The 144,179-nt window shown below is 44.7% G+C and overlaps 1 protein-coding gene across 1 annotated transcript; it reads left to right on the top strand.

Moving 5' to 3' along the window:
• Nucleotides 1-91,243: 91,243 nt before the first annotated feature.
• LOC144892191 (SCAN domain-containing protein 3-like) lies at nucleotides 91,244-141,167 on the top strand. The gene is made up of 4 exons (XM_078777483.1): nucleotides 91,244-91,320; nucleotides 92,877-93,006; nucleotides 139,640-140,344; nucleotides 140,601-141,167. Exons 1-4 carry the CDS (start codon nucleotides 91,244-91,246, stop codon nucleotides 141,165-141,167), a joined length of 1,479 nt encoding a protein of 492 aa, XP_078633609.1.
• The last annotated feature ends 3,012 nt before the right edge of the window (nucleotides 141,168-144,179 follow it).

Raw genomic sequence — 144,179 nt, 5'->3', positions numbered from 1 at the left:
CTGGAAGGAGGTGGGTGGCTGGAGGGGGAGGAAGGCACGGAGCTGGCTGGAGCTTGATCCCGCACGGGACGTCGGGCTGGACCTCGACGGCCGCCGATTCCACCGATCCTGTCGTGTGCACGGGGTAACGGGTCGGAGCTGCTTGGTGGAGCCAACGCCGCTGGTGGCGGGTCTGGCGTGATGGGTTCTCCCTCCCTTTCTCACAAACTCCAGGACTCTCTCTCTCTTTGCTTCGCTTCGCCCCTTCTCTCCTCTCTCTTTCTTAGTCCAACCCAGTCCAACAACTTCCTCTCTTACTTAGTCCAACAACAACTTCCCTTGCTTGGTCCAACTCTTAGTCCAACAACAACTTCTCTCTTGCTTTCGCGCGCGCTCTATATAGCGCCTCAGGCGATCAAGCCGCTGGTGTCCAGGACATGCCCATCGGTCAGCTCGCCTCGGCCCTGATTGGTCGGCACGGCCCTCTGGCTCCGCCCTTGATGAGGATGGGCGGGCACGCCCAGGAGTCGGCAGCTCCTCCCCCTTCTTCTCCAAGCCGACCTCATGGCGAATGGAGTCATGGAGGGAACAGTTGGCAATTGTTGGAAGGGGAATGTGAAGGGAAAGGGGATCTACTCTTATTTCACTTGGTGCAATGGAGTATTTCAATTGATGGAAGACACAGCCTTACACTAAAACACATAATAAGGATATAACTACTGAACAGGGATATATGGTGTCCTTCGTGTATGCTTTATGGAATTAACTACGGGAACGCCCTTTGATCTTTATACAACAACAATTGTTGTATAAAGGACAGGGCCAGTGTTCTAGGCCCTGTCCTTTTTCTGGTCTTCATCAATGATCTCTCTGACTCTCTTGAAAATCCTCTGTATCTCTTTGCTGATGACTCTACTCTCTGTCGCTCCATTCTTCATCCCTCAGATCGGCAGTCTGCTGCCTCCTCACTCTCTGCAGACCTGGACAAAATCACAGACTGGGCAAAAAGTGGAACATGTCTTTCAATCCTGACAAATCTCACACTCTTACGATGTCTCTCCGAAAAGACCGACTGGACAACCCTCCCATCCACTTTCTGAATAATCCTCTCCAAGAAGTTCTGTCACTCAAGCTTTTGGGTCTCACTATCTGCCATGATCTTTCCTGGGAAAACCACATTTCAAATCTGGCCTCCAAAGCCAGTCGCCGACTGGGCATCCTCCGTCGTGCGAAGTCCTTCCTTGGCACACCTGAGCTCCTCACCACATACAAGGCTTTCATCCGCAGCTCAATGGAATACTGCTCTCCCCTCTGGGCTGGTGCTCCTGCTTCACACCTAGCTCGTCTTCACGCTGTTGAAACCAAAGCATTCAGAATCATTGGAATCTCCCGCGATGAAGCTAACTCCAAGGGCCTCTCACTCACTCACCGCAGGCAGGTTGGTGGTCTTTCCATCTTCTACCGACTCCTCTCTGGCCTTGCCCCCCCAGCTCTCTCTGGGCTCTGTCCCGCAAATATTCCTACAGGTCGCACAAGATCTGCCTGCAACCCTCTTATGGTCAAACTGCCAAAATCAAGACTCTCTGCTCACCTTCACTCCTTCATTCCTCTTTTCTCCCGCCTCTGGAACAAACTCCCTCACTCTCTTCAATCCCACTCCACCCTCCAGGTCTTTAAAACAGCTGTTCACCACCATCTCTTATCTTCCCCCATCCAAAACCTTGATCTTTTCTACCCCCGCTAATTTCACCCCAATTCCACTTTTTTGAAATACCAACTTCTGTCCTGGAAGTCATTGGTGTCCTTGTGTTTTATACTTCTCCCTCCACCCCCCCCCCCTCCCTTCCCATGCCTCCTCCCCCCAAGCCCTCTCCCTTCCACACATCTCCCTGCTCTCAAATGTTGTGTTTGTGTGCTTCACCTTCTCTCCCCATCTTGTTTTCCGCTCCCTCTTTTTATATATTTTGTTTGTCTGGTTGATTTGTTTGTGAAGTAAATGTTAGCTCTTTCACGAGCCTCGATTCAGTATACAAAAAAAAAAATAAAAAATAAAAAAAAAAATTGCAGGAAGGAGGGTGACATTTTACAACTATTCCCTACACAACAATAAATAAATAAAAACATTCTCATATCCACAACACTGCACCCTCCTCCCCTTAGGCATGTCCCGGGCCTATGAACTTTTACCTTAGTGTGGCACGTAGGTGTAGTTCCCTCTACATTTAACCTGACCCTGAGTGCGACAGTTTTAAAACATAAATAAATATGTCCCGCTGCTCTATTGCACCCTGCCTAACAGATGCACGCCCACAGCTAACCGAATAGCGGAATGGTCTTCAAACTATACATTTACGGTGGGTGCGCATTATTTACAACGACTCTACTTTATTTACAATACGCAACCCAGGACCTGTGATCGTTCTTTTGGGGGGGGGGGGGAGACAGTCTGCCCTGCATCGATGCACCATGAAAGCACCCAAAAATGCACCAATACACCATCAAGCACCAATCGGTGCACAGTCATCACTGTTCAATGAATAAAAATAAAAACAACAAACCCTGGTGCTGGTCTTCCTCTTCGGCTCCCTCTGCTGGCTATTGTTATTTTCCTGATGTTGTCATCTTCTTTGCTGGCGGCCTATTTGCATTAAAATAAAATGCACCCAACGTGTCCATTGTTATTTATTTAGGGCCCACAGGGCCGACTAGTGTGGTTCACCTGTGGGGCATCGGTGCCCTGTGGCCAAGGTCCGCCAGCAAGATCTCGGGCCTTCATGGCCGGTTCCAGCAGAGGGGCCATGCCCCAACCCATGGGGTCCATAAGTGGTGCTCAGCCACAGACATGTGGTCCATAATGTGGTGCATCTATGCAGACAGCTGGTTCTGGGAGTTCCGGGCGCACAATGGCGGACTCCCGCATGCTCCCCTCGACGCCCAGTAGCGTGGTGTCCTCGTGTGGGAGACAAGGGCAGGGAAAAGACAGGTGAGCGAGGGGTAAGGTCACAAGGGTACACATCAAACAAGGCAATGCAAGGCGAAGTGCGTACGGAGAGCGAAGTGAGAAAAGCTCGTCCCTACCGTACGTCACTCCCCCTGTCACCTACTCTACCCTTGCCCATACCCCATATTTACAACAATCTACACATTTACAAATTTGTCACTACTGTCACGTCTTCCCCATATTTCCCCTATACCAAATTCGTCTTCACAATCCCACTAACCAAAATTTGCCATCACCCAATTCATCATCAATCCTCATAAGGAGGAAGAGATGGAACATCAGCACAATGTCACACCCACGTCATGATGCGTCTCACAATCCAAAACAGTTGCATCATAAAAATAACAAAACAACCTGGCATAGTGTGGAGGTACGTCATCCCAGGTGAGTGGATGCAGATGGTGCAAGGAGATTTCAAACCTAACTATCTTCTAAATGACATTAACACACTTTACACTACCCGGGGTCTTTCCCTGCCAATCCATTGGACAACTTACACTATGGGTTCTAAAAACGCATTCCCATTGACCAAACTGTGGTGCTTCTCAATTTGGGGTCTCACTCCCCCGATTCATCTCCCGGTGCCCTTGCACAATTTCAGGGCTGAGTCGTGTAGCTCTCCCGGCAGGTCTACCCACCTGCACACCTCCACCACTGTAGTTGCCTCCGAGCTTACCTAGCTCCTCACCCTAACCTATCTAACTGGGGAAGGCCCCTCCTGGCTCTGTCACCCCTCGGTGCCCTCTGGCACTGGGCTACCCGGGTCCGTCCTCCGGATCCTCGGGCCCCATCCACAACAACTACCGGCTCCCAGAGCCCACCTGCGGCCTCACCTGGCCGACATCCTCACAGTGGTGGAGTGCCCAACCAACTACACACACTAACAGGCTACACGCCCAGCCATTTCCACAACACTACTGCACCCATCACTGCACTCCTGTGCAACTACCCGCACCACAGATGCCAATATCCAACCACAATTTACCTGTACCCTCTACCTAACTCTTACACTACCCTCCCTGGGTATTCGTGATGGGGTCCATCCTTCCCCCATTCACACCTTCGCACCATCCACTCCACTCCACAGTTTCCACCATACTCACTCCACGACCATCCATTCCAATACTCCATATACTCCAGACCATTTATTCCATACACCTGTTCTCCATTCACCTGTTGTTGCACACCTGTGCAATCACACCTGGTGCCACCTGCACCCTCCTTCCTTCCTGGACCATTTGGTCAACACAACACACATCACCATCACTCCCTCATACACTGCTCCATACACCTGTTCAGTTGCACACCTGTGCAATCACACCTTTTAACCACACACACGGCATCATCTGAACTACCTGTTGCCCTGCTAACTTAGTGCTCCCCATCTTCCCTTTAAACTAAGCACATACCATGTCATTATCATCCACACTAATCTACCTGCGTCCCCACTACAGGTATCATTGTCACTACCTAACCTTAACGTTACCTAAGGTCATCTTCTCTAGATCCCTATCATTATATCCTAACCCTCCCGGGCTAGTTTTCACTGCCATAAACCCCATAACTAGTGCTCCTTTGCCCCCGCTGTGAGAGATGGCAGGTTTGCCATCCCATCACATCGGGTATCTCTCACTATAAATTTTGTTCACCTAATTTCAGCCAATTAAAAATTTGCCAATCACTACTAATCATCTGCCAATCATCACTCTGCCAATCCTTTGCCAATCATCAAATTTTGTTTTTCTAATTTCGGGTCCAAAACACTATCAGTATCACCATCATCACATTCCGCTATATCCTAGCCTCTGTGCGTCATGACTTCATTAAACTCGGCTTTGCAAAGCCGAGCAATGAACGTGGGTGGTTTGGTCGCCTGCAGGTTGAATCCGTCCGGCTTTTGGTTTAAGGGAGGTGGTTTGGTCGGGCCGAGATTCCACGCACCATCTCGGCGCGGTACCTTGCGGTCCCGGGCCCGATGACCGAGGCTCGCCCGGTCGGAACCCCACCCCCGCGAGGGGCACCGTTCCGCTTCCTCCCACTCGCCCTTGAACCGGATCAGTCGCCTCACCCGACAAGGCCCGGACTCGACCGTGCAGGGTGGGGCCAAGCCCGAATCGGCAACGACGCTTCGAAGAGAAGCGACGCAGCATCGATCCGCGCCGGGCCTGGCATCCAACAAAGCGCACCGCGCCCCGAGTGCTCGCATCGGCTATCCGTCACCCTAAACGCTGCCCCGTTCAACGTCGATGCTTTACTCGCATGCCCACACGCACACGCGACCCTTTTGACACTCACAAAACCCGGCGTTCCAACGCCGTCCGTACATTCCACACACTCCGTCCAATTCCACCAACGCACTCCCTGTTACACACCACACCTCTCCCGCACACTCGCCGTTCGCACACTCCCTTAACACACCTTGCACACCGTCTTGCGCACTATCCCCCCTCGGTACGTACCCCGTACCACTCACCATGGACGTGCACTCTTGAATCCACCCACTAACGCGCTCAGATGGGCTCTCCCACACCCGCGCCACAACCAACTCAGGTGTGCTTCCTCGCACACGTTCCACCACCGCCTTACTCTCCGTGTCACACTCCGTACACCCCGACGTGCATTCTCGCTCGCACTCGGTTTCACACTCGCGCTCCGATGTGCCCTCTCGCACCTGCGCCATCACCAACTCACTCTCTGTGTCACACTCTGTACACCCCGACGTGCATTCTCGCTTGCACTCGGTTTCACACTCGCGCTCCGATGTGCCCTCTCGCACCTGCGCCATCACCAACTCACTCTCCGTGTCACACTCCATACACCCCGACGTGCATTCTCGCTCGCACTCAGTTTCACACTCGCGCTCCGATGTGCCCTCTCGCACCTGCGCCATCACCAACTCACTCTCCGTGTCACACTCCGTACACCCCGACGTGCATTCTCGCTCGCACTCGGTTTCAGACTCGCACTCCGATGTGCCCTCTCGCACCTGCGCCATCACCAACTCACTCTCCGTGTCACACTCCGTACACCCCGACGTGCATTATTGCTCGCACTCGGTTTCACACTCACGCTCTGATGTGCCCTCTCGCACCTGCGCCATCACCAACTCACTCTCCGTGTCACACTCCGTACACCCCGACGTGCATTCTCGCTCGCACTCGGTTTCACACTCGCGCTTCGTAACACGCTCATCCCTTGACGCACACTGTTTTTTCCACACGCGCGCCATTTCCACTCACACGGGACCCTTCACCAACGCCCGGATGCTTCCTAGATCCCAAGCGCGCGAAAATTCTTTTGTCGCCAAACATCCTCTTACAAAATCTCCCTGCACAATACACAGCATGACTCACCTGGGGGATTCCCTTCTCCACGCGCACCTGCAAATCTTTATAAGGATTAGCAAGTACGGCATCAGGATGTGCATTCAGACTTTGAGCAATTTCCATTTCTCCCTGCAATTCCCGGGCTACCTCCGTCATCTCTTCAATTTTAATTCCCAGCACTTTTGCTTTCTCTTTATTCACCAAGACGACCGCTGGCTTTAATAAAATTCCCTCTTCTACCTCAACGGTCGCCGGCTGACCTTTACCCCAGGTCGCGATTTCTACCCCGGTCCAGTTACCTGTGCTTTCCTCCGCCTCGCTCAACCAGCGCTTCTCGACCCGCTTTACCTCATCGTGCACCCCTGGGACCTGCTCGCCCAATCTGCGGTCAATGTTCTCCCCCGCCTTTTTCCAGCTGGCCATTCGATCCATCTCTTCGTTCAGTTCCTGTCTTGACACTCCCATCTTCGCTAATAATCGCGTCATAAAGGCGTCCATTTGCGCAGCCATTTGCTGCGACATTTGCACATCTATCACAGCCATTTGCGCAGCGGGCGCGGCCCTCACTGCCATGTGCGAGGCGCCATTTTGTGTGTCCGAACCCTCCGCAACCCAATGCGTATTGCGCTCCTCCATTACTCCCAAATCCTCCCCGGGGTCCTGGGTCGATTGTACCTCCCCTAACTCTACCCCCACCAGCATCCGATCGCCTTGACTATCCATGGCACGACTCAATTTGGGATGTTATAACAAAATTTCGGCCGCTCCAAATTTTGACCAAATTTTTTTTTTATTATCTTATAAAAAATTTGGTTCGGGACCCGAATCTCACTCCCAGACACACTTGTTACGGCCAATTGTACAATTGTGTCCAAAATTTGGGCTAAATAAATTTAGTCCCAGGTTCGAATCCCAACTCCTGACTACCAATTGTTACGGACCGCGGATAAGATGTTAATTTGCCGAGCGGATGGCGCCGCGGCCCTAACAGTTACCCTGACTAACCCGATTCCTGAACGTTGGCCAAAATCGCGCCACAGATATTCAATGGGGAAAAGACTAAAGCGAAGGATGTGAAGAAGAAGAAGACAGAAGTAGGGAATACGGATATAATTTATTTGCTATTTACAACCAAAAGAAACCAAGGAAGAAGGAAGGATAATAAAATAATTTACAGAAGAAATCAGAGACACAGTGAAAATACTAGCTTATCTAAACAGGCTTAACTTATTCCCTGGACAGAACAAACAAAGACGGACTCACACGGGGAATTGCAGAGTGGATTGGCTGGAAGGAGGTGGGTGGCTGGAGGGGGAGGAAGGCACGGAGCTGGCTGGAGCTTGATCCCGCACGGGACATCGGGCTGGACCTCGACGGCCGCCGATGCCACCGATCCTGTCGTGTGCGCGGGGTAATGGGTCGGAGCTGCTTGGTGGAGCCAATGCCGCTGGTGGGGGGTCTGGCGTGACGGGTTCTCTCTCCCTTTCTCACAAACTCCAGGACTCTCTCTCTCTTTGCTTCACTTCGCCCCTTCTCTCCTCTCAATTTCTTAGTCCAACCCAGTCCAACAACTTCCTCTCTTGCTTAGTCCAACAACAACTTCCCTTGCTTGGTCCAACTCTTAGTCCAACAACAACTTCTCTCTCGCTTTCGTGCGCGCTCTATATAGCGCCTCAGGCGATCAAGCCGATGGTGTCCAGGACACGCCCATCGGTCAGCTCGCCTTGGCCCTGATTGGTCGGCACGGCCCTCTGGCTCCGCCCTTGATGACGATGGGCGGGCACGCCCAGGTGTAGGCAGCTCCTCCCCCTTCTTCTCCAAGCCGACCTCGTGGCGAATGGAGTCGCGGAGGGAACAGTTGGCAATTGTTGGAAGGGGAATGTGAAGGGAAAGGGGATCTACTCTTATTTCACTTGGTGCAATGGAGTATTTCAATTAATGGAAGACACAGCCTTACACTAATACACATAATAAGGATATAACTACTGAACAGGGATATATGGTGTCCTTCGTGTATGCTTTATGGAATTAACTACGGGAACGCCCTTTGATCTTTATACAACAACAATTGCAGGAAGGAGGGTGACATTTTACATCTATTCACTACACAACAATAAAAAAAAAAACATTCTCATATCCACAACAATATTTTATTAGATATTAAATAAGATGATAAGCACAATTCTTCGTTTTAATTTCACAACGAGTGATTACACAGCTTCATTCCCTTACCCACTACAACTTAACCCCACAAAAGAATATGAGGCTTCTTTGTTGTCAATGGAGACTTACAATACCCTTTTTAATATCACAGAGAAAAACTACAAGTTTAGTTATAATCCAGGAAGTGGATATAAAACTATAACCGTTTCACCTGGAGCTTACGAGATTTCTCAAATATCTTCTGAAGTCTCTCGCCTTATGAAAGAACAAGGTGATGAACCAAAAAATATTGTCATAGATATTCAAAAACACACTTCAAAATCAACTATTAAACTTAAAAATAATTATAAAGTGGATTTCACAATTGATAAATCATCTAGAGAGTTGTTGGGGTTCTCCTCAAAAAAGATTGAAACGAACGGGACGTTTTACAGTGATAATGTCATTCAAATATCCTCCGGTATAAATTCGGTGTTAATTCATTGTGATTTGATTGATGGTGCTTATAACGATGGAATAAAAACAAATACAATACTTTCATTCAGCGCATACTCAACACCAATTGGTTATAAATTTAATATGGAACCCAAAAATCTTGTATATTTACCTGTGTCAGGAAAAACCATATACAGAGTAAATTTTAGGATAACCGACCAAGATAATCGTTTGATATGCTTTAATGAAGAAATTATATCCATCAGAAATCACCTTCGTGAAGTTTTTTTTGATAAATAAATAATGGTTATTGTGAGAAAACACGAGTTGGGAAAATATAAAATAATTACAGGGTAGGGCATGTACCTTTCACCATACTATAATGGTGAAGGTATGTTTCTTGGGAGAGGATACTATAAACCTAAGAGACAATGAGGTGTAGGTCATCAATTTAGAAATAAAGGAGATGGGATAATTGATACTCTTATGGGTATTGGTTCAACCATTCTTAAACATAAAGACCTAAATGGTTCAACTGCTTCTGCCATGGGCTCAGTTGCGGGTGCTATAAAGAGTATAAAAGATGCTCAAAAGGAGTCTCATAAATTGCAAGCAATCAAAGAAATAAAAAAAGGCAAAACTCAACTGTCTTCACAAGAACGACAAAAAATCATGAAAATACTTGGGTCAGGGTTTCAACGATTTTAATGCTATATAAATACAAGTATGGAAGCGATTGATAGTATCTATGATTTGGATGATACAATTATCATTTCAATCTCCACGAAAAAGGAAGACTATTTTAAGGTAAATGCTATAACAGGAACAGACTGGAATTCAAATGGAACAAAAAGTTTTGAAAAAATAATCAACAAACTTACTTGAATCTCGCTGATAGTTTCTTGCTGTGTAAATTTCAATTCACTAAGGCTGCAAATAACACTATATAATGCTACACTCGTAAATGATTTCTTCTGGAAAATGTTTGATAGTGTTCGCCTGTATATTGGAACACAAGAGGTTGAAGCGGTTGATTATGTCTCTGCTACATCTGAAAGGATGAAATTTACACTATATTCGTTTAGTGATAGAATGGGTAAGGGAGCTGTTGAAGGTTTTATTCCTGATATGTCAACGGGAACAAATGCTGACCCTGGTTATAGTCAAAGGAAGGCAATGTATAATGATGATGCAAAAGCAAAGAATAGTTTTACCGTAGCAGTACCTCTTAAAGGTATATTTTGATTTTGTGATTATGATAAAGTTTTGTATGGGCTTGAAATTAGATTTCAACTACAAAGGAATGATAATGTAAATAGATTGCTTTTTGGGGCTCAAAATGCTTTTGGTGATAATAATAAATTTGTTATTAATGATTTGTGTTGGTATATCAGCGAATATACTCCTAATCTTAAAACGGAAGAGATGTTAAACAGAAGACTTAACTCAAAGAAACCGCTAAATGTATCATACCTTAAAAGAAGATGTCAACACGTTAAACTGGAACACACTACCTACACTTGGAATTTGGGGGTTCTTCAAGGAAAGCCACGATACCTATGGCTCATTTTTTAAAAACCAGATGGAGAGGAGGGTACTGATAAGAATAATGCGCTGAGTGATAATGCTAAGGTGAAACAACTTCGGGTTTCTCTTGATGGCACATTTTATCCGCGAGATAGATTGGAAATTGATTGGGAAAAAAATGATTATGCGGAAGCCTACAAGTCCTACCAAAAGGTATGTGAAAGCAACGGTAATAATTACCCTATTTTGGATATGGTTGCGTTTCAAAAACTTTATACGATCTACGCAATTGACCTGAGTTCTCAAAAAGAAACTATAAAGTCTAATAGAGTGGATACTTCTCAATACATTGAAAGAGGGGAGAGTGAAGAGGTTAATGCATATTGTTTGCTTTTGGAATAAACAGAATTACAGATTAATACAGATAATGGTGTTATGATTAATATCACATAGATTTTTTCTCATAAATAAATGAGTAGGAAAGAACCAGTATATGTTAATCAAATCAATCTTAATAAATTAACATCTTGTATTCAAAATCAAAAGCCTTGTATTATTAATGTTAATACAATTCAAAGAAAAGGAGCAGTAAGAATTGTTGTTTTACTCACAAGAGAGCAGGTAAAAACACTAAATGATGCTGGATCACTTAAAATTAAAATGACAAAACTTATGTTAAAGAAATATTCAATACAAGAGGGAGGATTTCTCCCGTTTCTAATTCCTTTATTTGCTGGTTTAAGTGTGGCGGGAGCATTGACTGGTGGTATTTCAGCAACGGTAAAAACTGCTAACGAAAGGAAGGCACAACTAAAAGCTCAAAAAGAATTGGAAAGACATAACAAGGAGTTGGAGAAACAAATTAGTGGAAGTGGTGTAATTGTAGATTTTGCTCAAAAACTTGAAAATCTACCTGATAAAGCTAGATTGTTGGTTGGAGATATGCTTGCCTCTATCGCTCAAGCGGGTGTTAAACTAACTAAACGGGGTAATGGATTGTATCTTTCTCATAAATAAATGGATAAATGGTTTAAACAATTTGGAAAGAATACAACGTCAAATATAGAACTAGCTAAGTATTGTAAAAAACTAAAAATTGATAACGTGGTAATCTGTATGAGAGATGAATTCACAAAGTTGTCCAAGAATACAAAAAATATTATTTTGAATTTAGACACACAGAATGGTTCTCATTGGGTTTGTATTCATAATAGTCAGGATAAATATTATTTTGATAGTTATGGTATGCCACCGCCTGTTGAAGTAATACAATTCTTACAGAATGGTGTTTATCAAACATTTCAAGTTCAAGAAATTAATTCTAAATGTTGTGGCCAATTATGTTTATATGTATTATTTCAACTCAACAATAATGAAAATTTTTATGATGTCATTTTTAATCTAATATAAATGACTTATTTTGGAAAAGATGATTCTATCTTTGGAGAATCCTCTCAGGATATTGATTTATCAAATTATTATACAAAGGCACAGGCTGAACGACAAAAATATAGGATAAGTAAAAATATTAATATGAAGAATACTTATAAATTAATCAATTATCCAAACCCTACAGATGTGAATGACTTGATTAGATTCAGTGATTTATCACAATATATATCTTTAAATAAAACAGCACGTTTTGTTAAACAAGTAAAATTTACAACCACAACACCTGGTTATACTGACCATACACCTTTCCTCATTAAATTTAACTATCTGCTTACAATTGAATTTTATAAAGAAGGACATATAGTTAATATGCGAAGTAATAAATGGGGGTATGATATGCCTGATTTAGGGTATAATTGTTCCTTTTCAATAAACTTAGAAGACCTACATGATTTTAATCAGTCTCGTAAAGAAGAATATTATCCGCTTGGTGAGGATAAGGATTTATGTGGAAGTACAATTAGGAAACAACAAATACATGATTTTAAGAAAAGAAATATATATGATAGTATAGCGATGGTTAGCATGACAAAGAAGGAAGGTAATGAGATAAGGATAGAAAGCTGAGGAATACAAACCGATTTGGTAGTGGGAAGATGGGGTGGTATTACCTGTCATAATATTAATCTCACATATATTTCTGATACATAAATGGCAGGAAAAAGACTACAAGAGAATTATAATTTTTGTATTCAGGGATACCTACAAGAAAAGGGTGCTCGGTATTACATACCTTATGATGTGGAGCATATACATGGAAATTTTGTCATTAAAAACTGGCCTTATACTGATATTGTTAAACCCACAAATAGAGACTTGTTTAAAATATTAAATAAAAATGAACTTCTCAAAGTTATGAAATATAAAACTCTTTTAGAAATCGTCAACAAATCTTATTGGTATCCTATTATGAGAAAAATAATTATAGATACAAGAATATCTCAAAATCCAGATGAGTATATGTATAATATTATTTGGGGCTCAAACTCAAGGGTAGCAAGGGATGAGGAAGGAGTTGAAGAAGAGAAGGAGGAAAGAGAGAAGGAGGAGAAGGAGGAAAGGGAGAAAAAGGAGTGGGAGGAGAGGGAGAAAAAGGAGAAGGAGGAGAGGGAGGAAAGGGACAAAAAGGAGACGGAGGAGAGGGAGAAAAAGGAGAAGGAGGAAAGAGAGAAAAAGGAGAGGGAGGAAAGGGAGAAAAGAGAGAAGGAAGAGAGGGAGGAAAGGGAGAAAAGAGAGAAGGAGGAGAGGGAGCAAAGAGAGAGGGAGGAAAAATATAAAAAGATGGAAATCAGTGAGATTCGTAAAAGATTGAGTGTATTACAGCAAATAAATCAATCTCAACGCACCGAAGAGGAAAATAAAGAATTAACGACTCTTACTAAGATAATGATTTAAAAAATGGTTGAGATGAGTTCAGTGAGGAGATTTACATGATGAAGACAAAGATTATGTGGTTGATGATGTTGGTGTTGTTGACTTTAGTTAGTTTTATTTGTAAATAAATGGAGGAGAGAGTGAAGGCATTCCTTAGGATTTTTTATGTTTTAAAAATAAAGATTGAAATGTATATGTTAAAAACCAAAAAGGTTTTTGATACTCTGTCGGAATTTTTCTGATAAATAAATATGAGTTATTGTCTCAACTGTAAAAAGAAAACGAAATCTAAAAATATCTCATGTTAAAGCTAAAAATAATAGAGTTTAGAAAAAAGGAATATGTCAAGTGTGTGGCTCTAAAAAGTGCCAATTCATCTCTCCTAAAAGTGGAGGAGACATTCAAAAGTTTCTGTCAGGAAGTAAATTTACAACAACTGGAATTCCAGGGGAATTATACCTTCCAGGGTATTCTTTCTGTGGTCCAGGAACAAACTTGGATAAAAGATTAGATGAGGCTGACAATCCTAAACCTTGGTCTAAACCTATAAATAGGGTTGATGAAGTGTGTATGAAGCATGATATTGCTTATGGGAATACCACTATATTGGATGAAAAACATGAAGCAGACAGAGAAATGTTGTTTCATTTGTCTTTGATACGAAATCCTACGTTGAGAGAGAAAGTTGATCGGTTTATTGTGAAAAAAATGATAAGTGCTAAATTGAAACTTGGTCTTGGTTATTCCCCAAAAAACTATTGAAATCCAATGATGTCATCAAGACTGAGGAGCTTTTGGCTAATGAATTACATCAACCTATAATCACAAAGTTTAAAAGAAGGAAAGTTTATTCTAAATACACCGACCACATATGGTCCGCTGATTTAATCGAACTAAATAATGATAAGGGATACAGGTATGCTTTAACCGTTATTGATTTGAGGAGTAGATTTGCCTGGGTTGTTCCTTTGAAAAACAAAAGGGGTAATACTCTTATGTTAGCTTTCAGTGGAATATTTAGTAAAAGTAAAAGAAAACCAAAGACGTTATGGACTGATGAGGGAACAGAGTTCTATAACAAAATATTTATGAAATTTCTTAATGGGGAGGATATTAAATTATACAGCACCTTTAATGAAGGAAAGGCAGTTGTTTTTGAGCGTTTTAATCGCACTTTGAAAGAGAAACTATATTAAAAAATTCACACAACTCGGTTCTCAACAATGGGTATATTTAATCCAGAATATTGTAGATAATTACAATAATACAGTTCATTCATCAACAAAATCAAAACCATCAGAAACATTTACAAAATTAGAATATGAAAAGGAGATTAATTTGAGAAAGCACAAGTTCAAAGTTGGTGATATTGTAAGAACTAGGGCATGCCCGTACGTGGGTGCAATGCCCGTACGTGGGTACGTGGGTACGTGGGTGCGAGTACGGTGACAATCCCCCCCCCCCCCTCTATTTACATGAAATGGTTTGGTCCATGAAATGTTTTGGTCCATTCGCAACGCCAAAGCGAACGGCGAACGGCTTGCGAGTACGGTGACAATCCCCCCCCCTCTATTTACATGAAATGGTTTGGTCCATTCGCAACGACCACAGAACCCCCCCCCCCCCCTCTATTTACATGGAATGGTTTGGTCCATTCGCAACGCCAAAGCGAACGGCGAACGGCTAAATCGCCATAGCTCGGTAACTACTTGTCCGATTAATTTCAAACCTTGAAAAGGCACATCCTCGGGTCCCCAGCAATATACCTGGCAAGTTTAAAGTATATCGGACCCGTGGTTGTCGAGAAACAGCGGTCACAAACAAACATACAAACATACAAACACACACACAGAGATTAGTGGAATTATAGATAGATATACAGATGGAAAAGCCATTTTGAGAAAGGTTATACAAAGAGATGGACTAATTAATTATTTAAAATTGTTGATGTAATGGATACAGTCCCTTGGACTTACAAATTATATGATATGAATGGGGAAGAAATCTTGGGTTCATTTTACTCACAAGAATTACAAAAAACACAAGTAAGCAGATGATACCCTTGAAAATAATAAATAAATAAATAAAATGTAATGGGGATACGTTCTTGAGATCTGTGAACCCCAAACACAGAATCCCTCAACTTTTCAGTTGGGGCTTAACTTTTGTTTGTGTGTACAATGGGGATACGTTCTTGAGATCTGTGAACCCCAAACACAGAATCCCTCAACTTTTCAGTTGGGGCTTAACTTTTGTGTGTGTGTGTGTGTGTGAGTGAGTCATAATAACATACAAACCCTAACGCAACCCCATCCCTAACCCAACCCCATCCCTAACCCAACCCCATCCCTAACCCAACCCCATCCCTAACCCAACCCCATCCCTAACCCAACCCCATCCCTAACCCAAACCCATCCCTAACCCAACCCCATCCCTAACCCAACCCCATCCCTAACCCAACCCCATCGCTAACCCAACCCCATCCCTAACCCAACCCCATCCCTAACCCAACCCCATCCCTAACCCAATCCCATCCCTAACCCAACCCCATCCCTAACCCAACCCTAACCCAACCCCATCCCTAACCCAACCCATTCCTAACCCTCACATTCAAAATCCCAACCCTAACCCAACCCCATCCCTAACCCAACCCCAACCCTAAACCTCACATTCAAAATCCCAACCCTAACCCAACCCCATCCCTAACCCAACCCCATCCCTAACCCTCACATTCAAAATCCCACCCTAACCCTAACATAATCTTTTTTTTCTTCTTTTGTTTGAATACGTATTTCATTTTTATTTTTTTCCTCTTCTGCCAATTCTGACTTTCAAGGCTTTCAAGTTTGAAGAAGTAGAAATGGGAAGAAAGAATTTTCCAGCATTTTCTTCCTCGAACTTTCTTGATATTGCTTAAATCAAGCGTCATTAAACAAAGAACATTGTTCATTGCTTTAGAATCCAAAGAGTCTCCAATATGAACCCCACAGGTAGAGTCTCCAAAATAAAACCAACTTTCCAAGTTCCCAAGGTATAACCACATTCCTGTTGAGCCTCCAAGATAGGTATCACATTCCGAGTCATCAAAACACAACCCCCATTCCGAGTCTCCAAAAATATAACCATCTTTCCAAGTCTCCAAGGTAGAACCACCATTTTCAGAAATATTGGGGGTTTCCGTATTAGTCTCACATAGTATAACTGCGGACCATCAGGGAAAACTTCCCTTTCCCAATTTTTTAGGGTTTCTATGATGTGTCTCACATAGTATAACTGCGGACCATCAGGGAGAATTCCCGTTTCCAAATTTTTTAGGGTTTCTATGATGTGTCTCACATAGTATAACTGCGGACCATCAGGGAGAATTCCCGTTTCCCAATTTTTTAGGGTTTCTATGATGTGTCTCACATAGTATAACTGCGGACCATCAGGTAGAACTCTCCTTGCCCAATTTTTTTAGGGTTTCTGTGATGTGTCTCACATAGTATAACTGCGGACCATCAGGGAGAATTCCCGTTTCCCAATTTTTTAGGGTTTCTATGATGTGTCTCACATAGTATAACTGCGGACCATCAGGGAGAACTCCCCTTTCCCAATTTTCAGAAATTTGTGGGTCTCCAATGTATGACTTGTATTCTTGTTCAGTGGGTTTTGTTTTGATAACTCACAATAAGTATCATCATGGTAGAACTCTTTTTCAGGATTTTGTGGATCTCCAAGGTATAACTCTTTGGCTGGGTCATCAAGGTGGAACTCGTTCTGTGGGTCTTGGTTGTTCAAAATGTCTTCAAACAAAAAAATAATTTTATCCCAAGTTGTGTTAAAAGCAGAATTTTCATTTCGTATCTCAGATACAATTTCCTGTGGGAGAAAATAACAATGTATTAATTTAACACAATATTTTTATTTGTATAAATCAAGCTCTATGAATATTAAAATTAACTTTGTTAACCCTTACACGAGTCTCATCTAAAAAAAAAAAATTAAAATTAAATAAATAATTAAATAAATAATTAAATAAATAAATAAATAAACAAACAAACTTACCTCCATTGATAAGAGGTTCGAGTCCAGTTCATCAATCAGAAGGTTGAGTTCTACACAGGTAGTAGGACTCCAAGGAATAGCAAAGTTATCCCATCCATTTCGGCATAGTATTCCATTCTCAAGTGAAGTAGAAAGCGTGTTTGAAAAAGCCTGTGTGGTCGGTGCCTTTTATAAGGACTGGGTGTGTCATTTCCTGTGGAAATTCCCTGGGCAAACCTGTGCGTGTCTTAACTGAAAATGATGTGATGGAAATTCCCTGAAAATGATACAATGGCAGAGTTTATAAAGTGGGTGGGGCTTAGCAAAAAGTGGGCGGGGCTGAACAAAACTGGGTGGGGCTTAGTACAAAGTGGGCGTGGCCTAACAAAAGTGGGCGGGGCTTACCAAAAAGTGAGCGGAGCATAACAAAAAGTGGGCAGAGCCTACCAAAAAGTGTGTGGCACTGGAGGTGCTCAAACAAGAACATTGAAGGAGGTTTATCATTTTATCTTTGCTCAGTTAAAATATCTTGATAAAGAACCAAACTCAAACATCTTTTTGTTAATGTATTAGATGGTGATGGAAGTGGTAAGAGAATTAAATTATTTCCTTCGCATAAACAAATATTTGTAGGGTCATTGTTTGAGTGGTCTACTAAACAACAATGATCATTGATATTAAGAGTAAAAGGTTGAAAAGTCCACAAGGCCAAGGGGGTGTTAAGGGGAAATGAAGAAAATTGATGGTGAGAGGGAGCAAATATTCGTAGGATCATTGTTTGAGTGGTCTAATGAACAACATTAAGGATAAGAGTTGGTTATCCTTTGATATAGCTATTATGTCAAAAGGCCAAAAGGTTCGTAAAGATCAGGGTGGCAGAAATAGAGGTGTTTAGGGAAATGAGGGTGAGAGGAAAATTAACATGTAAGTGAATGGAGATTTGGGGTGTCCCAGGAACAACATTATTACACTACTTGCCTCACACCTAGCTCGGCTTCACGCTGTTGGAACCAAAGCTTTCAGAATCATTGGAATCTCCCGCGATGAAGCTAACTCTGAGGGCCTTTCACTTACTCACCGCAGGCAGGTTGGTTGGCTTTCTGTCTTCTACCAACTCCTCTCCGGCCTTGCTCCCCCAGCTCTCTCTGGGCTCTGTCCCCCAAATATTCCTGCAGGTCGTACAAGATCTGCCTGCAACCCTCTTATGGTTAAACTGCCAAAATCAAGACTCTCTGCTCACCTTCATTCCTCTTTTCTCCTGCCTCTGGAACAAACTCCCTCACTCTGTTCAATCCCACTCCTCCCTCCAGGTCTTTAAAACAGCTATTCACCACCATCTCCTATCTTCCCCCATCCAAAACCTTGATCTTTTCTACCCTCGCTAATTTCACCCCAAATTCACTTTTTTGAAATACCAACTTCCTTCCTGGAAGTCCTTGCAGTGTTCTCGTGTTTTATACTTCTCCCATTCCTCCCCCTCTTCCCACACCTCCTCCCCCCAAGCCCTCCCACAGAACTCCCGACGTCCCTGCTCTCAAATGTTGTGTTTCTGTGCTTCCCCTTCTCTCCTCATCTTGTCTACTGCTACCCTTATTATATGTTTTGTGTGTCTGTTTGATTTTTTGTGTGATAAATGTTAGCTCTTTCACGAGCCTCGATCCTGTATACAAAACAAAAAAAAAAAAAAAAACCTTTTAATTTGATTAGCAAGTATTTCATCACTCTATGAGCACCACACTTGCATACATTCCATCAATTCTTCCCGCATTTCATCCCCAGTTTCCCGTGTTCTCTTCTTAATATCACCCATTTCATTCTCCACTTCCTCTATTGTTTCCTTAACTTTCATCATATCCCGATGGCTCCCGAGATTTCCCCCTCTAATGTTACTTTAGTCGTCTCCATTTGCATTTTAATTTCTCATTTCTTTGAACCCAACATCTCTATTACGTCATCTACCCTCTTCGTCAGCTCTTCATGTACTGTTTTGCATTCGTATTTTGTTGCCACAACTTCCCGTTTTAATTCCTTCTGAGCCGCTTTTAGCTCGCCTATGACATCGGTATTCCTACTTACTTGTTCCCTTAATTCCTGTTGTCCCATCATCAGTTTCCACACCTCTCGCGTCAGTCCTTCTATCCACTCCCCCCCCCCCCCCCTACTCTGGCCGCGCTCTCCTTCAACTCTCGCTGGACACGTATCTCACACTGTTTCACCTCGTCACGCACCACCGTGACTTCCTCGCTCATCTTACACCAGATCTCCTCTCCCATCCTTTTAAAGTCACAGCTTGATTTCTCTCTCATTTTTTCATTTCACAGCTCGATTCCTCTCTCATTTTTTTTCATTTCACAGCTTGATTCTTTCCTAATTTTATCCATCCAATCACCCATTTTTTTCATTTCAATGCTTGATTCTTCCCTCATATTTTTTCATTTCACCTTGATTTTTCGCTCATTTTATTTATATGCACATAGTCCATGGGCTGAGTAGGGTTTACATGTACCCCTCCTCCCCCACAACTTCACTTCCCGGGTATGTCCATGTACCCCCCACCCTAGGGGTTAGGAAAAACCATGTTAACAGAAAAAAACTAATTCCCTCATAGTTTGACCTCTGGTGACCTCATTAGTGACCTCATTTGCATATAACACATATCGTTGTAAAGAGTGTCCCAGGACAAACATTTTGAGGGGTCATATGCAACCATAGGATGACGAGGTAAAAAGTTATGGCCATTTGAATTTCGCCTACCCCTAATTTTCGGAAATCACTGACACAGGGGGGGGTAACATCAAAATATGCGTGGGAGGTACCTTGGGAATGAGTTTTTTTTTCTGTTAACATGGTTTTTCCTAACCCCTAGGGTGGGGGGTACATGGACATACCCGGGAAGTTAGGTTGTGGGGGGGGGGGGTGCATGTAAACCCTACTCAGCCCACGGACTAACATCTATGTATGCGCTGAATTGCCTCATAAATAAATCCATATCGAACCGAGCCTGTACAGCGGGTTCAACAACTGCCACCGGCCCCGAGTGGGGAGTGACGCCATTATACCCACCCCCTTCGGCACCCTCATTAGCTCCATGGCCCATCTGCATGTTTAGGTCCTGGGCCATTAATTCATTCTCGTGCTCATAGTTCACACTTTCTACACCCACCGGAACATGCTCGTCTTGGCCCGCCATCGTCCGAATTTTAAAAAACAAAACATTTATTCATATAAAATTTTTTAGCACGCTCGTAATTTTGAGGTACGTGGAACGTATTTCAAGGTACGTGGAATTTTGAGGTACGTGGAATCACAATAGGTCCGAATATCCCACTCCTGACACCAATTTTGTTGCGGATCCCGGGTCTGTCGACATACTAAGGGTGGGGTTAAGACCCTGTTTCCCCACAGACACCGGTTCCAAGGGCCGTCGACCGCTACAAAACCTGCGGTCGGCGGGTTGCATAGCAACTCCAATCACCAATCCACCAATCATGGGTCGAAGGGTAATCGATCGTGACCCGGATACCTTGCGAGACCACGTGGCCGGGAAGACCGGGAATTGAACCCCTCCCGTTCCCACACCTTATTCCAATCAAGTGCGCTAAGTGGATCGCACGGTGTGGATTGCGGCTTTACCCTGCATGTTCTACGGGCCTAAATTATCAACCGTATTTGGTTTCGGACGATGCTGGGTCAATGGGGAAAAGGACGCACATGAGCAGGTCGAAAGGAAACAAAATGTACACGTCTTTTATTTACAATGGCACAGAAAAAAGGATGAGAAGCAGACTTAACAATTCTTACCTATCTTAATCCCAACATAGGCACCTGACACATTCGCACACACACAGGGAATGAATCACACACCGGTTATACTCATACTGGTGGATGGGCCGACGATAACTTGGGTCCGGCAGTTCCTGCGCGTGGCGCACAGATTGATCCGGCAGACAGCACGAAGGAGGATCGCACGGAGGATGACCCAGCACAGCGGACGACCCAGCATGGGTGAAGAACCAGCTTGGAGGAAGAATGAGGAGGGCAGCACAGACAAGTCAGCTCGTAGTACAGCCAGCTTGAAAGACGGACAAGGAGAGAGAGCCTGAAGAATAATCGGCACGGGCCTTTATCGGGTGGAATGTCCTTCTAGAAGGTATCATGGCCTCCCATTGGCCGAGGTTGGGCACGTGCGGTCAATCCCCCCCACCGCCTTCTGGAAGGTTCCACAACCTGCCATTGGCCAGTGATGGTCACGTGCGGTCATTCTCCCCACCTCTTTCTGGAATGTTTCATTCCCCTGCCTCTTTCTGGAAGGTTTCATTCCCCGCCTCCTTTTGGAAGTTTTCATTCCCCGCCTACCACTGTCGCGGTTGGTCACGTGGATTGTTTCTCCCAAACTATGAACCAACGTCTTCGTTCAACCATACGAGGGGTTGGAATCCTGCCTAACTCAACGTATATCTGCTTTAATTACTACACAATGGGAAGGGAGATAATCTTTACATTTAATGAGAAATAACTGACCACTGCAGGCTACATGTTGTCATGTAATTAACTAGAGGGGGTGTCCTTTTATAGCAAAACCGTAACAATATATATATATATATATATATATATATATATTGTTGCGGTTTTGAGTCTGTCAAGTGAGTTTAATAAAGGTTAAAGTCTGTCCCCCATAGTTAGTCACACAAGCAACATGTAGCCTCGCAATAGTATAGTTATGTCTTAGTATTTGTGAGCTTAGTTCCTTTCCAGTGTTAATTCTGCGTTGAGTAGGAGCCAGGAAAATAGGCCCCACTGCCACCGATCATCCTACGTCCGTAACCTCAATCCCTTTTGCATTAACGTTGGTTCATATTGGGCGAGTTAACACGAGGCAGGCAGAGGAGGATCGGGGCAGAGTCAAGGCGGAGCGGCAGAAGCAATGACGGTAAGCACGAGCTGCCAATCAGAGCTCAGAGGTGGTGGCGGTGGCGTGGCGTCAGAGGGGGTGGTGAGAAGAGTCGGGTGAGTTCCAGAAGGTTTGGGGGGCGTAGCTATAAGAACCGCTGCGCAAAAGCCCCCCGGAGGACTCGCCGAGGAGAGAGAGAGATAAAAGGACTTGCTGCGGGAGAGAAAGAAAACAGGACTTTGCTGCAAGAGAGAGAGAGAGAGATAAAGGACTCGCGTTGTGATGAACTTGACGAACTTGCACGAGAACGTGCGCGCTAACCAGCTCAGAGTGTATTGAAGAAGAGGAGTTGGCCGCTACATATACGTGGGTGCAGCCAGACGCGCTTAGAACGAATATAGCGCATTTGAGACGCGCGAGTGAACAAGGCTGAGTAACCGCCAGCCGCGCTAAAGTCAGCCATTAACCGTTCCGCAAAAATCATCTGCTTGTTCGAGAGATGCGCTACGAGTCCCTGCCTTCGCCTTCCACCATCTTCGCGGGACGTGCCGGGGACCGTGGAGAGCCAGACGGGAACCATCTCTGGACGCGTTGGGGGTCACCTGCCCATCTGCAATACCCTGTGTGAGTGTGAGACGGGCCCGTTGTCCCAAAGATAAGTTAAGACTGCTTAAGGATTGCTCTGTGTCTCTACGTCCTTGAACTGTATATACGTGTGAGAATAATTAAACCCATTTGTTCTTCCTTTCTTCTTGATTCAATCGTTCCTGTGGTTTCCTCATTTGACTAAGCGTGGCACGAATAAGATCGCTCCAATCGGGTTCCACGAAGTAAGACTGCGCGGACCACGTGTACGCAATCCGCTCGGCATACTCAAACCACACGTGGTTCGTGCGAGGCTTGTTTCCTCGCTCCCAGGGCAGCGCGGGGACTTAGGTAAGAGCGAAAAGTAGTCCCGAAACCCTACGCCGAGTGTGTCCGGGAGGGACGTAATAAGTCTCGGTTCCGCCAGGCCCAGTAAAGACAAGGGAATTAATCCCCCCTTGGTAAGGGTAAGAAGGCTGGCGTAGAGAACCATAACAATATATATATATATATATATATATATATATATATATATATATATATATATATATATATATATATATATATATATACATATATATATATATATATATATATATATATATATATATATACTCACACTAATGGAGCCTACCTGTCGCTTTGCTGAAAGACCAATATTGTTTGGGAGGGGATGAAAATTAGTTCACTGCAAACCAAGTTTTTATTTATTTATTATTTTTGCAAGTTTCAAAAGGACATTCAACTTTACTCTTGTTTATGAGTGCTTATTTTTTTGGAAATCACTGAATGTTATTTCCTGAACTCACTAAATGTTATTTCCTGAACTCACTAAATGTTATTTCCTGAACTTATTAAACGTTATTGTAAGAGTTTTAACATCATAAAATATTTTCTTGACTTGTCGTATTAACGCTTGATAATTTCCTTCCGCATCACGACTTGAACATTTTGAGATGAATAGGAAGGAACTCTAGTTTCATTGTGTTTTAATCTTAGTTTTTGAAAAACGATAAGCAACGTCAAACGAACCTCCTGGATCCTGAAACCAAATATTAACGGATTGATAAAGGCCGGTGTTGTGACTCCTATGAGGTCCATAATGAAACCAACTCTTGGGTTTCTTACAAATCTTTTGAACACAGTCATGACAACAACAGATGAAAACTGTACCAAACACACAAACAGCTGTGTAAAACACGTGTGTAAAGCTTTGATATTGGCCTCTTCAGTTGATTTACGACATTTTCGGACGATACACCAAGTTGAGTATATTGCACTAAATCCCGTTATACCGTACACAAAGTACAAGGTACAAACGGTATACATGCTGGGAAAATCAGAATTTCGACAGGATGACTTTGCCATGGGAGAAAATGCACAAACAGCGTCAGGAATCACCACGGTTGTGTTACAAAACACTAACTGTGTTGCAACCACAACAAAACTGATGCTTAACAACAACACAATTGTCTAAATTAGTGTTGCGAGTTTAAAAGCACCACCTTTGTTCGCTATCAAAGCCACATAACTGTATGGGTAGAAAATCGCCCAATGTCGGTCAACGTACATCAACCACATAGTAATAAACTGTTGAAAGTTTGATATGTGGAAACAAAACAACTGAAGCAAACACTCACTGAATGTTATTTCTTGCCGGGATAGAATTATACGACTTACGAGACTCGATATCCCCACGATTCCCCAAGAAGTATCAGCGATTGAAGCTAAAGTAATGTACAACAGCATTGGGGAATTAAATCTTCGGTAGAAACAAGCTGATATCACCGTGAAATTTGATAACACAGAAATGAACATAATGGCTGTAAAAATAATCAATAATAATCTTCCATTGTGCGGATTCATGCCTGAGATGTCCAGCTTCACCTTGAGTGGAAAAGAGCCAACAACATCCGTTGTATTCATACTTTCTGCAAACACAATACATTTTCATTTTTAAAGTTTCAAAGTCTACATAATCACCAGAATATGTATTTTTTATTAAGTTGCAACATTAATATTCTACTAATTAATTAATTTTCACTTCCTACCAAAACCTTTTCCCGTTCACATCCAAGTACATCCTTAGTGTTTAAATCATTCTGTCCGGTCCTCATGTGTGCATATATATATGTGTATCATACAAACACACAAGCAGACACTTCTAAAATTACATTATGATATAATGAAGAACAGCTGAACACAAAAAGGAGTTTTAATCTCATTTGGCTTTCTTACTTGTTTGAAAATGCCATGAAATGAGAATTATTTAAAGTATAAATTTCGACTTTCTTTCCTTCAAATGACAAAGCTTGAAGCAAAATATTCATCATGTACCTCGGCAAATGGTCATGCACAAGAACACAAATTTATTTTTATTTTTGAATGCATACTGAAATTAGATTCATTTATAAAGTTGGTCCGCTCGTTGCTTCAACACTGAAATGCTGCTGTCGTGTCAAGTATGAGGGCAGTAAATGGCCAAGGTACTCATGAAAATGTCAAATACTTGTCACAAAAGACAGTGGTGATCTTGAACATCCTCAGCAATCATTCCTGGCAAAAGGGGTCGACAAATTCAACACAGTCTATCTGAAAGGTGTTGTACCCATTGTCGAAGATTTTTAAATCAACGTGTACATGCAGACACACATAAACACTCACTGACATTGATTAACTGGGTATGAGGGTGTTTCAGTGTAAAATGTGGTTAATGAGAAAAACCACTGAGTGTTTCAGTGTTGAGCAGCCGTGTCACAGTCGTGCTGCTGTCAAGGCCAAGGGGGAGCCTCAAGGTCAACTCTGTCCCTGTCTGAACACGTGAAGTTCACCCAAGGTCCCAATAGCTTTTGTCCTCGACTGACAAATGCAAACATCTCACTGACAACACTTGCCCTATTATGATATGAATGTTACATCTTCAATGCTAAACGAAATAGTATAACATTTTAATATGGTCGTGAATTTGAATTAAAATGTTGGCAAATTAGTTACATGTATTTTGGTTAATAAAATGGTCTTAAACTGAATATAATTATGAATCCTCATGGAAAGGTAAATATGCCCTGGGCTCCAAGATGTCTGCAATTCCTCTCACTTGTACATGGCAACCTCCGATTTACTGCAGCATAATTCAAAACATTGCATCTGCTGTGGCCTCGACTGATGAGATAACCGAGTTGTGTGTTGAAGTATAAAAGTGAGACTCATTGTAAAAGCCAGGGAGAGAGAGATCCTGGCCTAAATGATGTTACTGTTCTGTACTTGATGTTCCTTTGATGTATTATTTGATGGTACTCTGAGTACCTTTGTATTTTTGGTATGTTCTTTCTTTGTAAAAGCCAGACTCCCTCTCCCGAGCATTAAAATATTCTTCAATGTAATCTCACGTAGAGGACAATCGATTTCACTACAATTGTGTTGACCGAATAATTATCTAAAATTAAATCCTCGACATGATGAATGGGAACACTGTTGAAGCATCAGGGTGATAGATTATAGATGGTTTGAGAATCAGGTGCAAGTAAGGAGACTCACAGGTGATTTGATGACCTCTAAATTATCCTATCTTGCTCCACCTGGAGATTTGTTGTTTGTTTGTTAAATTTGTTTGTTTGTTTGTTAAATACTAAAGCATTTACTGTCCGTCTTTCATCCTCTTCTTTAACAGCTACATTTATTCCCACATTATTGTAGGGTTGGCCAGCTGAAGCTTGGACCAAGTCTTTCATGAACCCGCTTGCCAGGCCTGACGTTCAGCTTTGGTTAGGGTAGGAATTTGGAAAATTGGCGAGGGTGCCGGTTCGCACAACTTGAACTGTTGATTTGTAGATATATCTGACATGAACCTTATAAATATCCAGGTCACTAACTTTAAGCTCCCCTACTCTTCACGAAGGACACCGTGGGATCTAATGTTCACCAACAATCGCCAGTAGACAAAAAACCCGCTTAACGTCCATTCGAGCGACGATGAATTCGATCGATGAATAACCCCTGCCTGTGAAACACCGAGATAACAGTTTATAGCTGGGCCAGGATTCAAATTCAGGATAGACGTCAGTGGTGAGTGGTCGTGCATACCTCTCGGCCATCCTGTCAGCCTGTTTTTGTCCTCTGAATAAGAAAATTAAGTCTTTTAGCCACAAATATAAAAAACGAGTATGATTGGGCAGGTAAAGTGCTTAAACTGTTGTGAATTTTTTTTAAATGCTAAAATAGATGTAAATGCACAAAAAAAGTATCTGTTACATCAATTTTCACTCTGACTCTATGTGGGTTGGTGTTTCCATCTTAACACTTTGTTTTGAATGTGGAAAACCAAGTTCAAATGCAACGTGCTGTATTAATTTGTCGGTTACTCTGTTTTAAACATAATATTTGTAAGGTACACTCTACATTGTCTAAAAAAGGTTCTTGCCTTTCCTGTGGAAGTTCACTGGCATCTCCTAATGGCATGGTCCTGCATGTAAGAAATGTACACGTTAACAAACTCATCCACGTGTATGAGATTACTTTTTAAAATCAAGTAACCGATTGTTATTTATTCTTCCCAATTAACTGTCATGACATGAATTTTTACATTTGCCATGGTGCAGGCAAGGTTCATCCTCTATTCATCAAGGACACATTGTGATCTTTAAATTACACCAAGTAATGCTGGCAGTCAAGCCACCCAGTTTAGTATCCATGTTGGAACCCATCTGTGGATCGGTCCCATCGGCCGATGGGTCTGCGCCATCTGCGGATGTGTTGTTCACCTTGAAGGAATGTGTTGACAGAATGGTGCTCTTCAATCAGGTACACAGTCTTTGGAATTACATGTGGTAGGAATTTAACAGAGATGATTTTTAAATGTTTTATTATCTATTTCTACCCATCTATTTATACATTTTGTCAATACATTTTGTAATTAACAGATACATGGCAGTTTTAGTAAAGCTTTACATAACATACTCAACATTCATACAAAACATTAGGTGTTCTTCTGATAATGGCGGAGGGGAATGGTGGCAGGGTAGAGAGTGGCAGGTGCTGATGATTAGGGTTAGGGTTAGGGTTAGGGTTGTTAGGGTTAGGGTTAGGGTTAGGGTTGTTAGGGTTAGGGTTGTTAGGGTTAGGGTTGTTAGGGTTAGGGTTAGGGTTAGTTGTTAGGGTTAGGGTTAGGGTTAGGGTTAGGTTAACTCATCCACCATTGATGCATACACATTCCTTCAAGGTGAACAACACATCCGCAGATGGCGCAGACCCATCGGCCGATGGGTCTGCATTGTCATTTCTCGTGCATCCACAGATGGGTCGCCAAACGGGTCAGACCCATCGGCCGATGGGACCGATCCACAGATGGGTTCCAACATCCAAACCAGCGGCACGCATTGATTGCTCACTGTGCCTATGAACACAAGGATGACAGTATATAGCTGGGTCGAGATTCTAACCTTTGCAAGACAGCTCCGAGGCGAGTTTGCATAAATCTGTCCACACCTTTGTGCCATATTTTATTCACAGACAAGCAAACAAACAGACCTCCATCCACCTTCGGTGGCAAAGGTAGTCGCAAGTACCCTGGTGGATAAAAGACAAATACATACTGAATACTTCGTGGAATTTAAATCTGGGTTTCTACAAACATCAGCCATCACTTCAGATGGGAACACGAAGCAAGACAATATGGTTTCATTTTCACTTACCTTAGTCCTTTCTTGTTCACATGTTTTCTTGATATATTTCATTCCCTTATATAAATGAGAACATGAATCAGAAGGGAATTGTGTTGTGTTATTTTCTGAAAAATGATGAAATCGCACTAATGTTGGTCAAAGGAGCCCAATCAAGCATGTGGACTCTCGAGTTTGAGTTGGCCTCTCAGGCATAATTAATGCAAAGTTAATTTTAATATATTTTATAACCTGCTATTCAAATTACCCATTACTCGAGATATTTGTAAACAGAAAAAAGAAAGCCCAAGTAATAACATCTCCATGTATTGGTCACAAAATATGAAATATTCCTCATACAAGTACAGGAAAACCACATGATGTGTAAACATTTTGAGGAGACCACCACCAAAACAATGACGAGGATTCAAACTTGTATTCACCAAATCACTGTTCAGAAGCACAACCAAGTGAGCTGAACGAGAGAACCTTGAATCATCTTTAGTATCACCAGATTCTCAAATAATAATTGAGATTATACAGAAAATCCTAAATAATCAAATTGATTTTCACCTCCTGCAGTTATTGCCTTGTAATGTTACTTATTAAATGGTCAAAGTCCTTCTGACAAATATTGCTGCCCGAGATCCTTCAAATTAATGTACTTGAAAGAGAATTTGTGGGTTTTTTTCGATAAAAGATTCTCTTGTGGAGGAGAAAATGTAGATATGTTCAAACTGGAATTATTTAGCTACCTTGAAGCATTTGGTAAAACGCATTGGTTTATAGTGTAAAACCGACTCCAACAACTTCAGGTAAGTGAGCTCAAAAGGATGTTTATTTTTTGGCTTGCATATGCTTGTCCAACAAGGCGTCTCTCTTACAAGTATCAATCAATCACCCACACCCACTCACGGAAATGCAAACTATCCACACAAACACATCATCAATTCAAATAAAAGCACGTAACAACCAAACATAATATTTTCCCCCCTTTCCAGCACAGATTTCAGGTGTGGAAGGAGGTTGCAAAGTCCCGCAGGTAGTCAGGATGCTGTCAAAACCGTGCTGGCCTGCACGCTGTGGAATCCATGTGGGTTCTGCTTCAGACACAACATGATCAGCTCCCACATCCTCCCTCCCCCACCCTCATAGGTCACAGCATCTATACCTGGGGGCCAGAACACAGTTCCTAATGGCCAAAGGATACTGGCTGAGGATCCAGAGGCGGCAATTTGCACAGATGGCTTGCATGCCCCCACTATACGTTCTGGAGCTGAAATGTGGCTGGACCCAGCCGGTGATTGAATATCAGCATGGAAGACCAGAAGGGATGAAGCTTGTTGATAGAATGGGCCGCTTATCCCTGACCAAATCTGAGAAGTACATGCCAGGTGGCTTCACGCTGCGAGCTCCGTCAAACTGCTGCTCCATGCGATGTTGGTGCTGGTGTGAACCGAATCATGGTGCGAACCACTTGTGTGGGAGGGTGAGTGTTTGGTGCACATGGTCTATCCAGTGTATAGTTCTATCCAGGCAGTTGCAGCTCTCACCCCAAAATAAGTAGCACTGGTGAACCCCTTGTGGTGGTGTGCTCGGATGTCATTGATAAATGTTTGATCAACCCGCTCAACCCACTGCCTCCTGGATCTCCCCCACTGGCTTGTGGGTGGGAAACGGCCGTGCATATGTGCTTGATCCCCCATCACTGAAGAAAGTGGAGAATTCAGCAGAGATTATCTGTGGCCCATTATCTGTTGTAATGACCTGAGTTAACCCTCAATGGGAGATGATAGTGCGCAGGATGTTGATTATGAACTGGGAGGTCATTAATTTCACCAAAAAGACTTCTGGCCATTTGGAATGAAGATCACGGATGACCACAAGGTAGGGCAGGTGTGCTCAGGGTTTAGATGGCCACGATACGCGGTTGTAGGGGTGACTGGCCGGTTTTCCTGCTGAGCAGGTGGGCTGCACAGTCCATGACCATTACCTCAACATCGTGGTCGATACCACACCAGCACACAAGCACCCGGAACTGCTGCTTCAATCTGATGATACCCATGAGTCCCTTGTGTGCCATATCCAGCACTTGTGCACGCAGAACCCACAGTGCGACTGTGCAAGGACTTTTGTATGCATAATTGAGGCTCGGGTAAGAGTTAGCACATTAAACATGGAAACATGCACGGTCACATAAAACATGCAATAAAAAGAGCGGGAGGCAAGAGGGGAGAGAGAGGAAAGCATACAAGCAAAACAACAGTAGAGAACAGGGACATCGGTAGATCTCTAGAAGGGAGAGGGCTGAGGGGAGGCGGGGAGAGGTACATGGTATAAAGCAAATGAACACCACCAGGAATTTCAGGAATAAAGTCAGAGATTGAAAGAGGTGGATTTGGCGTGTTTTAACAGGGGAAGAAAAGATCAAAGTTTTGGATGGTCACGAGATATGTGGATGAAAGCTTTGTACGTGGTGAGGAGCTGTGAAGTGATCAGAAAGAACTTCGCACGACAGAGGGGGTCCAGTCGGCAATTGGATTTGGAGGCCAGCTTGGAAATGTGGTTTTCCTGGGAAAGATCATGGCAGATAGTGAGACCCAAAAGCTTGAGTGACAGAACTTCTTCAAGAAGATTGTTGAGAAAGTAGATGGGAGGGTTTTCCAGACGGTATTTTCGGAGAGACAAAGTGAGAGTGTGAGATTTGTCAAGATCGAAAGACATGTTCCACGTGTTTGACCAGTTTGTGATTATGACATCATAGGTTTGTTGGCCAAAGTGTGCATTTCAAGGGTTGACAAGTTCGAGTACAAATATGTCAAATTATGACATCATAATTACTACACTCATCGTTAACAACACTTATTCCCCATGTGGAGTTCTTAACAATGAGTCATACTTCAATTTTTTCCATGGAGCGGTTTTGGAGATATAGAGGCGTAACTGTTTTCAGTATTTCCAAGATGGCGCCTGTACCACATGACCTATTACATCATAATTATCATTGCAATATTCTACAGAAGGAGGTGATCCTATGGTGAAAATTTAGTGTCCATCGGACCGACAGTTGCAGAGAAAATGGATTTTAAAAATGCAGACATGTACGCCAAACATACACACTTTCGCAACCGAAAACCTAACCATGCTTTTCGCTTTGCGAGCGCAGGGTAATAATGACCTCGGACAAAGACCTTTTATAAAGCCATGGGTTGAAGCCCTGTTTGAGAATGCCAATCCCCTCCCCGTTTCAAGCCTTCAAACCCCCTTCCCCTGTCCAAATGTCACAGTCGCCTGTCCAACTCAAAATCCCACGAGATATGCGGAAAAGACGTGTCCATGTGCAGCTCATGGCCCATCAACGTCACCTGTCCAACTCACAGACACAATCCCACGAGATATGGCGAAAATATATCTACCATATAAAGCACAATGTGTGTGTGTGTTTTTGTGTGTGTTTGTGTGTCTGTCCCCCTTCATAAGGATAGGTCTTAAAGGCTTTGAGTCGTGCTTTCGGAGGGATTTGAGTGGGGGGTTTTAAGGGGAAATCTTTGAACATGACTGTGTCAACCGGTTAAAAGACCTAAAAGACTCTGAGGACCCAAAAGACCCCAAGGACCCAGAAGACCCCGAAGACCCAATGGACTCCAAACACCCAAAATACCCTGTAGACTGTTAAAGACACAAAATATAATGATGACCCAGAAGACCACAAGGACCCAAAATACCCCAAGGATCCAGAAGACCCCAAAGATCCAATAGACTCCAAACACCCAAAATACCTTGTAGACTGTTTAAGACACAAAAGACCATGACGACCCAGAAGACCCCAAGGACCCAGAAGACCCCAAGGACTCTGAAGACCCAAAATACCCCAAAGGCCCAAAATACCCCAAATACCCAAAATACTGAAAAGACCCTGAAGACCCAATGGACCCCCAACGACCCAAAAGACCCCGAATAACCAAAACACCCTGAAGACTGTTCAAGAACCAAAGGACATCAAAGATCCAAAATACTGAAAAGACCCTGAAGACCCAATGGACTCCAAAGACCCAAAATATCCAAAAGACCCTGAAGACCCAATGTACCACAAACACCCAAAATATCCGGAAGACACAAAAGACCCCAATGATCCAAAATAATCAAACAACCCCAAGGACCCAAATGACAGAGGACCCAAAAGACCCTAAGGACTGAGAAGACCACCAAGGACTCTGAAGATCCAAAATACCCCAAAGACCCAAAAAACAAAAAGACCCTGAAGACCCAATGGACCCCAAACACCCAAAATACCCCAAAGACCCAAAAGACCCTGAAGACCCAATGGAACACAAACACCCAAAATACCCCGAGGATTCAAAAGACCCAAACAATTGTTACGTGGTCCTCCCGGTGACTACCTGGTCTCAGTGACCCCCGGACCGTGAGAGGAACTCCGCCAGAAAGATCTATTATTTATGCTCTTTCATAACGCATAAATCTGAATTCCATCCAATAAGAAACCCCACACCAAGGATCCGGAATAATCAATGATATATTCCCTGAGCAATCAACAACCATCCACAATCAGCAATCAATAGTACAAAGATGTAAACTCATCTATAATAACTCTAAGATGGCCATCTTATACATTCCTCACGTGAGCCCCACTCCCGACTCCTTCCATGGTCAATGTCTCTCTCAATGTCTCCGTACTCCGGTAGTTCGATCTCTGCACGTGGGCGGTTGAACGGACCCTTCCTGACGTTCTTTCACCGGGCACGTCCCGTACCGGGAACAACGGCTGCAGCGCGCACCTCCTGGCCAAGCAAAGCGGGTACAGCAAAGCAGGTAAAGCAACACGCGGCTTGCCCAGCGCGCGCGGCCCAAGGTGCGACCTGTACGCGGCCTTGTAGACGGTGAGGCAAACTGTGCCAGCTGCTTGGTTCCGTGCACGAACCCACGGCGACTTGACGTGTCAAAGGGTAGTTACACGTCCCGGTAACTCCTCTCGCCAGATGGGCTTTTAAACGCCGATTCTGTTACGTTGCTCAATCGATACCGCTCGCGTCCGAGCTCGGCGAGGAAGAAGAAGAATCGTCGCTTCTCCAGGACCTCGTGTCTTTTCTTCTTCCGTTTCCGGTCTCCTTTTTCCCAGAAGGGCTCCTGACCCTTTAATCACAACAACCTTTAATCGAGTCCACATTGATAAGCAAAGACCTGAATAGTAATTCACATACATTCACATAAATATGTAACACAATCCAGAGGACCAAAATGATCTAGAGGATCCAAAATACACCAAGGACCCAGAAGACACCAAGGACCCAGAAGACCCCAAGGACACAAAATACCATGAAGACTCAATGGGCCCCAAACACCCAAAATACCATGAAGACCCCGAAGACACTGAAGACTGTCAAAGACTGGAAATACTCCAAAGACTCAAAAAAAAACAAGATCCTTAAAGACCCAATGACCCCGAAGACCCTTAATGACCCAGAAAACACAATAAACATCCTGAATGCCCAAAAGACACAAAAGACACAAAATACCCCAAACACCCAAAATACCCCAAACACCCTTAAATACCCCAAATACCCTTAAATAACCTGAAGACCCAAATTACCCCAAAGACCCTTAAAGATCCTGAAGACCCCAAGGATCCAAATGACCCAGAGGACTTAAAAGGCCGACAAGACCTTGAAAACCCAAAATACCCCGAAGACACCAAGACCTTCAAGATCCAAAAGACCACAAAAACCCAAAAGAACCCGAAGACCTAAAGTTTTTTTTTTTTTTTTTTTTTTTTTTTTTGTATACAAGATCGAGGCTCGTGAAAGAGCGAACATTAATCACACAGAAAGACAAACAAGATGGGGAGAGAGGGGGAAGGACACAAACGCAACATTTGAGAGCAGGGACCGAGAGACATGGAGACATCGAGAGATCTGTGGGAGGGAGAGGGCTTTGGGGGGGAGGCATGTGAAGGGGGGGAGGCATGTGAAGGGGGGGAGGCATGTGAAGGGGGGGGGGGTGGGAGAGGTATAAACATATGGACACTGCCAGGATTTCCAGGAAATAAGTTGGAATTTCAAACAAGGTGGATCTGGGGTGAATTAGTGGGGGTAGAAAAGATCAAGGTTATGGATGGGGGAAGATAAGAGATGGTGGTGAACAGCTGTTTTAAAGACCTGGAGGGAGGAGAGGGATTGAAGGGAGTGTGGGAGTTTGTTCCACAGGCGGGAGAAAAGAGGAATGAAAGAGTGAAGGTGAGCAGAGAGCCGAGATTTCGGCAGTTTAACCAACAGAGGGTTGCTGGCAGATCTTGTGCGACCTGTAGGAATATTTGGGGGACAGAGCACAGAGAGAGCTGGGGGAGCAAGGCCGGAGAGGAGTCGGTAGAAGACAGAAAGACCACCTACCTGCCTGCGGTGAGTGAGTGAAAGGCCCTCAGAGATAGCTTCATCGCGGGAGATTCCAATGATTTTGAAAGCTTTGGATTCAACAGCGTGAAGCCGAGCCAGGTGTGAGGCAGGTGCACCAGCCCATAGGGGAGAACAGTATTCCATTGAGCTGCGGATGAAAGCCTTGTAAGTGGTGAGGAGCTCAGGTGTGCCGAGGAAGGACTTCGCACGACGGAGGATGCCCAGTCGGCGACTGGCTTTGGAGGCCAGCTTGGAAATGTGGTTTTCCCAAGAAAGATCATGGCAGATAGTGAGACCCAAAAGCTTGAGTGACAGAACTTCTTGGAGAGGATTGTTGAGAAAGTAGATGGGAGGGTTGTCCAGTCGATCTTTTCGGAGAGACATAGTAAGAGAGTGAGATTTGGCAGGATTGAAAGACATGTTCCACTTGTTTGACCAGTCTGTGATTTTGTCCAGGTCTTCAGAGAGTGAGGAGGCTGCAGACTGCCGATCTGAGGGAAGAGGAATGGAGCGGCAGAGAGTGGAGTCATCAGCAAAGAGATAGAGAGGATTTTCCAGAGAGTCAGAGAGATCATTGATGAAGACCAGAAAAAGCACAGGGCCCAGCACACTTCCTTGGGGAACTCCAGCCTGAACAGGAAGGGGAGATGAGAGAAATCCATTACCCAAAGTTACCCAAAGGCACATGAAGACCCCAGATACCCAAAAGACCCCAAGACCACAAAGACCCTGCAGACCCAAAACACTCTGAAGACTGTTAAAGACCCAAATGACCACAAAGACACAAAATACTCCAAAGACCCAAAATACCCCCAAAGACCTTTAAATACCCTGAAGACTGAAAAGATCGAAAAAAAAACCTAAAAGACCGAAAATATCAAAAAGACCCAGAAGACCGAAAAGACCCCGAATACCCAAAATACCCCATAGACCCAAAATATCCCGTATACCCTTAAAGACCTGAAAGACCCCAAAGACCCAAACAATCCAAAAGACCCCGAGGACCCAGTGGACCCCAAATTAGCCCTAAGACACAAAATACCATGAAGATCCTTAAATACCCCAAAAATCCAGATCGAGGACCCAAAATACTCGAATGACTCAAAACACCTAGAGGACCCAAAAGACTCAAATGACCCAAAAGACACCGAAGACCCAGAAGACCCAAAAGCCACAAAAGACCCTGAAGACACTGAAAACCCCAAGGACCCAAATGACCCAGAGGACACAAAAGACACCAATGACACAAAAGACCCCAAGGACTCCGGAGACCCAAATGAAGAGTAATTATGCCTCTTACATTGGAATTGTAGATGGTGGCTTGCAAATTGAGCCTCAAGGTCAGTGTACAGAAGTGGTATTTTTTAAATCACAATAAATACAAGGCACAGGGAGGTGAAATTTGCTGCACATGCTGTACAATGTGCGCAGGGTAAAACGAGTGTTCATTTACGTCTGTAGGATGTCTAACAAATAAAAATGATATCGGCACACCTGACACTAGGCCCAGACTTCAGCCTTTAGCATGCTCACGTTGCTGTACCGTAAAAAACTGTTCCAACCCGTCATTTTTGACGGGCTTTATACTACTGTGACAACAAACGACACGAAACCAATTATCTTCTTCCTAATTCGTATATGCACATCGTTAAAAGTAAATAATTACTTCAGACAAATTTCAAACGTTATGTACCGGTATTTGATCTCTGCTTGAGAGAATGCTACATAGATATTTGGGTGTTGTATAAGTTAACAGATTGCTGTCTTGATCGGCACAAAATCCTTTTAATTGTCACTTTGGTAGTTTTACAATGAAGGAAACACGTAACGGTAGTGCATAGCAATTGTGAATAAGACAGCTCCGTGGTGTCTTTGGCTTCGCATAGCACGAGCAGTGAACAATAACATGTTTGAGTCTGTCTTCAAACCTCCTCACCACCCGCAGTCGTCAACCAGACATAACACCCTCATCCCCCTTTATTCCCGTTCTTCAAAGCAAAAGGGTAAATTGTTATATCGCCATTACATATGTATTAATTAATGTAACAACAACTCAGGCCATTGGTGACGTCACGGAAAGCGCGATCAAAACAGGAAGTTGATGTCCGACAGGCCATGGTTTTTTATGGTCGGTCGTTTATTTTTCGGTGTAATATTTTCATATGTGATTATGAGTAGCCTTGAGGTTAATTAATAAATCATCTAATATTACTTAATCTAATAATATTAGTTAATATTAGTTAATATTAGTTACTCTAACTAATAGTGTTAATAAATGATCGTAAATTAATTATAATCTTCATGAAGCATCTTAAATACAAGTATAATTGTGGATGGAGTCAGTGCAACTGCCCAACCAATCGGTGGGAAGGATTGTCACACACACACACACACACACACACACACACACACACACACACACACACACACACTCACACACACACACACACACACACACACACACACACACACACACACACACACACTATTATAAAGATTAATATTGTAAAGCACTGTAAAGATGTCTCTTTTCAAGGGTTGACAAGCTCAAGTACAAGACCAGGTTTCCTCAGGTCTACCCTCAGGAGAGCCAGGAAACAATATCTCTCCACTCTCAAGAATGAACTCTCAAACCTGTCTCCTTCCTCCGAATCCTGGTGGCGTCTGGTCAAATCTGTTTCTGGTGTTTGTTCCCCCTCCATCTCCTCCATCCCCTCAAATGGCTACACAGTTGACACCGCACGTGACAAAGCCGAATGCCTCAACTCTGTGTTTGCCTCAAAATCTTGTGTCCTAAACACATCTCTCTCTGTACCCACCTTACCCAGTCGAACCCAGCTGCTCCTGGACTCTGTGTCCTTCTCTCCTGACAAGGTGGAGAGGTTTCTGTCAATCCTCGACTATGATTCTGCAACTGGACCAGACGGCATCAGCCCACTGGTCATAAAATCCTGCTCTTCTGCTCTTTCACGCCCTCTCTCTATTCTCTTCACCCTCTCTTTTCCGCAAGGTCATCTGCCATCAGCTTGGAAATCAAACCAATATTACCGCTTTACACAATAAAGGTGCAAAAAACAGATCATTGCAACTACAGACCAATCAGCCTGCTTCAAATTATCAGCAAAGTCATGAAATCCATCATTGCTTCGGATATCAAATCCTTCCTCTTCTCCAATGACTTGATCTCTGAGCAGCATTTGGTTTCATACCAGGTCATTCTACTCTGGACATGCTGCTTCTGCTGTCTCAACAATAGATGGAGGTCCTCAATGCCAAACAGGAAATCAGAGCTGTCTCCCTTGACATATCACGTGCCTTCGATTCGGTCTGCACCCCACACTGCTCACCAAACTCTCCTCCTATGGTATCCATGGAAATCTCCACGCATGGCTCGCTGACTCCCTCTCCTGTCATAGTCAATGCGTGGCTCTAAATGGAATTCTCTCAACTCCTCTTCCTGTCCCTGCTGGAGTTCCTCAAGGCAGTGTTCTGGGCCCTGTGCTTTTTCTGGTCTTCATCAATGATCTCTCCGACTCTCTGGAAAATCCCCTCTATCTCTTTGCTGATGACTCCACTCTCTGCCACTCCATTCCTCATCCCTCAGATTGGCAGTCTGCAGCCTCCTCACTCTCTGCAGACCTGGACAAAATCACAGATTGGTCAAACAAGTGGAACATGTCTTTCAATCCTGACAAATCTCACACTCTTACTATGTCTCTCCGAAAAGACAGACTGGACAACCCTACCATCTACTTTCTCAACAATCCTCTCCAATAAGTTCTGTCACTCAAGCTTTCGGTCTCACTATCTGCCATGATCTTTCCTGGGAAAACCACATTTCCAAGCTGGCCTCCAAAGCCAGTCGCTGAGTGGTCATCCTCCGTATAAGAAGTCCTTCCTTGGCACACCTGAGCTCCTCACCACATACAAGGCTTTCATCCGCAGCTCAATGGAATACTGCGCTCCCTCTGGGCTGGTGCTCCTGCCTCACACTCAGCTCGGCTTCACGCTGTTAAAACCAAAGCGCTTTTTTTTTTTCAGATCTGCGGAGGGTGAAGATGCTGCTGCCTGCTGATCTGAGGGTTGAGATATGGAGCGGCAGAGAGTGGAGTCATCAGCAACAAGATAGAGAGGATTTTCCAGAGTTTCGGAGAGATTATTGATCAAAATTAGAAAAAGCACAGGGCCCAGAACACTGCCTTGAGGAACTCCAGCAGGGACAGGAAGAGGAGTTGAGAGAATTCCATTTAGAGCCACGCATTGACTATGACAGGAGAGGGAGTCAGCGAGCCATGCCTGGAGATTTCCATGGATAAATATATTTAAATACAAGCTTTACAGGCTTGACCCATGTAACACATGAGATACCCCAGAGGCAGACAATGCTTACCTACTCTCGCAAGATGTACATTGTGGCAAATTTGGACAACCATACTTTTGTCTGCAAACATTAACCAATAAATTTGGCAACCGAACATGAGGATTGTTCGATTCATTAATGCATCATTGATCACCTCTCCTGATTAATCACCTCTCCTCTCCTGATTCACTTCTCCTGATTCATTAAACCGTCAGATTCATTAATTGTATCAAAACATCGGTGACCTGATCACACAATCAAATCGGTGACTTTTACTCACATAGATCACATAAATCATGTAAGTTTAAATTCCGTTTACAATTTAATAAAACTGCATCGTCATTAAGACACAACCAGATGAGTTTAGTAGCACCAACGACGATAATAATAATAAAGCATCTCGGCATTTCTAAAGGAACTTACCTGTCTGACCAGGGTACAGAGCAAAAATGAGAATGATAAATCAATCCGTCCGAATCTCACATCAGCCAACTACGATTAAATCTCCCGTTTTTCTGACGAGGACTACGTGCTCTCGCGTTCGAGAAAGATAAAATGGCGGCAGCATTCTGAACATGCCGGATGTGACATATGCGAGGTAACTCCGTCAGTATTAAGCCAGATGTGACATAAAGAAGGTAATTTCCACGAGCATAGAGTTATATTGTACACGAGAGGGCATACATACCACATGGCCCCGTGCCGACAAAGACGACCGGCAGCCATGTTTTTGGGGGGCAAAATTTGTTGACAACGTACATGTACATGGACATGACCTAGTTGTGTCGCGAATATTTTCTCGTGGCAAGATGCCGAAAAGTTGTGTCTGCTACGGGGGCACAAATCTTAGCAACCAGAAGATTGATGTTAGTTTTCACAGGTGAGGACTCTGTCTGTGTTTTTTTTTTAAAGTATACATTTTGGTCAGAATTTGGTCAGATTCATTGAGAGTGACGGACAGGCATACAACAAGAAGCAGGGCTGTATGGCTCTCTTTTATGTCAGGTGTCCATCTCAGGCTTTTTGACCAAAAATATATTTGTACATTTTCCATGGGCAGTACCATGTTGAGACCCTGTTATGTAATGGGGTTCCATCAATCCAGACTACCATCACAAGGTCAATTCTAAAACATGCCTGTAGCAACGTCACATGTGCAGCCTCAACAAAATCCAACAATCTGCTTTGAATTTTTGTTAGGTCCTGCGTAGAATGGATGTGGTGTTTGTTTGTTACTTGCAAAATCGAAGATTTTTCAAGTATATTGGTCGGTTCCGTTTGTGGTTCTGTCTGTTTGTCTGTCTGTTTGTCTGTTTGTCACCGGCCTACAGGTCACAATTCCAAACCGATCGTAACGAAACTTCACCGCGTTGTATAAGTCGTCCCAATTGAGGAGCCTATTGATTTTGAGGTCAAAGGTCATCTGGAGGTCAAATTTCTAAAATCGACATTTTAAATCCGATTGACTTGAAAACTGAATAGCATTTGTGTATTGAGACATTAAATTGGGAAATGAACTATTTTGAGGTCAATATGTCAAAGGTCAACTCAAGGTCAAATTTTATACATCATCCATTTTCATCTAAAAAGCCATCAATTCTCAACCGATTGACTTGACAATTGAACAGCATTTGCATATTGAGTCCCTAAATTGGGAAACGTACTATTTTAAGGTCAAAAGGGCATAGGTCAACTCAAGGTCAAACTCCCAAAATCATCACTTTTCATCTGAAAAAACGTCAATTTTTATCCGATTGACTTGGAAATTGAACAGCATTTGCACATTGTATCATTAATAGGAACACCAACTATTCTTTTTAGGTCAAAAGGTCAAAGGTCAACTGGGTCAAACTTCCAAAATCATCAATTTTCATCCCATTGACTTGAAAATAGAACAGCATTTGTGTATTGCCTCACTGAATTGGGAAGCCAACTATTTTGAGGTCAAAAGGTCAAAGGTCAACTCTAGGTCAAACTTCCAAAATCATCAATTTTCATCTGAAAACCCATCAATTTTCATCCGATTGACTTGAAAATAGAACAGGATTTGTGTATTTCCTCACTGAATTGGGAAACCAACTATTTTTGAGGTCAAGCAGTCAAAGGTCAACTCAATGTCAAACTTCTAAAATCATTTTTCATCTGAAAAATCGCCACTTTTCTTCCTGTTGACCCAAGCTTTGATCAATATCGCAATTTTCAATCTTTTTTTATTTTTTTTTTTTGTATACTGAATCGAGGCTCGTGAAAGAGCTAACATTTACTTCACAAACAAATCAACCAGACAAACAAAATATATAAAAAGAGGGAGCGGAAAACAAGATGGGGAGAGAAGGGGAAGCACACAAACACAACATTCCGGGGGTAGAAAAGATCAAGGTTTTGGATGGGGGAAGATAAGAGATGGTGGTGAACAGCTGTTTTAAAGACCTGGAGGGTGGAGTGGGATTGAAGAGAGTGAGGGAGTTTGTTCCAGAGACGGGAGAAAAAAGGAATGAAGAAGTGAAGGTGAGCAGAGAGTCTTGATTTTGGCAGTTTGACCATAAGAGGGGTGCAGGCAGATCTTGTGCGACCTGTAGGAATATTTGCGGGACAGAGCCCAGAGAGAGCTGGGGGGGCAAGGCCAGAGAGGAGTCGGTAGAAGACGGAAAGACCACCAACCTGCCTGCGGTGAGTGAGTTAGAGGCCCTTGGAGTTAGCTTCATCGCGGGAGATTCCAATGATTCTGAATGCTTTGGTTTCAACAGCGTGAAGACGAGCTAGGTGTGAGGCAGGAGCACCAGACCAGAGGGGAGAGCAGTATTCCATTGAGCTGTGGATGAAAGCCTTGTATGTGGTGAGGAGCTCAGGTGTGCCAAGGAAGGACTTCACACGTCGGAGGATGCCCAGTCGGCGACTGGCTTTGGAGGCCAGATTTGAAATGTGGTTTTCCCAGGAAAGATCATGGCAGATAGTGAGACCCAAAAGCCTGAGTGACAGAACTTCTTGGAGAGGATTATTCAGAAAGTGGTTGGGAGGGTTGTCCAGTCGGTCTTTTCGGAGAGACATCGTAAGAGTGTGAGATTTGTCCGGATTGAAAGACATGTTCCACTTGTTTGCCCGGTCTGTGATTTTGTCCAGGTCTGCAGAGAGTGAGGAGGCTGCAGACTGCCAATCTGAGAGATGAAGAATGGAGCGACAGAGAGTAGAGCCATCAGCAAAGAGATATAGAGGATTTTCAAGAGAGTCAGAGAGATCATTGATGAAGACCAGAAAAAGCACAGGGCCCAGAACACTGCCTTGTGGAACTCCAGCCCGAACAGGAAGAGGAGATGAGAGAAACCCATTCAGGGCCACACGTTGACTACGACTATAGAGGAAGTCCGCCAGCCATGCGTGGAGATTTCCATGCAAATTTTAGGTGTGATTTCCATTTTAGGTGTATATTTGTGCTCATACATAGAATCGGGACATTGCCGGTGGAGCCGCAGCCAGCTACAGCACCAGCTGGCATAGCAACACTCATCACACGAGGCAGGACGAAGGCCGCCGATTGGCAGGAGCAAGGAAGGACTGGTGATTGGCCAAGGGAGGGGCAAGAAGAAATGGACAATTTTCTGTATCAATGGAAAACTTTCACTGAATTCAACCACCAACTATTTTTGAGGTCAACATAGGCCAAAGGTCACCATCTTTGCCAAATTTCTAAAATCCTCAATTTTCATCCGATTAACTTTACATTTGAAGAGGACTTGCATATCTGGTCACTTAATTCAACCACAAATTATATTTTTGGTGAACATCGGCCAAAAGGTCAACCTCGGCCAAATTTCTAAAATCCTCATTTTTCATCCAATTGGCTTGAAATTTGAAGAGGACTTGCATATCTGGTCACTGAATTCAACCGCGTATTATATTTTAGGTAAACACAGGCCAAAATGTCAACATAGGCCAAATTTCGAAAATCACCAATTTTCATTTGATTGACTTGAACTTCTCAGAGGATTTATACATACTAGGGCATGCCCGTACTATATATATATCTAAAATTATATCCCCCCCCCCTCTATTTACATGAAATGGTTTGGTCCAAAGCGAACGGCTTGCGAGTACGGTGACAATCCCCCCCCCCCCCTCTATTTACATGAAATGGTTTGGTCCAAAGCGAACGGCTTGCGGAGTTTGGTAAAGACAAATCGCAGTTACGATGAATCGCAAATTAGTTTTAATTAGTTTTAAAACATAGTTTAACGGCAACATAGTTTGCCAACGTGAAATAAATGAATACGCTCTCAAATGTGCCGTCCGAGGCAGAGTCTGTTCGCCACGTTCGGCACACGTGATAGCTCGCTGCTCTCTGATTGGTTGAATCGTTTTTTGGACATAGCTCGGTAACTACTTCTCCAATTAATATGAAACCTTGAAAAGGCACATCCTCAGGTCCCCAGCAATATACCTGGCAAGTTTCAAGTATATCGGACCCGTGGTTGTCGAGAAACAGCGGTCACAGACATACAGACATACAGAGATTACTGGAATTATAGATAGATGGTCACTGAATTCAACCACCATCTATTTTTAGGTCAACATTGGCCAAATTTTTTAATTTAGGCAAAAATTTAGGCCAAATTTTTAATATCCTCAATTTTCATCCGATTGACTTGAAATTTGAAGAGGACTTGCATATCTGGTCAATGAATAGTCGTGGTGAAGGAGACAAAGGTAGAGAAGTTGTCTCTGTAAATAACAGCCACGCCCCCACCCCGAGAGGAGCGAGGAAATGACTGCAGGGTGTATCGAAGTGGGGTGAGATCAGCACATCTCGCTTCGTCGCCACTGGGTCAGAGCCACGTTTCGGTCAGAAAAGCACGTCGATATCGTTATCTTGAATAAAAGAGGTAATTTCGGTTCGCTTTTCAGGACTACTTACAGACTGAGCATTGAATAAGGCGAGAGACAGGTCAGAACGGTGTTGTTCTACAGCAGGGGTGGCGAACCCGCGGCTCGCGAGCCGCATGTGGCTCTTAGCCAGCTCTTGTGCGGCTCAGGAAGGGGTGCTCTATCGGTGCATGTTTTTACATTTTAAAATGTATTTCTATAATAAAATCAAAATGCATTAGAATATTTGACTATACTGCCAATAAATTTGACAATATTTAAAAAATAAAAGATAATTTTGTGGTAATATGTTTGACAGAAATCTCCCACTAGTCATGCATGAGCCCAAACATGAAACACACTTTCGCGCGTAGAAACACACTTGCGCACGCAGACCCGGAAGTTTGTTAGCTAGGCTAGCACTAGCCCAGCGGCAGTGACCGAATCGCCATGGCAGAGTCAGGAAAACGTAAAGCTAATCACAAATATGAAGAGGAGAACAGGGCATTTTTTCCTGAATGGGAGGAATTGTATTTTTTTACGGAGCGAAATGGAAAACCCTTGTGCTTGATTTGCCAGACTGCACTGTCGCATTTTAAAGCTTCAAACCTGGAGCACCATTTAACCTCACTCCATGATAACGTGGCCCGGGATTTTCCCAAAGGCAGTGAACTTCGCAAGCACAAGGTAAATGCATTGAAACGTCAGTCAGAGAAGCAGACTCAGTTTTTTCGGAAATTAGCGAAGCACTCAGAGACGGTCACATTCGTATCATATCAGTTGGCATGGAACATTGCTCGAGCTAAAAAGCCATACAGTGAAAGGGAATTCGTGAAAACGTGTCTCAGAGATGTTATTGCCATCCTCACTCCTGAAAATGACAGTTTGAAGCGTTCTGTGTCAGACCTGCAGCTGTCACGGCACACCGTTGAACAGAGAATATCAGATATTAACAACTCCATTTAAACACAGTTGCATATGGATCTTGAAAAATGTCGGTATTTCAGCATTGTTTTGGATGAGTCTTGCGACATTAAAGATAAGCCACAGTTGGCAATATTTGTACGGTCTGTGTCAGAAGACTGCACAATTAAGGAAGAGCTGCTTGACATTGTGCCGTTAAAAGATAGGACCCGTGGCATCGACCTGAAAGATACACTCACGAATTTTGTTGAGAAGGCAAATTTGCAATTACCAAAACTAACAGCAATATCCACAGACGGTGCACCAGCTATGTTGGGATCTGCAAATGGCCTTGCAGGGCTGTGTAAAGCTGACGATCGTTTCCCTGATTTTTGGACATTTCATTGCATCATCCATCAAGAGAAGCTGGTGTCTAAGAAGCTGAACTTGGATCATGTCATGAAACCTGTGCTAGAAATTGTGAATTTTTTTCGCACTCATGCTCTCAAGCACAGACAGTTCAAAAACCTCATAGCTGAACTGGATGAAGACCTTCCCAATGATCTGCATCTCCACTGCACTGTGAGATGGCTTTCAAGAGGTAACATGCTTTCCTGTTTTTTTTGAACTTTTGGACCCAGTGAAGCTGTTTCTGGCAGAGAAACATAAGGACTATCCTAAGCTACATGACCCCCAGTGGATGTCAGATTTGGGGTTCTGGTCGACATGCTGCATCATCTGAACAAACTGAATCTAGATCTGCAAGGGAAGTTAAAAATGCTGCCTGACCTGGTGCAAAGTGTTTTCACAATTGTGAACAATCTCAAGCTCTTCTAGACCCATCTTCAAAAGGGAGAGCTCACACATTTTCCCTCCTTGTTGAAGGCAAATGGAGAAGCAGCTGAGGTCACAAAAAGGAGCATTGCACATTATGCAACACTGGTTGAAAATCTGCAGCAGAGTTTTGAGGACAGATTCTGCAACCTGAAGAAACAACGGCCACAGATCACATTCCTCATCAACCCTTTCACTGCTGAATCGGATTGTTTAAAAGCCCCCTTAGTGGCAGATGAAGCAGCATCCCAGTTGTAGATGATTGAACTTTCTGAGGATGACAGACTTAAATATGTCTTGAGAGAAGGAACCATAGGCACAGAGTTTTGGAAAATTGTGCCCACAGCCAGATACCCCAGTGTCAAACAGGCTGCACTCAAACTAATGTCAATGTTTGGAACAACTTACGTCTGCGAATCAGTTTTTTCTCCACTGAAACAAGTGAAGTCAAGACATCGCTCTGTTCTTACGGACACACATGTGAAAGAGTTGCTCCGAGTGGCCACAACTGAGTACAAGCCAGACCTGAAAATGATTGTGGAAAACAAAGACTGCCAGGTGTCCCACTGAGGAAATAAACGACCTATGAAAACTGTTAAGCTATGTATCTATCTATAATTCCAGTAATCTCTGTACGTTTGTACGTTTGTACGTTTGTACGTTTGTACGTTTGTACGTCTGTTTGTCTGTGACCGCTGTTTCTCGACAACCACGGGTCCGATATACTTTTAACTTGCCAGGTATATTGCTGGGGACCCGAGGATGTGCCTTTTCAAGGTTTCATATTAATCGGACAATTACTTACCGAGCTATGTCCAAAAAACGATTCAACCAATCAGAGAGCAGCGAACGATCGCGTGTGCCGAACGTGGAGGACACACTCTGCCTCGGATGGCACATTTGAGAGCGTATTCATTTATTTCACGTTTGCAAACTATGTTGGCGTTAAACTATGTTTTAAAACTAATAAAACCGAATTTGCGATTCATTCGCTTTCCTGCGCGTTTGTGCACGCGATGGCGATTTCTTTACCAAACTCCGGAAGCCGTTCGCTTTGGACCAAACCATTGCATGTAAATAGAGGGGGGGGATTGTCACCGTACTCGCAAGCCGTTCGCTTTGGACCAAACCATTTCATGTAAATAGAGGGGGGGGATATAATTTTAGATATCTATCTATAATTCCAGTAATCTCTGTACGTTTGTACGTTTGTACGTTTGTACGTTTGTACGTTTGTACGTTTGTCTGTTTGTCTGTGACCGCTGTTTCTCGACAACTACCGGTCCGATATACTTGAAACTTGCCAGGTATATTGCTGGGGACCCGAGGATGTGCCTTTTCAAGGTTTGAAATTAATCGGACAAGTACTTACCGAGCTATGGCGATTTAGCCGTTCGCCGTTCGCTTTGGCGTTGCGAATGGACCAAACCATTCATGTAAATAGAGGGGGGGGGGGTTCTGTGGTCGTTCGCTTTGGCTTTGCGAATGGACCAAACCATTCATGTAAATAGAGGGGGGGGGGTTCTGTGGTCGTTCGCTTTGGCTTTGCGAATGGACCAAACCATTCATGTAAATAGAGGGGGGGGGGGGTTCTGTGGTCGTTGCGAATGGACCAAACCATTCACATCGAATCATCGAATCACATCGAATGGACCAAACCGTTCGCTTTGGACCAAACCATTGCATGTAAATAGAGGGGGGGGGTTCTGTGGTCGTTGCGAATGGACCAAACCATTCATGTAAATAGAGGGGGGGGGGGGGTTCTGTGGTCGTTACTGCCACGTGGTTTCAAAGTTTTTTTTGTTGTTGTTGTTTGCACGCATGTTTTTTTGCACCCACGTACGGGCACGCCCTAGGATGTTTACACACACACACCCCTACACAAATTTTTTTTTTTTTTTTTTTTTGGCAAGGAACGGGCACCCACGTACGGGCACGTCCTAGCTTATATATAGTACGGGCATGCCCTAGTTATGATAATTATGACATACCCATTATACATATAATTATTTATTATGTCATTAGGCCTATAAGTTGCTGTTGTAGTGAGAGCATGCAGGTGTTTTGCGGCTCTTTGCAATGGTGTGAGGGTTTTTTTTGGCTCTTTATGCTGGACTGGTTAGCCACCCCTGCTCTACAGGGATAGATGAGGTTATTGGAAGTTGATAGGGGACACTTTTTCGCAGGAATTATTAAAATGTGGGCCGGGCCGTCGCTGGTCGGGAAGAGAAATCACAATCGGTATTTTTCTCTGCTTTCTCCTCCCGCCTCGCTTTTTGCGTTTTCTCGGGAGACCAACGCCGATTTCAAGTTCTCTAAGGCCTGAGACGAGTCCAAGAGTCAATCGAGTGATGTTGTTTAAAGGCAAAAGTTTTTGCCGAGTGTAGCGAATAGGCCTCGGGACAGAGGAGTTAGAGCGGATGGTCGAGCTCGGTACATGCAGCGGTGCGTGCAGAGGTGGGGCGAGCAGTGGGACGAGCAGTGGGACGAGCGATGGGGCGAGACGGGGAAAAGAACTGTCTTGTTGAGAGGCGCACACCGGGGCTGCGTGAGGCGCAGCGAAAAAACATGGCGGGTACTCACAGTTCGAAATTGTCAACTTGGTGGCGAGTAAAATCCAAAGTACTGCAAATCTCACGTGCAGACACGACGCCAGAAGCAAGGAAACGAAACAGGGATCCATCACAGTCATTCACACAAAGCACAACACGACAGCACATGCTAAATCCAACGGAATCGATCAAATACACAGGACGACAGACTCAGCTCAGCCTGCTAGGCGAGTGACCCTGAAGTGGATAAGGTTATGTGACCCGAGTGAACCGTGAATTTTCATCCGATTGACTTGAAATTTGAAGAGGACTTGCATATGTGGTCACTGAATTCAACCACCAAGTATTTTTGAGGTCACCGTAGGCCAAAAGGTCAACATAGGCCACATTTCTAAAATTTTCAATTTTCATCCAATTGACTTCAAATTTGAAGAGGACTTGCATATCTGGTCACTGAATTCAACCACAAATTATGTTTTCGGTAAACATAGCCCAAAAGGTCAACATAGGCCGGATTTCTAAAATCACCAATTTTCATTTGATTGACTTGAAATTTTAAGAGGATTTTTACATATATGGGCACCAACTATTTTTGAGGTCAACATGGGCCAAAAGGTCAACATAGGCCAAGTTTTTTAAATCCTCAATTTTCATCCGATTGACTTGGAAATTGAACAGCATTTGCACATTGAATCACTAAATAGGGAAACAAACTATTTTTGAGGTCAAAAGGTCAACTCAAGGTCAACCTTCCAAAATCATCATTTTTCACCTGAAAAATCGTCACTTTCCTTCCTATTGACCCAAGCTTTGATCAAGATTGTCAATTTTAATCTTGATGAAATGGACAATTTGCTGTATCAATGGAGTTATTTTTTCTTGGGGGGGGGGGGGGGGAATTTGGAAGTATCGTGCTCTGCATGGCGTCTTCTTCTTTATTTGTTGGGGTGTTTGTTACTTGCCGGAAAATATTCCGGCGAGTATGTTGGTTGGTTGGTTTGTCTGTTTGTGTGCAGTACTACATCTACACCGTAGCACATAGAATCGCCAAACTTTACACACATATTTGTCTTGCCCTGGAATAGACTGTGCCCAATTTTTAACTCTCTTGGCCCAAGACCTCCATTATGACGACATAATTTGATAATTCGACAAGTACAAAACCTCATCCAATCAAGATGCAATTTCTTGAGCGACATGACGACATAAACTGGTGGAGTAAAAAAAAAGAATGATGACGTCATCGGTCACATGGTTCAGCCACTATCTTGGAAAAACTTTGCACCTCTATATCTCCGAAAGTGCTGAATAGAAAAAATTGAGACATGGCTCATTGTAAACAACTCTCCATGGGGAATAAAATATGTTAATGATAATGTCAATGGTTCCTCCATTATGCCGTCATAATTCAACAAGTACAAAACTTCATCTGATCAAGATGCAATTTATTGAACGCCATGTCGGCATAAACTGGTGGAGAAAAAAAATGATGATGTCATCGGTCACGTAGTTCGGCCGCCATCTTTGAAAAACGGAAAAACTTTGCAGCTCTATATCTCCGAATGTGCTGAATAGAAAAAATTGAGACATGGCTCATTGTAAAGAACTCTCCATTGGGAATAACATATGTTAATGATGATGTCATAGGTGCCTCCATTATGACATCATAATTCGACAAGTACAAAACTTCATCCGATCAAGATGAAATTTCTTGAGCATCATCAAGGAATAAATTAGTTTAGAAAACAAATAATGATGACGTCATCGGTCACGTGGTTCGGCCGCCATATTTGTCCAAAATGGCCCATAAAAAAGTACATTCCGGCAAGTTCTCGGTCTCTGACCAATTTTTCATATGTCTGTTTGTCTGTTTGTCTGTCTGTGCGCAGTACTACATCTACACCGTAGCACATAGAATCACCAAACTTTACACACATATTTTTCTTGCCCTGTAATAGACTGTGCCCAATTTTTAACTCTCTCGGCTCAAGGCCTCCATTATGACATCATAATTCGATAATTTGACAAGTACAAAACTTCATCCAATCAAGGTGCAATTTCTTGACCGCCATGTCAGCATAAACTGGTGGAGAAAAAAAACAATGAAGACATCAACGGTCACGTGGTTCGGCCACAATCTTGGAAAAACCGAAAAACTTTGCACCTCTATATCTCCAAAAGTGTTGAATAGAAAAAATTGAGACATGGCTCATTGTAAAGAACTCTCCATGGGGAATAAAATATGTTAATGATGATGTCATAGGTGCCTCCATTATGACATCATAATTCGACATGTACAAAACTTCATCCGATCAAGATGAAATTTCTTGAGCATCATCAAGGAATAAATTAGTTTAGAAAACAAATAATGACGTCATCGGTCACGTGGTTTGGCCGCCATATTTGTCGAAAATGGCCGATAAAAAGTACATTCCGGCAAGTCCTCATTTTCTGACCGATTTTTCATTTGTTTGTTTGTGTGTGTGGTTGGTTGGATGGGTGGCTGGTTGGTTGGGTGGGTGGGTGGGTGGGTGGGTGGTTGCGTGGGTCGGTGGGTGGGTGGGTAGTTGGTTGTGTGGATGGATGGATCAGTTGGGTGGGTGGGTGGGTTTGGGTGGTTGGTTGGGTGTTTGGGTGGGTCGGTTTATGGGGGGGGGGTGGTTTTTAGTTGGTTGGGTGGTTGAGTGGGTCGGGTGGGTGGGCGGCTGGGTGGTTGGGTGGGTTTGGGTGGTTGGTTGCTTGGGTGGTTTGGTGGGTCGGTTGGGTGAGTGGGTGGGTGGGTGGTTTTTTGGGTGGGTGGGTGGGTGTTTGGTTGGGTGGGTGAGTGGGTGGGCTTGGTTTGGGTGGTTGGGTGAGTGGGTGGTTGATTTTGTATTAATTTGTTTATTATTATTTTTAAATTAAGGTTTGACTTATAAATGAAGTTGCAGTGAATTAAATTACAAATTACTGTTTACAAATATCTCGAGTATTGTGTAATTTGAATAGTAGGTTATAAAATATATTAAAATTAACTTTGCATTAATTATGCCTGAGAGGCCAACTCAAACTCAAGAGTCCCCATGCTTGATTGGGCTCCTTTGACCAACATTAGTGCGATTTCATAATTTTTCATAAAATAACCCAACACAATTCCCTTCTGGTTCATGTTCTCATTTATATAAGGGAATGAAATAGCGCAAGAAAACATGTGAACAAGAAAGGACTAAGGTAAGTGAAAATGCAACCATATTGTCTTGCTTCGACAATATGTTTTTGTTTTCACCCATGTCTGGTTCTCTATTTGTCTGTTAAGTAGTGGATGGATTCGGACAAAATTTGGCAGAGATGTAGCATATGTGACAAGGACGAAATGATTACATTTTGTGGAAGATCCAGATGTGGATCTGAGAATTTTTCAAGTGATTCTTCACCATTGAGAGATCGGGCAAAAAACGATATATAGCACGGTATTTTAAAATGTTATGGACGGATTTGGGCGAAACGTGGTGGACGGGTTGGGTGTGCGACAAGAAAGAATTGTTTCAATTTTTGGAAAGATCCGAATCGGGATCGGGATACGAAAATTTTTCATTTTTTAAATGGATTCTTCATCAGTGAGTGACAAGAATAATATGCAGCACGATATCTCAAAAAGTTGTGGATGACTTATTACAAAACTTGGTGGATGAGTTTGGTAAGTGACAAGAACGAAACGATTAGATTTTGGTTCAGGTCCGAATCCAGATCCGACCTGTTGGTGGGATACAAAACGTAACGTGTTTAGTCTGGCGGAGGTATGCTCTCTACCAAGTAACGTTCGAGTTACTTCTGCCACCGAAGGTTGTGCTTTCAGCACTGTCTGTTTGTGTGTTTATTTGTGAACGAATATCTCATAAAATTGTGGACGGATTCGGATGAAATTTGGTGGAGAGGTAGCGTCTGTTACAATGACGAAATGATTAGATTTTGGTGAAGATCCGGACGTGGATCTGAGAATTTTTTTCGTGATTCTTCACCATTGAGTGACAGGGCTAAAACTGATATATATCACCATAGCTCAAAAAGTTGTGGACAGATTCAGACGAAACGCGGTGGACAGGTGGGGTGTCTAGCACGGACTAATCGGTTCGATTTCGGTGAAAATCCGAATACGAATCCGGATACAATAATTATTTCATATTTTAAATGATTTTTCACCATTGAGTGACAGGACCAAAAACGTTATCTAGCACAATATTTCAAAAAGTTGTGGACAAATTATGATTAAAATGGTGGATGAGTTGGGTAACTGACAAGAACAAGCCGATTCGATTTTGGTTCATGTCAGGTCCTAATCCGACCTGTTAGTGGATACAAAACGTAAACTGGTAAAACGCCTGGCAAAGGTATGCTCTCTAACAAGGTAGGGGTAATTCATTTTGAAGTAAATTGATGTCTTCACATCTTTGTCCTGCATGTTGTTTATGCATAGGTTCTATTATGACAAGCTGGCATGATAGCCTAGAGGTCTGCAAACTCGCCTCGGAGATGTTTAGTCAGGGCTAGAATCTCGACCCAACTATAAAATGTCATCCTGGTGTTCATATGTACGGTGCGCAATCAATGAGTGTCGCTGTTTTGGATACTAAACTGGGTGCCTTGACTACCAGCATTAGTTGGTGTAATTTACAGATCGCATGGTGTCCTTAGTGAATAGAAGACAAACCTCGCTGCACCCTGGTCAAAGTACAAATTCATGCCATGACTGAATGTTGGAAGGGCAATGGCAAACCACTCAGCATATCTATTGCCAATAAACTGCTTTTGCAGGACCAACGCTCTTGAACGGGTAGATGGTACATCTCAGTCATTAACTCCGCCACCAAAGGTGGATGGAGGTTATGTTTTCACCCCTGTCTATCTATTTATCTGTCTGTCTGTGAACAAGATATCTCAAAAAGTCGTGGACGGATTCGGACGAAACTTGGTGGACCGGTTGGGTGTGTGACAAGACCCAATTGATTTGGTTTTGGTGAAGATATGCATACAGATTCGGATACGATAATTATTTATTTTTTAAGTGATTCTTCATAATTGAGAGATCGGGTGAAATGCGACATATAACATGATATTTCAAAGTTGTGGACGAGTTATGACTAAACTTGGTGGACGAGTTGGTTTGGTGACGAGAACAAGCCGATTAGATTTTGGTTCAGGTCCGAATCCAGATCCGGCCATCAGTGGATACAAAACATAAACTCTTCAGCCTTGAGTGTCGGGCTAGTTTTGTCTGTGATCGTGAAATTAATCAAAAGAAAGTGCATTGGGAAGAATAAATAACAACCGGTTACTTGATTTTAAAAAAGTAATCTCATACACGTGGATGAGTTTGTTAACGTGTACATTTCTTACATGCAGGAGCATGCCATTAGGAGATGCCAGTGAACTTCCACAGGAATGGCAAGAACCTTTTTTAGACAATGTAGAGTGTACCTTACAAATATTATGTTCAAAACAGAGTAACCGACAAATTAATACAGCACGTTGCATTTGAACTTGGTTTCCCACATTCAAAACAAAGTGTTAAGATGGAAACACCAACCCACATATAGTCAGAGTGAAAATTGATGTAACAGATACTTTTCTTTTTGCATTTACATCTATTTCAACATAAATTTTATTTTTTCGCATGTATCAGTTTAAGCACTTTACTGACCAATCATACTTATTTTGTTTTTAAAATTGGGGCTGACAGGATTTTCCTAGAGGTATGCACAACCACTGACCACTAACATGTCTAGACTGGGTTCGAATCCCGGCCCAGCTATAAACGGTTATCCCGGTGTTTCCTGCACAGGTTGATTCATCAATGTGCCGTCCCTCGAATGGACGTTTAGTGGGTGTCCCGTCCACTTGTATTCGTTGGTGGACATTAAAGATCCCACGGTGTCCTTCGAGAAGAGTAAGTTCGCGAAGATTAAAATCAGTGACCTAAGAGTAGGACCTTAGCCGAACCTAATTTATTCCCACCTTAGCCGAACATCAGGCCTGGCAAACGGGTTCGTGAAAGCCTTGGTCCAAGGTTCAACCGGCCAACCCACAAATAGTGTGGGAATAAATGTGGCTGTTCAAGAAGAGAAAGAAGAAGAGGACAATAAATGCTTCATTATTTATTGCAGGGCAGACTTAACAATGATAAACAACACACATCTCCAGGTTATTTAGAAGTAGTCAACTCATTTGTGAGTCTCCTCATCTGCACCTGATTCTCCAAACCTGATGCTTCACTCGTCGGACATTTATGGGTACAACACCTTTCAGACAGGCTGCGATAATTCACAAATGAATCCAATTCCAGTATGCATTCACATTCATGCATTCACAAATAAAAGTAAATTCGTGTTCATGTGCATGACCATTTGCCTTGGTATGTGATGAATATGTTGTATCACTTTGTCATTTGAATGAAAGTTGACATGTATACTTCAAATAATTCTCACATCATGGGATTTTTACACATATAAGAAAGCTAAATGAGAATAATGCTCCTCCTTGTGTTCAACTGTTCCTCATGATATAATGTAATTTTAGAAGTGTCTGTTTGTGTGTTTGTATAATGTGTGTGTGTATATATATATATATATATATATATATATATATATATATATATATATATATATATATATATATATATATATATATATTTATATATATATATATATATATATATATATAAATAAATATATATATATATATATACACACACACTATATATATATACTATATATATATATTTACAATTGACCTATTGAATTGGTTTTGACATATATGTATATATATATATATATATAAATGCACTCATGAACCACTGGAGAGAGTGAGTTAAACACTAATGATGTACTCCGGTGTGTAAGGGAAAGTTTTAGGTGGTAAAGAAAATTCATTGTCCTGGAGGTTTAGGGTAGGAGGACGCAAATGATCTTATGTAAATATGAATGGCATCACGCTGCTCCCCTGGGATGGGAAGTATATTATTGGGCAATGATCCTGTCTGTAAAGATGGGTTTGATACTCTTGTAGACAATTATTGTAAACAAATGCAAAAAGAAGCATTGGCTTTTACAGAAACGTTTGGTTGATAATAAAAAATACTCGAGATAACCCGCTTCCACCGGGCTGTTGTAAGGAAATTCGTTTGTAATAGAGTGTGGAATATTTTGGGAGTTTGACCGGAACGTCATTTGACAGCATAATTGCAGGAGCCCGTGGAAACTCAGTGTATTTTGGGTCTTTATGAACTTTTGGGTCTTTTGGGTATCCTGGGTATTTAAGGGTCTTTGGGGTCTTAAAGAGTCTTGAAAAGACTAAGGGGCTTCAGTAGTCTAAACGTTCAAAAGGTACATTCCAATAGCATATAATTAATAGACAGGATGCAACTTACGTTTAAACAGTGCATAATTAGACATATAGTCAGACGGCTAATCGGACAGACGGCTAATCGGACAGACGGCTTCACAGACGGACGGATGGACGGCTTCACCAACCGTGTTTTTTGGTTTTATATATTTTAATATATAGCTAGATATTGACTAGATATTGTCAGATATTGACTAGATTGATATAGCCCTGGTGTTGGGCTAGCGGCTAGGGTGCCGGCTTAGGATCCTAGGATCCTGGGTTCTGAATCCCGGTCGATCGCTGAATTAACGCCAGGGGGGTTGACTCAGCCTGTCATACCTTCCGAGGTCGGCTAATTGAGTATCAGTTCACTGGTAATTCCCTGTTTGTCGTTAAAGGCGGCAAAAAGGGTTGGCATCAGGAAGGGCATCCGGCCATAAAACATTGCTTCAAAAAGGGGACCGAAAAACAACAACAACCACGGTTCCCGAAAAAGGCCAACCCCTGCTTTGTGGGGAAAAATGGCCTCTAAAGGTGGTTATATTTATATATATATATTGACAGATGAATTGAATTTTTTATTTTTTTAACTTCCTATATATGTGCAAACCAATGTATGAGCATATACACCACGTGCACACAAAAATGCATATAACTAGAGATTGCATGAATAACAATTATTTTAAAACTCCACAAGCACTGTCTGGACGCAAGAGCTCATAAATGATGTATCATTCAGCATTCTTTGTGTTGTGGATATGACGTTTACCCTGATCAGATGCAATCAAGAGACTTGCATTTATATGTGTTGCAACGTAATAAAAAATACATATTCTGTTGATTATGTAGACTTTGAAACGTTTAAAATGAAAATGTATTGTGTTTGCAGAAAGTATGAATACAACGGATGTTGTTGGCTCTTTACCACTCAAGGTCAAGCTGGACATCTCAGGCATTGATCTGCACAATGGAAGATTATTATTGATTATTTTTACAGCCATTATGTTCATTTCTGTGTTATCAAATTTCACGGTGATATCAGCTTGTTTCTCCCGAAGATTTAATTCCCCAATGCTGTTGTACATTACTTTAGCTTCAATCGCTGATCCATCTTGGGGGATCGTGGGGATATCGAGTCTCGTAAGTCGTATAATTCTATCCCGGCAAGAAATATCGTTCAGTGAGTGTTTGTTTCAAATGTTTTGTTTACACATATCAAACTTTCAACAGTTTATCACGATGTGGTTGATGTACGTTGACCGACATTGGGCGATTTTCTACCCATACAGTTATGTGGCTTTGATAGCGAACAAAGGTGGTGCTTTTAAACTCGCAGCACTAGTTTGGACAATTGGGTTGTTGTTGAGCATCAGTTTTGTTGTGGTTGCAACACAGTTAGAGTTTTGTAACACAGCCGTGGTGATTCCTGATGCTGTTTGTGGATTTTCTCCCATTGCAAAGTCATCCTGTCGAAATTCTGATTCTGCAAACATGTATACCGTTTGTACCATGTACTTGTTGTGCGGTATAACGGGATTTACTGCAATATACTCAACTTGGTGTATCGTCCGAAAATGTCGTAAATCAACTGAGGAGGCCAATATCAAAGCTTTACACACGTGTTTTACACAGCTGTTTGTGTGTTTGGTGCAGTTTTCATCTTTTGTTGTCATGACTGTGTTCAAAAGATTTGTAAGAAACCCAAGAGTTGGTTTCATTATGGACCTCATAGGAGTCACAACACCGGCCTGTATCAATCCGTTAATATTTGGTTTCAGGATCCAGGAGGTTCGTTTGACGTTGCTTTTCGTTTATCAAAAACTAAGATTGAAATACAACACTTCATTACTTTCTAGAAAATGTACAAGCATTACCACGACAGGTCCTGAGTCAAAAAACAAGTTCAAAGTATTGCATTAACGTTTTTTGACTTCAGACAATAACATACAGTCGTGAGTTCAAGAAACATCAGGATTCATAAACAAGAGTAAAATTGAATGTCCTTTTTGAAATGTTGCAAAATGAATTTCAAAAAACATGTGGATTGTGCTGAAGAAACATCCTTATTATGAACAAGATTACACTCGTACATTGAACATTTCCCTTGACTTGTGAGGTGTGGTTGATGGGGAGGGGATGCTGTGGGTGCAATCAACATTGTTGTCCTTCATTCTTGGCTCATGGATTTTTTTTTTTTTTTTTTTTTTTTTTTTTTTTGTATACAAGATCGAGGCTCGTGAAAGAGCGAAAATTAATCACACAGAAAGACAAACAGACACATAAAACAAATAACATCGGGAGCGGTAGACAAATGGGGAGAGAGGGGGAAGGACACAAACACAACATTTGAGAGCAGGGACCGAGAGACATGGAGACATCGAGAGATCTGTGGGAGGGAGAGGGCTTTGGGGGGGAGGCATGTGAAGGGGGGAGGCATGTGAAGGGGGGGAGGCATGTGAAGGGGGGGGGGGGGTGGGAGAGGTATAAACATATGGACACTGCCAGGATTTCCAGGAAATAAGTTGGAATTTCAAACAAGGTGGATCTGGGGTGAATTAGTGGGGGTAGAAAAGATCAAGGTTATGGATGGGGGAAGATAAGAGATGGTGGTGAACAGCTGTTTTAAAGACCTGGAGGGAGGAGAGGGATTGAAGGGAGTGTGGGAGTTTGTTCCACAGGCGGGAGAAAAGAGGAATGAAAGAGTGAAGGTGAGCAGAGAGCCGAGATTTCGGCAGTTTAACCATCAGAGGGTTGCTGGCAGATCTTGTGCGACCTGTAGGAATATTTGGGGGACAGAGCACGGAGAGAGCTGGGGGAGCAAGGCCGGAGAGGAGTCGGTAGAAGACAGAAAGACCACCTACCTGCCTGCGGTGAGTGAGTGAAAGGCCCTCAGAGATAGCTTCATCGCGGGAGATTCCAATGATTTTGAAAGCTTTGGATTCAACAGCGTGAAGCCGAGCCAGGTGTGAGGCAGGAGCACCAGCCCATAGGGGAGAACAGTATTCCATTGAGCTGCGGATGAAAGCCTTGTATGTGGTGAGGAGCTCAGGTGTGCCGAGGAAGGACTTCGCACGACGGAGGATGCCCAGTCGGCGACTGGCTTTGGAGGCCAGCTTGGAAATGTGGTTTTCCCAAGAAAGATCATGGCAGATAGTGAGACCCAAAAGCTTGAGTGACAGAACTTCTTGGAGAGGATTGTTGAGAAAGTAGATGGGAGGGTTGTCCAGTCGATCTTTTCGGAGAGACATAGTAAGAGAGTGAGATTTGGCAGGATTGAAAGACATGTTCCACTTGTTTGACCAGTCTGTGATTTTGTCCAGGTCTTCAGAGAGTGAGGAGGCTGCAGACTGCCTATCTGAGGGAAGAGGAATGGAGCGGCAGAGAGTGGAGTCATCAGCAAAGAGATAGAGAGGATTTTCCAGAGAGTCAGAGAGATCATTGATAAAGACCAGAAAAAGCACAGGGCCCAGCACACTTCCTTGGGGAACTCCAGCCTGAACAGGAAGGGGAGATGAGAGAAATCCATTCAGGGCCACACGTTGACTACGACCAGAGAGGAAGTCCGCAAGCCATGCATGGAGATTTCCATGGATACCATAGGAGGAGAGTTTGGTGAGCAGAGCTGGGTGCCAGACCGTATCAAAGGCCCTTGATATGTCAAGGGAGACAGCTCTGATTTCCTGTTTGGCATTCAGGACCTCCATCCATTGTTGAGACAGCAGAAGCAGCATGTCCAGAGTAGAGTGACCTGGTCTGAAACCAAATTGATGATCAGAGATCAAGCCATTGGAGAAGAGGAAAGATTTCATATCCGAAGCAATGATGGATTCCATGACTTTGCTGATAATTGGGAGCAGGCTGATTGGTCTGTAGTTGCAAGGATCTGTTTTTGCACCTTTTTTGTGTAAAGCGGTAATGTTAGCTGATTTCCAGGATGCTGGCAGATGACCTTGAGCAAAAGATAGGGTGAAAAGAACAGAGAGAGGGTGAGATAGAGCGACAGAGCAGGATTTTAGGACCCGTGGGCTGATGCCGTCTGGTCCAGTTGCAGAATCAGAGTCGAGGTTTGACAAAAACTCCTCCACCTTGTCAGGAGAGAAGGACACAGAGTCCAGGAGCATTTGGGTTCGACTGGGAAAGGTGGGAACAGAGAGAGATGGGTTTGGGACTAAGGATTTCTAGGCGAACACAGAGTTGAGGCATTCGGCTTTGTCACGTGCGGTGTCAACTGTGTAGCCATTTGAGGTAAGGGAGGGGATGGAGGGGGAACAAACACCAGAAACGGATTTGACCAGACGCCACCAGGATTTGGAGGAAGGAGACAGGTTTGAGAGTTCATTCTTGAGTGAGGAGAGATAGTGCTTCCTGGCACTCCTGAGGGTAGACACACACTTGTTCCGAGCTTGGTGGAAGGAACTGAGATTTCCTTCAGTTGGATTAGCCTTCCAAGAGGCAAAGGCAAGTTGTTTCAGGGCAACTGCCTCACCACAAGATTCAGTGTACCATGGACGGGAGGAAGGGTAAGACAATTGAAGGCGAGATGGGATAAATCTGTGCATGAGAGAGATCAGTTTGCTTTGGAAGAATTCCCAGGAAGAATTGATGTCAGAGGCAGTGGAGATGGGAGACCAATCCAGACGATTGATGGCTGCTTGAAGACCGTCCCAGTCAGCCTGAGTGAAATGCCAGACTCGTCGACGCTGAGGAGGCTCTCTGAGAATGGCCAGAGAGATGTCCACTTTGACAAGCACATGATCAGAAGAACCGATTGGAGCAGAAGAAGAGCAGCAGACATTAGCAGGGAAGTTTGTCATAACCAAGTCTAGAAGAGAAGATACTCCATTGGCTGAGATCCGGGTCGGGAAATTGACAGATTGTGTCAATCCCAGTGAGTCACAGAAGTCCTTTGCTGAGGTGCCATGACTAGTGAGAGAGGAACCCACACCCAACCAGGTGGCATGATGACAGTTGAAGTCACCACATATGAGGAAGAGAGAGTTGGGATGAGTGGATAGAAGTTGGTCCATGTTGTCAGACATTGAAATGTAGATGGAGTCATCACTGTTTGGGGGACGGTACAGAACACATATGAACAAAAGGTGGGAGCGGAGAGGAAGCCGTAACCAGAGGTACTCCTGCGGGTGAGGAGGAAAGAGAGCAGTGCAAGGAGAGTGAGGAAGAGAGTTTTTGACAAAGATAGCCACCCCACCACCAGGCCGAGGCTCAGGTCTATCATACCGGAGGAGGGAGTAACCAGGAAGAGATATTAAGGAATCAGAGACATCTTGAAGGAGGAAAGTCTCTGTTAAGCAGATCAAGTCTGGATTGTCAGAAGCAACCTGTATGGAGAGATCAGTCAGGTTTGAGCAAAGGCCCCGGATGTTTGAGGTCCATACCGTTAATGAAGAGAGAGGGGGAGCATCGGGTACAGGACAGGGGAGGGGAGGAGTAGGGTAAGATGAAGGATGAGAGGGGGAGGTAGGGAGAGCAGTTGATAGTGTTTCAGATGTTGCAGAAGAGTTCCAAGAAAGGGAAGGATGAGGAGGATGAAAGGTTTGCTGGTGAAGGGATGCGGCACAGTGAGGGGTTGTTTGAGGGGGGGGCAGAGGAAAGTAGAAGGTTTGGGGGGGTGGAGGTATGAGATAGAAGGGAGACGAAGTGGGGAGGAGGCAGCTTGGAGGAGGAGGGTGGAGGAGAGAGAATTGGAGAGGAATGGTATGGGGGGAGAATTGAATGGGAGGGATTGGGGGGGAGTTTTGAAGGGGAGGAGTGAGGGGGGAGTTTAGGAGGGGAGGGGCAAGGGGGGAGTTTTGGAGGGCTGGGGAAAGGGGGGAGATCAGGAGTGGAGGGGCAAGGGGGGGGGATTAGGAGGGGAGGGGCAAAGGGGAAGTTTAGGAGGGGAAGGGCAAGGGGGGAGTTCAGGAGTGGAGGGGCAAGGGGGGAGTTTAAGAGTGGAGGGGCAAGGGGGAAGTTTCGGAGTGTAGGTGCAAGGGGGGGATTTGGATGGGAGGGGCAAGAGGGGAGTTTAGAAAGTGGATGATTAATGAAAGACGAACATTGATAACAAATTGGGTTTGTTGTGATTTTCAAGTTAGCAATCCGGTTCAGGATGATGGAGGAGGGATGGAATGAATGTGAATTTAGACTTAGAATTTAGTGAGGGAGACGTATAAGATATTGAATTTCTTTTTTTTGAAGTGGAATGAGTTGGAGAGGAAATTGAGAAAAGCCTTTTAAATAGGAAGAAAAACAGCGTGTTGTAATATACCACTGAATAAAAAACAGAAGGGGAAAGGTTAAACATATTTAAAAATATTTAAACAGAACTATGAACAATCTTATATGCACAAAAATACCAACGGGGGGAGAGCCGAGAGGGACCACCACAAGTCACGTGAACAGGGCAAACGGTGGATGGCAAGGAGATAATGGGGGTGGGGCGAACAGCACACCTGGACAGAAAATACAGGATGAGACAACAGTACACGTGGAGAAAAGAAAATAAATGTTTTTGTTTTTTTTTGTTTTTTTTGGGGGGGGGGGGTGGGGAATTAGAACGTTAGACAGTATTATGTTCGGGGTAGAAGGGAAAAAACCAAGAGCCAAGCAAAACACACTTAAGTTAACAAAACACCGACGGGGGTACAACTACAAGGCCACACACAAGGGCAGAAAACGATTAATTAATTACGAGTTACAGGAAATTCAAACCAAAACTAACTATAATCAAACAATATCACATGGACGATAAAATAACGAATTGAAATTTGACAATCTATCTGGGGAAATGGGGGAGAAACACGTGGTCGAAGAACGAACGAACGAATAAGAATGAATAAACGAATGAGCACAGAGAAGGTAGTCTTTTTTTTTTGTTTTTTTTTAGTTGAGATTTACATAAGGAAGTAGGCTTTGGGGTGGAAAGACTGCGAAAACAGAGAACGAGAGTTATTGGATCACAAACGACAGGCGCTGAGAGAAAAACAAAGCCTCAAGGTTGTACAGTGTACACTGTACAAGACCTCGAGACGACACGAATTAACGCGATTTTCAATACAGGTATGAAAGATTTGCACCGAAAATCTTTGACGGGACAATAAACGTACATACACCATAAAAGAAATACAGTTATAACGAAAATACAAATTGGAACAATGACTTAACTTCGATTTCGATGTAGAGCGTGGAGACCTGCGAAAAAACGAACCGTCGCCAGGATGTTGAAAGACCCTTGATATATTTGGGAGGAAGAAAAACTTGCCAGTATCCTGGTAAATTTTGCTGACTTTTCAAAGTAAATATGCCTTGCAAGCCAAAGGGCCCATGAAAATATCACTGGAAATGTGCATTCATCTTTGAAACGGCGACTCAAGTGTTTCGATATTGAAGCTAATGATCATCCTGTAGCGGCTACCGCTGGGTTTTCACAATCGCCTTGCACCTATCAAGGACGCGGAGCGATCACCATGCCGGGCTCGTCCAGGACGCCCGGGCAGGCTCGCCCTCAACTTGCCAGGCCGCAGCCAGGACGCTGGGCCACGCCCCCTCTCGCCTTTCCTGGGCAAACGCTCCGGGATAATATGTATATATATTGCTGCCCGATAAACGGGCTTTCAGAGTGCCTGAGTGTTTGGTTTGATTAAAGCAACTCGGGTGAATTCCAGCTTTTTGTCGCGTCCATTCTTCCGATCGACGTGGGAGCCCCAGCTCCTTCATTGGTGACCTACCGACATGGACACAGCAGTCGCCCTTAAACTGCCTACCTTCTGGGAGGCTCACGCGGCGGTTTGGTTCGCACAGGCGGATTCCCTGTTCGCCCTGCGAGGCATCACGGCCGACGACACCCGCTTCCACCATGTGGTAGCAGCGCTCGGTTCAGCCACCGCGGCCCGCGCCATGAGCCTCCTCGAGAGCCCGCCAGCCGCTGACAAATACGGCGCGATTAAGAAGCTTCTCCTCGACGCTTTCGCCCTCCCATCGGCGGAACGCGCACGGCGCCTGCTCGACCTGCCCGAGCTCGGCGACACGCGCCCTTCCGAGCGAATGGACTACATGCTTTCACTGCTCGGCGAGCACTCTCCGGCATTCCTGTTCCGGGAGCTGTTCCTCCGTCAGCTGCCTAACCCGGTACGCCTCGCCCTGGCAAGCACGACGATCACAGATCCCCGGGCCCTTGCCAGAGAAGCCGACAAGATCTCCTCCGCAGGACAGCGCATCGCAGCGGCGACATGGGACCCACCGCCATCTGACGCAACACCCATGGCGCCCGAGCACCCGGCACGGTCGACGACCGAACTGCCGACGCAATTGGCGGCCGCTACACCGAGCCGACCACCTCCAGCACGACGACCGGGGCCTCCACCTGACCAAGCGTGGTGTTACTATCATGCCAGGTTCGGACAGAAGGCCCGGACATGCCGACCCCCGTGCACCTTCGGCAGGCCGGGAAACGGCCGGGCCGGCGTTCATTACCAGCCATGAGCGCCGGCCACACGGGCCACTTACTGTTCATCACGGATAAAGCGTCCGGACGGCGCTTCCTGTGCGACACCGGCGCCCAACTGAGCGTCATACCCGCCTCTGACCAGGACAGGCAATCCGCGGTTTGCGGCCCCTCCTTGGTTGCGGCCAACGGATCGACCATCCGCACCTTCGGCCCGCGCAACGTCACCCTCTGCTTCGGCGGCCAACGCTTTGCTTCGACGTTTGTAACCGCAAACGTGCCCATGGCTCTGCTAGGCGCCGACTTCCTCTGCGCACACAGACTGCTGGTGGACGTCCAACGGCGTCGTTTAATCAACGCCGAAACCTTCAGCTCCCTGGTATGCACATTGAGCAGCTCCGCGCCGACCTAGCTGTCATGCGCCGTCCCGGCGGCGAACGAGTTTGCTCGCCTGCTCACGGAGTTCCCGGCCCTCACGCGGCCGACGTTTTCGGCCGTCGCAGTACGGCATGGGATCGAGCACCACATACCAACCACGGGCCTGCCGGTCTATGCCAGGGCCCGCCGCCTCGACCCAGCCAAGCTCGCCGTGGCGAAGGCCGAATTCGATGCGTTGGAGCACCTCGGCATCGTGCGGCGCTCCGATAGCGCGTGGGCCTCGCCACTGCACATCGTGCCAAAGCCGGGGGGTGGATGGCGCCCGTGTGGCGACTACCGCCGTCTCAATGACGCTACCACCCCCGGCAGGTACCCAATCCCGCATATCCAAGACTTCTCCGCCCGTCTGGCGGGACGGGTCATTTTTTCGAAAATTGATCTCATACGGGGATATCACCAGGTACCTGTCAGGGCAGCCGACGTCCCTAAAACGGCAGTCATCACGCCGTTCGGCTTATTCGAATTCTTGCGGATGCCGTTTGGTCTCAAGAACGTGGCTCAGGCGTTCCAGCGCTTGATGGACGGCGTGCTGCGTGCCCTGCCGTTCCTTTTCGTTTACCTGGACGACATCCTCGTCGCCAGCACGTCCCGGGCCGAGCACCTCCTCCACCTCCGAACACTGTTTGGGCGCCTCAGCGAGCACAGCCTCATCATCAACCCGGCCAAATGCCACTTCGGCACGACGGCCGTTGATTTTTTGGGCCACCACATCACCAAGAACGGGGCCGTGCCGCTGCCAACCAAGGTCGAGCCCATCACCACGTTCCCGCGTCCCCGCACCATAAAGGCCCTGCAGGAATTCCTGGGAATGGTGAATATTTATCACCGCTTCGTGCTCCGCGCTGCTCAATGCATGCGGCCCCTCTACCAAGCCCTCCGGGGCAAGCCGGCCAAGCACGACATCGCCTTGTCCGCAGCAATGGATGCGGCCTTCCAAAGCTCAAAGCGGGCCCTCGCCGACGCAACACTGCTCGCTCACCCGGTGCTCAACGCTCCCATCGCCCTCACCACGGATGCCTCCGACTACGCGGTGGGCGCCGTACATGAGCAATGGGTGAACGGGGTTTGGCAGCCACTCGCTTTTTTCAGCCGGCAGCTCCGGCCGAACGAGCTCAAATACAGCACGTTTGACCGGGAGCTCCTCGGTCTACACCTGGCCGTCCGCCATTTCCGCCACCTCCTGGAGGGCCGACCTTTCACGGCGTTCGTCGACCACAAGCCGTTGGTTTACGCCATGGCCAAGGTCACGGAGCCGTGGTCGGCCCGCCAACAGCGCCACCTCTCCGCCATGTCGGAGTTTACCACGGACATCCGGCACGTCGCCGGCAAAAACAACGCCATGGCCGACTGTCTTTCCCGGGCCAGCGCGAACGCGGTCCACCTGGGCGTGGACTTTGCGCTTATGGCGGCGGACCAAACCACCGACACCACGGTGCAAGCCCTCCGGGCGGCGGACACGGGCCTCCGCCTGGCCGACATCCCCTTCGCGGACACTGTCCTGCTCTGCGACGTCTCCCAAGGCCAGCCTCGCCCCATCGTGCCCGTCACCTGGCAACGCCGCATCTTCGCCTCCCTCCACGGCCTTTCCCACCCAGGCCGGAAAGCTTCCCAGAAGCTGGTGTCGGCGCGATTCATCTGGCACGGCCTTCGCCGGGACGTCCGCGATTGGACCAGCACCTGCACGGCCTGCCAACGGGCCAAGGTCCACCGACACACCCAGGCCCCGCTGGCACCTTTCACCATGCCCGAACGACGTTTCGACCACGTCAACGTGGATCTGGCGGGCCCCCTCCCCCCGTCACGGGGGTTCACACACCTGCTCACCATGGTGGACAGGACCACCAGGTGGCCGGAGGCCGTTCCCCTCGTCTCCACCACCACCGCCGACGTGGCGCAGGCTTTCATCGCCACCTGGGTCGCCCGCTTCGGCGCACCGGCGGACATCTCATCAGACTGCGGACCACAGTTCACCTCCGAGCTGTGGGGCACGGTCGCCCGCAACCTGGGGGTCAAGCTCCACCGTACTACGGCCTACCACCCCCAAGCAAACGGGTTGTGCGAGCGATTCCACCGCTCCATGAAGGCCGCGCTCATGGCCGGCCTTCAAGACGGCGGTTGGGCCGACCGGCTGCCGTGGGTCCTTTTGGGCCTCCGCATGGCCCCCAAGGAGGACCTCCAGGCATCCACCGCCGAGCTTGTCTCTGGCCAGGCGCTACGCGTCCCGGGCGAATTCGTGCCCGACGCTACCAGTCCCTGGTCCGCAGCTCACCAGCGCTCGGACCTCCAGGAGGCCGCCCGACGGTTTGCCCCCGTGCCAACATCCCACCACGGTGACCCCCAGTCCTACGTCCCCCCAGCACTTCGCACAGCGGAGTATGTTTTTGTGCGTCACGACGCACATCGGGGGCCACTCCGGCCGCCGTACGACGGGCCCTTCCGGGTGCTGCGACGGGACGACAAGTCGTTCGTCATCGACATCGGCGGCAGGTCGGACTGGATTGCGGTGGACCGCCTCAAGCCGGCGCACGTGGACGTCGACCACCCACCACGGGTGGCCCTTCTGCCGTGGCGAGGCCGCCCCCCATCCACGGTGCCCCCCACTCGACCGCCCACCACCACACCGGACCCCCTCCCACGACCCGCCAGGGGTCGCTTCGGCCGGGTCATCAGGACCCCCCTCAAATTGACCCTGCCGGTGCTAGTCGATTCTGGGGGGACGTGTGTAGCGGCTACCGCTGGGTTTTCACAATCGCCTTGCACCTATCAAGGACGCGGAGCGATCACCATGCCGGGCTGGTCCAGGACGCCCGGGCAGGCCCGCGCTCAACTTGCCAGGCCTCGGTCGGGACGCCCGGGCAGGCTCGCCCTCAACTTGCCAGGCCGCAGCCAGGACGCTGGGCCACGCCCCCTCTCGCCTTTCCTGGGCAAACGCTCCGGGATAATATGTATATATATTGCTGCCTGATAAACGGGCTTTTCAGAGTGCCTGAGTGTTTGGTTTGATTAAAGCAACTCGGATGAATTCCAGCTTTTTGTCGCGTCCATTCTTCCGATCGACGTGGGAGCCCCAGCTCCTTCAATCCCTTTAATCTTGCTGTATTGTTTCACTATTAAATGTTTATTTCCCCCTATTGTCATCCTCTCCCCTTTAAAATGTTCTATGTTATATGTTAGCTCTTCACGAGCCTCGACTTAGTATACAAAAAACATCCTGCATATGCTATAATCCCTGCCTCCCCCCAAACCATGCACCCACTCCCTCCGGACTTCCATCCCATCCCTTCCCCTCCTCCTACCACTCCCTCCAGACTCCCACCTCTTCCCCTTCCCACCCCTCCGTCTGCCTTCTCCCACACCACTCCTTTCCCTCCTCCAACCCCACTTCTTCCCCTATTTTCTCCCATCACCCCTAGAGTCCCTTTATACAGGGACTCTAATCACCCCTGCCCCTCCCTCCTCCCACCCCTTCCCACCCCGCATCGTCCGCTCCCCTCCCCTCCAAGTCACTGACATTGAATAAAGCATTTTAACTACGTTTGGGGGAAAAAGTTTTTTAAATAAAGGCCGCTTTCGATTCCTACCAACCCGCGTTTCATCGTTTCCACATGTCTTGTTGAAATCTGCCCTCTGAGGGACGTTCATCGATATGGCTGAAAGAAGTCATGGTATATATACATATGTTTACCCTAATCGGCATGTTATGAATCTGGGTTGTGTTGTTACCATGTTTCTTGTAGAGTGCTCTCCAAGTGGCTCAAGCACTCAAGCAAGCACTCCATTCGAAGTTGTCGATAAGCAATGGCTGGCATGGCAACCGCCAGCTAGCTGCTTGAAAACTGAACACACAGCAGACAGTATACATACAAAATTCGTCAAAAGGACATTTTTCTTTTCCAATTTAAAGACTTTAAATCAGGGAGTACGCCGGTACACTCTATGTAGGGATAGCGCGGAAAAAAATGTCGGTCCCATCTGCTCCATACAAAACTAAAGTTGAGGTATCTTCTTTAAAAAGTCTCTTCGGCTACATATGAGAGCCGACTTGGTCGGTTCAGTTGATTGTCGAGGTAGGGATCCCTTTTCAGTTCTCCAGACGATGGCAAAAGCAAAAAAAAACAAAGAAACGAGATTGGTCAAACCAGGGAATTAATGTTGTCGTTCATAATGATACGAGCAGAAGTACCTGGCGTTGCCGGGTGGGGAAGGGGAAGGGAGCGGGAGGGGAGGGGGGAAGGGGATGGGAGGGGAGGGCGGGGGGAAGGGGAGGGGCGGGGTGGAGGGGGAGGGGAGGGGTGGAGGGGGAGGGGAGGAGGAGTGGGGGGAGAGGAGGGGTGGTGGGAGAGGATTGGTGGAGGGGGAGGGGATGGGAGGGGGAAGGGGTGAGGAGGGGGGAAGGGGAGGGGAGGGGGGAAGGGCAAGAGGAGGAGGAGGGGGAGGGGGGAGGAAGGGGAGTGGCTCACGTGTCTGAGTGAATGTGGCTCACGTTTCTGAGTTAAGTGTGATGCCGACCAGGAAGAAGAGGAAGCCATACAACCAATTCGTACACTTCCGGAATTGTTTGATTTATTTGTATTCAAATGTCTGGTAATTGTTTTGTATTTATTTATGCGAGTGTGTACTTGTGTGTAACTGTCATTAATTAAAAAAGGCTTCGGCACTATCGAGCCATTTCTTTTTTAACTCCAAAAAAAACAATTTTTTTTTTCATTTTTTTTTGTTTCTTTGTTTGCTTAGAACATTCCCAGGCACTCACTGATGAACCTCTGAAAGTTTAATGAAGATCCATTCAGCCATCTCTGAATAAAATGCGGACACACACACACAGACAACTCGCGTTTATATATACATATATATATAAATTGGGATTTAAATTTAATTCAAAAATTGATCCAGACGTCTATTCTCTTTCAAACATTCAAACCGACAGAGGAAGTTATTTATCACAGCATCTGTAGAATTTTCACCCTTTTACTCAACTCCGTTTCGCTGTTATTTGGTGGAGCAAAAAGTCAACTGAGCTTTATAGATATTTAGAATAATCTTCTTCAGACGGCATATTACCGAGCTGCCTCTATCAAATATAAATAATGATTCTGCTACCATCCGACAGAGTTTTACTTCCTGCAACATGCTTTGGATTATAATTCTCGGAGCTTGAAAGGATTCCACGAAAAGTACGCAAAACTACATTCCTTTGTAAAAGAATAGGTCTGGGATAGGCGTGGCTATGACTGTCAATCAGCTTGATGGGGGCCGAGCCACAAGACACATTTGCCTCAGTGTCGACGTTAAGCGTGGTAATGTGAAATCAATTAATATCAGCAGAAATATCATGCCTCAGGACAGGGCCAGCCCGAGGATTTTGGTGGCCCTAAACAAGATTTTGTTTGCGGCCCCAAAACACTCCCAGTGCAACCACCAAAGCACACTGCTCATAACTGAATGGACACACACACACACACACACACACACACACACACACACACACACACACACAAACACGCAATGGAGATGGACAAATGAATTAACAACAAATCTCTTACTTTATTTGAAAACAATGTATATTAAAAATATATAAAAATTTGAGAAGTTAAGAAACAATTAAGTAGACAATGACAAATGAACACCAATAAAAACAAAAATATTTTGACAATTAAATAGCAACGAACAATCAATACGAGTGCAAAATATTCAAAATAAATAAGGTGAACACTACAAAAGTGTTAACTATTGTACAAAACAACAGCTATAGGCTACTGTAGAAACTATAGCTATCCATCTTTTCACCACCATCCAACATCAGTGAGAAAGTCCTCAAAATCTTTGCCTCCTTGATTTTCTTGAAGCAAAATCGTGAATGACATCATCGTAAGACACATGCCTGCCAACCTCATGGTTAATACTGTCGTGCGAATCCCGGATGTTAATCCCGGATGTTAATACCAGGGACCGCGGATGGACCAAACGGATTTACTGGAGGCGACGACCAAACACGGATTTTGCTTTGACTCGCGGGAAGAGGAAGGGAAGAGGAAGATGCGGCAAAAGCGCTAACCTTGGGCGAACCGACGGCAGCTCCGATCCTGCAGGGAATTAATGAACTCGAACAAACAAGAGTTAATGTACAAAAATAGAGATTTATTCTATGGAACCCGATAACAAGAAACGCGACGGTAATCAAATAAACTAAATCCTATATTGGGATCCCACACACCTCACTTCAAATACGAGACGGGGGAAAATGAATTAATAAGATAACACGTTCGTCGTGGGTTTGTGCAATGTAGTGTGAGCTTATCTGTCCGTCAGTTGCAGTGTATCCCCAACGCGGCTCCGAGCTCCGGCACGATGGAAACCCTTCATCCGCTTCGCCCATGCTCTGCCAGGCCCGAGCCAACACCCTCACTCCAATCCCCTCGCCGTTCGCACACGAGGTCCGTTCGTTCACAGCACCGAGCCTCGCTCCCGCACCATGCAGATGGTGAACCAACGACCACCAGGACCTCTCAAGACCAAGAAGGGAAGCACAGAGACAAGCGACCAGCGAAGAAGCCCAGAGCGAAGAGGAAACCATGAGCGCAAGGAAGCCAGGAGAGAGCTGCTAGCTAAGAGCTGCTGAAATTTCGTGCAGTGCAAGACAGCCAGAGAGGGACATGCAGCGCAAGAGCAAGAGAATGTCGTCCGGCACGCCCTTCTTATATCCCTGCCTGTGACGTCAGCCTTGGCGCGCCACCCAATTAGCCCCTTCCAGCCTCCCGACGTTCAGCGGACCTTCTCGCATCTCTCCACGTCACCGCCTCTGATTTGCCCCAGGTTCGCGCCTTCAGCACTGATTGGCTGGAGGATCGCGCCTTCCGCATCAACCAATCACACGTTCCCTGGGCATGGTCACAACTCGTCTTTATGCCATGTTACCAGGCCAGCTAATGGTGCGGCCGGTGGCAGCCACCCGGCGGTGCCCCGATCTGGCTTCTTGCCTGTTTTCTTCCAAAGTCTTTGTAAGGGAAGGGGATTTAATTAATTGTGTGCACTAAAGGGCCTATCTAAGTGTTCATATGGGTGCGTTTCCATGAGGGACAAAGGAATGATTACCAGGTCTGACACACAAGGGGTGTTATCTTATTCCCGACACTATTTAACACCCGAACATCCTGGTATGTTCACAGGTATACTCTTATCCCGACAAACCGCCGAAAAACACAGAACTTATTTCAAGGTTGATTCCCTATCGCGACAGTCGAATACCTACCAACACAGATCTATCTGGCTCTAGATATTCCTCTCCCCAAATTCATAACAATAATAATGATGGCAAGTCCAGTGAGGCAGTCTTGTCTCTTGTGCCATAGATGATCGCAGGTATGTCTTTATCAGCTTAAGCTTTGAAAAGCTTCTTTCATCTGATGCCACTGTCACTGGCAGGGTACAGGCAATCCTCAGGGATATCTAAAGATTTGGATACAACTCTGTCATTTCCTTCTTGTGGACAAAGTCCAGCAGTTCAAATGCAGTCATCCTGTTTGTGGTTAACTGAGGAAGGTTCCTGATTTCCATGGCCAGCTCTCTCCCATCAATGTCGGCTTCCTCTCCACTCCTCAGTGTGTTCTCAAGCTCCTCACATTGTTTCTCCAGTGCTTCATCATCCAAGGTTGGGAAATTTAGCAGTATCCCAAACTTGCTTTTAACTTGTCCAAGTGTTTCAAACCGGTCGTCCAAAGATGCAATGGCAGAGTCGACGACCACATTGAAAAATGTGGTCTCCAGCCTCTTCAGGGCATCACTGACTGGCTCATCTGGTGCTTCATAGGCAAAGTGAGTCTTCGTGCTTCGCAGACTCTTCTCTTTGAGTACGGTATCCACATGCATTTCCTCACATGCATCTTTTGCAGAAGCTTGTGCAGCAGCAAAGCCATCGTTTCTGTAGCTTAACAGATGGCTCTTAGTACTCTCCAGGAGGTTGACTGCCACATCCAACTGCATTGTGGAAAACTGCAGTAGCTTGCTGACTGTGTTGATCTTGGAGAGGACATCATGCCACACAACTGTGCAAATCTGGAATCTGAATGACCCAACCTCCTCTGCCAAAGATTGGGCCTCGATTTTTGGATGGCATCTGTTGCCTTTTCCCTGACTTCTAACAATGCATCCCTTATGCCAGATGCCTGGTATCGCAAAGGGATGATGCTGGTGACACCTCGCTCTCCCACCTTGTCTCACTCCAGGACTTTACAGTAATGGTGACTTGCCATTTCAAAATGGCCCATCTTTGGGGAGCAGCTGAGAATAGAGTGTAGATCTTGTGAACATTGCCAAAGAAACTGGTAGCATCTATAGAGTTCTTGGCAGCGTCAGCCACAACAAGCTTCAATGTATGAGCCCCACAGGGGACATACAGGGCACGAGGGTTCTTCACCAAAATCCTTGCCTGCACTCCTTTGTTTTTGCCCTTCATGTTGCCACCATTGTCGTAGTATTGCCCTCTGCAATCACTGAAGGGAATGTTCAGCTCTTCCAGGCTGCTCAAAATGAGATCAGACAACCCAAGACCTGTCAATTCCGGTGCAACCAGGAAGCCCAAAAAGTGCTCCTCGATCTCAGGTGTTTCTTCCAGCTTGACTGTTCTGATCACAACAGACATTTGCTCCAGGTGGCTGAGATCTGGGGTACAATCCAAAATTATGGCATAATATTTGGACAGTTTAGTTTCAGCCACCATTCTCTCCATCATTTTGTCACTGATGCAAGTAATCAGTTCATTTTGAATTGTTTTGCCTAAGTCGGTGGCTTGAGAATTCATTCCACTTTCAACTTGGCTGATGTGTTGCCTCATTAATGGGTCAAACTTGGCTAAAAGTTCCACCTCTTTCAAGAAGTTGCCATTATTCTGACTGTACAAAGTGTCAACAGTTCCCCTGAGAGCCAGGTTTCTTTCTGCTAATGACTGAATAATGGCGACCAGGTGATTGAGAACCTCCCTCCAGCGTTTTTGTGATGCTTCTATAAGGGACATTTCTACCTGGTCAATTGTCTTCCCTTTCTTGAGTCGAAGCTCCAGTTCTTTCCATGTGACCATATGCTTTTTGTGTGATCAGGGTTGTTTTCTTGAGTTTTCAACAAGGCCCCAATGTTCATCTGGAGAACAGTTTGCAACAGAAGCAGTAAACTGCATTGTTTTTCCTGGAGTAGACGAGCCAGCTCCGCTTAATTGTTTCCTCATTTACCAGTGTCCTGTATGTGTAGTGGTGATGAAAACATCTACCATCCTGCCTTCTTGGAAAGGTGAACGCTGGCTCAACCTGAAACGGCCCTCTGCGTACAATATCTGTCCTGTCTGCATCTGACAGGATAGATGGCCAGTCAAATGGATCTTGCGGTTGTGCTGCAACTGGATATTGGGAGGTGGCAGATGGAATATCAGTGGATGATGTAGAAGGCTGTGGAACCTCAGTTACGACCTCTGCAGCAGACGCAGTCACGTCAGAGGAGGGAGTGGATGCCCCTGAAGTCTCTGAATCTGACAATGTACCCTCAGCAGCAGTCATGTCAGCTGACGAGGTAGATGGTCCTGGTGCAGCAGAGGTTGCTCCAAAATATTTCAATAACACCCCTGAAAAGGTTATACATTGGATTTTTTTTTTAAATATAGGCTGGAAGACATTACATGGGTATGTTATATGTATCTTCCAGGCCTATTTATATGTAGTCAGTTCATCCAAATAATGCCTATTTGGAACAGGCATGTTTTGAACGGGCACTGCACTAGTTATTTGAAAAGACGACTTTAATGTTGCAAGAAAAACGACTGTCAGATTCATTCAATCAGAACAAACAAACAATCACATGCCTTTATCCTGTGTTCTTTTTACCATCTCCAACTTTCTCTTCTTCCTCCCTTGAGCGCCAGTCATACATTTTCTTTTCGGAGCCATTTGTGTACTCTGTTGGTCAAAATAAGTTGCGAATGGGAGATTGGGAGAGAGAAGGGCAGATGCTGGCGATGGCGTTGCCACATAACAACAAAACGTTGACGGCAACGTTACCCCAGCGTTACATGGCTACACACTGAGTTAGACGTGTGTGCCCGCCGCCCCCCCCCCCCCCCCCTAGCGGTTGTGGCCCTAAACAACCGCATAGAGTGTTTATACCAGCGGCCGGCTTTGCCTCAGGAAATGCCTTGTTTTTCATTGTTACATTTATGAAAATAAAATAATAGCGAGGCACCAGTGCTACACACCGCACACGGGACACGTGAACTCAAACCCTCCAGTCACGAACCATGTGATCAACAACCATCTATGGTCACGGTTTCTCGGCGGAAGATTTGCTACGTCCCCGCAGCACGAATGCCGTCGTATAGAACAGCCTGAACAGGGGATCCACTCGACCTCTGAATTGAATAAATATTTGAACTGGCAGTGTTCCTTTTATCTTTGTGTTGGCATACTTCATCGACTGGACTGGTCAATGGTCAATTAATTGATATTTAAATATAACTAGCCGAAACCCGTGGAACATCCACGGAAGGGAGGATGTGGTGTATGGATAGAGTGTACCATTATGGATGGCATAGGGGATTTGCTTGTCTGAGTAAGAGTTAGGAAGAAAGATGAGAATGAAGAGTGCGTATATGAACAACGTATTTATTGCAATCTACTTAAATGACAACGCTGCGATATACTTTTGTAAAATGAATGGATTCGTAATGGGAATCGGCATAGCACCACTCTGGCCACACTGGCGCAGTGGTATGTGTCAATGGAAAGGAACAGCAGTAGAACCATAGACTTTAAAAAAATGAACGGATTAGTAAATCGACTGGAATTAGCCCCATACTGGCGCATTGGTAAGCGTCAATGTCAAGGCAGAGCAGTAGGAATATAATACAATGAACGCAGTATCAGAGGTTGAAATTATTTTAAAACTTCTGGATAAACAATGTTTGGGGGTAATAGTCAAGCCTCTGACGACTCCTTGCATACTCGTATTATCAATTTCCATCGGGTAATATTACGATGAGAGATCAGCCGATACCTTTATTATGTCCATCAGCATCCATGGCACTTAGAAGAAAAAAAAACGTGGCATCAGCCAGCCACAGCCAACTATCACGTACCGTCTCGAAGTCAATGCCATCCTTCTATCTCTTCGTATACAACTCACTGATTTCTACCTTATCGTGAACAGTGTAAAGCCGACTTTGATAATCATGAACGGTGGCAGATGCAGGAGTTGGTGAAACGAAGGGAGGGGGGGGGGGGCTGATCATGACCCACCCTACGCCACATGGCCTACGCCATTTGTTGAGATCATGGCCACAACGGAAACACAACAACTGGATAGGTAGGGCCTAGGCCTACTCCTACTTTTAGTCACTCGGCGAAGTACACTTTGTTTTAAGCTTTCAGAAGCTGACGCCTTGGTATTTATTGCTTTATATGATACTGATGGGCTGCTGATCGGTTTCACTTCGTTGTAATCACAGTCTTCGCCTTCACCCAGCAGACGCCAATAAGATGGCGTCGTATCGGCAGGTAATCGGATGCTTTTGGGCCCCAACGTCGGCTAATTCAGATTTTTCGAGTATGGCTGTACGTGATAAACAGCGCAGTTCGTAGATCGTAAATCCATTAGTGCCGTGGGCATCGGGTCACTGGGTGCGGCGTAAAAGGGATAACAAAGTCGAGTCCTTACGCTATTATTATATAGATTAGAGGTGCATTAGATTGTGAATCAAACAAAGACGGGTGAGACAAACTCCTATTGAACTTTTTCGCAATATTTTTATGCAAACTTCCGCATCCGGTCGATGTCGGCCTCCATTGAGTGATTTGGTTTTAGAAATATTTTTTCAAATGCTCGAATCTCATTGGTTCCGGTGTTTGGTGACGATTTTCGTTGAAGATAACCAGGCCCGTGCGGGCCGAGGTTGGTCTTAAAGTATTTTAATTATCAATTAGAGGTGCATAAGATTGTGAATCAAACAAAGATGAGTGAAAGAAACTCCTATTGAACGTTTTTCAATTTGTTATGCATACTTCCGCATCCGCAAGATGGTGGCCTCCATTGAGCTTCGGAATTCTCAAGCCAAGGCATAATCTGGTTTTCGACATAATACGTACGCATTTATTGACAACACCGGCTTCGCCGACTCCGACATAATACGGACGCGTTTTTTGACAACACCGGCTTCGCCGGCTATTAATAGTTTTGTAAAATTAACTTCAATGAAGAACTTTATCAAGACAAGATACAAGTACTTATCTGAAGTATCCAAATCGTAGTTCTGAGAAATCAGAAGACCTTGGTAATACGTGAGTAGATTTTTGCAAAAACAAAAATTGTCACGATAAATTTATCAGAAAGCCGTTAGTCAAACACACTGTACAGTGACACGCTTTGTTATCTGAGCATGCGCATAGCAAGTCGATTTACTAATCCGTTCATTTTTTTAAAGTCTATGGTTCCACTGCTGTTCCTTTCCATTGACACATACCACTGCGCCAGTGTGGCCAGAGTGGTGCTATGCCGATTCCTATTACGAATCCATTCATTTTTCAAAAGTATATCGTAGCGTTGTCATTTAAGTAGATTGCAATAAATACGTTGTTCATATACGCACTCTTCATTCTCATCTTTCTTCCTAACTCTTACTCGGACAAGCAAATCCCCTATGCCATCCATAATGGTACACTCTATCCATACACCACATCCTCCCTTCCGTGGATGTTCCACGGGTTTCGGCTAGTTTGAAAAATATTTTTTTAAAGCTTATTACGCATTTCGGAGGCTGAAAACGGCGTCAAATATTCTAAAATTGACGAAGAATTATTTTTTAGAAATCTCGCGGCCGAAGGGGATAGTTTTTCTGGGTCGGAAATATCCGAAGTTGAGACGGAATTCACCGAATTAATCAAGAAGTAAATTTTATCAATTTTAATCTCATCCAGAATGCAAATGGTGTCATTTTGAACTAGGTACGGTACCTACTACACCTACCTACTACCAACTACCTAACCTACTGATGCCATGATGATGGGTAAAATAGTGGCAAGAGGCTTTGGCTTCGCCGGCTCATTGCGGCTTTGCAGTCGGGTACTAGTAGCCGGTGAAGCCGGTGTTATCAATAAACGCGTACGTATTATGCCGAAAACCAGATCATGCCTTGGCTTGAGAATTTCGAAGCTAAATGGAGGCCGACATCTTGCGGATGCGGAAGTATGCATAACAAATATAAGAAACGTTCAATAGGAGTTTCTTTCACCCGTCTTTGTTTGATTCACAATCTTATGCACCTCTAATTGATAATTAAAATACTTTAAGACCAACCTCGGCCCGCACGGGCCTGGTTATCTTCAACGAAAATCGTCACCAAACACCGGAACCAATGAGATGCGAGCATTTGAAAAAATATTTCTAAAACCAAATCACTCAATGGAGGCCGCCATCTTGCGGATGCGGAAGTATACATAAAAAATTGCGAAAAAGTTCAATAGAGGCGTTGGCTTCGCCGGCTCATTGCGGCTTTGCAGTAGGGTCATATTATTATCAGAGTGCGCTGGTACTCTCAACTCTACGTACTAACGTAGGGATGACGTGGATAAAAAATGTCGGCAAACAAAACGAAAGTTGGAGTATCTTTTCGTACTCTCATAGTTGTTTATCTAGGACACAGGCAGTTCGAGTGTTTAATACGTTTTATTGACACTTCAAGTAAGCAAAACAGTAAAAACCACGAGTGTCATGCACGTCCGGCCATGTAAAAATTCCTCTCGAGAGGCTATGCCCCGCCCCTCTGTCCCCACCCTATTGGCCAGAGCAGTGGTTCCCAACCTTTTTGTACTCACGACCCCTTTCTCAAAACCCCGAAACACACGCGACCCCCCTGCCATCAGCCGTTTCTGTTTTACAAATTTTTCTGAGAAGGAAAAGGGAAGAAAGAGAAAACAATCATTAATTCATCAATTTTTACAAATTTTACTACAATATTCCTTGCACATTATAAAATTCGGGTAATTTTAGTTCGTTCGTCAAACCAAGCTCATCATTTTTTCTCACTGCCATCTATCGTCACACAATCCATGATCGTCATCACTAACATATCATCATCTCTCCAACCGGGCTTGTGGGATGGTTGGGGTTGCATCTGAGCAGCGAGTCTTGGAATTCGTGACGGGGTGTTTGTCAGAGCCAATCTCATGTCATCCTCAACATCCAATCTGTTTCTGGTCTTCGTTTTGATGTGGACGATGGCAGAAAATCCGGCCTCGCAGAGGTAGGTGGGGGGAAATGGAAGGAGAACACGTAAGGCCAGCATGCTGACTTTGGAATATGATTTGATACATAGCGCACCAGATTTGAGTCACCAATTTCTCCTGCAACAGGTCACGCGCCGGAGAGTCGTTGCGTAGATCCAATAATTCATCTTTATCATGACGTCAACAGCTTTTGTAGTGGTTTAAAGTGCACGACAGAAGAGGATTTCTTCTTTGATGTCGTCTGAATGAATGTACCTCACAAAGACAAGCAACTGAGAACATGAATTCACATCCATTGATTTGTCGAGTTGAAAGGAGAACAACGGAGAATCTTTGATTTCATCCAAAACCTGCTCTTTCACATCCATAGACATATAAGAAATACGCCTCTGAAGAGTATTATTCGACAAAGATACTTGCTGCATCTTCTTCGTGCTGGCTTCCCCGAGCCTAGCTGTCCGAGGCCTGCGCTATCTACACGCCACGCTCACGAGCGAGCAAAGCTAAGAACGCACCACACACACACATCCTCTTTGTTCATTCCATCGTCTGCCCTGTGGTTTGTTTAATAAGTCTGTCGAGTGGGAGTACTCCATATAGGGGGTTTAAAGCATCACATTTCTTTGTTCTCGGAACCGTTAATAAATCGTTGTATTATTTTCTGTACATACTTGAACGCAGTTTTCCGGGTAATTGATTCAATAGATAAGGCTGCGGTGGCTCTCGCCGCTTCCCATCATCCTGCGTGCTTGAGTAGCTTCGGTTGCAGAATCCGCCATTGAGTTTCCGCCTCGGGAGTAAAGCCTTCGTGATCGGCATCCGCAACTTTGGTGTTAATCGGAGTTGCGCGACATTTGGTGTCAGGTAGTAGGGATTTGAACCCGTCGGACAATTTTTTTTGTCCACGGCGAGACATCGACACAGTCGGGTGTACATCGCGCCCGATGTTCCAACGCAAAATTTTTTATAGTCGAGGCGGAGAAATTTGAATAGTCAATTGGGTGAACGGAGCGCAATATTGCGTCTTTGACAAATTTTAATTTTGTGCTTTTGGAAGTCAAATAAATACGCGCGTGGGAAACGACCTTCCAAAAAGCGGATGTCGGAGGTCGACGAGATGGTGGTATGCAGCAGGGCCTCCGTCAGTGTAGGGAGTGAGCCGGAAATTGGGGAATTAAAGGTGAGCCTTGGAACCTCCCCCGTCCCGAGCATCACCCTATCCCCCTCCCCTACCGGGGAGTCGGGAGCAGTAGGGACGGCCCCGATGGATTTCCAGGCCTTTTATGAAAACATAATGAAGGCAATGAATGTTCAGACTGAGAGCAGTTTTTTTTTTTTGTATACTGAATCGAGGCTCGTGAAAGAGCTGACAACCGCGAGGGAAAGACAGTACAGGGGGACCACGAGGGAAAGACAGCACAGGGGGACCACGAGGGAAAGACAGCACAGGGGGACCACGAGGGAAAGACAGCACAGGGGGACCACGAGGGAAAGACAGCACAGGGAGACCACGAGGGAAAGACAGCACAGGGGGACCACGAGGGAAAGACAGTACAGGGGGACCACGAGGGAAAGACAGCACAGGGGTACCGCGAGGGAAAGACAGTACAGGGGGACCATGAGGGAAAGACAGTACAGGGGGACCGTGAGGGAAAGACAGTACAGGGGGACTGCGAGGGAAAGACAGTACAGGGGGACCGCGAGGGAAAGACAGTACAGGGGGACCATGAGGGAAAGACAGCACAGGGGGACCGTGAGGGAAATACAGTACAGGGGGAACCACGAGGGAAAGACAGCACATGGGGACCGCGAGGGAAAGACAGTACAGGGGGACCACGAGGGAAAGACAGTACAGGGGGACCATGAGGGAAAGAGAGTACAGGGGGCCCGCAAGGGAAAGACAGTACAGGGGGACCGCGAGGGAAAGACAGTACAGGGGGACCGCGAGGGAAAGACAGTACAGGGGGACCACGAGGGAAAGACAGCACAGGGGGACCGTGGGGGACCGTGAGGGAAAGACAGTACAGGGGGACCGCGAGGGAAAGACAGCACAGGGGGACTGCGAGAGAAAGACAGCACAGGGGGACCGCGAGGGAAAGACAGCACAGGGGGACCGCGAGGGAAAGACAGTACAGGGGGACCACGAGGGAAAGACAGCACAGGGGGACCGCGGGGGAAAGACAGTACAGGGGGACCGCGAGGGAAAGACAGTACAGGGGGACCACGAGGGAAAGACAGTACAGGGGGACCACGAGGGAAAGACAGCCAATGAACGAAACCTTGCAGAAATTCGGGGAATGAATGACAAAATGGATGCTCAGAGTAATAAAATTGATGAGTTGGAAAATAGCTGGGATGCTCAGATTGAGCAGATGAAGCGAGTGATTAACAAAATGGATGCCAGGATGAGTGAGTTGAAGGAGGAACTAAAGAATGGTGCCGACGGGGCACAGGAGAAGCCAAATGTGGCAGGGTTTGAATCTGAACGGGGGAAAGGCAAATTGGGAATTGCACCAGGAATGGCAAATGAAGAGGCTAATGGGGAATGCCTACAGGTAAACGTGGAATGCGTACAGGTGAGTGTGGAGTGCGCCCAGGTAGATAGGGAGACTGAATGTGGAAATGGTAATGAAGGATGTTTCCCACCTGCTGGCCTGGTTGTTTGTCGGGACCGGGTGGATGTCACAACACCTCAACTGGGGGATGCATTGGGATCCTTGCAGCACCAGGGCGATGGTGCAGAGCAAAAGGGGGCAGAGTTATTGGGGGTCCGTGCGATTGAGCCGGACCGGGTATTTATTGGGGATATTGGGGAAGACCTGTCAGAGCCGGGATTGATGGGGGATGATGACGAGCATGATGTGATTCAGCGGCTGGGGACCTGGGACAGTCCCATGGAGGACGAGGTTGAACAGGCCCAAAGGAGTCTGGGTAATGAGGTGAGTTGGTCCGAGGAGGTGGTTGTAATGACCAAGGGGACTCTCACGGTACACTACGATTTGGTAACTGAGGCTCCGAAATTGAACAACCAGTTGGGGGAGTGTGTTGACTCCGGGCTGGATTTGGATCTTGGAGGCTTGGGAGATAGAGCCTCTGGAGATTTGGTCCCCGTAGGGAATGTGGACCAGCTGCAGAGAGGGGCAGAACAACCGGTGGTAGAGGTTGTTACCTGCAGCTGTGGTTTGGGATGGCAAATCAAAATTTTTAAATGGAAATCTCAAAGAAAATTAAAATGGGAAATTGAATTGGAGCAGCCTGGTTGGAGTTGGTCCCCAGGCCGCGGGATTTGGTCATGGCGAGGTCAATGGTGATGGCCTCAGGGAAAAGTTGCCCCTTTAAAAATTTGGGTTTGCCAGCCAGCTGTGGGGCTGTGCTGGCGAGATTTGGATGTGGGGTTCAACATTGGGTGTCGAGGTACGACCTGGGCCCCACGGGGGTCTGGTGGAGTGTGGTGTCCCTTGTCCGTCGGGGCGCCGTCCGAGCTGGTGGCTCGGGCCAGCAGGGCCACTGGACCCTGGTGGGGGTTAAGACCTCAAGGGGGTCCGAGGTGGTTTCTCAAGCCTGCGATGGTATTTATTGAGGACCACTAGGGGGAGGTGTTGTGGGTCGCGCTTTGGTGGCGGCACCGCGGAAGGCCAGCCTGGGCCTGATGTAGTGACCACCCAGGCATGCGACCTGACACCCTCTACCTGAGACTTTGGGACAGCCGGCATGTGGTGACCTGACATGTTGTGCTGGGCTATGGACACGGGTCGAACCGAATGGACAGGGATGGACATAGCCTGCTGGACAACCATTGGGGCATCTGTGGAACGTGATGGTGTGAGTGACCTTCCACAGATGTTCCGTTATGATTTATGGACTCTCGGGTTGGGAAGAGAGCCATGGGGTTGGTGAATCGGGAGATGTGTAAAGAGCCGAGCATATGGGCCATGCTCAGCTGGCATGTGTATGGCAAAGCATATTTCTTTGGTGAAATGAGTGAAATGTGAAAAATGTTTGGCATGGGTAATCTGTGGGTTAGATGTTAATTAAGGGGTGAATTTTGTGAAGAGAAATGGTGGACACTGTATAGTGACGCCATTATTGATCCAGGTGTGTTAGACCAAAGTGTTGGAGGCTGTGATAAAATTGACAGGGTATCAGAACATAGCTTTCAACTGGTTGCGGGGGCGACTGTTCTGATATTTGGGACGCGGGATTTATATGGGGATATAGTTGTGTAGCCTGAGGGTCAACGTGGTGCTGTGCGTGTCCGAGGTGTGTGGACCATGTCTTCTGGGTGGGTCTCCTGGTGGAGCATTGCTGTTGACAGGTCCTTGGTGTGGTCAAGTGTGGGTGAGCACTGGGGGGGCTGCGGTTCTGTGGAATGGGGGATGAGAGGGTGGCGTAGGTGACGTGAGGGGAATGCCACGCACTGCGACCGTCTCCCCCAGGGCCGAGGTTGTGTGTGCAGTAGTGTGTGTTGTGGCAGCAGGTGCTCACCACATTGGCCAGCTGGGGCTGGTGCAGCTGTGTTCCTCGCAGGGGAGCCGAAGGATGGATGGTGGGTCGCACCCTTATGGACGCTCATGGGCCATGTTGGCGTTTTGACTGCTCACCTTGTCCTGATGACCCTTGCACGGTAGAGGTGCAGAGCTGTCGTGGCCACAGGTAATTGTGTAGTGATGATCACCGTTGGATGCGGATCCACATACCTGCCAGTGTAGTGGGACAAAAGAGATATTTGGAAGAATTTGGTAGGCCCAATGTGAAATTTTGGGATTTTGAAGGGTGGATTGCACTTTGGACCTGACCAACCGGAAATTACCTGCACTTGAGGTGAGTGTTTTGAGGTGTACTGTCCCAGGCTTCAGGACCTGCTTATGGGAAATTTTGGGGACATGTAATTTGGAGTTGGGAGGCGGGTGAGAGTGATGACATGGCCGGTGAGGGGATTGGATTGTGTGCCACAAAGTCTTGTGGGTGGCGTTTGTGTTGGTGTTGTGGTTATGTGTTTTGATGTGGTCGTGAGAGTGGAAACCTGAGGATGAGTGATGATTATTGGAGACAATGAGGGGTGATTATTGTGCTTTTGGAAATGTGTATCGGTTAAATGTGAACTGTGGCATTTCACATGTGGCAGGCCATGGCACATCTTTTGTAATGTAGTGGCTACCGCTGGGTTTTCACAATCGCCTTGCACCTATCAAGGACGCGGAGCGATCACCATGCAGGGCTCGTCCAGGATGCCCGGGCAGGCCCGCGCTCAACTTGCCAGGCCTCGGTCGGGACGCCCGGGCATGCCCGGGCATGCCCGGGCAGGCTCGCCCTCAACTTGCCAGGCCGCAGCCAGGACGCCTGGCCACGCCCCCTCTCGCCTTTCCTGGGCAAACGCTCCGGGATAATGTGTGTATATATATTGCTGCCCGATAAACGGGCTTTTCAGAGTACCTGAGTGTTTTGTTTGAATAAAGCAACTCGGACGAATTCCAGCTTTTTGTCGCGTCCATTCTTCCGATCGACGTGGGAGCCTGAGCTCCTTCATTGGTGACCTACCGACATGGACACGGCAGTAGCCCTTAAACTGCCTACCTTCTGGGAGGCTCACGCGGCGGTTTGGTTCGCACAGGCGGACTCCCTGTTCGCCCTGCGAGGCATCATGGCCGACGACACCCGCTTCCACCATGTGGTAGCAGCGCTCGGTTCAGCCACCGCGGCCCGCGCCCTGAGCCTCCTCGAGAGCCCGCCAGCCGCTGACAAATACGGTGCGATTAAAAAGCTCCTCCTCGACGCTTTCGCCCTCCCATCGGCGGAACGCGCACGGCGCCTGCTCGACCTGCCCGAGCTCGGCGACACGCGCCCTTCTGAGCGAAAGGACTACATGCTTTCGCTGCTCGGCGAGCACTCTCCGGCATTCCTGTTCCGGGAGCTGTTCCTCCGTCAGCTGCCTAGCCCGGTACGCCTCACCCTGGCAAGCACGACGATCACGGATCCCCGTGCCCTTGCCAGGGAAGCCGACAAGATCTCTGCCGCAGGCCAGCGCATCGCAGCAGCGACCTGGGGCCCACCGCCGTCCGACGCAACACCCATGGCACCCGAGCACCCGGCACGGTCGACGACCGAACTGCCGACGCAATTGGCGGCCGCTACACCGAGCCGACCACCTCCAGCACGACGACCGGGGCCTCCACCTGACCAAGCATGGTGTTACTATCATGCCAGGTTCGGACAGAAGGCCCGGACATGCCGACCCCCGTGCACCTTCAGCAGGCCGGGAAACGGCCGGGCCGGCATTCATTACCAGCCATGAGTGCCGGCCACATGGGCAACTTACTGTTCATCATGGATAAAGCGTCCCGACGGCGCTTCCTGTGCGACACCGGCGCCCAACTGAGCGTCATACCCGCCTCTGACCAGGACAACGCTTTGCTTGGACGTTTGTAACTGCAAATGTGCCCATGGCACTGCTAGGCGCCGACTTCCTCTGCGCACACGGACTGCTGGTGGATGTCCAATGGCGTCGTTTAATCAACGCCGAAACCTTCAGCTCCCTGGTATGCACATTGAGCAGCTCCGCACCGACCGAGCTGGCATGCGCATTCCCGGCGGCGAACGAGTTTGCTCGCCTGCTCACAGAGTTCCCGGCCCTCACGTGGCCGACGTTTTCGGCCTTCGCAGTACGGCATGGGATCGAGCACCACATACCAACCACGGGCCCGCCGGTCTACGCCAGAGCCCGCCGCCTCGACCCAGCCAAGCTCGCCGTGGCCAAAGCCGAGTTTGACGCTTTAGAACACCTCGGCATCGTGCGGCACTCCGATAGCGCGTGGGCTTCGCCACTACACATCGTCCCAAAGCCAGGGGGCGGCTGGCGCCCATGTGGCGACTAACGCCGCCTTAACGATGCTACCACCCCCGACAGGTATCCGATCCCGCACATCCAAGACTTCTCCGCCCATCTGGAGGGACGGGTCATTTTTTCGAAAATTGATCTCATACGGGGATATCACCAGGTACCTGTCAGGGCGGCCGACGTCCCTAAAACGGCAGTCATCACACCGTTCGGCTTATTCGAATTCTTACGGATGACGTTTGGTCTCAAGAACGCGGCTCAGGCGTTCCAGCGCTTGATGGACGGCGTGCTGCGTGACCTTCCGTTCCTTTTCGTTTACCTGGACGACATCCTCGTCGCCAGCACGTCCCGGGCCGAGCACCTCCTCCACCTCCGAACACTGTTTGGGCGCCTCAGCGAGCACGGCCTCATCATCAACCCGGCCAAATGCCACTTCGGCACGATGGCCGTTGATTTTTTGGGCCACCACATCACCAAGAACGGGGCCGTGCCGCTGCCAACCAAGGTCGAGGCCATCACCACATTCCCGCGTCCCGCACCATAAAGGCCCTGCAGGAATTCCTGAGAATGGTGAATTTTTATCACCGCTTCGTGCCCCGCGCTGCTCAACTCATGCGGCCCCTCTACGAAGCCCCCCGGGGCAAGCCGGCCAAGGACGACATCGCCTGGTCCGCAGCAATGGACGCGGCCTTCCAAAGCTCAAAGCGGGCCCTCGCCGACGCAACACTGCTCGCTCACCCGGTGCTCAACGCTCCCATCGCCCTCACCACGGATGCCTCCGACTACGCGGTGGGCGCCGTACATGAGCAATGGGTGAATGGGGTTTGGCAGCCACTCGCTTTTTTCAGCCGGCAGCTCCGGCCGAACGAGCTCAAATACAGCACGTTTGACCGTGAGCTCCTTGGTCTACACGTGGCCATCCGCCATTTCCGCCACCTCCTGGAGGGCCGACCTTTCACGGCGTTCGTCGACCACAAGCCATTGGTTTACGCAATGGCCAAGGTCACGGAGCCGTGGTCGGCCCACCAACAGCACCACCTCTCCGCCGTGTCGGAGTTTACCACGGACATCCGGCACGTCACCGGCAAAAACAACGCCGTGGCCGACTGTCTTTCCCGGGCCAGCGCGAACGCGGTCCACCTGGGCGTGGACTTTGCGCTTATGGCGGCGGACCAAACCACCGACACCACGGTGCAAGCCCTCCGGGCGGCAGACACGGGCCTCCGCCTGGCCGACATCCCCTTCGCGGACACTGTCCTGCTCTGCGACGTCTCCCAAGGCCAGCCTCACCCCATCGTGCCCGTCACCTGGCAACGCCGCATCTTCGCCTCCCTCCACGGCCTTTCCCACCCGGGCCGGAAAGCTTCCCAGAAGCTGGTGTCGGCGCGATTCGTCTGGCACGGCCTTCGTCGGGACGTCCGCGATTGGACCAGCACCTGCACAGCCTGCCAACGGGCCAAGGTCCACCGACACACCCAGGCCCCGCTGGCACCTTTCACCGTGCCCGAACGACGTTTCGACCACGTCAACGTGGATCTGGTGGGCCCACTCCCCCCGTCACGGGGGTTCACACACCTGCTCACCATGGTGGACAGGACCACCAGGTGGCCGGAGGCCGTTCCCCTCATCTCCACCACCACCGCCGACGTGGCGCAGGCTTTCATCGCCACCTGGGTCGCCCGCTTCGGCGCATCGGCGGACATCTCGTCAGACCGCGGACTACAGTTCACCTCCGAGCTGTGGGGCGTGGTCGCCCACAACCTGGGGGTCAAGCTCCACCGTACTACGGCCTACCACCCCCAAGCAAACGGGTTGTGCGAGCGATTCCACCGCTCCATGAAGGCCGCGCTCATGGCCGGCCTTCAAGACGGCGGTTGGGCCGACCGGCTGCTGTGGGTCCTTTTGGGCCTCCGCACGGCCCCCAAGGAGGACCTCCAGGCATCCACCGCCGAGCTTGTCTACGGCCAGGCGCTACGCATCCCGGGCGAATTCGTGCCCGACGCTACCAGTCCCTGGTCCGCAGCTCACCAGCGCTCAGACCTCCAGGAGGCCGCCCAACGGTTTGCCCCCGTGCCAACATCCCACCACGGTGACCCCCAGTCCTACGTCCCCCCAGCACACAGCACAGCGGAGTATGTTTTTGTGCATCACGACGCACATCGGGGGCCACTCTGGCCGTTGTACGACGGGCCCTTCCGGGTCCTGCGACGGGACGACAAGTCGTTCGTCATCGACATCGGCGGCAGGTCGGACCGGATTGCGGTGGACCGCCTCAAGCCGGCGCACGTGGATGGCGACCAACCACCACGGGTGGCCCTTCCGCCACGGCGAGGCCGCCCCCCGTCCACGGTGCCCCCCACTCGACCGTCCACCACCACACCGGACCCCCCCCCCACGACCCGCCAGGGGTCGCTTCGGCCGGGTCATCAGGACCCCCCTCAAATTGACCCTGCCGGTGCAAGTCGATTCTGGGGGGACGTGTGTAGTGGCTACCGCTGGGTTTTCACAATCGCCTTGCACCTATCAAGGACGCGGAGTGATCACCATGCCGGGCTCGTCCAGGACGCCCGGGCAGGCTCGCCCTCAACTTGCCAGGCCGCAGCCAGGACGCTCGGCCACGCCCACTCTTGCCTTTCCTGGGCAAACGCTCGGGGATAATGTGTGTATATATATTGCTGCCCAATAAACGGGCTTTTCAGAGTACCTGAGTGTTTTGTTTGAATAAAGCAACTCGGACGAATTCCAGCTTTTTGTCGCATCCATTCTTCCGATCGACGTGGGAGCCCGAGCTCCTTCAGTAACATCTTTTACACCATCGATGGAATTGTGCTGAGTTGTGTTGAGAATTGAATGGCAGCGGGGGAGGAAGTGTGTTTTGGGGTCTTGTGGGTGGGGAAGGTGTGTGTGTCCGCAGGTACGGATCCAGCTCTGAGGAGCGATGCCTGCGGCCCCCCTCTGCGGCAATTACCCCTGGCAGCCGATGATATCTGGAAATTGGAGCTCGTCGGTGGAGGGTCTGGTTGGGCACCGCGGAGTGAGGAAGTCCCCCGGTGACCCGTGTTGCTGCGCTGGAGCAGGAGGCCACGGAGGAGCCTGGTGTGTGTGGAGACCCTCACCGGCGAGGTAACGGCGGAAAGGGGCTGTTGGGCTGCCATGGGCCAAGAGGTAAAGGGGGGGGGGGGCAATGAACTTGAAAGTCGGTTGACTTGTTTTTGGGACTACGGTTACCACAGCCTGAAGTGCCCCCACCATCTTCTTGTGCGGTACCTCCCCGCTGCCTAGTTGAGGAATGCACACACACGAATGACATCAATTCCTGGTCCTGCAAGGGGGGTGAAATAAGTGCTGGTAATGATGATTTTGTGTAGTAATGAGTGGTGGAAGGAGAATGAGTGGTTAAGGGGTTTGTGTTGAATGAATGGGGGCGAAATCCACCGAGCCATGTCACTCACCTGTATCACCTGGACATGGCCCGTTGAAATTTAGGGGGGTGCATTGGGGATGGCCCCGCAGGTAAGGTTGTGTCTTGTGGCATCCACCGGGGGACGCGGTCTGTAGACCGGGGTATGTACAAAGGTTAGAGTTTTGAATTTTTGAATAAGGTTAAGTTTTGTGGATAAGGTAGGAGTTTTGAGTGTTGTTTGTTTCCTCCCTCTGAAGGAACAATGAAGACCAATGAATGTACATACTTGCATGATTGTTAAGGGGTTTAGCTTGTGAAGGAAGTGTAGGTAAGTAGTCCGACTCACTTCCCACAGCCCTTCCTGTTTTATTTTATAGGTTAATTATGTGTGAGACAGTAAGTATTAAGGCTGGAATGGTAGCGCCTGCAGCGAACCTTGCAGGAGCTAGGGTTCCAAGGGGGGGGGGGGGGAGGGGCTGTGTTATGAATTTGGGTAGTAATATATAGAGCAGAATAGATCTGAGTAGGTGACATGCTCTGGGATGTCGCGATAGCTAGAACCCACTATGTACCTTTAAGTTGGTATGTGTAGCCGTAGGCCGGGGTTATTGTGTATGTATTTCCTGTACGGGGACAGGAAGTGCTAAGTAGTCAGGGTGATAAGGGTAACTTTGTGTGTTTTCCCACCTCTGTGGTCAATCCAATGTCCCTTTTGGCACCGCACCTAGACGGTAGGAATTCGTGCCCCTAGCACACCCACATTAATTAATTCCCTCCCTTTCACATCAATGAAACAACACCCACCAAAACGGGCAGGCTGAGACACGCCCTGCCGAGACACGATGAGATGGGAGCGGATCTTTTGACGTCATGGGGGAGGGCGGGATGGAGGACCGGAGGGAAGTGACGACACAAGGAGAAGAAGAGAGTTCGGAGTTGGACACGAGGCAGAGCAGACGCCATTTGGGAGAGCTGAGAGAATTCAGTCGTGATAGAGTGCACTGGACATTTTTCCCTCTCGTTCCCCCCTGCCTTCGTTCCCTCCCATCTTCCCTGCGATCGGATCGCGTGCTTGCATGGGTGGCTGTTGTGCCGAGGTTCGCCCCATTGGTGGCCGCATCCGTGGCCTCGTGCGTACCATCGCCAACCACTCATGATCTCCAAAGCACCGAGCAGAGACGACAGCCCCAGAAACCGCGGTCCTTCGGATGGGGCGGCGAGCGTTTGAGAGTTGCGGTGCAAGAGGACCGGGGGCGGCGAGTGAGTCACCTCGGGGAGACCCCTCCTGCCCACGTGTCAGGGCCTAGCTGTCCAAGGCCTGCGCTAGCTCTATGCCACGCTCCCGAGCGAGCAAAGCTAAGAACGCACCACACACACACACCCTCTTTGTTCATTTCGTCGTCTGCCCTGTGGTTTGTTTAATAAGTCTGTCGAGTGGGAGTACTCCATATAGGGGGTTTAAAGCATCACATTTCTTTGCTCTTGGAACCGTTAATAAATCGTTGTATTATTTTCTGTACATACTTGAACGCAGTTTTCCGGGTGAGTGATTTAACAGATAAGGCTTCGGGGGCTCTCGCCGCTTCCCTTCATCCCGCGCGCTTGAGTAGCTTTGGTTGCGGAATCCACCATTGAGTTTTCCCTTCGGGAGTAAAGCCTTCGTGATTGGCATCCGCAACTCTGGTGTTAATTGGAGTTGCGTGACAATAGATCCAAGAATTCATCTTTTTCATGACGTCAACAGCTTTTGTAGTGGTTTAAAGTGCACGACAGAAGAGGCTTTCTTCTTTGATGTCGTTTGAATGAATGTACCTCATGAAGACAAGCAACTGAGAACATGAACTCACATCCGTTGATTCGTCGAGTTGAAAGGAGAACAACGGAGAATCTTTGATTTCATACAAAACCTGCTCTTTCACATCCATAGGCATATGAGAAATACGCCTCTGAAGAGTATTATTCGACAAAGATACTTGCTGCATCCTCTTCGTGCTGGCTTCCCCGAGAACGAGCTTCACCATCTTCAACATGCAGGGTTTGAGAAGTGTCTCTCCAATGGTGTGAGGCTTTTTTGTGTTTGGCAATTTCCAACGCAACTTCATATGAGGCCTCCACTGCTGCTGCACGATGTTGCTGAAAAGACCCACTAGCATCGAGCTTTTGACGTTTGAGAAGAAGCTCATGGCGTTTGAAGAACTCCAAATCATTCTCTGCGTATTCCAGATGCTTTGTCTCGAGGTGACGCTTGAGTTTCGGAGGTTTCTTCGACTCCGCACTCAGGACAATATGGCACAAGATGCATTTTTTTTTTTTTTTTTTTTTTTTTTTTTTTGTATACAAGATCGAGGCTCGTGAAAGAGCTAACATTAATCACACAAAAAGACAAACCGACACACAAAACACAAAAAACAAGGGGAGCGGCAGACAAGATGGGGAGAGAGGGGGAAGGACACAAAAGAGAGGGAGAAGAGGGGGAAGGACACAAACACAACATTTGAGAGCAGGGACATCGGGAGGACTTGGGGGGAGGTGGGAGAGGAATAAAACATATGAACAAGGACTCTGGGGTGAATTACCGGGGGTAGAAAAGATCAAGGTTTTCGATGGGGGAAGATAAGAGATGGTGGTGAACAGCTGTTTTAAAGACCTGGAGGGAGGAGTGGGATTGAAGGGAGTGGGGGAGTTTGTTCCAGAGGCGGGAGAAAAGGGGAATGAAAGAGTGAAGGTGAGCAGGGAGCCTAGACTTTGGCAGTTTAACCATAAGAGGGTTGCAGGCAGATCTTGTGCGACCTGAAGGAATATTGGGGGGACAGAGCACAGAGAGAGCTGGGGGAGCAAGGCCGGAGAGGAGTCGGTAGAAGACAGAAAGACCACCAACCTGCCTGCGGTGAGTGAGTGAAAGGCCCTCGGTGTTGACTACATCGCAGGAGATTCCAATGATTCTGAGATTTCTCTACGCCGTTGTTGGCGAGTACTGTGGTGAAGCCAATGTTGAGGTCGTCTTCCGAGTATTTACGCCTTTTAGCCATTGCTTCAGATCTGTAAATACAAAAACCCGGAAATAGACAATGTTCCACTCATATCGGCAACACATAAAAAAGAGCGAGCAAAAACTATAGCCAACTCCACCGGCACAACATTATGTTGTGTGTTCTAGGTATCAGCGAAATGAAAGTTTTGGTAATGTTCCCTTCTCCCAAGGCTACCAAGTTCTCCCAAGGCTTCTCGACCCACCCAGCCCACCCGCCGCGACCCCCTGGGGGTCACGACCCACAGGTTGGGAACCCCTGGGCTAGAGGGAAACCACATCAGTTACATTCGAGGAGCTAACGGATGTTATCCGGTCTCTTAAAACTAAAGAGCCGCTCCAGTAGCTACCTCCAATATGCCTTCTGACCACCTGGGAAAAACAAACGTACCAATTCACAGCAGAATGTCAATGATGGAAAGTCAGACAAGAAAAAGAAAGCTGTTAAAAACAATACCACCCACCCCTCCCCCAGACAGCCAATATACAGGAATGGCCTTATCATAGGTACTATTCCATCACTGAGGAATGGCAGTGCTCAGCGTGCAATATGCTCGGTCTTGTTTTCGTCAGGTCCAATGGTACAAGTCGTGGTGGTCCACATGTGATTTTTACATGTCCAGAATATCATAGGTTTCAAAAAATCAAAGGGGACGGTAACTGTTTATTTCGCTCATTTGGACATATAATCACTGGCTCGCAACAACAAAACGGAGCTGTGTGTTCTGCAATTGTCACACACATGTCTGATATTGAGCCATTCATACTTTCCACTGGTGTGTCCAGTGTTGAAGCCAACATAAGAGCTTCGCGTATGGACAGTGCAGGTACTTGGGGTACAGAAAACGAAATTCTTACTCTCGCACATTTGCTGAATACCCCAGTGTATGTGTACAACAGTGAGAGTATGGATTGGGTAAGGTACTCCCCGATGCATGTTGACGAAAATTTGCATGATAATGTCATGCAGTTGGCTATGTACATCAGGCTGCAGCATGATCACTTTGATGTTGTTTTCTCGACTGTAAATTCACAGTAACTTTTTTGGGCATTTCTAAGTGCAGGTCATTGTGTGGCCTGAAGCTGGATGAAGACATTACTCTTGAGAAACGAGCAATAAGACAGAGCTGCAAGAAACAGTCAGGGTTACGTTAGACAATATAGGAACAAATGCAGTGTTTGACATTGTTGACTGAGATATTGTCGCGTCCCCGGGGTTAAGACACCTGGGTGAAGGATGGCAAACCGAGCTTTAACTCCGAGGCGTACGAGCCGAAAATATGGTGGTCCCTTTATATGGCACACGAGGGAAACGGAGGTCTCTCCGTCTTAATGGAACGGATGGATGCGACAAAGTGTTTTCCGAAACCACAAGCAAATGAACGTACAGGACAAGAGCTTGGAAATGCAACAAATAAGGGTTGAATGAAAATAATGCAGGTGCAGAATTATAAAGACCTCTACAGGCCAGGAGTAGGCGAGTTATCGTAGGCATTCAAATTCAAACTTGTCCCTGATCCTCTTAATTAATAAAATGTATTGTAATGACAATGAGATAGAAATAGTTTAGTTATTTGATGAATCTTAATAATACTATGCTATAGTTCATAATGATCTTGTAGGAAAGGATTTATTATATTATTAAGGATGTGTATATATATATATATGTATATATATATATATATATATATATATATATATATATATATATATATATATATATATATATAATATATATGTGTGTGTATTACAAACTAAGGAATTTAAGAGTATAACTCAGAATCTGGTAGACTCAAAAGTCGCCTTGTGATGGGAAGATATACATATCTTTCATGTGCAGTCTTGTGTAAATACTAAGTTGGGAATAGAGTTTGTGAAACAAACCACAAAACTTCTCTGTTGTTTGTTACCCGCTGAGAAGATAATGGCTATCAAACTTCCTCGGCCCCAAATCAATCCCCTCCCTACTTCTTGCTTCATCAGTGATCCCCGTCCCCCAGATCTACCCCTCCCTAATCCTTTATCAGAATCCCTCAGCCCCCGATCTCCTACCCCCTACCCACTCCTTCTGTGAAAACCCAATCATCATTCCCCTATTGTTCAAAATGATATAAATTGAGTTAAGTTCGCTCAATCGGTGAAGAATGCTCATTTCGACCTGGGTCCTGTGCTGTGTGAGTTTTATATATATGATGTATTTCTGTTGTAACCAAATGAGTATTTTCCCAGGGTTATTAAAAATATTTACAAGCGTTCATGACTTTGTTTATGCACACAAACCTGTTCTTCAACAGTGAAGTGTTCATGGCTTTGTTTATGCACACAACTTCAACACAGGCATCAAAGATATGAACGCATGGTAAACTAAGATTCCTAAATGAGGGACCCTCCTCTCGGACTCATATACAGACACAGGGAGAAAAAAAAAATGTGGTGTGGTGTGTTGGCCAGTACTCAGCTCTGGTCTCCTCAAACGGCCATCGAACCCTGGTGGTCGTTGAATGGGTCCCCAAGGCCTTGCGCGGGAAAAACGCCTGATGGCGTGAAGTCACGACACAGCCAGCCGCCCATGCGAGGCAGCCGGAACCCTTCCTCCTCAGATTGCACAATTCACCAGGCTTCTACCACGTGCCTCGCGAGCGTGTATCACTCAAAGCACAGCCGCTTCCACCGAAGGCCCAGGGATAGAGAGAGAACAAACTGTGACCGCCTGTCACGAATGCCGGAACAGAGCGAGCAATTATGAGCCAAACTGTGACCGCCTGCCACGAAACCAGGAGCAATTACGAGCCAAACTGTGACCGCCTGCCATGAAACCAGGACAACAATAACAACAAAAACAAAAACAACAGACATTTTAAGGCCATTTTCCCTGCTAGAGCGGGGGTTAGCCTTGCGGGCCCCATGACAATCTTCTCAATTTTGCCCTATTTTCTGCATCTCCCCTTGCCCGCATTTCTTCTTCCACCACCTTTAGCCAAGTCTTTCTTGGTTAGGGTTAGGTGATCACTCCGACACCCTTCCTGCATACAGCACACGGCCACTTCCCAGTTCTGTCCACCTCACCACATGCTTTACCACTTGCCATCACAATAGTTTTTCCGATATTCACCTTCAGACCTTTTGTCTCCATACATTCCTTCCACTTGTTCATCTTCTCCTTCAGTCCATCCATACTTTCCGCAATCAACACCAGACCATCTGCATACAACAACTCCCACGGGTAAACTCTCCTTTACATTCCGAGCCAGCATCTCCATCACAGCTACAAATAGTATTGGGCTTAGTACTGACCCCTGATGCACTCCCACCTTCACCTCAAACTCACCACTGTTCCCGTCCTTCGTCCTTTCAGCTGTGCGCGCTCTCTCGTACATTGCCATCACTACTCTGATCAACCATTACTCCACTCCTAACTTCCTCAATGCCCATGTCACTACTTCACGTGGAACCCTATCGAATGCTTTCTCCAGATCAACAAACCCACGAAACAAGCTCTTCCTCTTCTCCATGCACTTCTCCTGCAACTGCCTTACAATAAAAAGTGCGTCTGTCGTTCCTCTTCCTGGCATAAATCCAAACTGCATTTCGTCGATCTTCACCTTCTTCCTTATCCTCCTGTCCAACACCCTTTCCAATACCTTCATTCCATGCTCCAATAACTTTATCGCTCGATACGAGCCACAGTCCAGAGGGTCACCTTTCCAATTGTATAGAGGGACGAGGGTACTCAGTTCCCAATCCACTGGAATGCGGCCTCCTTTCACCACCAGATTACAGATCTCTGTCATTCTCTTCACACCCCCAACTTCCCACTGCCTTAAAAATATCTCCCACAACTCTCGTCAGCCCTGCCACTTTTCTCCTCTTCATTGCTTTTAAAGCTTCCTCCACTTCCTTCTCAGTTATCTTCTCTGCCAGTCCGAAAACTGGGTTAATCTCTGTGTTGCCATCCCATCATTCTCTGCATAAAACAGAATTTCCTTTTATCTCTTCCATCTTCCTTTAATTCCATCGGGGTCCACAACAATTTGTCCCACTTCATCCTTCAAGCAACTCACCCCCATCGCATCACATCTCTCTTTCGCTATCTGCTTTGTAATCCTCAATACCGCTCTCTGACCCTCTTCCGAATCCATACGTTCTCCGAACATTTTCCTACATGCCTCCTGCACCTTTGCTACCTCTTTCTTTGCAGCCTTTTGGCTGCCTTATAACTTTCATGCTCTGCCTTTTATGCCCCCGTACCCTTCGCCTTCTGCCACGCCTTGAACTTCTTCCTCTTCTCGTCAATCCTCTTTCCAACTTCATCATCCCACCACCATGTTTCCGAGTGCCTTGGTGGTCCTTTTGTCCATCCACATACCCCACTAAAGGCTCCCAACAGACTATCTTTCATTGACTTCCAACCACTTGCAAGCTCAACCACATCATCCTCTACCAAAAGTCAGCCTCTCTTTTAATGCCTCCCTCACCGTCTCCTCTTTCAACCTCCACAGTCCACACCTTCATTCTCCCTTGGTACTTCACCCGCCGAGCTCTCCTAGCACATTTCACCCTTATGTCGCAGACAACCAAGTGGTGCTGTGAAACAGCCTCCTCCCCCTGGATCACCTTTGTGACCCGGAGGTGCCCCCTATCTCGCCTACGCCCTGTAGGGGAAGTATTGGGGGAGACTCAAGACTCCAATGACCAGACACAGGTTTTACAAAAGGTCTGGTTTATTAACTGGTTATTCACTTCATTCCAATTACCAAATAATACCGCTTAATTCAATGGACCAGGTTAACTCTTTTCGCATGGTCCTTCTCGTTCGGCCGATGTTCCTCCGCCACTCCCGTCGGGCAGAGGGTCTGATGATGAGTCCTCGTCCGTTCCGTCGGTCAGAGCTTCTGCTCACAAGTCTCTTTGACTCAACGTTTGCTCTCGTTTATATGGACAAACTGGACTTAATCCCCTGTCCGCTGAACGTTAATCCTTTCTCCGCTAATGCCCCGAGGTCATGCATGCACCAAGTCCTGGCATCAGCTCGCTCCCCTCCTGCTGTGAGTTCCATTTACCAAACGATAGGGGGGTGCTCCAGCCAGGGGCTGTGACCAGGTGGACAAGAGATTACCATGTTCGGGCACATTCCTGACACTCATTTACGAACTCGGCTTTCACAGAGTTTGCAGGTAAAATGTATCTGCTTCGTTACCAGTGTTAATTAATAAGTTACCAGTGCCAATTAATAAGTTACACTGAGTTACACTTCCACAATTCCCTCATCTTTTTGTTTTTGTTTATATTAACCATTAATCTAAACATCAATATAAGTAAACAATCAATCACTACAAGTAAACATCATTACAAGTATAAGTAAATAATCAATCACTTTGGTAATCAAATTCCCTTGGGCATACACCGTCATCCTGCAAGAATCACAAAACATTTCGTTGGTCATTGACTCCTTCCATATCGTTCAATCTATTGCATTTGCATCACAAATATATTTTCAAAACAACACTTCACCATCACCAAGATACAACAATTTCACTTCATTTTCAAGTTTTGTAAAGCATCTGCACCATCTGGCAAAAACGTTTGCCTCCACACAAATGTTGACTTTGTTTGAAAGGAAGGGCTGATCACTTGTGTTTGAATCCTGGTATGAAACATTTTCTCCTAATGTCTTCATAGCTCCTGCACTACTTCGTGTAGGATTTCGCTGTTGTGGTAACATTGCGGAGTCATAGACTGACCCTGCTCTCCTTGTAGCATTCTTGCCACTTTTTGCTGTAAACCATAGTAATTCCTGAACAAGGCCTTCACCCAGTTGTAGTCGACTTGCCTCCTCCCTCATTGTGAGTGGGCAGCAAGTATTGGTGTGACGTTGATTGGCCAGCAAGATGTGGAACAGGGATGCCGGATGCATCCACAATGATGTTGGGACCATGGTGTTCAGGTTATTCATGGTCCTTACCAGGAGCAACCAGCAGAATCGTGCACAGCTGTTGTGACAAGGGCACAGCCGTTTTTTGCAGCTCCATGCTGGTTCCCCGGACGTTGGTGAAGTAATAACATATGTCCCCGCATTTCACAGAGGTTGCAGGTAAAATGTCGTTGTCCTGCAACTTCTGATGTGGTGAATGTTCGAAGCCTTCGAACAAGAGTAAGTGATCGCCTTTCTTTCATATGTTGCAGTGTGATCCAGGCAAATGGTCACATAAATTTCCTTGGTGAAGGTAAGCATTCATCTCCAAGTTACACGGGAGAATGTCTTCATCATTCTTTGAGAAAGAGGGTGTATGCCACGATTAACTTCATTTTTTAGCCACAAATTTTCTTTCTCGAACTTCTTCCCAATTCCGTTAGCAATCCCTCCAAAATGTGATCTCGTCTTATCCTTATGCTCAGTCACATCTGAATCTGCTTTCCACACACACTGAATCAGATAGGGTACATCTTAACATGAAATCAGCATAATCATGTATATCTTCCGACAGTTTCACATTCAACAATTTGTTGTTTTTCCTTAACACAAAAAGTTATATTCATTTATATGCGTCACACAAATAATATTCAATCAGGTATGTATTTTATTACTAAACTAAGAATAGCATCCACAATTGCTTTCAGGTTAATATAGTTCAAAAATTAACTCATGCAGGTATTTTAGCACTACTCTAAGAAAATAAATTGTATATGATTACAATCACAAACGGGAATACCTAATTCCCAACAACAATTTTCCCAAACCAACAAATTAAGCATAATGTATTATTACCATAATTCCTCTCCACTTTTTCTTTTCCCTCTTTTTTTCCCTAACAGTGTGTCACTCGTGGTGATATGAGTTCACTGATATTGTAATTGACACAACTCATAACATTGTCGTTATGCCATTATCTTAATTCTACTGTATTCACTATTCATTTGCAACATCACTTGATTCATTCTTTTAATCTCGGTATTATTCATATCATCATAACAATCTTTCTATTTTAGGTCCATATTTGTTTCTGTTCTCATCAACCTCCTACGGTTTATCAATTTGTTCCAAAACACTGCAACCAAAGGTTTTAACCAAAGCTCTACCAAACTATTTCCAATTTGAACTCAAAATGCTAATTAAACAACAATTCAAAGAATTAACTTCAATGGGTCAACAAACTCATTTTATAAACAGATCTAATTTTCCCATCCAATAATTTTCCTTGCCAAATGTCATATTGCAACACTTTAATAAACCTTCGAAAAATGTCTCCCAAATCAATAAAATGTCTATGTCTAAAATGTCTAAAATGTCTATAAAACCAAATCAATGTCTCCCAACTCTAATAAGTCTTTGTAATATCTCACTTCATTTACCCAGCATCGAAGAATTTATTTACTCTCCATTCCCATCTGTTAACCAGTGACTTTGTTTGAACTCCAAAACTTAATTTGATGAATCCCATGTGTACAGCTACCACTTATTGAAACCCCTACTTTTGTAGAAAATATCCAAGTAAATGTTTTTTTTACACCCCCTTAACTGTTGCTCATCCATTTCTATGCACCCAGTGAGTACTACTGACACCAGTATGCCAATATAGGTGTGCGAGATTAACAAATATGTTGCAGGTACACGTGACATCGCGTTCTGAGTATAAATAACGTAACAGCGCGTTCATGGCTGCCCCTTGGTTTAAGATTCACAATGCATTCCGTTTTAAAACTCACAATAGTTCCAACCAGCAAGATATTCTTTACTATTTTCCCATATCATCTATGCCTAATACACAACCATACATGCAGCACAATTTATATGCTGATAAAATTCAAGTTTATATATATATATAAATCCATGAGCAGGGTATTCTGAGAAGTCAGTGTAAGACCTCTCCCAAATTTGGATAATTTTGTACTCCCTCATTTCTTTTTATGAAGCTCATATCCATAAATAGATGTTATTCTCATATAAATTCTATCAAAAATGGAATCCCAAAATTACTCACAATTTTACTATTAATGAATGGCTGCTCATAACCCAGCACATCAAATCTTTATATTCCATCTCCCTTGACAAAAGAGATAATGTTCATAATCAAATTATATTTCTATTTTATTTTACGGATTCTCTGCATATTCAATCCCATCCACATAAAACTATCCATTTCCAGACAGGCACACTGTCGGTGTCAACAATCTTGTAAGATTGATACACAAAACAATAAAAAAACACTAACATTGACACACAAAAATACACACACACATGCATTATGCGTATTTGTTTGCGTTGGAACTATTATTTACAGATCAAGATGGGTGTCAATTTTATTTCAATTTCATAAAATTTGTCCTTCAATTTTAGAAATGCTAATACACAAATGGACCAAAAAGTTTATTCTTAGAAAACCCCTATGATGTCACATTGAAATTACCCTTTCAGTTCCCACAATAATTTATCCAAATTTGACTACACACCCATTTGTATGTCAGTCGACCACTGACCTATCAATCATGCGGAACACTAGTCCGAAATTCCCACCTGATCATCATGTGACCCTTGTCACTTGGTTTCAAAAATTTGCAAAGCAATTGTTCCAACTTTGTAAATTTAAAATTGTGTGCCCAACATAAAAGATCCAATTTCGGCATGTGATCAATTAATTATTAATTTGTTAACAAGCAAAAGAAAAAAATGAATCATTCTTGCTCTGAAAACTTTTCAGACACAAGAATCATCGACAGTTATTCATGTTTGTCCAGTAATCGAATCTGTTGAGGCCAATCATCATTTGGGATTTGTAGCAATGAAGGCCTAATCATTGTCTGAGGTACCGGTAAGCACTGGTACCCTTGATCTTGGTTTGCCCCATGAACTTGTCTTCCTGTTGACATACGGACATCTTCTTCTCCAATGTCCCATCTTTCCACACTCGAAACACCGGTTTCTGTCGTTGCCTGATCTGTGCACCTGTGCACTTGTATTGCTGGGCTGCATCTCTACATCCCTGAGTTGCCACTGCACTCTCTCGTTATCTCCTGAAACACGAAAAAATTCTCTGTACCGTCCTTTTTGGGGAGACAACTGGAAATCAGATGGGACAACTGTCACTTTCATTCCTAATTTCGAGGGCAGTTGTGCATTTGTCTCCTCCACTGTATCCTGTATCCTTTTTATTTTAAGTTCTAGATCCGTTATCCGTTCTTGCTGTTCCCGTTGTCTGGATTCACCATCCCAAAGATGGAATGCAAGCCAGTCTACCGTTAAATTCTGTCTCTTCCTGGCTTTCAATCTTTGTTCCAATCTTTCCAATCGACTTCGCTCAAATGTACCATCTCTTGGAAACTCCTCATCATGTCCCTTTGTCCACAAATACCAATTCTCGACCTGCCTTATAGCTTCGGCACCATAACGGTCGTACATATGATGTGTACAAGTACCTTTTTGTGGAATCTCTGGTTGTCCTTGTGTATTCTTGCAGGCTCCATTTCCCATTCTGCCTTTTATCAAAGTAGCGTTGGATGTGTTGTAGCTTGTTCCAGGTTCCTCTAAAGCTTCACTCGTACCTCCAGGAAGGATCTCTCCACCTGTTCACACGGTGATTTCCAGAGAGTCTCCCTCAGTTGTGGCTTTTGCACAATCCAATCTGACAGATCAGTATTTGCAGATGAGCCGGAGGGTCAGTATGAAATTGGTGAATCCTCAGGTGTCCGCTCTGTTGACGGGGAAATCACACAATGGTAACCGCACATATATATCTGTATATAAACTCACCACCTTGCTCAATTTTCCCAGGTTGTCTCCACATTGATAATATCTCGCAAAGATATCAAAGCTTCTTTCTTGAGACCGCATTTTCATCAATCAAACAATCAATATATTCAATTCAATTTATTCAGTTCAATTTATTCAGTTAAATTTATTCAATTAAATTCAATCAATTAGATTCAATCAATCAAGAATATCCAATCATATCATTCAACTTCTTCCATGATTGTCAAGAATATCCAATCATATCATTCAACTTCTTCCTGAGTGTGAAGAATATCCAATCATATCATTCAACTTCTTCCTGAGTGTGAAGAATATCCAATCATATCATTCAACCTCTTCCTGAGTGTGAAGAATATCCAATCATATCATTCAACTTGTTCCTGAGTGTGAAGAATATCCAATCATATCATTCAACTTCTTCCATAAGTGTGAAGAATATCCAATCATATCATTCAACCTCTTCCTGAGTGTGAAGAATATCCAATCATATCATTCAACTTCTTCCTGAGTGTGAAGAATATCCAATCATATCATTCAACTTCTTCCATAAGTGTGAAGAATATCCAATCATATCATTCAACCTCTTCCTGAGTGTGAAGAATATCCAATCATATCATTCAACCTCTTCCTGAGTGTGAAGAATATCCAATCATATCATTCAACTTCTTCCATAAGTGTGAAGAATATCCAATCATATCATTCAACTTCTTCCTGAGTGTGAAGAATATCCAATCATATCATTCAACTTCTTCCTGAGTGTGAAGAATATCCAATCATATCATTCAACCTCTTCCTGAGTGTGAAGAATATCCAATCATTTCATTCAACCTCTTCCTGAGTGTGAAGAATATCCAATCATATCATTCAACTTCTTCCATAAGTGTGAAAAATATCCAATCATATCATTCAACTTCTTCCTGAGTGTGAAGAATATCCAATCATATCATTCAACTTCTTCCTGAGTGTGAAGAATATCCAATCATATCATTCAACCTCTTCCTGAGTGTGAAGAATATCCAATCATATCCTTCAACCTCTTCCATAAGTGTGAAGAATATCCAATCATATCATTCAACCTCTTCCATGAGTGTGAAGAATATCCAATCATATCATTCAACTTCTTCCATAAGTGTGAAGAATATCCAATCATATCATTCAACTTCTTCCTGAGTGTGAAGAATATCCAATCATATCATTCAACCTCTTCCTGAGTGTGAAGAATATCCAATCATATCCTTCAACCTCTTCCATAAGTGTGAAGAATATCCAATCATATCATTCAACCTCTTCCATGAGTGTGAAGAATATCCAATCATATCATTCAACTTCTTCCATAAGTGTGAAGAATATCCAATCATATCATTCAGCTTCTTCCTGAGTGTGAAGAATATCCAATCATATCATTCAACTTCTTCCATAAGTGTGAAGAATATCCAATCATATCATTCAACCTCTTCCTGAGTGTGAAGAATATCCAATCATATCATTCAACTTCTTCCTGAGTGTGAAGAATATCTAATCATATCATTCAACCTCTTCCTGAGTGTGAAGAATATCCAATCATATCATTCAACTTCTTCCATAAGTGTGAAGAATATCCAATCATATCATTCAACTTCTTCCTGAGTGTGAAGAATATCCAATCATATCATTCAACTTCTTCCATAAGTGTGAAGAATATCCAATCATATCATTCAACTTCTTCCTGAGTGTGAAGAATATCCAATCATATCATTCAACTTCTTCCTGAGTGTGAAGAATATCCAATCATATCATTCAACCTCTTCCTGAGTGTGAAGAATATCAAAAAAACCCGTATTTACAGATCGCTAGAGAAAAAAAAAAACACGAATAATAGATAAAACCGTGTGTAAGACCTCTCCCAAATTTTGTCCGCTCATTCACTTTTCCTGATTCGCATCAAGGATCTCCATCATCAGACAGCGTACTTAATTCCGCATTTTAATGAGAATTCAACAGGATTTTACGACTCAAAGGAAAAAGAACGAGCAGACCTTTTGCAGGACGATCGTTACAAAAATCGTTACATATATTAAAGTATTTATAATGTCGACAAATCATATCTTAATTCTTACAAAATTTGGTTCTTTGAATAAATCACAGCACTGGGAGAAACAGCTCAAAAAAATGGATCTTTGTGTTTATTCAGCACCCTAGTAATTGGTTCTTTGTGTACTAATTACACAGCACCCAGGCCCCGCTCATATGGATCTTTGTGCAGCGCTGCACAGCACCTGAGCAAAAGGGGTTTCATCTACATTTTCCTTATCCGGTGTACCATCCGTGATATTTGTTTGCTCATTCACTATTCCTGATTCGTCATCAAGGATCTCCATCATCACACAGCGTACTTAATTCCGCATTTTAATGAGAATTCAACAGGAATTTACGACTCAAAGGAAAAAGAACGAGCAGACATTTTGCAGGACGATAACTGGAATTAGTCGTGAAAATATATCCAAAATACACAAAAATACACACCCACACAAATAAACAACATTTATTCCGTTTTACAGAACAAACATTTCCTCTATCATGACATGCATGTCTTCAAAATTATATGACCAAGAGAAAAAGTAAAATTAATTAAAAACTGCGGGCAGTGATGATCCGGGGACCATACCGCTCCATCCTGATTGGACGAGTGCGTGCTAGAGTCGTTAACAACGACAGTCCAGATCCGATTGTTCAAAATTTCAACTTAATCGATCGAAAAATGAACGCAGGGATGCATTTTAAAGGTGCAGTGGCACTAACTGAGTTGCCACGAATATGGCCACGAAATTGCCAATATGGCCAATATGACAGCCACAAAATATTTTCCTTAATCAATTGGCTCATAGCATAACCAATCTGCAAGTATTTCATCCGAAGATGTATCTCTGAGGACTTTTAATTAAATAAGTCATTTATAAATCAACGAGTTAATTTATTAAATGATTAATCAATAGATCAAAATTTTCCTTGACAGCCACATCACTCGGTCAGTGTCATGTCCAAATATCAGCTTCCTTACTCAAAAGGTGCCTGAGTTAATGTAATGTAATTACTGTAATAAGATTACTGCAATTACTGTAATGATTACTGTAATTACTGTAATTACCGGAACTGTAATTACTGTAATTACCTCAGGTAATTACTGTAATGTAATTACTGTAATTTAATAAGAAATGTAATTAATTAAATAAGTACTTCATTAATCGCTAATAATTAAATAACTCGTGAATTCTTATCCGATTTACTTAACATTTGAGTGTCCCCAAAACGTTGGAGCAAAACGTTGCAACAACGAAAGTGAAACGTTGTAGCGACGTTGTGGAAACGTCAGCAAAACACAACATTTGAATGTTCCCAAAACGTTGGAGCAAAACGTTGCAACAACGAAAGTGAAACGTTGTAGCGACGTTGTGGAAACGTCAGCAAAACACAACATTTGAATGTTCCCAAAACGTTGGAGCAAAACGTTGCAACAACGAAAGTGAAACGTTGTAGCGACGTTGTGGAAACGTCAGCAAAACACAACATTTGAATGTTCCCAAAACGTTGGAGCAAAACGTTGCAACAACGAAAGTGAAACGTTGTAGCGACGTTGTGGAAACGTCAGCAAAACACAACATTTGAATGTTCCCAAAACGTTGGAGCAAAACGTTGCAACAACGAAAGTGAAACGTTGTAGCGACGTTGTGGAAACGTTAGCAAAACTCAACATTTGAATGTTCCCAAAACGTTGGAGCAAAACGTTGCAACAACGAAAGTGAAACGTTGTAGCAACGTTGTGGAAACGTTAGCAAAACTCAACATTTGAATGTTCCCAAAACGTTGGAGCAAAACGTTGCAACAACGAAAGTGAAACGTTGTAGCGACGTTGTGGAAACGTCAGCAAAACACAACATTTGAATGTTCCCAAAACGTTGGAGCAAAACGTTGCAACAACGAAAGTGAAACGTTGTAGCGACGTTGTGGAAACATCAGCAAAACACAACATTTGAATGTTCCCACTTTATCCCATTAAAATCCCATTAAATCCCATTAAAATCCCATTAAAATCCTATTAAAATCCCATTAAAATCTTCAGACAAAACACTTGCAATATTATTCCTAGGACTAAAATTACCAGGACCATTATCAAACATTTATCAAAATATTAGGACCATCATCAAACCAATGAATGACTCAATCCTTTAATGACTACATCCAAACCCAGACATTTTGAGTTCCGTAACTTTAATACTTCAAATTTTCCATTCCTTCCCTTCCTGATCCTTAGATGTAGGGATGGGTTCTTTTTAGGATCATGTTGCATCGAGCATTATTTTCCAAAACAGTGTGAACATTAAACCACACCATTACCTCTGACATCCCACCATTTACACCAGCTTTTCCATGATGTCGCGATATGACCCCATAATCCCACAAAACTCTTCGTTGCTTTGACATCCAATATGAAAATTCTCATTTAACCCGTTCAAAGAACGTCCATTTCGCTAAATCGAACCAACCACAACCTTCGCCATTAACATCTATTGTAAGCGTGCCGAATCAGTAAGCATCACCCCTCCTATGAGCCTCGACCAGAGGGTGGTTGTTACTCACAAACACTCGTCGCTAGCTGTTCCATTGTCTGCCGATTCCCACTCTGCTGCCGATTTCCACTGAGCCATCAGAGTGGAATTTGGAATTTTTTATTTCTCTGAGCTCATGAAAGTGGTGACAATGGGTGGTCTGCCATTGCTCTTCCACAAAAGCATCTTTCACCTTTCAATAAAATATTTGTACCAACCAAATCTGCGAGTATGGGGCGCAGAGAAAATACACAAAAAGCAACAGCCCTGGCTTTGCTTCCTGGAAGCTTCCTGGAAGCTTCCTGCAAAACGCTTTGCTTCTCGCAAAACGTCCGCCTATGGGAACTAGAGGGAGGGAAGGGAGAAGGAGCGGGAGCAAGAGACAGGGTGCCGGAATGGACATGAGGGACAATGAGGGACAGTGAGGGAGTGTTGGTATGCAATTTTCATCCAATCGCCATCTTTCACAATAATTCTGGACCGGCATGAGGTGGGGTATTTTGTCATGAATTTATTCGTTGATCGAACGAGTTTTAGACATGGCGGGAAAACTGAAAAAAAAATTCTCTCCTCCACCCACTTTTTTTTTTTTTTTTTTTTTTTTTTTTTTTTTACTTTGGACCCACGGCTTTCGTCGTACACAATTCCGTTTAATTTGTCTAAATCCGACCAGTCGTTCCAAAGATATAAGCCGTTTTGTCGCAATACCATAAATTGGAATGAGGTAAAATATATATATATAAATATAATTCCATTTCCCGGCTCCCTGTCGCACGACGAGCAAGTCGCGTGTTTTGAACAAGTGCAAAAAAAAATAAAAAACTACTTTACACGTGTACGGGTGTGTAAACGAGTGTACCGGCCTTACACGTCTTGGAAGCAAATGGTCGCATGGTGCACGCATGCTCCGTTTGCTCCCAGGTCACAGTAAGGCCTTTAATGACCAGCGCCGACCTGGTGCATTTTATTTAGACAGCGCAAAAAATACGTATTTACAGAAATCATTTAGAAAAACACGAATAATAGCTACAGTCGTTTATCGAAGTACCATTCGTGATGGGTCACGCCACCTATATCGCGGCATCGGTGCGCACGGAACCCCCAGGACCACCTCCTCCCCCATGTATGTACAAAACTATTTCCAAGTTCGTAAATCATATTGGACAAAAACAAGCCACACTCACCTTTTAAAGACTTGTTTGTACAATTGATGTCAGCGGTGCCTCCAAATTGTAGGGGAAGTATTGGGGGAGACTCAAGACTCCAATGACCGGACACAGGTTTTACAAAAGGTCTGGTTTATTAACTGGTTATTCACTTCATTCCAATTACCAAATAATACCGCTTAATTCAATGGACCAGGTTAACTCTTTTCGCATGGTCCTTCTCGTTCGGCCGATGTTCCTCCGCCACTCCCGTCGGGCAGAGGGTCTGATGATGAGTCCTCGTCCGTTCCGTCGGTCAGAGCTTCTGCTCACAAGTCTCTTTGACTCAACGTTTGCTCTCGTTTATATGGACAAACTGGACTTAATCCCCTGTCCGCTGAACGTTAATCCTTTCTCCGCTAATGCCCCGAGGTCATGCATGCACCAAGTCCTGGCATCAGCTCGCTCCCCTCCTGCTGTGAGTTCTGTTTACCAAGCGATAGGGGGGTGCTCCAGCCAGGGGCTGTGACCAGGTGGACAAGAGATTACCATGTTCGGGCACATTCCTGACACTCATTTACGAACTCGGCTTTTACAGAGTTTGCAGGTAAAATGTATCTGCTTCGTTACCAGTGTTAATTAATAAGTTACCAGTGCCAATTAATAAGTTACACTGAGTTACACTTCCACAGCCCCATCAGGTTAACGGTTGTCGTCGACCCACCTGACGTGTATGTAACAAGCTTATTATCCTCTTTCTGGAACTGAGTATTACAAATCAACAAACCTCCTACCACAACAACCTCCTCATCTTTCACGTTTTCCATCAGCTTCTCTATTGCACACCAGAACTTGTCATTCTCTTCATCGTCCCGACCGACCTGCGGAGCATATCCCGAGATGATGTTCACCAAGAGCTTTCCAATCATTTTCACCATCATCAACCTTTCACTCACTCGAGTCACACTCACCACACTGTCTACAAACTCCTCAGAAAACAGGACACCAACACCATGCATGCCTTCTGTCATCCTTGCCACACAAACTTGTATTTTTGTCCCAGCCTACAATTCACCATTCTCACACCACTTCCCTTCAATCTCGCCTCCTGTACGCAACATATGTCCACTCTTCTCCTGACCAATACTTCCACCACTTCTCCTGATCTCCCTGTCATTGTCCCTACATTCCATGTCCCAAACCTCAGAAACCAATCTCCATGTGGGGCAACAGACGTTTGGTCGTCGTAAATGGAGTGATTTCCACCCTTGCTTCGATCGGGTTCCCCACCTTGATTTTTTTCAAGAGGGAGTGAGGTCCCCCACGGGGTACTTCGGGCTGTACCCTGCCCATATGTCATTGTAATTGCCATGGTTCCCTTTTTGAGGCAATGTTTTATGGCTGGTTGCCCTTCCTGACACCAACCCTTTTAGTCACCTCTTAAGACACTTGGGGATACGGTGTACCTATTCTAAACCGGGGTTACATACCGGGTACAGAGAGAGAAAATATGTGGACGCTTACACCAACGCCAGAACAGGGAGAGAAAAAGAATGCGTCCACCTGCTACGAACACTGGAACCGAGAGAGAGAATAAAATGGCGGTCGCTTCACCTTTTATTTTCCCTGGTCTAGAAAGTTCCCTCTGACATCACGTGCGCTCCAATCACCAAGCGCGACTCTATCGTCTCATCGTTCCTCAACCAATCGTCCTTCGGGGCGTGGCCACACAGCCATTCTTGATGCCAATTGAGAAGGTTCAGCTGGGCGGAGTAGTAGTGTCTGGGTGCTGTCGACGATCGGATTGTTGTAATTATGTGCCGAGTGCATGGCTGGCTGGGTAAGTTTTATAAGAACAAACAAAGGGAAAAATCACAGGGGCATTTACACACTAGGAATTTATCCTTACGCCCTATCTAGAATAGCTCCACCCCTCGCATGGAGACACAAACACTTACACGGACATTCGGCCCTAACTGAGATACATTGAGGTGGCTTCACGGCATAAGGAGCTCGCTAAACCTACACAACTCTATCTGGACTTAGGTATTTCATTACTTACACCCACACACGTAACAATATCTTGGCACTTTTGCTCCAAGAATGGGTATCATCCCTACATTGCGTTTTTATTTGGCATAAAAAATTTATTCATTTGTTTATATTAATCACAATGATCACAGATCCCAGTAGAGTGACACCCTATCCAATGAAGGTATGTATTAAGACATCAATGTAGAATGAGGGATGCCAGCCTTGCTTAATTAAATACACTTGGTTATATGAATTGCTAATTTCTTGAAATTCTCAGAATTCACTCCAGATTTTAGTCCACCGGATCCAATCTTCAAATCAAAAATGCAGATTTTGATTACATACTTTAATTGGACCGTGAGGAGTCATTGTAGTTCAAGGCAAGGTATCTTTGAGCAGGCCAAACACAATGTCGGCTTAAGAACCCAGCAATGTGACAGTGGGCTGACCAAGATGGTGGACCGCCATTTTGGCGATGCTTACTTTGGCTATTTTTGTCATGAGCATCCCCTAAATTATCTTCAAAATGGGTGTTTAAATTTTCCCAAGCACCCACTTTTCTTTCATGCACTCCCTCGGAGCATCTCCCTTTGTATGCATGCAAAGTTTCTGGTCACTAGGTTTCATGGAACTGGAGTTAGAGGCCGGACGCGTGCGCACTAACGCACGCATGCACACTTATTATTATAGTTCAGCAAATACAATCCGTCGCTCCACTGGCGGGACGGGAATATTAAGAGAGGGAGGGAAGCGGAGGAGGGAGGGGAAAGGGGGATGGGGATTGGAGGGGAAGAGATTAGGGGAGTGGAGGGAGAGAGGGGGAAGTGGAGATGGAGAGAGAAAGACTTTGACATTTGCATACCTTTATTTAAACAAGGTTAGAAAAAAAACAGACATCCCAATGAACAACAATCATAAAAGGAAGGTAAAAAAAATTAAAACATAAAACAGTACAAGTGCACCTTCAAAATGAAAAGGTGAGATCATTATAAACTACTTTACACAATAAGTTATTGTACAACAATTTTTGCTTTAAAAGATCTGAATTATTTAAGTTTTGGTGAAAATAAAACTCTGCACGTAGCCTGGCCATGGTAAGGGCCTTAAAAACTGTTAAAACATTGTAGCCAGAATCAAGGTTGGCAAGAAGTTTAGCTTTCCTGGTTTAATAAATTGCTAGCTTCACTTCAGCTATTAAAAAATTGGTGAGTACAGATATGACAGCATTTTTGGGATTCAACGGCAAACCAAAAATAAACATACGTAAAGAAAAAGAAACATTCATATGGCAGCACAATTGTGACAGCAAAGTAAAAAGTGGGGTTAGCCTTGAAACAGTCAAGATAAGCGTGATGTAAATCCTTAGAGGACATACAAAAGGGGCATGAAACAGAATTTAAAATACTAAAACGGTGTAATGAAACATTGGTAGGTAAAATCTTTTTTTCTTCTTCTTTTTTTTTGTATACAGAATCGAGGCTCGTGAAAGAGCTAACATTTATTTCACAAACAAATTAAACAGACAAACAAAATATATAAAAAGAGGGACCGGAAGACCAGATGGGGAGAGAAGGGGAAGCACACAAACACATTTGAGAGCAGGGAGACGTGTGGGAGGGAGAGGGCTTGGGGGGAGGAGGCGTGGGAAGGGAGGGGGGGGGGTGGGAGAAGTATAAAACACAAGGACACCAATGACTTCCAGGACAGAAGTTGGGATTTCAAAAAAGTGGATTTGGGGTGATATTAGTGGGGGTAGAAAAGATCAAGGATTTGGATGGGGGAAGATAAGAGATGGTGATGAACAGCTGTTTTAAAGACCTGGAGGGTGGAGTGGGATTGAAGAGAGTGAGGGAGTTTGTTCCAGAGGCGGGAGAAAAGAGGAATGAAGGAGTGAAGATGAGCAGAGAGTCTTGATTTTGGCAGTTTAACCATAAGAGGGTTGCAGGCAGATCTTGTGCGACCTGTAGGAATATTTTGGGGACAGAGCCCAGAGAGAGCTGGGGGGGGCAAGGCCAGAGAGGAGTCGGTAGAAGATGGAAAGACCACCAACCTGCCTGCGGTGAGTGAGTGAAAGGCCTTTGGAGTTAGCTTCATCGAGGGAGATTCCAATGATTCTGAACACTTTGGTTTCAACAGCATGAAGACGAGCTAGGTGTGAGGCAGGAGCACCAGCCCAGAGGGGAGAGCAGTATTCCATTGAGCTCCGGATGAAAGTCTTGTATGTGGTGAGGAGCTCAGGTGTGCCAAGGAAGGACTTCGCACGACAGAGGATGCCCAGTCGGCGACTGGCTTTGGAGGCCAGATTTGAAATGTGGTTTTCCCAGGAGAGATCATGGCAGATAGTGAGACCCAAAAGCTTGAGTGACAGAACTGCTTGGAGAGGATTATTCAGATGGCAGCAGCAGCTGGGGTACACTCAAGCTCAAAATACTCTAACCCCAGGTGGAGTTAAGTAAGAATCTACAATAGGACCAGCATGATAGGCTCGTAGCGGGGCCGGGCAATTCTGCTGGAACGTGAAATAGGGTGCCTAAAGGTGCCTGTGAAATAGGATGCCTGTGAAATAGGGTGCCAACGGAATAGGTAAAGCAATAAGGTTAAATAAAAAATAGATAAATAAATAAATAAATAAAAACAGGTACACCCAGAATACTCCAGCCCTAGATGGATTTAAGTTATATATACAATTTATTCATATGTACATTTGTATTTGTATTAGTTATATGTACAATTCTCCAAGAGATATCACCAGTCCGTTTTACAATTGGTGGGGCATACATGGTGACCCATTGTGGGCAAGGGGGAGACCCCAGAGGTCGCACCCCTTTCCCTAGGGATCCAAACCTATCCTTGCACACGTAAGGATGCCGAATGGCAATGCAGAGGTGGTACAGGCACTTTTTTTTACAGCATTAGGAAGTGGAGAGGAAGACAGGTGCACAATTCTGTTGATGCAACTGATGATATATGCACCTGATGAAGGGAGAGAACATGCATTGCAGCGTCATTGTTGTTGGCATCAATATGTCGTCCCAGTCCTCTGAAGGTACGCAACACTTCTTGGATAAGCTGGGAGACAGCTCTTACAGAGCGCATTCCAACAGCGGTTGCAATATGTCCTGCTGAGTGCCATGTTTCATTCCGGTTATTCTGCAGGTAACCTGCTGAGTGCCACGTTTCATTCGGGTTATTCTGCAGGTATCGTATGACGTACACACCAGAACTTGTGAAACATTGCACATACGTACGTGATCGAGGTATGTTGGGAAAAAGTGCATTGTAAAAGATAGGCTCATCATGGAAGTTGTTGGTATTGTAATGAGCCATATCTCGGCGTGCAGCAGGTCTTGGTAGAACAGAGGCAATGGGGAGATGTCAACACGTTGCAGGTCCATGAGAAAAGGTTCCTTGTTGAAATCAAGCACGCCAGCCATTTTCAACAGGTAGTTGGCAGTGAGCCGCCACGGCAACAAAGTGAAAAAAATAAAACGGTGAATAGTGGCGACTCGAAAAGCCATTAGGTCGGCTGATAATGTCAATGAGACCATGGCCACCTTCTGCCAATGGAGGGTAATGGACTTCAGGCTTGACCCAATGCTTGCCGCCCCAAAAGAATCCTGCAGATTTTTCTGGATTGTCAGCAACAGTGCTTCAGGAGGGTGCAAAGCAATCATTTTGTGCCACAAGGAAGCCACTACATTATTAATTACTAAGGCACGTCCTCTGTACGACAATGCAGATAATATTCCTCTCCACTTCTCTCGTATGTTATCAATTTATTAACTACATTAACCCAGTTCTTTGCCATGAAGACTGGGGTGCCAATGTACACACCTAGATAATGGATGTCTTCCTTCTCCCACTGCAAGCCTCTGGAAAGAGAAGGCACACCAACAGCAGGTGTATGGCCAATCCATAAAGCTTTACATTTGTTCCAATTTATTGCAGTTGTGCATGCCGAATAAATTTTTTCCAAATTGTTTAGTAGCATGGTGACATCATCACTGCTACGCACCACAACACACACATCATCAGCGTATGCTGAGGTGACAATTGGCCTTTCGGTTGGCATCACAGGAAAACCTGGTAATCTATTACAAAGGCGAATTAGTAGAGGTTCAATGCAGAGAGAGTAGAGAATGCCCGAAAAAGGACACCCTTGGCCGACTCCTCTTTCAACCGTTAGTGGTGCAGATAAACTGTTATTGACTTTAATTATTCTAAAAACATGGTTGTACAGCAAGGAAATGTGAGAAATAAAGGCTGCCCCAAAACCAAACTATTTTAATGTATGAAAAACACATTAATGGCTAATGGCGTCAAATGCTTTCTCTTGGTCAAGAAAAAACAGGCCAGTATTCTGTTTTTGTGCAGCACAGACAAGTCCCAAATTTAAAAAAAATATTATCACGAATAGACCGATTTAAAATACAAAAAGATTGATCAAAGTGTATTAAAAAACTAAGAAGGAGCTTTATGCAGTTTACAAGGGCTTTGGAAAGGATTTTGTAATCCGCACAAAGCAAAGAGATAGGCCACCAATTTTGTAAAGACTGTAAATCTCCTTTCTTCAGGATAAGGCACACAATTGCACAGCGACAACCTAGAGGTAACACACCCTCTTGTATATTATACTTTAAAACATCTAAAAGTGTCGGACCGAGCAAGTCCCAGAATGTTTTGTAAAATTCCACAGGTAAACCATCAAAGCCAAGTTCTTTATGATCATTAAGGCTATTAAAAGTTCATCCACTGTAAAATCTTATTCTAGAGAGCACTGCTGTCATTCTTCTAATTGTGGTAGATTTTTGGTAAAATCAAACACTTCTTGATCATTACTTTTCATTGTGGTAAAAACATTCTTTTAAAAAGTTTGATAAAACATTTCAACTGAGCATTCTCCTCACGGTGCGAGGTGCGAGGAGAGCTCGGCGGGTGAAGTACCAACCGAGAATGAAGGTGTGGAGGTTGAAAGAGGTGACAGTAAGGGAGGCATTAAAAGAGAGGCTGAGTAGGGTAGAGGATGATGTGGTTGGATGTCTTGAGCTTGAAAGGATGAGCTTGAAAGTGGTTGGATGTCAATGAAAGCTAGTCTGTTGGGAGCCGTTGGTGATGTATGTGGATGGACAAAAGGACCACCGAGGCACTCGGAAACATGGTGGTTGGATGTTGAGGTTGGAAAGAGGATTGACGAGAAGAGGAAGAAGTTCAAAGAGTGGCAGAAGGCGAAGGTTACGGGAGCAGAAACAGCAGAGCATGAAAGTTATAAGGCAGCCAGGAAGGCAGCCAGGAATGCTAATCACATGGCTTAGCAAAGAAAGAGGTAGCAAAGGCGCAGGAGGCATGTAGGAAAATGTTCGGAGAACGCTTGGATTCGGAAGAGGGTCAGAAAGCAGTATTCAGGATTGCAAAGCAGATAGCGAAAGAGAGGTGTGATGTGATGGGGGTGAGTTGCTTGAAGGATGAAGTGGGACAAATCGTTGTCGACCCAGATGGAATTAAAGGAAGATGGAAAAGATATATGGAAATGCTGTTGAATACAGAGAATGAATGGGATGGCAACATAGAGAGTAACCCAGTTTTAGGACCGGCAGAGAGGATAACTGAGAAGGAAGTTGAGGAAGCGATAAAAGCAATGAAGAGTGGAAAAGCGGGAGGGCTGACGGGAGTTGTGGGAGATATGTTGAAGGCAGCAGGAAGTTGGGGTGTGAAGAGAATGACAGAGATCTGTAATCTGGTGGTGAAAGAAGGCCGCATTCCAGTGGATTGGGAACTGAGTACCCTCGTCCCTCTATACAAGGGGAAAGGTGACCCTCTGGAGTGTGGCTCGTACCGAGCGATAAAGTTATTGGAGCATGGAATGAAGGTATTGGAAAGGGTGTTGGAGAGGAGGATAAGGAAGAAAGTGAAGATCGACGAAATGCAGTTTGGATTTATGCCAGGAAGAGGAACGACAGATGCGCTTTTCATTGTGAGGCAGTTGCAGGAGAAGTACATGGATAAGAGGAAGAAGTTGTTTTTTGGGTTTGTTGATCTGGAGAAAGCATTCGATAGGGTTCCACGCAAAGTATTGACATGGGCATTGAGGAAGTTAGGAGTGGAGGAATGGTTGATCAGAGTAGTGATGGCAATGTACAAAAGAGCACGCACAGCTGTAAGGACGAAGGACGGGAACAGTGGTGAGTTTGAGGTGAAGGTGGGAGTGCATCAGGGGTCGGTACTAAGTCCACTACTATTTGTAGCTGTGATGGAGGTGCTGGCTCAGACCGTAAAGGAGGGTTTACCGTGGGAGTTGTTGTATGCAGATGATCTGGTGTTGATTGCGGAAAGTATGGATGGACTGAAGGAAAAGATGAACAAGTGGAAGGAATGTATGGAGACAAAAGGTCTGAAGGTGAATATCGGAAAGACAAAGGTGATGGCAAGTGGTAAAGCATGTGGTGAGGTGGAAAGAACTGGGAAGTGGCCGTGTGCTGTGTGCAGGAAGGGTGTCGGAGTGAACTCCATTCAATGTACAATGTGTGCTGAGTGGGTTCATCAAAAATGTAGTGGTCTGAGAGGGTCATTAACCAGTGTGGCAGCTACATTCAAATGTAAGGTGTGCACAGAGGGAGCTGCAGATGGAGGAAATGTTGAGTTGGATCTTGGAGACGGCGTTAAGCTGGAAGGTGTGAAAACATTTTGCTACCTCGGAGACATGCTGAATGGAGAAGGTGGATCAGACTCGGCAGCGGTTGCTCGAGTGAGATGTGCATGGAAGAGGTTTCGGGAACTGAGTGGCGTGCTGATGAGGAGGAGAGTGTCGCTGAAGCTGAAGGGAAAGGTGTATGCTGCATGTGTGAGAAGTGTTATGATTTATGGGAGCGAGACATGGGTAATGAACGTAGAGCAGCAACGAAGGCTGGAAAGGGTGGAAATGCGAATGGTTCGATGGATGTGCAGAGTATCGTTGAGAGAGAGGAAGACAAATGATGAATTGCGAAAGATGATGGGAATATTGCCTGTGATTGATGCTGTGAAGAGGAACAGGTTGAGATGGTTTGGTCATGTATTGAGGAAGGATGAAAGTGACTGGTTGAGAAGAGTGATGGAAGTTAATGTAGAAGGAAGTAGAGGATGGGGAAGACCGAGAAAGACTTGGCTAAAGATGGTGGAAGAAGAAATGTGGGCAAGGGGGTTAACAAGGAGAGATGCAGAAAATAGGGCAAAATGGAGAAGATTGTCATGGGGACCGCAAGGCTAACCCCCGCTCTAGCAGGGAACATGGCCTTAAAATGCATGTTGTTGTTGTTGTTGTTGTATTCTCCTCACGAATGTGTCCATCACTTGAACGTAGGCTTAGCAACAATCGATTGGACTGTGCAGCCTTTTCAAAGCTAAAAAAGTCTTTACAACAAGTTTCTGAGGTAGATAGACCTTTTACTCGGAGTCGTGGTAGCACTCCGAGAGCATCATCTCGAGTTGACAGGCAGGAGCACCAGCCCAGAGGGAGAGCAGTATTCCATTGAGCTGCGGATGAAAGCCTTGTATGTGGTGAGGAGCTCAGGTGTGCCAAGGAAGGACTTCTTATATGGAGGATGACCACTCAGCGACTGGCTTTGGAGGCCAGCTTGGAAATGTGGTTTTCCCAGGAAAGATCATGGCAGATAGTGAGACCGAAAGTTTGAGCGACAGAACTTCTTGGAGAGGATTGTTGAGAAAGTAGATGGTAGGGTTGTCCAGTCGGTCTTTTCGGAGAGACATAGTAAGAGTGTGAGATTTGTCAGGATTGAAAGACATGTTCCACTTGTTTGACCAATCTGTGATTTTGTCCAGGTCTGCAGAGAGTGAGGAGGCTGCAGAATGTGCAAGACAGTAATCTGTTAACTTATACAACACCCAAATATCTATGTAGCATTCTCTCAAGCAGAGATCAAATACCAGTACATAACGTTTGAAATTTGTCTGAAGTAATTATTTACTTTTAACGATGTGCATATACGAATTAGGAAGAAGATAATTGGTTTTAGGTCGTTTGTTGTCACACTAGTATAAAGCCCGTCAAAAATGACGGGTTGGAACAGTTTTTTACGGTACAGCCATGTGAGCATGCTAAAGGCTGAAGTCTGGACCTTGTGTCAGGTGTGCCGATATCATTTTTATTTGTTGGACATCCTACAGACGTAAATGAACACTCGTTTTACCCTGCGCACATTGCACAGCATGTGCAGCAAATTTCACCTCCCTGTGCCTTGTATTTATTGTGATTAAAAAAATACCACTTCTGTACACCGACCTTGAGGCTCAATTTGCAAGCCACCGTCTACAATTCCAATGTAAGAGGCATAATTACTCTTCTTTTGGGTCTTCGGAGTCCTTGGGGTATTTTGTGTCCCTGGTGTCTTTTGTGTCCTCTGGGTCATTTGGGTCCTTGGGGTTTTCAGTGTCTTCAGGGTCTTTTGTGGCTTTTGGGTCTTCTGGTTCATCGGTGTCTTTTGGGTCATTTGAGTCTTTTGGGTCCTCTAGATCTTTTGAGTCATTCGAGTATTTTGGGTCCTCGATCTGGATTTTTGGGGTATTTAAGGGTCTTCATGGTATTTTGTATTGTTCGGGAATGTTAAAGGACTCAGGAGGCTCCGATATGACCAAACAGCTTTTACAAAAGCAATGCTTTATTAACTAATAATTCACTTGTTTCAATATAATAAAGAACTACAATACAATAACGAATTTGGTAATTCAAGTCGTTGGTTCTTCTTTGGTCGGTCTTCTGCGCTGTCCTCGCTCCGTACTCGTTCGTTCCGTTTGGGCAGAGATTCTGATGACAAGTGTCTCGACTCAAAGTATGTTCTCGTTTATATGGGCACACTCGTGTTAATCCTCTCTCCGCTAAATGCTCCGAGGTCATCTATGCTCACCCCCCTGCTGGGGAGTTCCTTCACCCTCTTTGCATCCCAATGTCCAAACAATAGTACGGGCTTGGGAATGTGTGTTAGCCCGGGGCCGTGATAAAGGTGGACAAAGGAACTCCCAGGTTCCATGTTCTGAGATACATTCCTGACATTCTTACGAACCACCTGGACTACCTGCTCCGTTACTAGTCCCAACCAATGAGTTACACTTCCACAATTCCCTCATCTTTTTGTTTTTGTTTATATTAACCATTAATCTAAACATCAATATAAGTAAACAATCAATCACTACAAGTAAACATCAATATAAGTAAACAATCAATCCCCTTAGGCATACACCGTCACCCTGCAAGAATCACAAAACATTTCGTTGGTCATTGACTCCTTCCATATTGTTAATTCAATCTATTTCACTTGCATCACAAATATCCTTGCAAACCAACACCTCACCATCACCAAGATACAACAATTTCACTTCACCATTTTCAAGTTTTATAAAGCATCTGCAACATCTGGCAAAAACGTTTGCCTCCAAACAAATGTTGCTTCTTTGTTTGAAAGGAAGGGCTGATCACTTGTGTTTGAATTCAGGTATGAAACATTTTCTTCTGTCTTCATAACACCTGCACTACTTCGTGTAGGATTTCACTGTTGTGGTAACAGTGCGGAGTCCTAGACTGACCCTGCTCTCCATGTAGCATTCTTGCCACTCTTGCTGTGAACCATAATGATTCCTGAACAAGGCCTTCGCCCAGTTGTAGTCGACTTGCCTCCTCCCTCATTATGAATGGGCAGCAAGTATTGGTGTGATGTTGATTGGCCAGCAAGATGTGGAACAGGGATGCCAGATGCATCCACAATGATGTTGGGACCATGTTGTTCAGGTCATCCATGGTCCATACCAGGAGCAACCCGCAGAATCGTGCACAGCTGTTGTGAAAAGGCACAGCCATTGGTTTGCAGCTCCATGCTGGTTCCCCGGAAGTTGGTGAAGTAATACCATATGTCCCCGCATTTCGTAGGGGTTGCAGGTAAAATGTTGTTGTCCTACAACTTCTGATGTGATGAATGTTCCAAGCCTTCGAACAAGAGTAAGTGATCGCCTTTCTTTCATATGTTGCAGTGTGATCCAGGCAAATGGTCACATAAATTTCCTTGGTGAAGGTAAGCATCCATCTCCAAGTTACACAGGAGAATGTCTTCATCATTCTTTGAGAAAGAGGGTGTATGCCACGATTAACTTCATTTTTAGCCACAAATTTTCTTTCTCGAACTTCTTCCCAATTCCGTTAGCACTCCCTTCAAAATGTGATCTCGTCTTATCCTTATGCTCAGTCACATCTGAATCTGCTTTCCACACACACTGAATCAGATAGGGTACATCTTACCATGAAATAAGCATAATCATGTATATCTTCCGACAGTTTCACATTCAACACTTTGTTGTTTTTCCCTTAACACATTCAAAAGGTTATATTCATTTATATGTGTCACACAAATAATATTCAATCAGGTATGTATTTCACTATTAAACTAAGCATAGCATCCACAATTGCTTTCAGGTTAATATAGTTCAAAAATTAACTCGTGCAGGCATTTTAGCACTACACAAAGAAAATAAATGCATTTATATCGAGTGTATATGATTACAATCACAAACAGGAATATCTAATTCCCAACAAATTTTGCAAACCAACAAATTAAGCATAATGTATTATTATCATAATTTTCTCCCCACTTCTTCTTCTTCTATTTTTTTTTTTTTCAAACAGTGTGTAACTTGTGGTGATAGAAGTTCACCGGTTGACACAATTCACAACATTTTTTGTTATGCCCTTATCTTAACTCTACTGTATTCATTTGCAACATCACTTGATTCATTCTTTTAACCTCGGTATTTATGTCGCCATAAAAGTCTTCCTCTTGTGGTTCCACATTTCTTTCCTCATTCGTCACTTCATGCATTATCATAGTGTTGTTGGTTACCTTATTCAAACACACCGTCACTAAGGCTTTCAAGCAAGCCACCACTAAAACAATTGTCAATATAACTACTAAACCCACAAACAAGTCTGCTACTCCTTGTATATGTTCATACCTATAACATAATTATATGTCGATGACATTCAACATTATATACCAAACTAACAAGCTTCCTAAAAGGTAAATAAAGAAAATCCCTTAATATGTAACATAAATCAGATTATTTGTCTTACCCTGATCCCCCTATCTCCCGGGGTCGAACTAAATCCCCTGATCATGAGTGTAGTTGTGATACATTATCACTCATGCTGTATTAATATCAGTAGGTAATTGTATGTCATGTAGGCAAATAAATGTCACTATCCCAAGTGGGAATATCACATGTTGAAAATGCAATGTTTATCAATGCAAGGGGTGTTAAAATGTAATTCAAATGACTGTAAATCACGACTGTCATTTATCTGCCACTGAATGTTCTGCTGGGCTGCTAGGTGCAGCCTCATTTTCTGTGGGACCGTCCTCCCTTGCCCCTTGCCCCATGTGCTCGCTTGCAATGAGAGGCATGAATCCAACTTTCTACTTTGGGTCCATTTTTTGTTTCTATTCTTATCAATCTCCTATGGTTTATCAGTTCGTTCCAAAATACCGCAACCAAAGGTTTTAACCAAAGTTCTACCAAACTATTTCCAATGTGAACTCAAAATGCCAGTGAAACAATGATTCGAAGAATTAACTTGAAGGGGTAAATAATTTTTTTTTTCTATAACCAGATCTAATTTTCCCATCCAATAGTTTGCCTTGCCGAGTGTCATATTATAGCACTTTAATAAAACTTCGAAAAATGTCTCTCATCTCAATAAATTCCCTTTTTCTTCCCAAATACTCATCTGTAAATTACATATTCAATTACAGTTTCTCCCAATTTGTTCGGTCTAAATGGCCGCAAAAGTGGCTGCCAGCATGCAGTACCGTTTTTTATCTACCAAGCAAGTGCTCGTCCACACAAGACCTCTACCAAAATGTTGTTTGTAAAAACAAATCTGCGATTTCTGATTACATGGATGCACTCTCAGGACATTTTCAGGCTGCTGTTAACAATCCACTATGATAAATTAATTCCTTTACCCACAATCAAATAATTAGTACAAATTGAGGATATTATCCCTATCACATTCATTTATAGATTCATTATGTTGGATCTAATTTTTTTTTCCAAGAATTTTCCACTGCTGTAAGGAAGAACAATAGCTCTCATAAGTCTTAGTAATATCGTACTTAATTTACCCAGCATCGAAGAATTTATTTACTATCCATTCTCATCTGTTAACCAGTGACTTTGTTTGAACTCCAAAACTTAAAACTCACAATAGTTCAAACCAGCAAAATTTTCTTTACTATTTTCCCATATCATCTATGCCTAATACACATCCATACATACAAAAAAAAAAAAAAAAAAAACACCTTTAGAGGCCATTTTTCCCCGCAAGCGGGGGTTGGCCTTTTTCGGGAACTGTGGTTGTTGTTGTTTTTCGGTCCCCTTTTTGAAGCAATGTTTTATGGCCGGATGCCCTTCCTGACGCCAACCCTTTTTGCCGCCTTTAACGACAAGCAGGGAATTACCAGTGAACTGGTACTCAATCCCTTAATTGTATAATACATACATACAGCACAATTTATATTCTGATCAAATTCAAGTTTATATATATATATATATAATCCGTGAGCAGAGTACTCTGGGAAGTCAGTGTAAGACCTCTCCCAAATTTGGCTAATTTTGTACTCCCACATTTTTATGAAGCTCATATCCATAAATAGCTTTGATTCTCATATAAATTCTATCAAAATGGAATCCCAAGATTACTCCCAATTTTACTATCAATGAATGGCTGCTCATAACTCAGCAAATCAAATCTTTATTCTCCATCTCCCTTGACAAAAGTGATAATTTTCATAATAAAATTATATTTCTATTTTTTTATATTTTACGAATTCTCTCGATATGCGATCCCATCCACATGGAACTATCTATTTTCAGACAAGGCACACTGTCGGTGTCAACAATCTTGTAAGATTGATACACAAAACAACACCAAACAAACACAAACATTGATACACAAAACACACACACACGCATGCATTATGCATATTCGTTTGCGTTGGAACCATTATTTACAGATCAGGATGGGTGTCAGTTTTTTATTTCAATTTCATAAAATTTGTCCTTCAATTTTATAAATGCTAATGCACAAATGGACCAAAAAGTTTATTCTTAGAAAACCACTATGATGTCACATTGAAATTACCCTTTCAGTTCCCACAATAATTTATCCAAATTTGACTACACGCCCATTTACATGTCAGTCGACCACTGACCTATCGATCATGCGGAACAATAGTCCGAAATTCCCACCTGATCATCATGTGACTCTTGTCACTCGGTTTCAAAAAATTTGCAACGCAATTGTTCCAAACTTTGTAAATTTAAAATTGCTGTGCCCAAAATAGAAGATCCAATTTTGGCATTTGATCAATTAATTATTAATTTGTTAACAAGCAAAAGAAAAAATGAATCATTCTTGGTCCGAAAACTTTTCAGACACAAGAATCATCGACAGTTATTCATGTTTGTCCAGTAATCGAATCTGTTGAGGCCAATCATCATTTGGGATTTGCAGCAATGAAGGCCTAATCATTGTCTGAGGTACCGGTAAGCACTGGTACACTTGATCTTGGTTTGCCCCATGAACTTGTCTTCCTGTTGACATACGGACATCTTCTTCTCCAATGTCCCATCTTTCCACACTCGAAACACCGGTTTCTGTCGTTGCCTGGTCTGTGCACCTGTGCACTTGTATTGCTGGGCTGCATCTCTACATCACTGAGTTGCCACTGCAATCTCTCGTTATCTCCTGAAACACGAAAAAATTCTCTGTACCGTCCTTTTTGGGGAGACAAATGGGAATCAGATTGGACAACTGTCACTTTCATTCCTAATTTCGGGGGTAGTTGTGCACTTGTCTCCTCCACTGTATCCTGTATCCTTTTTATTTTGCGTTCTAGGTCCGTTATCCGTTCTTGCTGTTCCCGTTGTTTGGATTCACCATCCCAAAGATGGAATGCAGGCCAGTCTACCATTAGATTCTGTCTCTTCCTGGCTCTCAATTTTTGTCCTAATCTTTCCAATCGACTTCGGTCAAATGTACCATCTCTTGGAAACTCCTTAGCATGTCCCTTTGTCCAGAAATACCAATTTTCAACCTCTCTAATCGCCTCTTCACAGTAGCGGTCGTACATATAATATGTACAAGTACCTTTTTGTGGAATCTCTGGTTGTCCTTGTGTATTCTTGCAGGCTCCATTTCCCATTCTGCCTGTATGTGAATAACACTCAGTAATCCCTCAATGTACCAGGTAGATTACTAGGATCTGCACTTTGGAATACACCTGTACACACCTGTACTATATATACTATAAATAAATCTACTGGGGTCTGTTCCACTTTTTATCAAAGTGACGTTGGATGTGTTGTAGCTTGTTCCAGGTTCCTCTAAAGCTTCACTCGTACCTCCAGGAAGGATCTCTCCACCTGTTCAAATGGTGACCTCCAGAGAATCTCTCTCACCTGTGGCTTTTGCACAACCCAATCTCACAGATCAGTAGATGAGCCAAACGGGTCAGTATGAAATGGGTGAATCCACAGGTATCTCGCTCTGTCGAAGGGAAAATCACACAATGGTAACCGCACATATATAATCTATATATAGACTCACCATCTTGCTCAATTTTCCAAGGTTGTCTTCACATTGATAATATCTCACAAAGATATCAAAGCTTCTTTCTTGAGACCGCATCCTCATCAATCAATCAATCAATTTATTCAATTAAATCAATTCAATCATTCATCAATAAATCAAATTAATCACTCTAGATGACTCCCTGTATATGCCCTTTCCCCAATGATGTCAGGATAGATCCATCCATTGACTGAGATTGAAGATCATCGGTCGTCACCTCAGATCCATAGCTCATGTTAATTGATGAATCACTGTTCTGTACTAGGGTCATATCTGACATATTTTCCCAATTTTGCCTGGTCACCACAAATTCTCTTTGCAACCACTAAAGGCAACTCATCCTTCATTCGTGAGACAGCCAAAATTGATGGCAGATATTAAAGTTCATTGGGTCCTGAAATGGGACTGTAAAATTCCTTCCAGCATGCTAAATTTTGAAACTCCATTGTTTGTAATACACAATTTATCCCATAGGGCTTGAAAGTTCTTTCCCAAGTTCGTGCAATCATTCTGCATTGAAACCCTATAATGTCATTAAACCATCAACTTGTAGATGCATTTATTTATATCCCATTAACCCAAGAACTCTCAATTGCTTGGTTTCTTTTTAGTAATGCCATATATCCATATTTCTTTTCAAAATGTTCCTAACATACACATTAATCCCATTAGACCTCAAATAACCTACAATCCGAAAATAAATTTGTGAAATTTCAACAATTATCACAATATCATTGTTCATATGTTCATATCTTAATCCAATCAGAAACTTGTCAATTTACCCTTAATATATGTCTGTATATATATATATTATTTTTTTACAAAATCCAACTACCATTAAACTGAAAAATTGTTTTGTTGGACTCATGCAAGGTCCCTTACAAATTTTGAAAATTTTCCAAAGACATAACTTCCATTTTCTTTGACAAATCCTAATATTTATCAAATATTAGGATTATCATCAAAACAATGAATGACTCAATTGCTTAATGACTGCACATCCAAACCTAGATATTTTGAGTTCCGTAATTTTAATACCTCAAATTTTCCATTTCTTCCCTCCCTGACCCTTAGATGTAGGGATGGGTTCTTTTTTTTCTTTTTTTAGGATCATGTTGCATCGACCATTATTTTCTTAATCGATTGGCTGATAGCATAACCAATCCACACGTGCTTCGTCCGAAGATGTGTCTTTTAGGAATTTAATTAAATAAGTCATTTATATAATTAAATAATGAATTGATTAAATGATTAATCAATAAATCAAAATATCCTTGTTAGCCACATCACTTGGTCACTGTCATGTCCAAATATCAGCTTCCTTAACTCAAAAGGTGCCTGAGATATTGGCCAAATGAGAAAGAAATGTAATTAATTAAATAAGTACTTCATTAATTGCTAACAATTTTCAAAATCCTCAATTTTCATCCGATTTACTTGAAATTTGAATTGGATTTACTTATCAGCAAACTGAAATTGAACCAACAACTATTTATTCAACATAGGCCAAAGTCAACAACAATTTCAAAAATCCTTAATTTTCATTCGGTTCACTTGTCATTCGAATGGGATTTATATATCAGTCAACTAGTTCAATCAACAACTATTTTATTCAACATAGGCCAAAAGTCAACAACAATTTTCAAAAATCCTTAATTTTCATTCGGTTCACTTGTCATTCGAATGGGATTTATATATCAGTCAACTAGTTCAACCCACAACTATTTTATTCCACATAGGCCAAAAGTCAACAACAATTTCAAAATCCTCAATTTTCATTCGGTTCACTTGTCATTCGAATGGGATTTATATATCAGTCAACTAGTTCAATCAACAACTATTTTATTCAACATAGGCCAAAAGTCAACAACAATTTTCAAAAATCCTTAATTTTCATTCGGTTCACTTGTCATTCGAATGGGATTTATATATCAGTCAACTAGTTCAACCCACAACTATTTTATTCCACATAGGCCAAAAGTCAACAACAATTTCAAAATCCTCAATTTTCATCTGATTGACTTGACATTCGAATGGGATTTAAATATCAGCCACCTAATTCAACCAACAACTTTTTTCTTCAACATAGGCCAAAGTCAACAACAATTTAAAAAATCCTCAATTTTCATCCGATTTACTTGACATTCGAATGGGATTTAAATATCAGCCACCTAATTCAACCAACAACTTTTTTCTTCAACATAGGCCAAAGTCAACAACAATTTCAAAATCCTCAATTTCATCCGATTTACTTGACATTCGAATGGGATTTAAATATCAGCCACCTAATTCAACCAACAACTTTTTTTTTTCAACATAGGCCAAAGTCAACAACAATTTCAAAAATCCTCAATTTTCATCCGATTTACTTGACATTCGAATGGGATTTAAATATCAGTCAACTAATTCAACCAACAACTTTTTTTTTTCAACATAGGCCAAAGTCAACAACAATTTCAAAAATCCTCAATTTTCATCCGATTTACTTGACATTCGAATGGGATTTAAATATCAGCCATCTAATTCAACCAACAACTTTTTTCTTCAACATAGGCCAAAGTCAACAACAATTTCAAAAATCCTCAATTTTCATCCGATTTACTTGACATTCGAATGGGATTTAAATATCAGTCAACTAATTCAACCAACAACTTTTTTTCTTCAACAAAGGCCAAAGTCAACAACAATTTAAAAATCCTCAATTTTCATCCGATTTACTTGACATTCGAATGGGATTTAAATATCAGCCACCTAATTCAACCAACAACTTTTTTTTTTCAACATAGGCCAAAGTCAACAACAATTTCAAAAATCCTCAATTTTCATCTGATTTACTTGACATTCGAATGGGATTTAAATATCAGCAAACTGAAATTGAACCAACAACTATTTATTCAACTTAGGCCAAAGTCAACAATAATTTTCAAAATCCTCAATTTTCATCCGATTTACTTGAAATTTGAATTGGATTTACTTATCAGCAAACTGAAATTGAACCAACAACTATTTATTCAACTTACATTGCCCCCATGCCAAATAATTAAATATCCTACAGCGCGGCATTGCAGCGGCATGTCATAGAGGCTGCATTTGGAGGGAGAGGTGTACGCTAATTGATTGATTAATTGTATAATTAAACTCAATAAAGATTATCACAAAATATTTTCTTACTCAATTGGCTAATAGCATAAGTAAACCACAAGTGCTTCATCCGAAGATGTATCTTTTAGGAATTTAATTAAATCAACCCAAGTGAAACAACGTCAAGCACTGCGAGCCCAGGGAGCAGAGGAAAACACAAAAAACAAAAGCACTGGCTCTGCTTCCTGGAAGCTTCCTGCAAAACGTTTTGCTTCTCGAAAAAACGTCCGCCAATGGGAACTAGAGGGAGGGGAGGGAGAAGGAGCGGGAGCAAGAGACAGGTAGCCAAAATGTAAATGAGGGACAATGAGGGACAATGAGGGAAAAATGTTCGATTTTTCCCTGGGGCGTCGGTATGCAATTTTCATCCAATCGCCATCTTTCATAATAATTCTGGACCCGGCATCAGATGGCGTTGTCTGTCATTAATTTATATGTTAATCGAACGAGTTTTAGGTGTTATAAGAAATGGCGGGATTTTTTTTCCCTCTCCTCCACCCTTTTTCCTTGGACCCGCGGTTTCCGTCCTACACAATTTCGTTTAATTTGTCTAAATCCAACTCGCCGTTTCAAAGATATAAGCCATTTTGTCGCGGTATTATAAATTGGAATGGGGGAAAATATATATATTTAATTCCATTGTCCGCTTCCTATCCTCCGCCAAGCGAGTCGCCTACCATTTGGGCAGGCAACTCAAAAGTACGTTGTAAGTGCTACAAACGAGTGTACACGATTGTACATGTGTACGGGCCTTACAGAACCGGCAAACAAATCGCCCCATGGTGCACTTCATGGGTCGATTCGCCTCCAGTACAGAATGAGGCTTTTAATAACCAGCATCCTCGCCAACACACGGTCCGAATTGCAGGCAAGCCTACAGACGCGCGTTTCTCAGTGACGCGTGTGAGACGAACTGGCGCATTTATTTACACAGCGCAAAAACCCATATTTACAGATCGCTAGAAAAAACACGAATAATAGCTAAAACCGTTTGTCCTGTTCCATCCGTGACTTTGTCCGCTCATTCACTTTTCCTGATTCGCATCAAGGATCTCCATCATCAGACAGCGTACTTAATTCCGCATTTTAATGAGAATTCAACAGGATTTTACAACTCAAAGGAAAAAGAACGAGCAGGCCTTTTGCAGGACGATCGTTACAAAAATCGTTACATATATTAAAGTATTTATAATGTCGACAAAAATCATATCTTAATTCTTACAAAATTTGGTTCTTTGAATAAATCACAGCACCGGGAGTCCCGCTCCAATGGATCTTTTGTGTTTATTCAGCACCCTAGTAATTGGTTCTTTGTGTACTAATTAATTACACAGCACCCAGGCCCCACTCATATGGATCTTTTGTGCAGCGCTACACAGCACCTGAGCAAAAGGGGTCTCATCTACATTTTCATAATCAGGGCTTCCGTGCACCAATAGTGCGTGGAGAAGCCCAAACACCACATCCTCCATGTATATACAGAATAACTATTCCCACGTTCGTACATCATATTGGACAAGAACAAGAACATGCTTACCTCTCAGAAAGATCTTGCCGATGTGTCCAATTGGTCCCCGTACGGGCCACCAGATTGTTCGGGAATGTTAAAGGACTCAGGAGGCTCCAATATGACCAAACAGCTTTTACAAAAGCAATGCTTTATTAACTAATAATTCACTTGTTTCAATATAATAAAGAACTACAATACAATAACGAATTTGGTAATTCAAGTCGTTGGTTCTTCTTTGGTCGGTCTTCTGAGCTGTCCTCGCTCCGTACTCGTTCGTTCCATTTGGGCAGAGATTCTGATGACAAGTGTCTCGACTCAAAGTACGTTCTCGTTTATATGGGCACACTCGTGTTAATCCTCTCTCCGCTAAATGCTCCGAGGTCATGATTGCTCAGCCCCCTGCTGGGGAGTTCCTTCACCCTCTTTGCATCCCAATGTCCAAACAACAGTACGGGCTTGGGAATGTGTGTTAGCCCGGGGCCGTGATAAAGGTGGACAAAGGAACTCCCAGGTTCCATGTTCTGAGATACATTGCTGACATTCTTACGAACCACCTGGACTACCTGCTCCGTTACTAGTCCGAACCAATGAGTTACACTTCCACAGTGTCTTAGGGCTAATTTGGGGTCCACTGGGTCCTTGGGGTCTTTTGGATTGTTTGGGTCTTTGGGGTCTTCCAGGTCTTTAAGGGTATATACGGGGTATTTTGGGTCTACGGGGTATTTTGGGTATTCGGGGTCTTTTCGGTCTTCTGGGTCTTTTCAATATTTTCGGTCTTCTCGGATTTTTTGATCTTCTCAGTCTTCAGGGTATTTAAAGGTCTTTGGGAGTATTTTGGGTCTTTGGAGTATTTTGGGTCTTCATGGTCATTTGGGTCTTCAAACAGTCTTCAGAGTGTTTTGGGTCTGCAGGGTCTTTATGGTCTTTTGGGTCTTGGGGTCTTTTGGGTATCTGGGGTCTTTATGTGCCTTTGGGTAATTTTAGGTCTTCAGGTTCTTTTGGGTTTTTGTGGTCTTTTGGATCTTTAAGGTCTTGGTTTCTTTGTGGTATTTTGGGTTTTCAGGGTCTTGTTGGTCTTTTAAGTCCTCTGGGTCATTTGGATCCTTGGGGTCTTCAAGGTCTTTAAGGGTCTTTGGGGTAATTTGGGTCTTCAGGGGTATTTAAGGGTATTTGGGGTATTTAAGGGTCTTGGGGTATTTTGGGTGTTTGGGGTATTTTGGGTCTTTGGGGTCTTTTGGGCATTCAGGATGTTTATTGTGTTTTCTGGGTCATTAAGGTCTTCGGGGTCATTGGGTCTTTAAGGATCTTCAGGTTTTTTGAGTCTTTGGAGTATTTACAGTCTTTGACAGTCTTTTTTTTTTTTTTTTTTTTTTTTTGTATACAATATCGAGGCTCGTGAAAGAGCGAACATTAATCACACAGAAAGACAAACCGACACATAAAACATATAACATAGGGAGCGGTAGACAAGATGGGGAGAGAGGGGGAAGGACACAAACACAACATTTGAGAGCAGGGACCGAGAGACATGGAGACATCGAGAGATCTGAGAGAGGGCGAGGGCTTGGGGGGGGGGCGTGGGAAGGGGGCAGTGGGAGAGGTATAAAACATATGGACACTGCCAGGACTTCCAGGAAAGAAGTTGGAATTTCAAACAAGGTGGATCTGGGGTGAATTAGCGGGGGTAGAAAAGATCAAGGTTTTGGATGGGGGAAGATAAGAGATGGTGGTGAACAGCTGTTTTAAAGACCTGGAGGGAGGAGTGGGATTGAAGGGAGTGAGGGAGTTTGTTCCAGAGGCGGGAGAAAAGAGGAATGAAAGAGTGAAGGTGAGCGGAGAGCCGAGATTTCGGCAGTTTAACCATCAGAGGGTTGCTGGCAGATCTTGTGCGACCTGTAGGAATATTTGGGGGACAGAGCACAGAGAGAGCTGGGGGTGCAAGGCCGGAGAGGAGTCGGTAGAAGACAGAAAGACCACCTACCTGCCTGCGGTGAGTTACTGAAAGGCCCTCAGAGATAGCTTCATCGCGGGAGATTCCAATAATTCTGAAAGCTTTGGTTTCAACAGCGTGAAGCCGAGCTAGGTGTGAGGCAGGAGCACCGGCCCATAGGGGAGAACAGTATTCCATTGAGCTGCGGATGAAAGCCTTGTATGTGGTGAGGAGCTCAGGTGTGCCGAGGAAGGACTTCGCACGACGGAGGATACCCAGTCGGCGACTGGCTTTGGAGGCCAGCTTGGAAATGTGGTTTTCCCAAGAAAGATCATGGCAGATAGTGAGACCCAAAATCTTGAGCGACAGAACTTCTTGGAGAGGATTGTTGAGAAAGTAGATGGGAGGGTTGTCCAGTCGATCTTTTCGGAGAGACATAGTAAGAGTGTGAGATTTGTCAGGATTGAAAGACATGTTCCACTTGTTTGACCAGTCTGTGATTTTGTCCAGGTCTTCAGAGAGTGAGGAGGCAGCAGACTGCCGATCTGAGGGAAGAGGCATGGAGCGGCAGAGAGTGAAGTCATCAGCAAAGAGATAGAGAGGATTTTCGAGAGAGTCAGAGAGATCATTGATGAAGACCAGAAAAAGCACGGGGCCCAGAACACTGCCTTGGGGAACTCCAGCCTGAACAGGAAGAGGAGATGAGAGAAACCCATTCAGGGCCACACGTTGACGACGACTCGAGAGGAAGTCCGCCAGCCATGCGTGGAGATTTCCATGGATACCAAAGGAGGAGAGTTTGGTGAGCAGAGCGGGGTGCCAGACCGTGTCGAAGGCACGTGATATGTCGAGGGAGACAGCTCTAATTTCCTGTTTGGCATTGAGGACCTCCATCCATTGTTGAGACAGCAGAAGCAGCATGTCCAGAGTAGAGTGACCTGGTCTGAAACCAAATTGATGATCAGAGATCAAGCCATTGGAGAAGAGGAAAGATTTCATATCAGAAGCAATGATGGATTCCATGACTTTGCTGATAATTGGGAGAAGGCTGATTGGTCTGTAGTTGCTAGGATCTGTTTTTGCACCTTTTTTGTGCAAAGCGGTGATGTTGGCTGATTTCCAAGCAGATGGCAGTTGACCTTGAGCAAAAGAGAGGGTGAAGAGAACAGAGAGAGGGTGAGATAGAGCAGCAGAGCAGGATTTTAGGACCCGTGGGCTGATGCCGTCGGGTCCAGTTGCAGAATCAGAGTCGAGGGTTGACAGAAACTTTTCCACCTTGTCAGGAGGAAAGGACACGGAGTCCAGGAGCAGCAGGGTACGACTGGGTATGGTGGGTACAGAGAGGGATGGGTTTGGGACACAAGATTTAGAGGCAAACACAGAGTTGAGGCATTCAGCTTTTTCACGTGCGGAGTCAGCTGTGTAGCCGTTTGAGGTAAGGGAGGGGATGGAGGGGGAACAAACACCAGAAACGGATTTGACCAGACGCCACCAGGATTTGGAAGAGGGAGACAGATAAGAGAGTTCGGTCTTGAGAACGGAGAGATATTGTTTCCTGGCTCTCCTGAGGGTGGACACACACTTGTTTCGGGCTTTGTGAAAGGAAATGAGATTTCCTTCCGTTGGATTTGCTTTCCAGGAGACGAAGGCAAGTTGTTTCTGGGCAACAGCCTCACCACAAGATTCCGTGTACCATGGACGGGAGGAAGGGTATGACAACTGAAGACGAGATGGGATAAATCTGTGCATGAGAGAGAGCAATTTACTTTGGAAGAATTCCCAGGATGAGTTGATGTCAGAGGTGGTAGAGATGGGAGACCAGTCCAGATGATTGATGGCTGCTTGAAGACCGTGCCAGTTGGCCTGAGTGAAATGCCAGACTCGTCGACGCTGAGCAGGCTCCCTGAGGATGGTCAGAGAGATGTCCACTTTAACAAGGACATGATCAGATGATCCGATCGGAGCAGAAGAAGAGCAGCAGACATTTTCAGGGAAGTTAGTCATAACCAAGTCCAGAAGAGAAGATGTTCCGTTGACTGAGATCCGGGTCGGGAAATTGACAGATTGTGTCAGTCCCAGTGAGTCGCAGAAGTCCTTTGCTGAGGAGCCATGGCTGGTGAGAGAGGTACCCACACCCAGCCAACTGGCATGATGACAGTTGAAATCACCACATATGAGGAAGAGAGAGTTGGGATGAGTAGATAGAAGTTGGTCCATATCATCAGACAGCGAGATGTAGATGGAGTCATCACTGTTTGGTGGACGGTACAACACACATATGAACAAGAGGTGGGAGCGAAGGGGAAGCCGTAGCCAGAGGTATTCCTGGGGGTGAGGTGGAGAGAGTGCAGTGCAAGGCGAGTGAGGAAGAGAGTTTTTGATAAAGATAGCAACCCCGCCTCCAGGACGAGGCTCAGGTCTATCATACCGGAGGAGGGAGTAGCCCGGGAGAGATACTATGGAATCAGAGACATCATAAAGGAGGAAAGTTTCTGTTAAGCAGATCACGTCTGGTTTGACAGAAGCAACCTGTATGGAGAGATCAGTTAAGTTTGAATGAAGGCCCCGGATGTTTGAGGTCCATACCGTTAATGAAGAGGAAGGGGGAGCATCAGATACAGAACAGGGGGGAGGAGGGGTAGGGTAAGATGTGGAAGAGGTGGAAGAGGTAGGGAGAGCTGTTGAAGGTGTGTCAGAGATTTCAGAATAGCTCGGAGAAAGGGAAGGATGGGGCGGACAAAAGGTTTGATGGTGATTGGGTGAGCCACAATGAGGTGTTCTTTGAGGAGGGGGAAGAGCGAGGCAGAAGGTTGGGGGAGATGGAGGTGAGAGTTTGAAGGGGGAAGAAGCGGGGAGGACGCTTTGAGGAGGGGGAGTGAGCGGGGGGAAATTGAGAAGCAATGAGGGTGGGGAGATTTGAAGGGGAGGGGTGAGGGGGGAGTTTGGGAGGGAAGGGACAAGGGGAGGGATTTGAAAGGGATGGGATATGGGGGAGATTTGGAGGGGAGGGGTGAGGCAGGAGTCTAGGAGGGGAGGGGCGAGGGGGCGTCTTGGCGGGGAGGGGTGAGGGAGTAGTTTAGGAGGGAGGGGGGCAAGGGGAGAGATTTGAAAGGGATGGGTGATGGGGAAGATTTGGAGGGGAGGGGTGATGGGGAAGATTTGGAGGGGAGGGGTTATGGGGAAGATTTGGAGGGGAGGGGTGAGATTGGATTTTTGAAAGTGTACGATTTATGGGAAACGAACATTTATTGCAAAATGAGTTTCTTGTGACCTTCGAGTTAAAAATACGTTTAAGGACGCTGGATGGAGGATGGAGTGCAGGAGAGTTTAGGGAATGTAGAACAAAGGCACTATAGGAGATGGATATTTTTTTTGGGATGAATTGATTTGGTGAGCAAGTCGAAAGCAGCCTTTTAAAGAAGAAGAAGAAAAAGGTGTTATAAAATATGACGGAATACATAACTTGAGGGGAAAGTGTAAACATTGAAGGTTAATGAGTGAAAACTATCTGGGGAAATGGGGGAGAAACACGTGGTCGAAGAACGAACGAACGAATAAGAATGAATAAACGAATGAGAACAGAGAAGGAAATGTTTTTTTTTTTTTTTTTTTTGTTTTTTTTGAGTTGAGATTTACACAAGGAAGTAGGCTATGGGTGAAAAGACTGGGAATACAGAGAACGAAAGTTATTGGATCACAAACGACGGACCACTGAGAGAAAAACAAAGCCTCAAGGTTGTACAGTGCACACTGTACAAGGCCTTGCTCGCGACACGGCAAACAGACGATCAATTTATGAAAGATAAACACCGAGAAACAACCAAAGTTGCACACAATAACTTCACACACCGAATGATAAATACAGTCTTCAGTGTCTTCGGGGTCTTCATGGTATTTTGGGTGTTTGGGGCCCATTGAGTCTTCATGGTATTTTGTGTCCTTGGGGTCTTCTGGGTCCTTGGTGTATTTTGGATCCTCTAGATCATTTTGGTCCTCTGGATTGTTTGGGTCTTTTGAATCCTTGGGGTATTTTGGGTCTTCCGGGTATTTTGGGCGTTTGTGTTCCATTGGGTCTTTTGGGTGTTTTGGGTGTTTGGGGTCCATTAGGTCTTCAGGGTCTTTTTGTTCTTTTGGGTCTTTGGGGTATTTTGGATCTTCAGAGTCCTTGGGGGTCTTCTCAGTCCTTGGGGTCTTTTGTGTCTTCCGGATATTTTGGGTGTTTGTGGTACATTGGGTCTTCAGGGTCTTTTGGGTCTTTGGGATATTTTGGGTCTTTGGGATATTTTGGGTCTTTGGTGTCCATTGGGTCTTCAGGGTCTTTTCAGTATTTTGTATCTTTGATGTCCTTTGGTTCTTGAACAGTCTTCAGGGTGTTTTGGTTCTTCGGGGTCTTTTGGGTCTTTGGGGGTCCATTGGGTCTTCAGGGTCTTTTCAGTCTTTTGGGTATTTGGGGTATTTTGGGCCTTCGGAGTATTTTGGGCCTTCGGGGTATTTTTGGTCTTCAGAGTCCTTGGGGTCTTCTGGGTCCTTGGGGTCTTCTGGGTCGTCATGGTCTTTTGTGTCTTAAACAGTCTACAAGGTATTTTGGGTGTTTGGAGTCTATTGTGTCTTTGGGGTCTTCTGGATCCTCGGGGTATTTTGGGTCCTTGTGGTCTTCTGGGTCATCATTATCTTTTGTGTCTTTAACAGTCTACAGGGTATTTTGGGTGTTTGGAGTCCATTGGGTCTTCAGGGTCTTCTGGGTCCTTGGGGTCTTTTGGGTCCTCAGAGTCTTTTAGGTCTTTTAACCAGTTGACACAGTCATGTTCAAAGATTTCCCCTTAAAACCCCCCACTAAAATCCCTCCTAAAGCACGACTCAAAGCCTTTAAGACCTATCTTTATGAAGGGGGACAGACACACAAACACACACAAACACACACACACACACACACACACACACACACACACACACACACACACACACACACACACACACACACACACACACACACACACACACACACACTGTGCTTTATATGGTAGATATATTTTCGCCATATCTCGTGGGATTGTGTCTGTGAGTTGGACAGGTGACGTTGATGGGCCATGAGCTGCACATGGACATGTCTTTTCCGCATATCTCGTGGGATTTTGAGTTGGACAGGCGACTGTGACAGTTGGACAGGGGAAGGGGGTTTGAAGGCTTGAAACGGGGAGGGGATTGGCATTCTCAAACAGGGCTTCAACCCATGGCTTTATAAAAGGTCTTTGTCCGAGGACATTTTTACCCTGCGCTCGCGAAGCGAAAAGCATGGTTTGGTTTTCGGCTGCGAACGTGTGTATGTTTGGCGTACATGTCTGCATTTTAAAAATACATTTTCTCTGCAACTGTCGGTCTGATGGACACTAAATTTTCACCATAGGATCACCTCCTTCTGTAGAATATTGTAATGATTAATTATGATGTAATAGGTCATGTGGTACAGGCGCCAACTTGGAAAAACTGAAAACAGTTACGCCTCTATATCTCCAAAACCGCTCCATGGAAAAAATTGAAGCGTGACTCATTGTTAAGAACTTCACATGGGGAATAAGTGTTGTTAACGATGAGTGTTGTAATTATGATGTCATAATTTGACATATTTGTACTCGAACTTGTCAACCCTTGAAATGCACACTTTGGCCAACAAACCTATGATGTCATAATCACAAACTGGTCAAACACGTGGAACATGTCTTTCGATCTTGACAAATCTCACACTCTCACTTTGTCTCTCCGAAAATACCGTCTGGAAAACCCTCCCATCTACTTTCTCAACAATCTTCTTGAAGAAGTTCTGTCACTCAAGCTTTTGGGTCTCACTATCTGCCATGATCTTTCCTGGGAAAACCACATTTCCAAGCTGGCCTCCAAAGCCAGTCGCTGAGTGGTCATCCTCCATATAAGAAGTCCTTCCTTGGCACACCTGAGCTCCTCACCACATACAAGGCTTTCATCCGCAGCTCAATGGAATACTGCTCTCCCTCTGGGCTGGTGCTCCTGCCTCACACTCAGCTCGGCTTCACGCTGTTAAAACCAAAGCGCTTTTTTATCCAGGTCTGCGGAGGGTGAAGATGCTGCTGCCTGCCGATCTGAGGGTTGAGATATGGAGCGGCAGAGAGTGGAGTCATCAGTAAAAAGATAGAGAGGATTTTCCAGAGTTTCGGAGAGATAATTATTGATGAAGATTAGAAAAAGCACAGGGCCCAGAACACTGCCTTGAGGAAGTCCAGCAGGGGCAGGAAGAGGAGTTGAGAGAATTCCATTTAGAGCCACGCATTGACTATGACAGGAGAGGGAGTCAGCGAGCCATGCCTGGAGATTTCCATGGATAAATATATTTTTAATACAAGCTTTACAGGCTTGACCCATGTAACACATGAGATACCCCAGAGGCAGACAATGCTTACCTACTCTCGCAAGATGTACATTGTGGCAAATTTGGACAACCATACTTTTGTCTGCAAACATTAACCAATAAATTTGGCAACCGAACATGAGGATTGTTCGATTCATTAATGCATCATTAATCACCTCTCCTGATTAATCACCTCAACTCTCCTGATTCACTTCTCCTGATTCATTAAACCGTCAGATTAATTAATTGTATCAAAACATCGGTGACCTGATCACACAATCAAATCGGTGACTTTTACTCACATAGATCACATAAATCATGTAAGTTTAAATTCCGTTTACAATTTAATAAAACTGCATAGTGAAATAGAACAGCATTTGTGTATTGCCTCACTGATTTGGGAAACCAACTATTTTTGAGGTCAAGCAGTCAAAGGTCAACTCAAGGTCAAACTTCTAAAATCATTTTTCATCTGAAAAATCATCACTTTTCTTCCTGTTGACCCAAGCTTTGATCAATATCGCAATTTTTAATCTTCATGAAATGGACAATTTGCTGTATCAATGGAAAACTTTCACTGAATTCAACCACCAACTATTTTTGAGGTCAACATAGGCCAAAGATCACCATCTTTGCCAAATTTCTAAAATCCTCCATTTTCATCCGATTAACTTTAAATTTGAAGAGGACTTGCATATCTGGTCACTGAATTCAACCACCAAGTATATTTGAGGTCAACATAGGCCAAAAAAAAGGTCAACATGGGCCACATTTCTAAAATCCTAAATTGAAATCTGATTGACTTGAAACTTGAAGAGGACTTGCATATCTGGTCACTGAATTCAACCGTGTATTATATTTTAGGTAAACACAGGCCAAAAGGTCAACATAGGCCAAATTTCTAAAATCACCAATTTTCATTTGATTGACTTGAACTTCTCAGAGGATTTATATATATGGTCACTGAATTCAACGACCATCTATTTTTGAGGTCAACATAGGCCAAAAGGTCAACATAGGCCACATTTCTAAAATCCTCAATTTTTATCCAATCGACTTGAAATTTGAAGAGGACTTGCATATCTGGTCACTGAAATCAACCATCAAGTATTCTTGAGGTCAACATAGGCCAAAAGGTCAAAATAGGCCAAAAGGTCAACATAGGCCAAATTTCTAAAATCACCAATTTTCATCCGATTGACATGAAAATTGAGCAGCATTTGCACACCGAGTCACTAAATAGGGAAACTAACTGGTTTTGAGGTCAAAAGGTCAAAGGTCAACTCTATGTCAACCTTCCAAAATCATCGTTTTTCTTTTGAAAAATCGTCAATTTTCATTCTGTTGACCCGAGCTTTGATCAAGATTGTAAATTTTATTCTTCATGAAATGTACAATTTGCTGTATCAATGGAAAACTTTGGGGGCGGGGGGGAGGGGGGACTTTGCAATTATCGTGCAACGCATGACGTCCTCTTGTTTGTCTGTCTTTGTTTGTTTGTCACCGGCCTACAGGTCACAATTTTCAACCGATCTTCACGAAACTTCACCAATTGGTGGAATGGGTCAAATGCAAGAAGCCTATTGTTTTGGGGTCAAAAGGTCAAAAGGTCAACATGGGCCAAAAGGTCAACATAGGCCAAATTTTTCTAAAATCCTCAATTTTCATCCGATTGACTTGAAATTTGAAGAGGACTTGCATATCTGGTCAATGAATAGTCGTGGTGAAGGAGACAAAGGGAGAGAAGTTGTCTCTGTAAATAACAGCCACGCCCCCACCCCGAGAGGAGCAAGGAAATGACTGCAGGGTGTATCGAAGTGGGGTGAGATCAGCACATCTCGCTTCGTCGCCACTGGGTCAGAGCCAAGTTTCGGTCAGAAAAGCACGTCGATATCGTTATCTTGAATAAAAGAGGTAATTTCGGTTCGCTTTTCAGGACTACTTACAGACTGAGCATTGAATAAGGCGAGAGACACGTCAGAACGGTGTTGTTCTACAGCAGGGGAGGCGAACCCGCAGCTCGCGAGCCGCATGCGGCTCTTAGCCAGCTCTTGTGCGGCTCACGAAGGGCTGCTCTATCGGTGCATGTTTTTACATTTTAAAATGTATTTCTATAATAAAATCAAAATGCATTTGAATATTTGACTATACTGCCAATAAATTTGACAATATTTTAAAAATAATAGACAATTTTGTGGTAATATGTTTGACAGAAATCTCCCACTAGTCATGCATGAGCCCAAACATGAAACACACTTTCGCGCGTAGAAACACACTTGCGCACGCAGACCCGGAAGTTTGTTAGCTAGGCTAGCACTAGCCCAGCGGCAGTGACCGAATCACCATGGCAGATCACTCAGTTTTTTCGGAAATTAACGAAGCACTCAGAGACGGTCACATTCGTATCATATCAGTTGGCATGGAACATTGCTCGAGCTAAAAAGCCATACAGTGAAGGGGAATTCGTAAAAACGTGTCTCAGAGATGTTATTGCCATCCTCACTCCTGAAAATGACAGTTTGAAGCGTTCTGTGTCAGACCTGCAGCTATCACGGCACACCGTTGAACAGAGAATATCAGATGTTAACAACTCCATTGAAACACAGTTGCATACGGATCTTGAAAAATGTCGGTATTTCAGCATTGTTTTGGATGAGTCTTGCGACATTCAAGATAAGCCACAGTTGGCAATATTTGTACGGTCTGTGTCAGAAGACTGCACAATTAAGGAAGAGCTGCTTGACATTGTGCCGTTAAAAGATAGGACCCGCGGCATCGACCTGAAAGAGACACTCACGAATTTTGTTGAGAAGGCAAATTTGCAATTACCAAAACTAACAGCAATATCCACAGACGGTGCACCAGCTATGTTGGGATCTGCAAATGGCCTTGCAGGGCTGTGTAAAGCTGACGATCGTTTCCCTGATTTTCGGACATTTCATTGCATCATCCATCAAGAGAACCTGGTGTCTAAGAAGCTGAACTTGGACCATGTCATGAAACCTGTGCTAGAAATTGTGAATTTTTTTCGCACTCATGCTCTCAAGCACAGACAGTTCAAAAACCTCATAGCTGAACTGGATGAAGACCTTTCCAATGATCTGCTACTCCACTGCACTGTGAGATGGCTTTCAAGAGGTAACATGCTTTCCTGTTTTTTTTGAACTTTTGGACCCAGTGAAGCTGTTTCTGGCAGAGAAACATAAGGACTATCCTGAGCTACATGACCCCCAGTGGATGTCAGATTTGGGGTTTCTGGTCGACATGCTGCATCATCTGAATAAACTGAATCTAGATCTGCAAGGGAAGTTAAAAATGCTGCCTGACCTGGTGCAAAGTGTTTTCACATTTGTGAACAAACTCAAGCTCTTCTAGACCCATCTTCAAAAGGGAGAGCTCACACATTTTCCCTCCGAGTTGAAGGCAAATGGAGAAGCAGCTGAGGTTACAAAAAGGAGCATTGCACATTATGCAACACTGGTTGAAAATCTGCAGCAGAGTTTTGAGGACAGATTCTGCAACCTGAAGAAACAACGGCCACAGATCACATTCCTCATCAACCCTTTCACTGCTGAATCGGATTGTTTAAAAGCCCCCTTAGTGACAGATGAAGCAGCATCCCAGTTGGAGATGATTGAACTTTCTGAGGATGACAGACTTAAATATGTCTTGAGAGAAGGAACCATAGGCACAGAGTTTTGGAAAATTGTGCCCACAGACAGATACCCCAGTGTCAAACAGGCTGCACTCAAACTAATGTCAATGTTTGGATCAACTTACGTCTGCGAATCAGTTTTTTCTCCACTGAAACAAGTGAAGTCAAGACATCGCTCTGTTCTTACGGACACACATGTGAAAGAGTTGCTCCGAGTGGCCACAACTGAGTACAAGCCAGACCTGAAAATGATTGTGGAAAACAAAGACTGCCAGGTGTCCCACTGAGGAAATAAACGACCTATGAAAACTGTTAAGCTATGTATTATGATAATTATGACATACCCATTATACATATAATTATTTATTATGTCATTAGGCCTATAAGTTGCTGTTGTAGTGAGAGCATGCAGGTGTTTTGCGGCTCTTTGCAATGGTGTGAGGGGTTTTTTTGGCTCTTTATGCTGGACTGGTTAGCCACCCCTGCTCTACAGGGATAGATGAGGTTATTGGAAGTTGACAGGGGACACTTTTTCGCAGGAATTATTAAAATGTGGGCCGGGCCGTCGCTGGTCGGGAAGAGAAATCACAATCGGTATTTTTCTCTGCTTTCTCCTCCCGCCTCGCTTTTTGCGTTTTCTCGGGAGACCAACGCCGATTTCAAGTTCTCTAAGGCCTGAGACGAGTCCAAGAGTCAATCGAGTGGTGTTGTTTAAAGGCAAAAGTTTTTGCCGAGTGTAGCGAATAGGCCTCGGGACAGAGGAGTTAGAGCGGATGGTCGAGCTCGGTACATGCAGCGGTGCGTGCAGAGGTGGGGCGAGCAGTGGGACGAGCAGTGGGACGAGCGATGGGGCGAGACGGGGAAAAGAACTGTCTTGTTGAGAGGCGCACACCGGGGCTGTGTGAGGCGCAGTGAAAAAACATGGCGGGTACTCACAGTTCGAAATTGTCAACTTGGTGGCGAGTAAAATCCAAAGTACTGCAAATCTCACGTGCAGACACGACGCCAGAAGCAAGGAAACGAAACAGGGATCCATCACAGTCATTCACACAAAGCACAACACGACAGCACATGCTAAATCCAACGGAATCAATCAAATACACAGGACGACAGACTCAGCTCAGCCTGCTAGGCGAGTGACCCTGAAGTGGATAAGGTTATGTGACCCGAGTGAACCGTGAATTTTCATCCGATTGACTTGAAATTTGAAGAGGACTTGCATATGTGGTCACTGAATTCAACCACCAAGTATTTTTGAGGTCACCGTAGGTCAAAAGGTCAACATAGGCCACATTTCTAAAATTTTCAATTTTCATCCAATTGACTTCAAATTTGAAGAGGACTTGCATATCTGGTCACTGAATTCAACCACAAATTATGTTTTCGGTAAACATAGCCCAAAAGGTCAACATAGGCCGGATTTCTAAAATCACCAATTTTCATTTGATTGACTTGAAATTTTAAGAGGATTTTTACATATATGGGCACCAACTATTTTTGAGGTCAACATGGGCCAAAAGGTCAACATAGGCCAAGTTTTTTAAATCCTCAATTTTCATCCGATTGACTTGGAAATTGAACAGCATTTGCACATTGAATCACTAAATAGGGAAACGAACTATTTTTGAGGTCAAAAGGTCAACTCAAGGTCAACCTTCCAAAATCATCATTTTTCACCTGAAAAATCGTCACTTTCCTTCCTATTGACCCAAGCTTTGATCAAGATTGTCAATTTTAATCTTGATGAAATGGACAATTTGCTGTATCAATGGAGTTATTTTTTCTTGGGGGGGGGGGGGCGGATTTTGCAAGTATCGTGCTCTGCATGGCGTCTTCTTCTTTATTTGTTGGGGTGTTTGTTACTTGCCGGAAAATATTCCGGCGAGTATGTTGGTTGGTTGGTTTGTCTGTTTTTGTGCAGTACTACGTCTACACCGTAGCACATAGAATCGCCAAACTTTACACACATATTTGTCTTGCCCTGGAATAGACTGTGCCCAATTTTTAACTCTCTTGGCCCAAGACCTCCATTATGACGACATAATTTGATAATTCGACAAGTACAAAACCTCATCCAATCAAGATGCAATTTCTTGAGCGACATGACGACATAAACTGGTGGAGTAAAAAAAAAGAATGATGGCGTCATCGGTCACATGGTTCAGCCACTATCTTGGAAAAACTTTGCACCTCTATATCTCCGAAAGTGCTGAATAGAAAAAATTGAGACATGGCTCATTGTAAACAACTCTCCATGGGGAATAAAATATGTTAATGATAATGTCAATGGTTCCTCCATTATGCCGTCATAATTCAACAAGTACAAAACTTCATCTGATCAAGATGCAATTTATTGAACGCCATGTTGGCATAAACTGGTGGAGAAAAAAAATGATGATGTCATCGGTCACGTAGTTCGGCCGCCATCTTTGAAAAACGGAAAAACTTTGCAGCTCTATATCTCCGAATGTGCTGAATAGAAAAAATTGAGACATGGCTCATTGTAAAGAACTCTCCATTGGGAATAACATATGTTAATGATGATGTCATAGGTGCCTCCATTATGACATCATAATTCGACAAGTACAAAACTTCATCCGATCAAGATGAAATTTATTGAGCATCATCAAGGAATAAATTAGTTTAGAAAACAAATAATGATGACGTCATCGGTCACGTGGTTCGGCCGCCATATTTGTCCAAAATGGCCCATAAAAAAGTACATTCCGGCAAGTTCTCGGTCTCTGACCAATTTTTCATATGTCTGTTTGTCTGTTTGTCTGTCTGTGCGCAGTACTACATCTACACCGTAGCACATAGAATCACCAAACTTTACACACATATTTTTCTTGCCCTGTAATAGGCTGTGCCCAATTTTTAACTCTCTCGGCTCAAGGCCTCCATTATGACATCATAATTCGATAATTCGACAAGTACAAAACTTCATCCGATCAAGGTGCAATTTCTTGAGCGCCATGTCAGCATAAACTGGTGGAGAAAAAAACAATGAAGACATCAACGGTCACGTGGTTCGGCCGCAATCTTGGAAAAACCGAAAAACTTTGCACCTCTATATCTCCAAAAGTGCTGAATAGAAAAAATTGAGACATGGCTCATTGTAAAGAACTCTCCATGGGGAATAAAATATGTTAATGATGATGTCATAGGTGCCTCCATTATGACATCATAATTCGACATGTACAAAACTTCATCCGATGAAGATGAAATTTATTGAGCATCATCAAGGAATAAATTAGTTAGAAAACAAATAATGACGTCATCGGTCACGTGGTTTGGCC

The sequence above is a fragment of the Myxine glutinosa genome, chromosome 1 (genome assembly GCF_964187855.1).
Source record: "Myxine glutinosa chromosome 1, kmMyxGlut1.1, whole genome shotgun sequence".
Lineage (NCBI taxonomy): Eukaryota > Metazoa > Chordata > Myxini > Myxiniformes > Myxinidae > Myxine > Myxine glutinosa.
This window is presented reverse-complemented; position numbering and strand designations above follow the sequence as displayed.

What these genes read in the sequence shown, in the direction of transcription:
- LOC144892191 (XM_078777483.1), top strand. Translation starts at nt 91,244, where the DNA reads ATGGCGTTTGAAGAACTCCAAATCATTCTCTGCGTATTCCAGATGCTT. An exon ending in GTGACGCTTGAGTTTCGGAG is followed by an intron (nt 91,321 to 92,876) that starts GTTTCTTCGACT and finishes TGGTGTGTCCAG; the next exon opens with TGTTGAAGCCAACATAAGAG. An exon ending in ACAGTGAGAGTATGGATTGG is followed by an intron (nt 93,007 to 139,639) that starts GTAAGGTACTCC and finishes GTATCATATCAG; the next exon opens with TTGGCATGGAACATTGCTCG.